The following is a 121,896-nucleotide window of genomic DNA, read 5'->3' as shown; positions in this document are numbered from 1 at the left end:
TCTTTAACCCTCTGGGGTCTGAGCCTATTTTGGCCGTTTTTGAATACTTTTGATTTTGCCCTTCATGTACCACATAGTTATTTTCTCACTTTAACCTACTTGATCAACATATTGAGCCCAAAAATCATGAAATCTGAGTTGAAAAATTATACTATTTACTACAATAAAAAACACGGATTAACAACAAAAATGGTACATAATTGTTTTCTCACTTTTGAGTAATTCTGCACATAAATGCCACATTAAAAAACACACAAACTGGATTACTGTCTGACTTTTATTACTCTTAGTTGACTAAAAAACTAATCACTTGACTTGCTTGATCATTAAGTAAAGCTCAGCCTTATCATGTGGCTTTCCATCATCAAGTCTCAGCAAGAAAGCAAAGTGTTTTTCCCAAAATGTTGAACTCTTCCCTTAAAAAAAAAAGAATTGTACCTGCTGTTGCAGTAAGAATGTATCTTTGTGATTTGTGACACTGTAATTGTGAGATTACGACTTGAATAACAGCAGCCTTATCAAAAGACATTTATCAACATGACTGTCCCCAATATTCATCAATCTGAGATAAAAATAAAAAGTTCCATTCATTCATCGTATCTGGCTGCATGCAGCATTTATTTGTTCATATTTTTATATGTCGAGAAGTACACTCGTTTCTCATAAGAAATAGTACAAAATGGATCAACCTCTTTCTGACAACGACTTAAAAACATAAAGTGGAGGTAAACATAATACGTAGGCTTTAGATAACACCTGGACACAACATGCATGTTCCATTCATATAAATACACAGTATCAAATAATGGCTCCAACTTGCAAGCAGTTGATTTGATTATTGGGTTTTTCTAGCCCCACTAAATGTCCCGCTAAATGTACAAAATGTATCGTTCTTGGCAAGCTTGTATATCAAAACATGCTGTTTAGTGTTTGCATGCCCCTTGTGGTATTTTGTAAGTATGGACAGTAGACGTGAACTGTTAGTGGAGTGTACAGATTTGTCAGGAGTGAGGACCGAGGAAGACGTTACATGAATGGATCAGCACACACAGATCGAATCTTCCATCGCGGTCGCTCACACTGTGACTCCTCAGCTCTCCTGCCCTGTAAACTAACACTTCTGAAGGGGGCGAGTTGCTGCAAAATACATACTTGTTAATAAACATGAAAAAAAAGCTTATGCTGACTCCTCAAAAGAAAACATTGGCAGAAGAAAAATCCATCTGAGATACATCATTCTATCATATTTCTTTAAGAGATAAATAAGAATTCACTCGAGCAAAAATACGTCTTTCAAACATCAAATCTAAACAACGAAATGCATGACATGTTACTGCACACTTGACTTGTCTTTGCTTCACAGGAATGGTTGAATACTGTCCGCTGTCCGTGTTGTACAGATTCAGATTAAAGGGTCATGCTCTTAATGCTCTACACGTCCTCTGCAGAGCTTAGTGCAAAAATAGTTCAAGTCCTCTTTCACTTTTATCACACAAGAAGAGACCGAAAACAACAAAAAAAAGAACAAATATATAAATTTGTAGTATTTACAGTGATTTAAACAATATAAATCAAGGTTAAGATACTGCACACTGACACTGGCTTATACACGAGGTGTGGCCTGTACAATCTGGAGAGGAGAGCACTTCTTCTTCGTTTTCGGGCTCAAGTAAAGTTCCAAATAGATTTCAGAAACACGTTACAGGAGAGAAATGGACTCCACTGTGCCCGTCTGTGCAAAACGATTCTGCTACCAGTTGAACTGAGACTCGTTAAAAGAGTTATGAAACTGGAGGATCACAATATGAATAAATATTTACCATCAACTTCAAATGGATTAAAGTTAATAAGAATAAAGTAATTAAAAAAACACTAGAGCCTGACGGATATTGGATTTTTTTAAGGCTGACACTGAGTTGATGATGATAATAAAATACTGACAATATTCTTTTTTTTTTTTATTATGATTTTAAAGTAATACTTTGAAGGTTTAATTCTATGCTTATTTGCATATTTACAAGGAGTTTTCCCGCCAATTATGAAGCCATAGCCAATTAGCTTAGCTTAGCATAAACACTGGAAGCAGAGGGAAACAGTTAGCATCATCTGCTAGTCTCCCTCTTAAGATTACTAAATTATAGGGCTGCAAGATTGTTTTATTTAATTAATTATTATTAATAAGTGAGAAATGTAAATTATTTTGTTAATTGTTTTGTCGTTTAAACTTTCAGAAAAGTGAATAATTAGCCGTGTAATGTGACAACAGTCACAAAATCTAAAGCTAATCAGTTTATTGTCATGTATGACAGAGAAAATGGGCAAATTAATCTAAGAAGCATAAAACCAGCAGTTTTTTTTTTATGTTGCGGGTCGAATTCACCCATTTCAAAGTTTAAAAAGTATTTTTTCATTAAAAAAAAAAAAAAAAAAAAAAATCAACGTCATGTAAACCATTGTATTTTATATGTAGGTCTTTCCAATGTGCATAAAAAAAGTTTTAACATGCATTTTTAATGAAAACGAGTGAATTATCTTCATTGAAGCATGATCTGTGAGAGGTTAAGAATACCACTGCACTAAATATTGATTGAAATGGTTAGTAATGGAGTTATTAATGGAATAAAAACAATATTTATTGGGATTTTTTTGTTTCTGACACTTTTCGATAATTAAACATGCTGTTCCTGAGAAACGAACATAACAGGAGGGTTAAAAAATCACTAAAATGATTGAATGATCGAAATAGTAATAACTGAAATTAAAGTTTTTTTCCAAATAACTAGTGATTAATCCAGTAATCGTTACTTCTCTACTAAACATTTAACAGCTTGTTTAAAGCTTTCATGCTAAGCTAAGCAAAGCTAATCACCTGCTGGCTCTAGTGTTATATATTCATTTATTTATTTATATTTATCGTGCAGATATGAGAATTGTGTCAAGCTTCTCATCATCTAACGCTCTGCAAAATAGCAAATAAGCTTATTTTTTTAGATTTCAAACCATTTCTTTAAATCTAGTTTTCAAGAGTTGTGACCAAGATATGTACCCAGTGACACATTTTATATTTGAATACATTAACCTGCCAAAAACACAATAAAAAAACACAAATAAAACATGAATATGCTTATTTTTTAGCTTATAAAAAGTTAACTGAAGTAGAACGTGTAGACAGTAAATACATTTTTGATTTTCTTCTTCAAATTGCCACCATAACCATTTCATCTTTTCAGCCTCTGATAATATCGGTCAGGCTCTAAAATGTAAAATAACACTGATATCATAAAATGGATAAATGGCACATAATGCACAAATCATTTCAAAGATATTTACAAAGAAATAGAGCTAACAAAAAGAATGGCACATACCTTATAGCAGTCATGGTTTGGGACAATTGAAATAGCGAAATAAATAAACAATATTCACTCTCTAACAATAACCACAACAAAAACAAAACAAACAAAGAGAGAAATGCTGACGATTCTACTATGGCTGATAAAAAATGCCACTACAGTGTGTATATTCACAGATGACAGTCTGTTGTAAAAAAGTTTGTGCTCATAAAGAAACTGAAACTCTGTCTGTCTGATTAGAAACCAAACAGATTTGTAATAAATTAAGAAAAGTGCACATGTACTGTAATTTCATGGTAAATGCCTGAATTGTGGGAAATTCAGAGCATTTACTTGTAAAAAACATGATTTTTCGGGTGTGACGGAGGGTGCGGTTGCCCCGGAGATTCGGCTCTTTAGTGTGAGTTTAGGCAGAAACGGGTGGAGAGGAAGTCGGCCCGAGTCGTGGCGCGAGGGCAACTTCACCCCTGAGTGAAACGGTGGTTTGATATCCTGTACAGCGTTCGCACGAAAACCTCCTTCGACTGTCCGGAGACCTCTCAAAAACATCTCTGGGTCCTTTGGTTGGAGAGGAGGGAGCCGTTTCCTGTCCCCGGTGCGAGGGTGGCGTGTTAGTACAGAAGGTGTGCGAGGGGAGTCGGGGTCGATGACGAGGCACTCTTCATGCATCCTCCTGTAGCAGCTCGTGGGGAACAGCAGGTCTCTCAGGGGGCCAGCTTGTTTCAAATGATTCTTTCTGATCTGAGGCTGAGAGACACATAATGCACATTCACTATGGACTGCTGTTTTTTTTTTTTTTTTGTTGGGCCCGAGACAAGCCTTCATCCGTGTGAGACAAACATGCTCTGTCGGCCTGGCCGCGGCTTAGAGGTTAAGGTGTCAGGGTGTCGAGGACCGAGGGGGGGGAGGGGGAGGGGGGGTTTCAGAGGTGAGTCTCGTCTCTGGTCTCTGTGCCAAAGTCCTGCTGGTTCCTGCTGCGGGCCTGCTGCCCCACCTGCGAGTCCTCTGGCATGTGAGCCAGCGGGTCGGAGCGGATAATGTACCTGCAAAGACAAATAACGTTATCTGCCAGCACGGAGCAGCAAGCAAGGATTACAGTCGGCAGCACCATTCACTGGTAGATCACAGGAACCGTTTAGAAAATCAGCTGACTGGATACGACACGCAGAGAAACAGTTCCTACTGGTCCACATTCATCCATCACAAACCAGGAGGACGGAGAAGGTTGTCATGCATTTTATTACGCTGGATCTTTATGGCTTTATACGCCAAGTTATTGCTTTTAAACAGAAGTATTACTGTACTACAGTGTAACAGCTATTACTGTAACGTTACACTGTAGCTGTTACACTATCTCACTGTTACACTGTAGCTGTTACACTGTAACACTGTAGCTGTTACACTGTAACACTGTAGCTGTTACACTATCTCACTGTTACACTGTAGCTGTTACACTGTAACACTGTAGCTGTTACACTGTTACACTGTAGCTGTTACGCTGTAGCCATTACACTGTTACAGTGTTACACTGTAGCTGTTACACTATCACACTGTAGCTGTTACATTATTTTGCTGTAGCTGTTACGCTGTAGCTGTTACACTGTTACGCTGTAGCTGTTACACTGTTACGCTGTAGCTGTTACACTTTCACACTGTTATGCTGTAGCTGTCACACTGTAACACTGCAGCTGTTACATTGTTTTGCTGTAGCTGTTACACTGTAGCTGTTACACTGTTACACAGTTTAACAATGTAACAGCTACAGTGTAACTACCACTGGCAACTCTCATCAAAGTTGTTTTCTCTCCATGTTTATGTCTTAAGAACAGGTAAAAAAAAAAAAAAAAGGTTGGCCAAGATACATTTTCTGGGTTACTTTTAATCATCTTCAGGTGGGAAAACATTTCAGCTGGTATTTATTTGTTTTTATTTATTTTATGTTTTGTTCTTGTTTGATGTTGTAATAATAATTTTGGCCCCACTACCCCATGTTCTAAACAGGACTTTAAGCATTCATGTTTTCTTTCAGGCGAGTTTTAATCTAAAAAACAGGGTTTTTTGGCCGAAATGAGTATGACAAAAAATAAACACTATGAAAAATGATTCTGAAAAATAGCAACTGCCCAAATTTTTTTTTACCTGACTTCACAGATTAATTAAAGAACTTAATGATTACACCTGTTCTCAAGTCATAAACACAGGAGAGAAAACATGTCAAACAAAAATGTGGTTGTTTTCAGTATTGAAATTGATGGCAGATTCAATTACTTCTTCTATGTGAATTACTGACAGCACCTCCTAGTACCTCCTCATTTCGTGTTACAATGACGTAATGTAGTTTTTACCAGAGTAGAGTCTAGAGGACATTGGGGGAAAATAAAAGGTGGCGTTCTTACACGACGTCGTTGAGCTCCAGCATGGTGTCAGGAGGAGGGTTGATGAGGACGTAGGACAGCGTGTTCTGGTGGTCGTTCATCTCGTCTGGAAAGAGAAAGAGGAGACCTTCAGGGCTGCTCTGGAGCCCTCCCTCGTCCTCCTCCATTATACAGAACATCAGCCAGGAAATGAGCCCACTAACCACTGAAAATATGACACTCCCTCATTTTCAACCTTTCAGTGAGGACGAAGGGAAAGTAACTCACGTAGAGAATCAGAGCGAGTGTGGCGAGGCTCTTTTCCTAGTCTGGCTGTTAATCCCAGAGATGCTTGTTACAACTGTTAATTATAATTTAACTAATTTTCAATAAACCAATGACAATACAGTTTTAATAGGAAATAAATAGCTGAACAAATTATTACTATTATTTCACAGTTAGTTCAGTTAATATTTGCACTAAAGCCTGAAGGCTGATACTGAAATTAGATTTTTATTGATTTTCGCATTTTTACATTTACATTCTCTTCTGTTTTTTCCCCAGATAAAAATTGTTTACAAAATCCACATTGAGCTGGAAACTTTATTTTAAAATAAGTTAATAAATAATAAACATATTTGTCAGTTTTCTCTGGTGGATGATGATCACTGTTTTTAAATAAATTAAAATTTCTGTACTTTGTATTATTACTTATTGGCCTACAATAATACTGACGCACCAATTTGATTTATTATTAATTTTGGTTAAAAAAATATTTGATTAATATAATTATCAGTTGTTTCATCAAGCTGTTGTTAAATTACTTTTATTATATACATTTTTTTAACAAGCTGTGTATGGGCAAGAATCCTGTTAAAGGGTTAGGATTCAATTTATTGTAATTATTGACAAGTAAAAAAATGTTTTTTCCAATCAGAACTGTTGCATCTACATTTGCATGTATTTATTATGTCCCTTTAACATCCAACATCATACAGTAGCACTACTTTTAGTGCAATCTGTCAAATCTTAACACGCAAGCTATTAACAAAAATGAATTAACTATTAAAAAAAATTGCCAGGGTTTTTGAGATTTAATACAAAAAATAATACTGCAATACTCAAGTGAATTGATATTTCCTTACAAACCTAATTTCTAATCAAATTTGTAAAATATTCAAATAATCCCTCTTTTAATGTGTTGCAAAATAAATCTATTAAATGCTTCACTTACTCTTTGGAAACTCTTTTAGCCTTCTATAAACAGTCCAGGTCCATTTTTATTCCGCATTACATCAACAGTAAACATTAACAGTTGCAACAATATTCTTTTATTGCTTCCATAACAAAGTTATGCTACCCATGGAAACTGTTGGGAGGTTTTATGTTTTTATCAAGAATCAATGAGAGGAAACTGGCTGTAACATTAATTTCCCTGATGACTCATCTCATCTGTGTGTGTCAGTCAGTGTGTTGTTTATCTGTTTATCTGTTTATCTGTGTGCGTGTTGAGTGCTCTCTGGCGGCGGCTCCTACTTGCGTTGCGTGATGGACGGAGGAAGGGAAAAGGAGGGCACAAGTGTCTCCAGACAACCCACCTGCTTGTGGCCCTTTTTAAAGCCAGGCGGGGTGGAAGAGAGAGAAGGGCTGACCGTTACTGACAGGGCACTCTGTGGAACAAGGGGAGGCCCATGCTGCCTGCTGACTCAAACAGCACCACCATGCGCAGCTACATGCAGACAGCGTCCGCGGCTACGCGACAAACCGCTCTCCATCACATTCCTTTATTTTACTCCTGCGCATTCCACACTGGACCAAGGCGGCAGGTTGCAATGCCAACGGACAACATTCAGCCCCACCCAGAGTGACATGTGACACAGACACACAGAGAGAGAGAGAGAGAGAGACATGCTCCAGCATCCGTCAAGACTGGACCAAACGCAGAGCGACTCCGACCAAACTGAGAGTGAAGCAGAACGCATTGGGAGTGTGAGAGTGGAAGAGGTCGACCTCTCACCTGTGAGCTACGTTTATTCTGTTGTTTTATCAATTGTCATTGTTTTATAATGATGAACATCATCAGTATGTGGGGAGAAAAGATGTTTGCAGGATTTATGTGAGTGGTGTTAGAGTGTACCAATTTGTTTTCAGCTCTCAGATTGTTAAATATGGGTTATACCATGGTCAAAAAACTATTTTCTGATTAGAAAAAGAAAAAGAAAAACCAAAAGAAATCTCACAGTATTAAGTGCAGTTTAGTTTTTCTTGTTTTGTTGTTGTGGCTCTGTAGTCCAGGATGATTCAAACTAACTTTGAATATGGCCGCACAATTAACCGAATAATAATCGCGATCACAATTTTGGCTTTCCACAACTAAATGAACAAGATAAACTGTGTTTTTGACAGTTATAATGCAAAAAAGAACCCAAAAACTGCTGCTTATCAAACTGACTGAAAGCAAAAAGCCCCTCAGAATGGTTTAGACAGTCAGTCATGTATAAAAAATAAAAAAATAAGAAAAACAATGGTCCTTGTTCTTTATATCTCTTGCACTTACTTGTGCCCCAGTCATGTTCCAAATGTGTTATTTGGTATTATGCTTGTTTTTCAACAATAGTGATTATGTTAAACTGGATATCTTGCAACAAACTCGATATTTTATGGAACTGTCAGTAAGTTTGGCCAAAGTTGCATTCCTACTGCTACCACTTGGGGCAGCAGAAGCTGGAAGTTTCTACTATTCATCAACTTTTTTTGCTTTTCATTTAGACTTTTCTGCTAGAATGATAACTCTTTAATTTGTCCCTATAGTGCTTTAGAAGTTAAACCACTGGGGGGAAGCAAAAACAAGATTTTCAGCACAAGCTACTGTATGTTAGCCCGCAGGCAGCTTTAGCAACACTACTACACTCTGTGTTACAATGAAGAAAACTGAATGCATAACCAAAAAAATGTAGTAAATCCTTGATGAATTGAAGTAACCTAGGTCTGAATTTAACAACAGCAAAACTACATCAAAACATCCATTTAGAAACTTTTACAAAACAAGCTGTATGTTCTGTACTTCCAGTAACTAAGTACATTTACTCAAGTTCAACCTTGAGTAACTATTTCCATTTTCATGCAAATTTATACTTCTACTCCACTACATTTAGCTGACAGCTGTAGTTACTTTTCAGGTCGAGATTTAACATAAAAAACATGATCAATTTAAAGTGATAAGACTTTTTTTTTTTTTAATCATTAAACCTCATAACAGTATATTAAGTAGTTACAGTGAGTCCTACCTTGAAGATTAAAACACAGCTTACATAAATGCATCATTACAAATAATCTAATAATATATTTGTAATATATAAAACAATCTGAGTGGCTCCATTCTGCATAACGAGTACGTTTACCTTTGATACTTTTTACTTTTACTTCAGTAAGTTTTGAATGCAGGACTTTTACTTGTAAAGGAGTGATTTCACAGTGTGGTTTTAGTACTTTTACTTAAGTAAAGGATCTCAATACTTCCCAAACAATGCATTTGCACTAAAACCTTCCTATTCAAAACACCTCTGACACTTTGGTCTCAAGCTTGCAGCACCTGTCTGTGCAAGTCCCTGTTATTAATGCAAAAATGCATGTGTAAACAACCCCAAAACTCCTTCAAAATCTGGTTAAACACGGCTTCCATTTACTTCAATTCATGAAGAATTTTCTCTACTTTTAGATTCTTTGCAGTGAAGGCACGAGAAATAAAGTTTTTTTCAAGAACTCAAGGTAACACAGGGTGAGAAATTGATATAAAAGCGATCATTTAAAGGGTTAGTATTCCTTTAATTCGAACGAGGACAACAGACCGAGACGCACATTAAGAAACGAATGAAAATTGAATCTGGTTTTCTTTATGGCCATGGTATAAGTGTGAGAATACACTTTGAGATTTCCTGACATAAGAAACCAGGCTTTCTACATCAGGACACCTCTGATGCACACATTACTCTTTATATATCTAATATAAAGACTTGATTTCTACCTCTAACCTTCCATCCACAGACATAATGCGTTCCGCTCCTCTCTTTAAGCCATACTCTGATGCCCTGCAGTACTCTAGCCATTTGGGACGTCACCTCACGGGAACACAATGCAGAAAAAGACCAAATAGAGAGAGAGAGAGAGAGATAGTAGAGCGAGATAGTGAGAGATTGGCTGCTGATCTACCACCCAAACACACGCACGCACACACACACGTACACGCACGCACACTCATGCAGAAAAGTTGCAGAACTCAAGTGATCAACCAGCTAACCTGACGGCCTGGTCCCCTCTGTATACGGGTGCTCTGAAATGTCCTGCAACTCTAAGCAACGGCATTCACTGTTAATGTCCTAGGTAATAAACTACAAAAACATCTTCTTAAAAAAAAAAGGTATATATCTAGAAAATTCAGTGCACTAATCTTCAATGGATGCTGGTGAAAGGACAAACTCCTTTCTCTACAAGATGGAACGTAACCACTCACATTGTTTGTAAATGAGTCATAAAGAGCACACAAAGTTACCTTGCAAATATCCTAGATTTACTCGATTCATGACATCGCTCGCAGTGAGATTAGAAACATCCTCTACAAGCCAAAGGAAGGAAGACAGAAGAGTCAGACAGAGGAAGAGAAAGAGACAGAGAAAGAGGAAGAGAGGAGGAGAGGAACAGAGGAAGGGGGGAAAAACAAGAAAAAAGAAATCAGGCAGGCAGCGAATGCATTTGCAGTTTCAAAAAGAACTTTTTTTTTTTTTTAAAAGGTGATAGCAGCGATGCAAAGAAGCCATGCGTTGGTGTGTGCACAGAATCACTTCCAAATTATCCATCTGTCACATGTTATGATCCTCCTCACTGACATTCATGGTTCGTAAGGTGATCCTGAGCTTTTGGGGTTCTTCCTGAAACGTATTCAATTGACATAATGTTTAGCGACACATCTGGAGCATGATTCTGCTTTTTTTTTTTTTTTTTTTTTTTTTTTTGAAGCGTGAAGCTGGGAGGAGAGAAAAAAAAAGGTGAGCAGATAAAAAAGAGTGCAGGCAATTGCAAGTCTGTGATCAAAATGCAATTGAGACAAAAAAAGGTGTGGCGCTCCTGCATCTCCATGCATGACGTGTTCACATCCACATGTTGGTGTGATCATGGCTCTGAGGTGGTTGGTGTATGTGTGTGATGAGTGTGACACTGATGTGAGGAAATGGAAGTTTTCTGAAGGTTAATGAGGATGTAGTGGGATGTTAATGATCCGTACTATCAAGACCCACAGCACCACGTCTTAATAAGATGAGGTAAAATGACTGGAACACAGATTGGAGTTTTTTAAACACAGCTGCTCTCACGGAGGAAATCATGTAATTGGTAGAGAGTGGGTGGAGCAAAAGAATCCCCTCAACTACTGCTTCTTCTATTGAGAAGAAAGTATATCGCCCTTTTTAGCCTCAATGAATGCAACCTTAATTAGAGCTAACATGGCTAATTATCTACATGATGTACTATTATGAAGGATTAAAGCCAACTAAATGACCTGCTTTGCCTCGTTAATACTTTGGTGCAGGAAGCTTCATTTGCATGTAAAAAGGAATTTTGTGCAGCTTCACTTATAGGTCATTTAGAGCTGAGTGACCCATCATCATCCACATGAGGCTGAGTTAAAAGGACGGGTCACAGCCAGACAGTCTAATGATGTCTAAGCCTTATAAAAGGAGCTTTTAGGACAAGACTGAATTTACAATCTCCGGTGACACTTTACAATAACCAACCAAGTGATGTTTATAGATGGTTTATAAACCAATTATTAACCATTTACAAAGTGCTATACATATTTAGTCTTTAAATGTTTTCAATCAATTTCTTAAAGGTATATGAATCATTTCAAAATCATTAACATACTTAATATGGTGTTAAACATGTTATAATGAGTGCAACTAAAAATATTAATAAACTATCCATTATAATGTGATTGTTTATTAATGTACGTTTATAGTTACTTTACCATTTCCAAACCATCTATTTGCTATTTATAAATGATTTAGTTAGTTAAACATTAATGAATGATGTATTTACCATTCTAAATGGCCTATATACGGTTTATAAATGACAATCTGTTTACCATTTATAAATGATGGTTATTGTAAAGTGTTACCCAATCCCCTCTAAGAAAATAGAGAAGCAGTATTATCCTCAAAATAGGATCTTTTCTTTATGGAAAAGGAAAAAGGAAAAGTCTGGGATTTGGCACTGTTGATTTGCTGCAGGCGACAGTGACAGTGTTGTTGTTATTATTATTGATTGATAGTTTGGTCCATAAAATGTCAGCTCACATATTTAAATATCTCTGGTGAAGAGCGCACTATCTCTTCTGTCAGAGTTTAGGAGTCTTACTTGTGAAATGGGTAACAATGACTTGAACCCACCTCTGGTTGCCAATTAATTATCTATCAGCTAATTGATTGATCAACCTTTTGTTTAACTGTACATTTACTTTAAGATTAATACTATCATGACTCTTCCTACTAAAAGTGAAAATCATGTAGATTAGCTTGTTGACCTAGAATGATGTTCAAACGTTGAGAGACGGTTGAGAGTCTTCCAAAAATCGAGGGAAAAAAACACCATATTACAGAATGTCCAGAAATGACTCCCTTAAAAAAAGTTATACTATATAGCATGTCGATTTTTGTGAAAAATGGTCAAATTTTAAAATGCCTAAAAATACTAGAAATAGGTCAATTTTAGTCTGTTGATACATATTAGAGCATAATATGTCTAGAAATGACAGAAAATCATCATATTATGGGATGTCCAAAAATTAAAAAAATTAAAAAAAAAAGTCATACTATATATAGTATGTTGATTTTTTGTCAAAAATGGTCAAATTTTGAAATGCCTAAAAATGCTTTAAATGGGTCAATTATAGTCTGTTGATACAAGTGGTAGTATAGTTTGTCCAAAAATAGCAAAAATGCACCATATTATGGGATGTCTAAAGTTGACCCCCTCACAAAAAAAATCATACCCATGTCGATTTCTGTCTACTCTGTACCTGCTACAATGTTGGTGCTAACCTGCTGACCTTCCATGACTATGATCATGGATAAATAATTTAATTTTATGTTTTTTTCTCTATTATCTCACCTGAAAGCTCAGATTCTTAGACTCTACCCACTGAGGTTTAACTCAACCAGTTACATCATTTCTGCCTCCTGTGCTGCTGTGGCCTTAAAGAAAAGTTTATCCAATTAAGACACTCCAATCTGCAAGAAACATCATCATTTCCATTATTATTCATTGTCAGGCACATTATGACTAGTTATGATTAAATAATTATGATTTAAATGAAAATAAACAAATAAAATAGTTGTAAAAACCTATACTTTAGTGTTACTATACAATAATATATCTTAACATTCTACTTAACAAGCAGAGACAGCCCATCTTTCTCTACAGCTCATGCCATCAGCTGCTCCGCTCACCGTATCCGACGGTGGGCAGGCCCAGGTGCTTCATGCGGTTCTTGACCAGCTCGGACAGCTCCTGGCGCTCGGAGCGGCGGTACAGGTTGAGTCTCTGCTGTGAGATGCGCTCCGCTCTGCTGGACGGCTTGGCGCTCTTCCTGCTCAGCCGCCGCGCCCACTGCATGCTCTTCTTCCTCAGCAGCGGGTGCTCCGACTGGTCGCTGGTGGTGGAGTTCCTGTGGGCCGTCTTCTCCTTCCAGGACTCGCCACGCTCGCGATGCTCCTCGCCCTGCTGCACGTTGATGGACACCTGAGACTGGGGGAGCAGGGCAGCAGTTTTAATGCATGAAAACAGTGTGAATGTGTGTGTTTTGTTGTATTGTTTTAAAAGAAATACCGGTAACGCTTAATAATAAGGTCCTTAATAACCATTAATTAACAAGTAATATTGTCATTGTTGTCGCTTTAGATCCGGTAGTTGCAAAAAGCACAGTTAACTTATAGTTAACTTATAATAGATGAGCAATAAAGTATATTTTAATATCAATAAGCAAACAAAATAAGATTAATAAAGGCATGGCAAAGACATAATGGGTGGGTCATGGGTGTTTGTAATGCCATTATTAACACTTATATAAGCTTATAAACACACAATAATGTTAATAAGCATCTTGTAAGGACTTACAAGGGCCTTATTACTTGTTAATTAATGGTTATTACAAGGACCTCAATATAAAGCGTGACCGAAATACCTGTCTGTATCACAATAAAATCCATCTTTAATGACTTTTTAAATGCTTTTTTCAGCAGCCTGCATTATCAAGATGAGACCGTTATAAATGCCACATGTTGATAAATGCCAGAAAAATGCCAGTTTGCCATTTTTTCCATCTCTGCATGCCTCAAACAAAAGGTGATTGACATTATCCAAATTAAAAGCGGGCACATTTGGATCTTACCTGAGCGTAACTGTCCTTGGACTGAAACCAGAGAAGGACAAACAGACATCCAAACAAAAAAAAGAGATGCAATGAAAGATGGGGGGGGCATCCAAAGCAAATAAAACCACCCAAAGCCTCAAAAGTCAGCACAACAAATAGTAAATAAAGCGTATTTGCTATATTATTCACTATTAAAATGGTGGGAAATTAACAAAAGCCAGCAAAGGTACTTTTCTAGTCAATGGCGGGTGATTTTTTTTCACACCGGCTGCTAAAATAGTGAAAGTAGTTGGGGACTACTTGTTTGCAATGCATCAAAAATATTTGTTTATTTCTCCTGCTTGGCAAAAAACAAATAGATGGGAGAAATGTATAGAAGGAGCAACCAATTATAGATGAATAGAAGAAGAAGAATAAGGTGTTGAGCATTAAAAGCAGCTAGTTAGGAAGATTAAAAACTGTAGAGAGGAAGGGAGAACAGAGGAAAGTCTTGAATTAGAAAAGAAAGATTAAATGGGAGTAAAATGAGAGTTGGAGAGGAATTAAAGCAGGACATCATAAAAATTTTAAAACTCAAAATGAGGGAATAAATAATGGAAACAAGCTAAAGCCAAACCAGAAGCCAAACCCATAACAAGGTGTCAGATATGAAGCCTCTGATGACTGAACTTGCCTCGGAGGTGGAGAACATGTGCGACTCGGTGCGGTAGATCCCGATGGGGATCTCGGCGCTGGAGGAGCAGAGCTTCTGGAAGAGTCGACCGTAAGTCCTGATCCACAGGTCCTCCTCCGTGATCTTCATCTGAGGACCAGAGGATGAGAATCAAGTCACTCATTTTACTGAGAACTCTAAATGCTCAGCAGTGTGAACATTGATACTTACAGCACAGAGGTACCCAGAGCCAGGCGTGGTGTCCAGGCCCAGGAGCAGCCTGGCGATGGCGATCATATAGTCCTTAACAAACGACTGGAAAACACACAATCCAAACATATCGAGAAACAATCAGTTTTTACATTTTTTTTGACAACATACTATATGACAATGTTTTTTTTCTTTTTGACAACATACTATGGATCAATTTGGAGTTGCCGTCACGGAACAAAAAAGAAGTCATACTATGGTGTCTCGATTTTTGTCAAAAACAGTCAAATTTTAAAATACCGCAAAATGATTCAAATTGGTCAATTATAGTCTGTTGATACATATAAGAGCATAATATGGCCAGAAATGACAGAAAAACATCATATTATGTGATGTCCAAAAATGACCCCCGCAAAAGCATGTCGATTTTTGTCAAAAATGATTTTGAAATGCCTAAAAATGCTTAAAATCGGTCAATCATACTCATTTGATTCATATTACAGCATAATATGTCCAGAAATGACAGAAAAACACCATATTATGGGATCTCCAAAATGACCTCCTCAAGAAAAAATCATACATGTCGATTTTTGTCAAAAATGATCACATTTAAAATGCCTAAAAATGCTAGAAATGGGTCAATTATAGTCTGGTGATACATGTAGTAGTATAGCTTGTCCAAAAATAGCGGAAAAACACCATATTATGGGATGTCCAAAAATGACCCCCTCAAAAAAAAGTCATACTATAGCATGTCGATTTTTGCCAAAAATGGTCAAATTTTAAAATGCCGCAAAATGGTTAAAATTGGTCAATTATAGTCTGTTGATACATATTAGAGCATAATATGACCAGAAATGACAGAAAAACACCATGTTAAAGGATGTCCATAATGACCCCCTCACAAAAAAAGTCATAGTATGGCATGTCTATTTTTGTCAAAAGTGGTCAAATTTTAAAATGCTTAAAAATGCCTAAAATGGGTCAATTATAGTCTGTTGATACATGTGGAATTATAGTTTGTCCAAAAATAGGGGGAAATCACCATATTATGGAATGTCCAAAAATGACCCCCTCAAAAAAAAAGTCATAAGGCCTACTATAGTATGTCGATTTTTGTCAAAAATTGTCAAATTTTAAAATGCCTTTAAATGCTTAAAATCGGTCAATCATAGTCATTTGATTCATATTACAGCATAATATGTCCAGAAATGACAGAAAAACACCATATTATGGGATGTCCAAAAATGACCCCCTCAAAAAAGTCATACTACTTTTTACTTTTTTGACGGCATACTCTACTATGTCATTTTTCTTTTCTTTTGAGGTTTCTTTTTAAAAAAAAAATGTTTTAAACTTTTTTGAGGACATACTATACCATGACTTTTTTGTTTTTTAAATCTGATAACATTTGATGACAATTTAAAAAAATCATGTGATAATCATCAAAATCATGTGATACTGTGTTGAGGACAAATTTATTGACATATTTCATGATGAACCCAGATGTGAGGTCGGTCTTTGTTCTCCCACCTGGTAGAGCAGCGTATCCAGCATGCTGATACTGAAGACTCTGCCTGCAGCAAACGGCAGCCGGAACATGAAGGCCAAGTTGGAGCCCTTATCTCGCTCTATCTGAAGAGAGAAACAAAAATAAAAACATTTCAGGAACACGGCAACCAAATCTTAAAATCTCACCTTTTCCTCTTTGTTTGCTGAACTATTGCTCTGCTGCTCCATCTCCAAGAAGACTTGTGTGAAAATGAAAAGGCTTGTTTTTATCTCACCTCTGAAATCTGACATGTTAGTTGAAAACATGTTTTAAAAGCTCTGTAAAGGTGAAGGCTATTTACTGAAGGTAGGAGGGAAAGAGGAAGCAACTGTGATCAAGAATCAAGGTACCACTGAAAATCATCAAGTTCACTAAAAGTCTTCACAGTTTCTCCTCTATCTTTTTCTGTGTTTTACTCTACTATCAATGCTGGGAAACAGACATAAAGATCACATGAAGCGACTAAAATTATTAAATGTTATTAGAATAATAGAGAAGAGAATAAGAGAATAGTAATAATATATTATATTATATTATATTATAGTATATTATATTATATTATCAGGTACAATTCACTCTCCTCCAGCTGAAAGAGAACAATGGTGTGTTTAAAAACTATTTATGCAAAACATAATAATCAATGTGGTTTTGTGACATGTTTCACATTTTTGTTGTTGTTGTTGTTTTTACATTTTTGAGTTCTCCTTCTAGCCACGATTGTCCTTTTAGAGGTGCAGGCCTTGTCTATTGCAGTGAAAAACGAGGCCAAAAATTGATAGCAGTAAAAAATGCCCTTGGGGTTCAAGGGTGAGATGAAAAATAAACAATTTCCTCAATCCTTCAAGCTTAATTTTAAATAAAAAAAAATAAAAAATTATTATGCTACAGATTATCCTCTATAAACCAGCTATTGATTGATTGATTTTATTTGACCATTCTTGATATAAAAATATGAAACAGCAACCTGTGCCATACGTTATATAATAAAGAAAAATGTATGTATGTAATATCATACATACATCAAACATGTATCATTCATACATACATACATACATCATTCATAAGACACATAAAAACATAAATTAGAGTTTCAAATATACATTACAAATACAAATTGCCAACAGTCTAAGATTGGTGTCCAAACCATTTTTTCAAGTTTTGTTTAAAACTGCGTATGCTTCTGATTTGAGTAACCAGGTAACCTGAATAAAGAAAGAATAGTTCCAACATAAAGACTTAACTCTAGGTGGGACTAAATCTGTTAGGCTTCCCCTAGTGGAATAGCGGTGAACTTCATTTACTCTATTTAAATAATTTTTTTTTTTTTTAAAGATTTTTTTTTTGGCATTTTTATGCTTAATTGAAAGTGATAGAGTGAAAGGGGGCGATAGAGGGGAAGACATGTGGCAAAGGGAGCTCAGGCCGGATTCGAACCTGGCTCCGCCGCAGAAAGGACTCAGCCTTAGTGGTAAGCGCTCTACCAGTGTGAGCCACCGGGACGCCCCCTATTTAAATAATTTTTAAAATATTTGGGTACCTCCCCATAAACCCCCAAAACCTACGTACCATACATAACTGCAGCTGAGATACACGATCCTCCACCTTCAACCATAATAATACTGTGATCAGTCATTTGTCAGGAAGAAAAAGAAGAGAAGACAAATAAAGAAAAGAAGTTAAAAGTCAAAGTTGGTTCTCACCTTCTCCAGTTTGGAGAGAGCGAGTGAGTAGCAGTCCTTGGCTCTGAACTGCATGAACCTCATGTTGGACGGGTGAGTGAGCTCAGTGATGATGCTGAGACTGGGGAACAACCTGAGCCATGGGCAGAGATCACACACACAGAGAGAGAGAGAGAGAGAGAGAGAGAGAGAGAGAGAGAGAGAGAGAGAGAGAGAGAGAGAGAGAGAGAGAGATTACATGCTTTGTGTTGAGGGGAAGGTGATATATGCCTTTAATTGTGCATGCTAAATAAATAAAAGAGTAGTTTTGGCAACTGTAGTTTGTCCTGATGATGATCCCAGACGCTACTCAACATAAGTGATGCACTAACTTTTAACTGCTCTTAATTGTCTTTTTCTTTTCTCATTCTATGTTTTAACTGCATTCTCAACTGCTGTATGTTTTTAATGAAATTCTGCATCTTTACGGTGATCTGAAGGCAAATTTCCACCATGGTGGATAATAAAGATTGATTGTATTGTATTGTATTGTATTGTAACTCATTCTCTTTTTCCACCACTGGCTGGTGCTCCAACAAACTGTTTCCTGTATGTTTCTACAGTGAAATGCTGTGTGTGTTACCTGAACATGGTCTGGACGTTGACGATGGTCTTGGCGTCTGCCATGTAGTCTTCCTCAGCGCTCATGGTGCTCTCTTTGTCCACCACCACCAAGTTGTCGGCGTAGATGATACCACACTGCAGCAGGTTGTCCAAGCTGGTCCAGTCACACAACAACAGCATGGCATCAGGAAATGTCTCTCCTTAGATATTTTAATAATGATTTCACATCTATTTCTAATGTTCAGTGTCGCTATGAATCACTGGTTCAAAATGACACATTACTGAAGTCTTTACCAACTAATCTTGAAAAAACACCATATTATGGGATGTCCAAAAATGGTCCCCTCAAAAAAAGTCATGCTATAGTATGATGATTTTTGTCAAAAATGGTCAAATTTTAAAATGCCTAAAAATGCTAGAAATGGCCCAGTTGTAGTCTGGCAGTATAGTGTGCCCAAAAATAGTGAAAAAACACAATATTATGGGATGTCCAAAAATGACCCTCTCAAAAAAAAGTCATACTATAGTATGTTGATTTTTTTTGTCAAAAAATATCAATTTTTAAAATGCCTACAATTGCTTTAAAATGGGTCATTTATAGTCTGTTGATACATATTAAAGCATAATTTGGTCAGAGATGACAGAAAAACATCATATTATGGGATGTCCAAAAATGATCCTAATCTCTACTAGTTTGAAAACTTTACAACTTCAGTCAAGTCTGTTAAACCTTTCAAGCCTGACAACAATACATAATTTATATTGTTGATGTTTAAGGGAAACTAACAATCTTGCTATCAAACTCCTGTATTGCTGTGCTGGGAACATTATAGCCTGATATTGTCTACAGTTGAACAACTTCATGTGGAAATAAGAAAAGTAATATGATGGGAGATCCGAAGTGCATCACCAATAGCTGTTTTGTATTTTTAATAAAGTGCGTTGGTGAATCTTTTCTTTAATCAGACCCTGAAACTACATTCTTTGATTGCCACTAAAGATAATAATGCATTTTATAAGTGATGATGTAAGCGTTGTTGAGGCTGTACTGCTGGCAGCTTTAATAAAAAAATGGAGAAAAAAGAAAACTACCACTGAGATGAACAAGATCATTAAATGAGTTAATCAAGTGAGCAGGTTTTTATAATCCGAACACATACTTATCGATCGTGCCAGCCATGAAGTAAACCATTGGAAAGCAGCAAATGGCCTCTAAGAAGTGGTTGTCTGGCCTGCGGGAAACAAGAGAAATCATGAGTGAGTCTCCCACACTAATTATCTCTGCAAAACCCGAGCGACACATTATGACACTCTTGCTGTAATTTTCTCAAGTTTTCTTGTAGATCAGTTCCGGGCAGATAAAGTTGGTGCTGTATTAATTAATGTTTTATTCAGGAACGAGAGAGAAATATGCGTGTTATCCTTAAATTAAACGGGAGGTTTCCTGGCTCTCAGTCTTTGTAGTTTATCGGTTTTAGCGACTGCAAAGATTTGGCCGAAGTTAATGAAACTCACAGGGAGTTGGAAAGGAAAACGGTGTGGATCACTGCACACACACTCAACACACACACACACACACACACACACACGCGCACACACACACACAAATGTAAACATACACTGACACACAAATTGGCTTTCTTGTGCAGAGAAAACTGTTTATGAATAATGCAAAAGCCATTTCTTACTTTATCTTGAGGCAAAGCTAACCCATAGTTCCGGCTCTGCTCTACTGAAAACAATTTGGTTGGTTTAAATTAAAAACATATGCGGAAGAAAAAAAAAATCTATTTCAAGCACACATGTGTCTACAAACAAATGTAAATACACACTAACAACCAAAGAAACAGGCACACATACATAGATCCTTTTCTCTACATGTTTGAACTTGCAGTTTTCTGCATAAAGAATGGCTTTTTATTAATAATGTAAAACTATTTTCTATATCTGCGTTAATCCATATATTTTAAGTATGATGACAAACTCTACAGCAGCAATTCTAGCAAATTATTTCTTATCTATAAAAGGTCTACTTTCACTAAACCTTTATTAACATTAATGTACAGTTGAGTGTATCAGTCTACTGGTAGATTATCTCAACTTTATTGTGTTATAAGTACTTAATTTAACCCTCTGGAGTCCATGAAAGCACCTTCAAATGACATGAAAACATAAAAATGAAGCAACATTGAGTTTTGCCATCAGCTTCCTTCTAAAGTTCTGGCTTGAAACTCCATGCCAGATTTTTTTTGATGATATTATAAGTAAAATATAAGTAAAAATGGAGATAATGTCAAATATATTTAGTATAAAAATATTGAACTAGATATTATCCTCATTGTACCTGTTATATGTTATATTTGCATCCTGTGTTCATATTTGCAACATGTACATTTCTGTGTGTGAAACATAATTTTCAAGATCAGATTTTTTGTTTTCCTTTGTATCTTTTGGGTTCAAAAATTTGATTGAGAAAGTCAAAGTTAAAAATTACTTATCAGGACATATAGGTGACGTTGCGCTGAAAAAACTGTTACCAACATGGCATGGTGAAGATTTTTTAACAGATTTTTTAACAGAAATAATAGCCAAAGACTTCAGAGGGTTAATGTACATGCGTCACAAGCCTCTCTATATAAAGCAAATTACTCTTGAGTCATTATAAACAACATCAGCAGTTTTACATGGCTGTAGGAGTAAGAACAAAGAAAGCAACACTGTGTTGAAGGACGGTTAAAAGTCTTACGGGTAGTCCAGCAGCAGCACTATGGGGTTGAGCTCCTTCCTTGGCCGATAGTAGGCGCGCAGAGGGACGATGAAGTTGTACAGACCGTTTCCTGCTGTCTCCGCAGACACTATAATCAGCTTATTCTTGAAGCCGTATGCTTTGGCATCCTCAAAGCTGCTGTGTGTGCAGCCCTGGATGGAGGCGGACAATTCAACAGGGAGTCAGTCAGGTTTTAATCTGAATGTGCTCTTAGATACATCACATCATTCTATTTTTTTGAATAAAAAATATGGCAAAAAATGTTTTTGTGGTGCAATTCTGAGCCGTTTTAATCTTTTCCTTCGTGTGAATTCACCTTGTCGAGGCGGAGGCAGCAGAATGGAGCTTTCTGTGGCAGGAGGTGGCACAGGGTTGGAGAGCTGCCGATGTAGGGCGAGTTGGGTGGATAGCCCTTCACAAAACTGGTGGAAGAGAAACAAGAAATGCCTCTGAGCAAAAAGTGCTATCAAACTTTTGTACTTTAATTGTGTCAAAAGAGAAACTTGACTGACATATTTTGATTAAGTATCAGATATCCAGCAATAGTGCTGTCAGTCTCGGTTACTATGTATAACAGACTATTACTATGTAAAACAGACCATTATTTTGTATAACAGACCGTTACTATGTATAACAGACCATTATTTTGTATAACAGACTATTATTTTATATAACAGACCGATACTACGTATAACAGACTATTATTTTGTATAACAGACTATTATTTTGTATAACAGACTATTACTATGTATAACAGACCATTATTTTGTATAACATACTAGTATTTTGTATAACATACTATTATTTTGTATAACAGACCGTTACTATGTATAACAGACTGTTACTATGTATAATAGACTGTTACTATGTATAAAAGACTGTTACTATGTATAACAGACTGTTACTATGTATAATAGACTGTTACTATGTAAAACAGACTGTTACTATGTAAAACAGACTGTTACTGTGTAAAACAGACTGCTACTATGTATAACAGACTGTTACTATGTATAATAGACTGTTACTATGTATAATAGACTGTTACTATGTAAAACAGACTGTTACTATGTAAAACAGACTGTTACTGTGTAAAACAGACTGCTACTATGTATAACAGACTGTTACTATGTATAACAGACTGTTACTATGTAAAACAGACTGCTACTATGTAAAACAGATTGTTACTATGTAAAACAGACTGCTACTATGTATAACAGACTGTTACTATGTATAACAGACTGTTACTATGTATAACAGATTGTTACTATGTAAAACAGACTGTTACTATGTAAAACAGACCGTTACTATGTAAAACAGAGTGCTACTATGTATAACAGACTGTTACTATGTATAACAGACTGTTACTATGTAAAACAGACTGCTACTATGTAAAACAGATTGTTACTATGTAAAACAGACCGTTACTATGTTAAACAGACTGTTACTATGTAAAACAGAACATTTCTATGTATAAAAGACCGTTACTTTGTATAACAGACAGTTATTATGTATAATAGACAATTACTATGTATAACAGACCACTAATATGTACATTTAACATCAGCTTTAGCATAAAAAAGTTCTTAAATTATTTATATTTTTATAGAGCTTAAAAAGGTTCAAATCATGGTTGACAGCAGAACTGTCCCCAGTAAAGAGAAGGGAGAAAAGGACAAGAGAGCAGCACAGAAGAAGCACAAGAGGTTAAAGAGACAGAGACAGAAAGCGAGCTGGATGACAGAACAATAGAAAGAAATTGAAGAAGACAAATGGACAGTAAATAAGAAACAAAACCCGGTATGGGATATGGCTGTGTTTAGAGACTGGTTAATTGAGAGAATAAAATGTCAACAGACTTTGACATTTGCAGAGCGGCAATCCCAGGTAAGAAGGAAACAAACGGGATGAATGATATTTTGTGTCACATTATTGATTGGAGTTCATTTTGCAATGACACACTCACTGTACGCATTACTCTATAGTGTGGACTTTAATAGGAAAATGATACATGATGGTATAAAATGAGTATGTCATGAATAAGTCTTCATTGCTTTCATCATTATTCTACCATACTAAACATCACAGTGAATTACTGCCAAAACTGCAGCGTTTCTGCTTTCCATCATTCATATTATTTGATTCTGCAGCTGTTTTGTTCAAATTAGTGATGTTTATAAGCCTGAAGGACTCATCGCTGGTCAATACCAACTACATCAGCAATTACAATGTTTTTGTAGTCTGTTTAGTTTTAATCGTGTCTCATTTTGTTTGTGTCAATTCAGTTCTGTGTCTCCTGATTTGTAAAGTGCCAGCTGCAATTACCCTAATCAGTTCCACGGTGCCCTCTGGTTTGCCAATAAAATAGATTGTTTATGGTGCACTACAACCTGATCGCCACATGATGGCACTGTGGGACCTCGAGCAGCTCGGTGTGTTTCCTGCAGGCGATGTAGTTGCCTTTATCTCCTCCAGCTGACAACTCCGAAGGCAGAAAAACTACTCGAGTGTCATGGGGTGCTGTATTAGAGGCTCAGAGGTTAGGAGGACTTTGTTATGTCCAACTTTATAAGACCCACTAACAGCTACTGTTCAAGAAGACTTGTGTGGGCTGTGAGGCGCAGAGGCACCCAATCTGCCCCAAACTTATCTCTGTTTAATGAAACCACACACAGAGAGAAGAACAACGCTGCTGAGATAAACTCTGGTTTGCTGAATTGCTATAATGGTGACTAATGGGTGAGTGTTAAGGGGTGAGGATGTGTGTAAGGACACGCAACCGAAGCTTCACTCAAGAGGGAAAAGTGCTGACCCTCGCCGTCATGACACACACATCCATCACCGCCATGTTGGCACCTTACAGCGCCATGACACACAGATTATACGCCTATTCAAAACCAATCCATCTCTTCTCCTCCGCAACCACTGAGACATGAAGAAGAAGACAGGTGACATCAATCAAATGCAGAGCACAGGACACCTGTGTTTATGAGGAGGTTTCACTTTTCTCCTTGTCTTTTATTTTTTACTGCTTCAAAACAAGCACATCTTTGGGTCAATAACACCATATCTCTATATTTCTGTTTGGGCTAGTAATGTGCTGCCCACTGCTCCTTGCATGGTGTGTTCACTTGTGTGTAAAAAAGGATGGGTCAAATGCAGAGGTTGAATTTCCCCATTGTGGGATTAATAAAGTTTCTTCTTCTTCTTCTTCTTCTTCTTCTTGTTCTTCTTCTTCTTCTTGTTCTTCTTGTTCTTCTTGTTCTTCTTCTTCTTGTTCTTCTTCTTCTTGTTCTTCTTCTTGTTTCTTTTTTTTGTTTGTTTGTCTGTTTTCGCTGTGTGGCTTTGTACTGTGGTATCGTCATTTTCATTGTTGTTGTTGTTGTGGTTGTCCTTTATATTATTCTATGTATGTTATTTGTGTTTACATTACGTCTAATTTGTAAATATGTTTCTGAGTCTTTATTGTCTAGAATTGTGTTTTAGTGTCTTGTTATCATATCGTGGCTCCTAATAAGTAATCGACTGTTCTTTAATGTTTATTCGTTAATGAAAATAAATAAATGAACGAACGAACAAACGAACGAACAAATAAAAAAATGAAAAAATAAATGAATGAATGAATGAATGAATGAATGACTAAATGAATGAATGAATGAACGAATAAATAAATAAATAAATATTGGGGAATTAATTCAAAGGTTATATAAATAAAAGAAACTAACATAAAGATCAATTTATGTCACATTTTATCAATAAATGAATGCCTACATTTATTTAAAAAAAAACTAAAAAAAAACAACTTACTCTGACCCTACGGAGCCCTCCTCGTCTGATTGGTTGGTTTCGTCCTCTGATTGGTCACTGAGGAGGTCGCAGGGCAGGATGGCGGAGGAGTCTGCGATCTCCAGGACAGGAGCGATGCTCGGCCTGCGGCTCCCGGAGCCGTTCTCCGTCGGCAGAGTCAGCTTACCGCTGTCCTCGGGAGGGTCGGGGTTCTGCAGATCTATAGCTACAGTGCCTGAAAATGACATGTTGTCATTGTATGTATGTGCAGCGAACTGTATATACACACGACTAATTTAAAAACAGCATGTGCAGCAGTTTTTACTCTAAAGGCTTGTTATGTCAGGTGAATGTTTCAGCATAAATTACACAGTGAACAGATAAACATTTTATCTCAGAAAACACTCTTGTGCTGCTTTACGCTTTTCCATAGTGTATATCTCAGTAATAAGGTTCATGTTTAGCTTGTTCAGCATCTTTGTCACACACATCCTATCAGCTTCTTTAGCGCTGCTTAGCTTGACCTTGAGGAGAAAATGTATTGCCTTCTGAATCATGTAATTATACTCTCAAGCTACATATAAAATGCATGCAAACAGTATCGACCATCCTGAGTTTATCGATAAATATGTCCCTGAAATACATCATATTAGCTGTATGTAATATGATGTATGATATATGCACAACACATATATCAGGTATATCAGATACATGATTAGATATGTTCAATACATATATGAAGTATATCAGATACGTGATTAAATATGTTCAACACATACATCAGGTATATCAGATACATGATAATATATGCTGATGATACATGATTAAATATGCATAGTAAATATATCAGGTATATCAGATACATCATGTTAATGTCCTTCAAGGGGTCCTTTACAGGAATTAAAGTCCTGATAATGGACACTTTGAAGTGCATTAACCTGTTTATACCATGGTCCTTTGCCACCCAAAAAAACAACTATTATTTTATGTTTTTATGTGTTTTGCAATCAAAGTTGCTTCTCTGTGACACCTGATGGTTTGACTAATGCCCGGAACAATTACTACCATCCCATTGGCCAGGTACTACAGGTGGAAAATAGCAATCTGCTAGAACCTGGCACAATGCATATTCTCTTGTTGATTAATGTCTTATTGTGCGCTGTCCCTGTTTCGAAATAAAATAAATTACAAATAGGGCAGGGGTCAGCAACCTTTACTAACAAAAGAGCCATTGTCGGCCAAAAAAAGTCTGCAAACCTGATTTTGAGCCTTACAATGAAGGTTGATTAGCCTACCAACATTAATAATAGGTCAGACATAATGAGCATTTATTTTCATGATTGTCAGAATGCAGCGAGGACCCCAAGTGCAAATCAGAGGCCGGAAACTGAAGAAATATCTCAGCAGATTTGGAATCAAAAGCTAGACTAGCTAAGGAAATTCAAAACTAGACTTGAAGTTGGCAAAATTTAGAGGTAACAGGGCTGACCTGTAGACTTCTATAAGCTATGAAGCACATTTTAGTTGACTAAAATATTTTAAACCATTTTTACTGCCGTACATCATTTACACATTTTTACTATTGAAGAATACAAATTACTTTGGGCCTACACCAATGATAAATTCAATTTAAAATGAATAAACGTTTCATTTTGTATAATTTTTTTGTCACAACCCCAGGTAGCCGCAAGTTCATAACCCTGCCATAGGCTTATAATACAATTAAAACATTGTTTGACTTCTCTAGCGTGTATAGGACGAACCTTTGACAGCAGAAGATATTTCTAGGCTAGTGCTATGAGACAGAAAACAAATTTCATGCTAGAAAGACTCTTAATAAATATAATTGCTTATGGCTGAGAAAATGTAAATATAGTTTCAAAGTGTGACGATCACTTATGTAAAGCACATTTAAAAGTATTTGGTAACACTTTACAATAACCATCATTTATGAATGGTAAACATGTTTAAACATAATTTATAAACCATATATAGGTCATTTAGAATGGTAAATACATCATTTATTAATGTTTAACTAACTACATCATTTATAAATGGCAAATAGATGGTATATTAATTTAAGTTTATAGTTACTTTACCATTAACAAACAATTAAATTATAATTAATAGTTTATTAATAGTTTTAGTTGCACTCATTTTAACATTTTTAACACCATATTAAGTATGTAAATTATTTTGAAATGATTCATATACCTTTAAGAAATTGGTTGAAAACATTTAAAGATTAAATATGTATAGCACGTTGTAAATGGCTAATAATTGGTTTATAAACCATCTATAAAGATCACTCAGTTGGTTATTGTAAAGTGTTACCACACTGCAAAAAAGCCAACTTGTATTTTTTGGCTTAAAACAGTGATTTAAGTTGGTAAAACTTGGAAATATAAATTATTGACATTTAGGGCAATAAAATAAAATAAAAAGTTAGCACAACAAAGGAAGCCAGTTGTCAGCTCAAAAACAAGTTTGTGAGTTGTTGTTACTTATATCTTTAAGTTGGGGTTCAAAACAAGGGACAATAGTTCTGCTAACTCTTATTTCTTTGTTGTGAAATTCAGTCATTAGCGAAAGGTAGCGGCTAACTGATGCTAGCGGCTAACTGACGCTAGCGGCGCTGCTTGTTACAGCTACAAGAGTAGCCATTAGCGTATCAATGCTAACTCAAAATTGTGGTCACAACATTAGCTGACATTTCATAGCGGCGTTACAATCGTGCCAGAGAAATTCAGAGTTGAGCAAACTCAAAAACAAAACTTAAAATATTTAGTTTAATTGTCCAACTTAAAAATGTATTGTAGTTTGTTGCCTTGAAATGTTGAGTTCACCTAACTTTTCTTTTTTTTGCAGTGCAAGTATTTATCTGTAAGTCCAGAGGGGAAGTGTATTTCTGTGTTGCAGTCTCTATTCAGCAGTGTTCAGAGGATGAAATATTGAAGTACTTCACTCAGTGTTGGAGATAATTGTGGTAAATTGTAAACAGAAGATTTGACTGCGCCCCTGTTCCCTTCGGTACTACCAGCCCACGCTTTAATTAAAATCTTGAACAGACAGTTTAACTGCAAATACGTGTCGATTGTCAGGAATCAATGGAAATCTTGCAGCCAATCAGAATGAAGTAATCACCCAGACCATGGTATAAATGATTATATATGTACAACACATCATCAGGTATATACCATACATGATTATGTTTGTTAAAAACATATATCAGATACATGATATATGCACAATACGTATCATTTTCTTTATATAAAATGTATTTTTTATCTTATAATTTTAAATAACTGTGTCTTGTACAGTGTGTAACATATTATGAATAGTAAAATCTGTACTCCTTTTATTACAGGACTAGTAAATAAGTATATATGTATATAAGTAAATATGATAAAGTGATGCATCATGCACAAACTTACCATATGCAGTGGCCTGATCAACTTTCACAGGTCAAAGAAAAAGCACAACGCAATAATGTCAGCCAAGAAAGTAAAAAGGCATGTAAGAAAAAACTCATGCATAACAGTCAGCGAAAGCATACAGCGTCACCAAGGCAGCCACCACTCAGAAATGTTCAGTGTGAGTAAATAAACAACAACAAAGCATCCATTTTCTCTTCGTACACGGCAACCCTTTCAAACCTAACACTGTCTGCAGACTAAATCATGATATTCAACTTTCCTTTCTTTCCTCCTGTCTTCACCAACATCTGAATCTCTTTTATGTCTGCCTCTGGCTCTCACTCTCACCCATGCTGGCGATGATGCTGTGCACGGGCAGCCTGGAGGGCGCGTCATAGAGGCCAGTGACAGGCAGGCCGGTGTTGTGCTTCTCCTCCTGTTTGAAGATGAAAGCCGAGTTCTCCTCCTTGGTGATGTTGATGTAGTAGCAGGTGTCCGTGGAGGCCATGATGTGGCGGGGGCCGGGGTTCAGCAGGATGCTCTTGTTGTCCTCCCGCTTCACTCCAATCAAGCAAACACCATATCTGGGAGAGATGCCAAGTTTAAAATGGACTTCAGCTCAAAATCTTGAGCATCCCAGAGGCGCTAATGAGATAAAATGTCATGATTATAGTGTTTACTGCCCTAAAAAGCCTAACTGCAGTAACTACGCAAAAGGTAAAACTGATAACCCCTCACTTGCGCTAAACTTTATACAAAAGGATATTATAGCTTTCACATCCTTACTTGTGAGACGTTTATTGTTGTTACATTGGAAGTCTGCTAAATATCCTTCTATGTGCCGGTGGCTTAAAGACACTTTTTTTTAAATTAAGGCTTGAGAAAATTAAATATCCATTAGGAGGAAGTTGTTTTTTTTTACATTTTTTTCACAAATGGCAACCTTTTATTTCCTTTTTCACTAATTTAGAGGTACTACCTGATTGAATTTCTGCCTATTACTGTTGTTGTGCATTTTATATTGCATAAATGACCAATAGTATGTGGGGCGTTCACTGTGTTTTGTTGTTTTTGTTTGTTTGTTTGTTTATGCTCAAAAATCATGATGATTTATTTGACCTTTGACCCCAGTTACTGCACTCTGATTTTTCTGTAAAAGGTTCTAATCATAATGCAGTAACTACAATGTTGTTGTCTTCTTTCAGCTTTAAAATTTAGTTTTCAGTGAATAAACATTTTCAAATTTATTTGTTATAAGAGTATTTAAAAGTGTTTCTGCTCAAAGATTTGGGTATTTTAGACTTAACATGATAAAGAAATGTTATATTTTAGTCTTTTCAGTTCAGTTCAGTTTAGTTTTTCACTTCATCACTATCCAGATAATAATTTCCCTTTCAAATAAACTTATAATTTCTATTGTTTTTATGTTTAGATTAGTATACCATATATCCAAAGCAGACTGTGGTAAGTGCAATTACTGCTTGATTTTGAGTTGGATTTTGTTGTTTTTATATAATTATTTCTCTGAAATAAAGCAAAATTCAAATCTAAAACTTTCTCACAAGATAAAACAAACATCAAGGAGTTTTAAGTTATAACTACATTTTTTTTTTTTTTTACCAAAAATGTAGTTACTGCAGTTAGGCTTTGTAGGTCAGTATAGAAGACTTTACTAACTTCTTATGGGCATGGAAGGAGGCGTAGGTGAAGCTCTTCCCATCGTACTCGCCAAAAAACTTGCTGTCACACAGACGGATGTGGTAGACCTCGTTTCCAGAGCAGCGTCCATACATCCTCTGCCACTGCTCCGGTGACAGCTGCCCCTCCCTGCAACAGCATCATAAGAATAGTTAGCAGCAAGATGTGTGTGTGTCAACATGAGTTAGGTGTAGGCTATATTTAGAATATTCTCAGGGCTTTACCTCGCTTCAGACCAAGGTTATAATAGTTTAGGATTTTTCATTAGTTTTAATTTCGTTGTGATATTGTGTTTTCAAAATCAGTTAGTTTTAATTCGGTTTTAGAGTGAGCTTGCTAGTTTTAATTAGTTTTTATTTTTTGGAAAATGCTTTTTATTAGTTTTAGTGTTGGTTTTAGTGTTTTTGTAATGGGGTATTTGTTGGGCGTGAGATTCAAAAAAGTCACAATAAATGTTGCCTTTATTTCTTTTGTCTTATCCATCTCGGCCACAATAAGTTTATTAAGTCATAAAACCAGACAGATGAAATAGATTTCATATCCACTAAAAAGTTTACGTATGAAAAAAGTTGACAAAGACGAAAACAAAGGACATTTTTACTGTAATTTTAGTTTTAGTTTTAGTTAGTTATTTGTGCTATTGGGCAGTGGTTAAATGTAACAAAGTACATTTACTCAAGTACTGTACTTAAGTAGCCTGGGTATACCCAGACTGCCTTGCGCGCTCGAATTTGATTTCGAACCTCCAGGCAGTCTGGAAACGAGGCGATTATCTTAGCCCTGTTTTAGGGATCCAATCACAGAGCGGGGAGGGACGGTGAGACGATGACGCGTACTACTCGGCACTTGGAAGCTTGTAGTTTTCCGGATCCAACATGGCTGCTGCGGACGCGAAACTCTCTTTAGCTGTAGATGGTGTTTTAAATAGTTTAGAGCGAAAGTTGAAAGGCGAAAGGTCTCTCGGCAGCTCCGCTGTCCCCCGGCTGGTAGCGAGATCACCGGTAGCGGGGCTATTAGCGCCGCACGGGCGGTTTCTGCGGCTCGTTGCGCCGAGCCGGTGAGACCGCCGGTCACCGCCGGTGATCTCGCTCCGAATCGGGGGACAGCGGAGCCCCCAGAGACCCCCAGCAGCTTGTTTATTGCCCATAAAATCAGTGGATGTGTGTGGCTGAATGACATGAGGGGGAATAAAGCGTGAAAATAAATAATCTTGCAGAAAGCGAGAACTGGAGAAGCAAAGCAGCAGCAACACTCTCTCACAGACACACACACAACAAACATCCATCTCTGTTGCTCTACTACGTCATCTGGTATAACTGATCTGATTGGCTAAGAGCTACCTACAGACGCTTTGATAGACATTCTAAGCGTCCAATAAACGGCTCCGGAGGATCGTAAACCACACCTCCTCTACGGAGAAATGCATTGAAGGTGTCCAGACCTAATCTCCAATGAGATTTGGTCTGGTGTTAGCCAGGCTAGTACTTAAGTACAATTTTGAGGTACTTGTACTTGACTTGAGTATTTCCATTTTATGTAACTTTATAACTTTACTTTTACAATTTACTTTGTACTTTACACTAAATTTTATAGGTAAATATCGTACCTTTTAGTCCACTGCATTTAGCTGACAGCTTTAGTTACTTTTCAGGTCGAAATTTAACATAAAAAACATGATCAATTTAAAGTGATTAGAAACGTTTTTAAACTAAACCTCAAAACAGTATATTAAGTAGTTTAAATGACCTTTAATCTTGAGAAAATAAAAGTGAGTGGGACTGAGTTGGTCCATTCTGCATAACGAGTACTTTTACTTTTGATAATTTAAGAACATTTTCATGCTGATACTTTTGTACTTTTACTTAAGTAAGTTTTGAATGCAGGACTTTTACTTGTAATGGAGTCATTTAACAGTGTGGTATCAGTACTTTTACTCAAGTAAGGGATCTGAATACTTTTTCCACCACTGCTATTGTGTGACTTCTGTGTTATAAAGAGTTAGTTGGAGTTCACCAAAGTCACACAATTACACAGACAAACTAAGGCAGACCAGCAAATGTTGTGTTCTGCAAGGTAAAATTACTGTTTTTCCATTAGAGTCTGGTGGTTTTGACAAGAATATAGAACACCTTCAGTTCTCCTTGTGGAAACTTAAACAGGGCTTTCTTATGGATATAGAGCATACACTTAAACTGACAGATTTATTTTTTAGGTGGGCCTTTTATAGGTGAAACAAACAGTTTTTCTTGCTTTTTTCTGTCTAGAGCAGAACATTGCTTAGCTTCTGTGGAGTGTGCTGACCGCCACCTACTGCAGTTAAGTACCTCAGACAACCAAAAGAAGAAAAGAAAAAATCCAAAATATCCTTTTAAAAGACAGCAAGAAGTTTCAGACAGCAGCCTTGAAAAAAAAAAGTTTTTTTTCCATTTGAATTAAATGTCAGAGGGAAAAAGTGATGGCTCAAAAAGCCATTTCAATTCATGAAAGGATGCACCTTTTAATCATTTCTGACTTGATATGCAACTCAACATAGACTCATAAATCTGTCTGACCTTTCACAACCTTTTACTCCCCAACCTCCTAAATTCTAGTCAGTTATGGACAAACGAGAGGCTCCGAGATGATTTTATTTAGTCAGTTCATGTCCTTGATAACTTTTAATCAATGTGTTTAAATTAACACCTGCCAAAAAGAAGTCTATTCCCAGTACTGTCACCTTCACAGCCCCAGGCCAGTGCAAGTCCCACAACGGAAATTAAAATGGATGTGCCGCGTCTCTGCTGCGGACAGCATTGAAGATTGAGCGCTCACCTTGCATGGAATATGAAAAACACAGCCAGATTTATAGCCTAACCACAACCAGGGTAATGTTTACTGACTCGACAATGACAAGTTTCTGCAGTGGTGACTGCACAGCAGGGAGCACTGCAGAGACAAAAACCAGGGACAGTCTGTGTAACTGTACAAACTCTACTGCAGCAGTTCCAGCCTACTTTCTCCGATATTAATCATCAAATGGGATTGAATCTGTCCACATGAATAATGACATAAAGGGATATTAAACATTAAACAGAGCACTCAACGTTAGAATGATGAGAAGTTTACTTAATAAAAGTATTTCTTGGAGGCTGAGGTGCTCTGTAAGCAGAAATAATGTCAATGGTTGTTAAATCCCAACAGACAGAGCCAGATATCAAGTTTGGATAAGTGACAAAAGTCTGAAAAAGGTGAAAGATAAAGAGAGAGGAAGTGAAGCTCTTTTCGCTATTGTTTAAAAACATATCAAGCCCTAAAAAGTTATCTCGGGTCACGCCGTAGCTTAGATGACATTTCAACAAAGCTGTAATCTCAAATTGAGTTTGCCTGATAACCAGGCTTGGAGGGACGAACAGAATACATAAAAAGGTGTTACGTAATTATGATAGAGGGAAAAAAACCCTGGAATCTGTATTCTGTTAAAGTTCCAGAAAAAAAGTGTAATCATGTTGCTTATACATTTAGAAAAAAATGGGGATTATTAGCACGAAATAAAGACCAATATACTACATATACTACGAAATACATCAGGGATGGGCAACTGGAGGCCCGGGGGCCACATACGGCCCGCACCCTCACTTGAAGTGGCCCTCAGTACAACTACATGCATTTGAACATGAAATCTTGAAAGTGCAGTGTAAACATGCACAAAATTACTTCTTGCAATTAATGTTGGTCTGCTGTTCTTGCACTGAAAAAAAAAATCACAGTAAGCGGTTATTTTTTATTTGCATCAAAACTTTTGTTTTCCTATTTATACTGTTATACATGCATTTGAGCATGAAATATGTTAAGTTATATTTATATCTTGTCTATATCGTATATTTAAGTTATATTTAAAATTACAGTTTCATCATATCTGATTAAGTGCACGGTCCTATATGTGGCCCTGTGGTAGTGTCCATGAAAAATTGTGGCCCCCTGCAGCATTTAAGTTGCCCATCCCTGATATACATGAACATGTGCACACATTAAAACACTGTTAAAGTCACACAGCACAAACCCACTCTGGTATTGAGTGAAACTTTTGCCAATTTATTATCATTGCATCTAATGTTTGTGGAAACAATGACGGCCTCACTGGGTGAAAAACAAAAGAAGGGAAAAGGCAAAACGTCATTATTTTGTAATTTTGGAAGTTATGCCTTCCAGCTGTGAAAATACTATCATCATTGAAGAAATCATCCAATTTGCATGTTTGGTTTCAAGGTAATCAAAAAGTAACAGAAAGTAATTAAATGATGTGACTTTCATAATATGATTCTTGAATTAGGTTACTGACTATTTAATTTTTATTGGAATAGATTTTTGAAGTAACCCTCCCCACCCTGCTGATAAGTGAAAAACTCTAAAAGAAGAAAGAGTAATTCAACATTTTGGGAGATAAACTTCTTGTCTGACTTCTGTGTCTCTTTGAGTTAGTTGATATATTAATAGCACTCAGATTAGCTTAGCGTTAAGACAGGAAACGGGAGAAACAGCCTGTCTCTATCATAAGGTAATAAAATCAGCTTAATGTTCATCATTTAACATGAAATATCTTGACTGTTTAATCCGTTCAAGAAAAAAAATCACAGTAGGAAAATTTAGTTAGGGAGCTAGGCTAGCTCTTCCCCCTGTCTCCAGTCTTTATGCTAAGCTAAGCTAACTGTTGCTTCATATCTAATGGACAGATTTGAGTGGTATTGATCTTCACACCTAACTCTTGGCAAGAAAAGGCAGGTATTTCCTGTCTCAGTTAAAAGAAACCAAATTAGATCACTTTGGCTGTAAGAGCACTTTCTTATGTCTGATAACTTTAAAATCACCTCGAGTGCAGCAGCACATGTTTGGTTTATGACTTCGGTGAGAAAGGTGCAGGACAATAACGATAACTCATCCGGTAATAAAAGGACATATTGTCTGTGGCTTTTACTGTCAGCCCATAAATGCTGATGGTAATTGCTTTTTCTGTAAAATACTAGTGTGTACTCACTGTCCTCTGGAGGTGTGAACCAGGAGTGTGACTAAGGTAGACGTGGCGGGACACACGCAGTTCAGCGCCAACATGGCATACTTGAACTCCTCTTCGCATACAACGTGATCTGATTGAAATGGATACAGTGCAATCATTTAGTGTGTTAGACTTAGAAATGTACACTACTGGTCAAAAGTTTTAGAACACACCAACTTTTCCAGAATTTAATTGAAAATGATGCAGTTTAATGTCTCAGTGTACTCTGAAATGAATGCACATTTGCAACATTTAAAATTCTTTATTGAGCATGATAGTGTTTTGAAAGTAAAAAAAAGATTCAAAATCACATTTTATGTTGGACTAAAGGACTAAAAAAAGACACAAAATGACCAAAAAAAGACACTAAAAGTCACAAAATGACTTACAAAGACATGAAAATAATTAAAAAATAGCCCAAGACTCCATAGAGTTAAGTTGTTAACCCATTTCTTGTTCCCTGAAAAAAGGCCTACTTGTATAATTCTGAAATGTACATTATTTTTCAGTTTTTGTTAACCTTACCTTTTTTTATTTACCTCTGGCAGTTCACCACTTACCTCTGTACCCTTTCAAGCTGTTCATTTGACGTGAACTGCTTGAATTTCAATAAAAAAATGGAAAAATTGGGGATGTCTAAAACTTTTGACCGGTAGTGTATGTGTAAAATATCTGCATTTCTGTAGGTAGGAAGGCTTTCCACACTTACCTGCAAACTTGACGTGGAATTTATTTTCTGGTTTGAGAATCTGTACGTAGAGAGGGCAATTTGGAGCAAAATCCTTCGCAGCCCAAGCCCTCAAAATAGTCTGGTGATCCTGTGGGACCAGAAATGGTTTGTTTTACTCATCCAGTGAATCATTTGTTAATGCAATCTGGATTTTATGGACCATAAAGTTTGCCTCAGCGACTTTACGGGCTCCCAATAGTCAACGGCAGGTCCAATAGAATCACTACACCATCTGAATATCTCGAACTCTCTCGGCTAATTTATAAGGGAAGTAGAGTATGAAAGGGAAATTGCTCCATTTGAATTATTGTTATCGTGAGAGGGTTTGTACTGGAAATGGAGACTTACAGCAGCGGTTCGGTCGACCTCGTTCCTGCTGCTGAGGATGAAGCAGGCCTCGGCGTCGTCCATCCTGAGCAGAGACAGAGAGAGACGCAGACAGGAAGGTTCACGGGTTAGTGACTGCGGAGAGGAAATCCAATGAGACGTGAAATTCATTATTCAAGGGGGATCAATGCCTTAAAGAAAGCTACGCAGGGATGACTTCTCATGTCCTGTGGCAATAGCTGGAAAAGGTTAAAAGCTGCATTGTGGCATGAAAACAATCTGCTGTTTTTTGACATTAGAGTTGTAGCAGAGATCATTCGTTTGTGACTCACATGTTCTGTGAACTTGAAGAGAACTGCGATATGAAATGATTGCAAGAAAGTCTTTCAGCACAGCAGGGTTTATGTGTCTATAAGGCTTACCAGGATGGGTGATTTTATCTATTAAATATCAGTGCATGAAATTGCCACGGAGCCAAATCACCTGCACTACTTTGTACATTGGAGATCGGGTCTTGGAAAAAATGAAGCATGGGCTCCTGGACCAAGCAGCAACCTCCGGGTCTGAGCAGGGAGGCAAACCAGGAAGTGCCTTAAGCTGCATTCGAGCAAAAATTCCAACAGGGGGCGCTGACAGTGGCTGCAAAAGCATTTCAGTCCATTCATTTCAATACAAAATGAGAAAACTTCTCACTCGATTTATTACCTAAGATTTTTTTTTTTAGGACAACACTATGGTCTCAATCGCTAGTAAAACATCTTCTTCAAGACATTTTGATGTTAATAGTCCTAATAATGGCCCCATTTAGAAACGTTTGATTTGGGGCGTGGCTACCTTTGATTGACAGTTCACTAACAAGACGAGCCGTCATCAGGAGAGAAGAAGAACAATGCGTATCCACGGCAACGTGTCAATAAAGTTATATATTTATAGAAAAAAGGATGTTTACCAATTTGGTCTCATAACTTTGACCCTTTCACTGTATTTTCACTCAATGACAGTTTATTTGAACGTTTTGTTCATAAAAAATGTCTTTGTTCAGCGTTTGGTTGGACTAACAGACACTCCAAGGAGTCGCTGTTCATTTTTCTTAACGTACATTTTGTTTTTATTTTTTGCTAGCCAAAACCAACATCCCAGTCGATACTCCAGTTAATGCTAACATGAATTAGCAGCGATTTCTCTCAGTCAGGTTGAGGTGTAGAGAGGCTGTAGTCAGTGATCAGATCCCTCTCGCTCCTCCACAGTCCAAATATGGTCTGCCACAGACCATTATTATTATCCATTATTTATACAGTCTATGTCCTCGACCGATTTCTGATTTTGATTTCACCCTATCATGTGCCAGTCAGATGTAGTTAGACCCCATTTCTCTGGTGTCACATCAAAAAAAAAATCCCCTGAAGCAACAATGAAACCATGAATGGCACACTGCAGCTGCAACATCTTATATATGGGTCAGAGATTAAAAATAGCATGTCAAACATATTCTGATGTGATCCACTGAAGTTCCCTTCGTTATCGTATGTATTCTTTGATGTGTGCAGATGATAAATGTACAGTGAAATCCCATTACACTGATGTGCAAGCAGAGGGCAGCCAAGTGGACTTGTAAGTACCTCATGTTCTAAATGTATTTCAAGGACTCTGATTTGCCAGAGGAGGACTTCAACTTTACATTTTAAGTGATTCAGAGATTCTCATCCAAAACCTAAAATGAATAAAATATAGATTATGCGCTAGACTTGTACTAAAACTTTTCAAGGACAGAACATGCACGTTTAATGACCGACTTCACCAGATATTAACACAGGGCCTGGCTTCACGTACCCTTACATTAAGATTGGATTTGTTAAATTTAGTGTGGGCAGCGACTCAGAGTTGACAGAAAGTTGCTTTAACCCTCTAGAGTCCATGAAACAACCTGCATATTACTTCTTCATGATGTAAAGACATGAAAATGAAGCAACGTTGAGTCTTGCCATCAGCTTCTCTCTAAAGTTCTGGCTTGAAACTCCATACCAGATTTTTTTTTGATGATATTCGGCCAAGTCAAACCGGAGATAATGTCAAATATATTTTGTATAAAAATATAGAACTACATATTATCCTCATTTTGCCTGTTACATGTAATATTTGCAACCTGTTGCAACATTTCTGTGAGTGTGTGTGTGTGTGTGTGTGAAACATAATTTTCAAGATCAGATTTTATGTTTTCCTTTGTTTCTTTTGGGTTAAAAATTTTGATCAAGTAAGTCAAAGTTAAAAATTAATTATCAGGACATATAGGTGAGGTAACGCTGGAAAAACGGATACCAACATGGCATGGTGAAGATTTTTTAACAGATTTTTAATGGACATAATAGCCCAAGATTTTAGAGGGTTATTGCAACCTGGAAGCAACAGCATGCATATATTTGTGTTTGTATTTCTTTGATTATGATTGCTTTCACTCACTTAGCCCTCATCAGGTCCTGGTCTTTAAGGGCAGATCCTTGTAGGTAGATGACCCTCTGGGACCACAGAGGGATTTGGAGGATACGGCGAACCTGAATGTCTATGTCCGTTGGACACAGGATCACCACATAGTAGTCCTGCAAATCAAAGGACATTAATGCATTAAACTGAATCATGTTGCAAGTATTATCGAACATATATGCAGGTTAAGCGTGTTACTTTAAATGTTTTTAGCCTCAAAAAAGTAGCAGTAATTTGGGAAAATCTCCGTGCATCAATCCTGCATTACCTACAGAGATGCAAAAAATAAACTTTGTTACAAAGTAAAAATTGGAGCATAATTAGTACATTAAGCATAAATAGTCATAATCCTCCTGCTTATCACATTAACCGAATGCTAATGCCGTCTTGCCATCTCTCTATTATTGTTTTATTTAATTTAATGTGTTACTTTAAATGCTATTGCCTCTTTAGACCTAAAATTCTACAAAAAATTGGCAGTAATTTTGGAAAATCTCCTCCATGCATCTATCCTGCATTACCTGTATTTGTTCTACAGAGATGCAAAAAATAATGTTATATAGTACAAATTGGAGCACAATTACTACATTAAACATAAATCTATAGTCATAATCCTCCTGCTTATCACATTAACAGAATGCTCATACAGTCTTGCCATCTCTCTATTATTGTTTTATTTATTTTAATGTGTTACTTTAAATGTGATTGCCTCTTTAGACCTTAAAAAAAGTGGCAGTAATTTTGGAAAATCCCCTCCATGCACCTATCCTGCATAACCTACATTTATTCTACGGAAATAATAAGAAAAACTAATATGAATAAAACTTAAATAGTACAAATTCGAATGAAATTAGTACATCGACACAAAAATCTAAAGTGATAATCCTCCTGCTTGTCACATGAACAGGATGCTAATGCAGTCTTGCCTTCTCTTTATTAGTGTTTTATTGTATTTCATTATGTTTTATTGCCTTTTACTGGCCTTTTATTTCCTTAAATGTGCAAATGTGTGTTGGGTTGGATCCTAACACATCTGCTCCGCCTGGAGAGCACTTTGGCTGCCTGTTCTTTTCAATGTGCTATATAAACTAAGGAACTTGTCTATAACCATTCCTCTACTGAGGGCAAAAAACAGCCTTGATTTTTAATGTGTGGTATCTACACTGACTCCAAACTAGGGTTGTCAAAAGTATCGATACTCAAAAAAGTATCGATACTAAAACGTTGCATCCAGATACGTTACTCATTTCAAGTATCGATACCCCAATAATAATATAATTAATGACTATAAACAACGTAAATAAATCAGGCACGTAGTATACCCATATTACGTTAATTGACACAGTGTCATTATACATAAGCATAGAGTTAATAAGTTTACATAAATGTTGGTGACTGAAAAGTGTTATTTTCTCTCTTGAAGTCCCAGAATGAAGCAGAGAAAAGTCGGAAAAAATAAAACACACACTTAGAGGTTCAGCTGGCAAATTCAATAAGATTTGGCAACCTTTTCTGAAATATGTGGAAGAGAAATCAGAGCTGCATGACTCAAGTTAATTAGGACAACCACAGATTTCATTGTGCTAAGATGACAACCCGCTTAAATACTCTTCAGTATGTACTGTCTAATGTTTTTTGTTTGTTTTTTTTGTTTTGTTTTCCTGTAAAATTCTCTCCTTTTTTATGTTTATAGACGTCCTCTTTTACAACATACTTAACTTATACTGTCTCAGATTGAGTCATCTATTGATCATTATTATTATTGTTGTTTATCTATCTATATATTTGTTTTCGCTTTCTGGGGTGGGGATTCTGTTCTGAGTGTTCCTGTATGTCTGTGTTTTATTGTGAAAAAACTTTAATAAACAAATAAAAAAAAAAAAAAAAAAAGAAGTAGGAATGTTTCCAATATCATGATATGCATTTTTTTTAACCATAAAAAAAAATACAGATATTACTGTGAACAACTTTGGTCATTTTGTGTATTTTTTTAGTCATTTTGTGTCTTTTTTGGTCATTTTGTGTCTTTTTTTAGTCATTTTGTGTCTTTTTTGGTCATTTTGTGTCTTTTGTTGTGTATTTTTTTAGTCATTTTGTGTCTTTTTTGGTCATTTTGTGTCTATTGTTGTGTCTTTTTTTTTTGTTATTTTGTGTCTTTTTAGTCATTTTGTGTCTTCTATGCCAGTGACAAAATTAAATACAGTTTCCATTCAGGATTACCTATTATAACACAAGTGTAAAACACAAGTCAAAAAAAAGAAGTAGGAATGTTTCCAATATCATGATATGCATTTTTTTTTTAACCATAAAAAAAAAATACAGATATTATTGTGAACGATACGATATGGCACACCCCTACTCCAAACTGTTGTGTTTTGGTACCTGTAGTCTTGGATGAGCGTAGAACTCATTAAGGAAATCCATCAGCAGGTCGATCTTCAGCGAGCTGACACACAGCACCACATGCTTCTCCGTCTGCGCCCGGTGGCGGCTGTAGTTCCCTCCTAACTTCTGGCTCTCCATCCAAAGGTACGCCAGTTCTTCAAACTGACACAATGACAACAACATCGACGTGATGTCAGGTGCAACAAGAATGAAATCGATAACAGGAGAGCGAGAAAGATTAAATTTGCTTGACATAAAAGGTGAAAGCGCTGAAGTGAAACCTGCTGATGCAGACGTTTGCCGGCAGCGCTCCGTTTCTGTTTCTCACCCGGAACGTTTGAAGTGATGAACATGTTTGTGGTGTTTAAAGAATAAATAACGCAGCGAATAGGTTGATTTATCATGCAGCCACTGAGAGCCAGCATGACTCGGCTTGAATTTTAAGTGAGGTTTGCAGACTTTTCCTGCAGCCGAAAATGTCAAAGGAGTAAGCACTTTATGCAATTTTTATTTGCTGTAGCCTGTGATAGCTGCAAGAAAATGTCATTTAATATTTGATAACCCCCCAACCCCTCAAAGGCCATCACTAGATACAGAACATCACAAGAATTCACGATGATAAAATAGTTTACCAAAGTTTTAAACCCCTTACTGCACTTTGGGAGAAAACACGGTAACGCTTTATAATAAGGTCCTTAATAAGCATTAATTAACAAGTAATAAGGCATTGTTCTCGCTTTAGATCTGGTAGTTGCAAAAAGCATAGTTAACTTATAGTTAACTTATAATAGATGAGCAATAAAGTATATTTTAATATCAATAAGCAAACAAAACAAGATTAATAAAGGCATGGCAAAGACATAATGGGTGGGTCATGGGTGTTTGTAATGCCATTATTAACACTTATATAAGCTTATAAAAACACAATAATGTTAATTAGCATCTTGTAAGGACCACTGGCCCATAAAAACATTTATAAAAAGTCATTTCTACCATCTGCAGTCGCTATACTAAATAGTGGCCGGTAACACTGTACCCCACGTCATTCTTTTTATTGATGTTGTGTTTTTACTGAAGTGTTGTTTTATCTGTGTTGTGTGTTTTGCATGAATTTTTATAGCCGTGTCGAAAGACAAATTTCTGCTCTGTTGAACAGATAATAAAGATATATTCTATTCTATTCTATTCTATTTAGTGGTGTCAACAATAATCGATTCAGCGATGCATCGCAATGCGGGACATGCACGATTCAGCATCGATGCGGCAAAAAAAAATGCCATAATCGATTATGTTTATTTCCTGTCCTCCAGTGGAAAGTTGTGGGGGACAGGGTGGGAATTTCAAGATGGCCTTGATGCCCTGTGAAAAAATGTTCAATTTACGGCCAAGGTGGCCTTTGCGCCCCTGTCAAAGTTCCAGTAAACACAACGATAACCCGACCCACTCTCCATCCTTCGAGACTGGTGCGCATCAACACATGGCTCATTTGAATATTCAAATGAGCCATGTGTTGATGTGCAGCACAGGTAAGCTAGTGGGACAAGCTGTTTTGATATGTTGTGACTGAAGTATGTGGTAGTATTTAACAGGACTTAACATTTACGTTTTTATAGAAAGTACTATTGATAGGTAATTACCATTGTATTTGCCTATTTAAAGTCGACTCGTTAACGTTACATTTTTGCATCATGAAAACTAGCGATAGCTAGCTAGTTGGGATAGCGCTAACGTCCTCCCTAGCTCAGGGACAAGGGGTAGACATTTAGCTAATGTAAATTTCACCTCAGCAGGTTCCTTTTTTATGGCAGGAGGAGGCATTTCTCTTTCCTTACTTTTAGATGAACTCAGGCAGGAGATTCATTTTGCCATCTTTTCAAAATATAGCCAATAAAATCTATTGTTATTAGGCCTATCTGACTGCTTGTCTGCTTGTATTCATGACTGACGAAAAATGTCCCTTGTTGTGTGCAGTATAATTGTGATGCATCGCAATGCATCGTAGAATCCAATTGAATCGAATCATTACCTGGTGAATCGTAATCGAATCGAATTGTGAGGGAAGTGCCAATGCACACCCCTACTCTATTCTTCTATTCTTACAAGGGCCTTATTACTTTTTAATTAATGGTTATTACAAGGACCTTAATATAAAGCGTTACCGAAAACACAGGATTTTCCTGCAGCTGTTACCTGCAGTGGAAGCACCACGAGGGCGACACAGATGAGAATGACCACCAGCAGCTGGGAGGGCCAAATCTGAGGTGTCACATCCCCGTAGCCCACGGTGGAGAAGGTGACGATGCAGAAATAAAACGAGTCAAACAGGGTCAGGTGCTTCCCGGCTCTCTCTAGATGCTGGATCCCACAAGCTCTGCAGAAAGAAGAGGAATTATACATCTCCTCCGGGTAAAGATAATTAAAATATGTAACCTTACTGGGTTAATCTCTGCAGTATTGTGTTTCAGCCCCGTGGACTGGATATCAAATCCAATTTGCCCAAGATCAAAGGGCAGCAGGAGTAAATACAGCTTAGGCTCCGGATCAGTACGTCATTTAAAGTGACGCTATTGATTGCTCTGTCGGTTCTACCTCCCCGGCTTGCCTTAATTCATTTGTGTGTGTTTTTTTCCAATGATAAGTTGGAGATTTAATGAAAGCCTGAGGCGGAGGGAAATGAGGACAGAGTGGAGTGGAGGAGATGGGTGCTGGGTGCTGGCCAAGGCACACAGAGGCTGTTAAAGAGCTAAAAGGTCAGCTAAAGTGACAGCTTTTACTGAAACAAATTGGTGTTATAAAAGTGGTAATCAATGAGACGTAAGAAATTAAGACTGATGGGTGAATAAGAGCGGCAATGTGAGTTTTTTTACTCAATTTAACACTTTTTTCGGTTATTTCTTACTGTTGCTCATCACCATTTTTAATCACAAAACAGTTCAAACTTCAAGAAAACAAATGTCAGTCTTACAATTATAATTTGTTTTCACATTTATTTAAAACTTAAATAGTTCTGGATTTACTACTTGCTTTTGACAGCAACAGTAACTAAGATGTGGGATTTTTTTAATTGCCAATTTAATAATGATGATAACAGATGAGACACAAAATTGCATTTAAAAAAAGTATTTATTTATGTTTATTTAAGACTTTTATTTTATGCATAGTCTTTTCTGTTGACATGGATTTGCACTCAGCCTGCAGTGCACTTATTTTTAAAAAAATGCTTAAAAATGTCTTGATTAAATAAATAAAGGTTATCAAAAAGCGAAACTCAGTTTAAAAAAACAATTTATGAATGAAAAAAAGAAAGATTTATTGCACAAAAAAACAGCATTTATCAGTAGATGGCAGCATCTCCTTGTTTCTGAGAGAATGAAAATTTGTAAACTTACATAAATAAAAAATAAATTAACAGTTTCATTGTAGTGGCCTCCCCTGGTGTTGGCTCAATTAAATACTATTATGTGAATAAGCTATTGGCAACAATAACTATCGTCTTAAAATGGCATTAATCAGTCTACCACTACTGGTTTCAGAATATTAGCGAACTCCTAGTGTTTACATTTTGTTGCTTTTCTGTTGTATATAGACTGTATATTTAGTCAATTTAATTTTCCGAAAACTGTGCAGCTTTGTCTGCTTACAATCTACTTCTGCAACAAAAATAGCTTCCTCCAAATAATCTGCCTTGTCCAAGACGTGCACTCTACCAACTGTGCTAGAAATAATATTTTCTGGGCCACAGTTCAGGAAACAGACTCTGCAGTGGGGTCAGTAACAGGCCTGAAGATGCCTTCTTATGTAAGCAGCAGAGAACAGAGAGAGACTCACCCAGTGAAAACCAGACACAGCAAGGTGCAGATGAGGATGAACACCTGGTTGAACATGGCAGAGTGGGTCCTCTGGATGGCACGATGGAAATCATTCTGGACAGAGGGAAAGAGATAACCAGATTTTAATTACCATATCTATTATATAGTATTTTATTTGTGTTTAGTGTGACAATTTTGTGTCTTTTGTTGTGTCTTTTTTGGTCATTTGTGTCTTTTGTTGTGTCTTCTTTTTGTTATTTTGTGTCTTTTTAGTCATTTTGTGTCTATTGTTGTGTCTTTTTTGGTCATTTGTGTCTTTTGTTGAGTCTTTTTTTTAGTTATTTTGTGTCTTTTTAGTCATTTTGTGTCTTCTATGCCAGTGACTGCAAAATGAAATACAGTTTCCATTCAGGATTACCTATTATAACACAAGTGTAAAACATAAGTCAAAAATGCTAATAAAAGCAAGTTCCCGACTTTATATTTATTAACTTTGCTTCGAAAAATATATCAGACCACCCCTTTTCTCCACTTTCTTGTTTATTTGAATGCCTGGTACAACTAAAGGTACATTTGTTTGGACAAATATAATGATAACAACAAAAATAGCTTTTAGATTTAAATAGATTTTGGTTATTATCAAGAAAACCATGGAAAATGTCTAGAAATCAGCTCTTAAATTAAACTCTTATGAGCTATTTTTTAAGAAAACAAGGCTGGTCGAATATTTTTTTCCATGACTGTATATTAACGCAATCATACATTCTTTACATACAACCTATATCCAACTACTATTCTCTCATCTTTAGCAGAACATAGTGGAGCTGTAAAGATTAATCCATTAGTTGTCAACTATTAAATTAAGGTTTTAGTCAAAAATGATGTTATTCCAGCTTGTTATAAGTGAATATTTTGTGGTTTCTTTGCTCGTCTATGACACACTGATCAACATTTTTCACTATTTTAGACATTTTATAGACCAAGCAACTGATCGATTAATTGAAAAAATAAAACAAAATGAATCAGCATCTACATAATAGTCGGTTGCAGCTCTGATTTCCAGCACTACGCTGTGCTTTCTCCTTCTCCATCTTGAAATCTCGAAGCTCACGACTCATTTTCAGTTGCACCTTGTTAGCATGTTCTGCCTGTCACCGCCTCCCCAAACTGTCCCTGCTTCCTCTCCATGTGCTGGTCTGCTTGGCTCCGGACTCCACCATCTGCCCAACTAACGCTCTGGCATGAGGCTCCCTACTCTGTCGTGGTCTCATCTGAATCACAGCGAGAGAAGACACACTACACCAGTTGGATGTCATCTAATTGCTTTGAAATCCGTGTACCAGTCACTCTGCACCCGTGGTAAATCCTGAACAATATTGATAGTACAACACCAGAACTCTGCACCAGGCGCTTCTTCCTCTTTGTGTTCCTCTGCTGCATTGCAGTGTTTTGTCCTGATTCTTTTGCCTCCTCTTGCCCCTTTTTTTTTCCTTTGGCTTGCTTCACTGTTGGTTCTGCTCTTGTTTTAAAAAGGTGCTGTTGTCTCCCAATTAATCATTTTCATATACAGCATAAGACTACAGTATATTAAGACTACAGTATATTAAGTATCTGCAAGCCTTGCAGTTGCATTACTAACCCCCAGCAACTGGAGCTGGTGAGATAATGAAGATTAACTGAGTGTGAGTCATAGGTAGCTCTGTAACCATGCTGGGGATGGGCGTCTGGAAGAAACCTGCCAACTTATAAGGTTAACGATCAATTAATCGATTAATCGTTATGTCTTTATGCATACTCCTGTATGCATAAAAACATGCATACATGGGCAAAATAACAGATGTATATACAGTACTCTGCAAAAGCCTGGTTTGATAATGGACACTTTTATTTTGAAAGAACGGAAAGAGACTTCCTGTTCATTGTTAAACTAACTTTAGTGTTTAATGTTTTAATGTTTTATGTTTTAGCCCCCGAAGAGGCATGAGGTTGTGTTTAAATAAGTTTTGGATCAAACTAAACCAAGTAATCCATGCTAGCAAGGTTTGATACAGTAAGCTACTTTTGCTCAAATTAATACTCTTGTATTTCTGTGTGTTTTATAATTGTTATTGCAACTTTCAGTTTGCAAACTGTAGCTTTATCCAACTTTATTCTTAGCTCATTGGCTTATTGACGTACGGCTGCAGAACTGAAGGATTGGCCGTGTTTCAGTTCAGTGAGTACTGATATGTAGATCATAGAATAAATTAAAATTAAAAATCTTTTAAAAATCAAAGATTACACAGATTGATAAAATTCCATGTGATCGATCAAATTCTTAATGACCAATAATCGGTCACATACAGGTACATCTCAAAAAATTAGAATATCATGAAAAAGTTCTATATTTTTGGTCAATCAAGTGAAACTCATATATTATATAGATTCATTACATGAAGAGTGAAGTATTTCAAGCCTGTTTTTCTTGTAATTTTGATGATTCTGGCTTAGAGATAATGAAAACACAAAACTCAGTGTCTCAGAAAATAAGAATATTACTATTCTAATTTTTTGAGATGTATTAGATACTATTTCATATAAATGTTTAGGTATTTGTGTAAAAATGTCCTCCATCTCTCGCCCCTCTCATCTTTTCTCCAAACAAGCGTCAGTTAATCTCAGCAAACAGTTGCATTACCTTTTTAATTAACCGGCAGTCTTATTTATCAAAGTAAACATGCAAACAATGCTACTCAAACTAATGCAGCTAAAACCTCTAAGCTTCACAAAGATACATGTACGAGGGCACAGTATCAGCTCATTGAATTCCCTTCAGACGGATAAATTGCATAAACCCACTCAGCCCTTATAGCAGGTGTTACTCATGAGCCGAGAGGCGCCGATATGGATCTAACAGGATGGAAAATGAACCTTCAAAGCACTTAAAAAAAAAAGTTCTGTGTGCACGGTTTTGTTTAACACAGTTTGTAGAGTCCAATAAAATACTTACAATCATGTTCTCCAGAGCACCTTTGGCGAGCCAGCAGTTAAGAAATACAGGGACGAATATGTTTCTCAATGGTCTCCAGAAGATCTTTAGGAAGAAAGGATGGAATATATTAGTGAAATGATAATGAGTCAGTATACCTGAGGCATGATGGGAAATCATTACCCTTCATAGAAGGAAGACTGGACGAGGTTCACATCGTATTTAGTGTGTTAACATTAGACTATTATTACCAGTATCACCTCCAGCCTGTGCTTATACTTTTATTTTTTTAACTCTATGGAGTCTGGGGCTATTTTGTCCATTTTTGAATCCTTTTCATCCTGTAGACACCACTTAAAAAATATTTAAATGCCATGTTGGTATTATTTTTTTAGCCCAACCTCACCTGACCTGATAATAATTGATGTTTAATCTGACTTACTGGATCAACATTTTGAACCAAAGAAACAAAGAAAAACCAACATAAATGTGATCTTGTGATTGTGTGTGATCCTGCCATCCAACTCTGGTCTTTATTCTAGTGTGACTGTATTTTATTTGGGTCTTGTTTAGTGTAACAATTTTGGTCATTTTGTGTATTTTTTTAGTCATGTTGTGTCTTTTTTTGGTCATTTTGTGTCTTTTGTTGTGTCTTTTTTTAGTTATTTTGTGTCTTTTTAGTCATTTTGTGTCTTCTGTTTTTTTTGGTCATTTTGTCTTCTCATTTTGTGTCTTTATTTGGTCATTTTGTGTCTTTTTTTTTTGTCATTTTGTGTCTTTTGTAGTCCTTTAGTCCAACATAAAATGTGATTTTGAATCTTTTTTTTTTACTTTCAAAACACTATCATGCTCAATAAAGACTTTTAAATGTTGCAAATGTGAACAAAGGTTGCAAATATAACATATAAGAGGGTTACATCCAGTTCTATCATTTCATACTAAATATATTTGAGCTTGTCTCCAGTTTTACTTGTTATATCATCATCAAACTGAAACTGGCCTCATGGAGTTTACAGCCAGAACTTTAGAGGTAAATTTACAGTAGGGCTCCACGCTGCTTTGTTTTCTAGTCTGGACGTCATGAAGAAGTCATGATTTGGTGCTTTTGGAGACTCCAGAGGGTTAACTGTATTTATGGTCATTTGTTGAACAAAGTACAATGATAAAGCACAACACAACTCCAAACATCAACATGCTCATATACAGTCATGGAAAAAAAATATGGTTTTCTTGATAATGATTTTTGTTATAATCAAGAAAACCATGGGAAATGTCTAGATATCAGCTCTTAAATTAAACTGTTATGAGCTATTTTTGTTGTCATCATTATATCTGTCCAAACAAATGTACATTTAGTTGTACCAGGCATTAAAAAAACGAGCAAGAAACTGAAGAAAAAGGGTGGTCTAATATTTTTTTCCCATGACTGTATGTACAGAACTAAAGACAACATAAAATACTAAAAGATAGAGAGAAAGAGGGATAGAAATGTCCTATTACAAATATATTTATGGTATACAAAATATTACCAGTTTTCAACTTACACTGTCCTTACTCAACCACTATTATATTGTTTGTTGTAGTCCATTGACTTTCACGCACCAAGATGACATTCAAAAATGTTTTATATGTCGAAAACACGATAATGTGCTCATATATGTCTTATGGAACATATTGACTGCTTGGTTAATTAAATGAAATACTCACCGTGATTATGAATGGCACTGAATTGATCATCTCCAATATGAAGGATATCTGGAAGATCTGCTCCCAAATGTTCCCCTGGAGAGGAAATTGATGGGAAATAATTCAATAATTCCAGTAGTAATGAGGAGGGAAAAGTCAACCGATCCATGGAAACAACAAGAAATAACAGGCAAGAGGGCAACCGTTTTGTTTGTTATGATGTTGTAAACTATGTTACTCCTAATGGGTGAGATAAATAAAGCTAAACATAAAGTATTTAGTATTGATGTGAACATATTAAAGCTGGAAGGGAGAGGTCGGTAATTAATGTTGGGTCAGGAAACAACACTCCTCCTCATTGACCTGTTTTCGTTCTTGAGGCATTCAGTGCTTGCTGATGCAGAAACTGGATTATTATACTAATCTGTGCAATAAAATCTCTTCATCACAAATAAGAGTGGACATTGTAAAAGTTCTGTATGCTGCTTTTGGACATATGTTATGCAAATTGAGTTGATTAGTATTCTTGCATTATTACATGCTGAATTAATGTATTCTGTCAAGACCTGGAATGGAGGAAAGCCAAGCTATTTTAAAAGTTTATTTCAAGAAAAATACTCTGAGGACACTGGCAAGATGGCCAAGGCCAGAGCAAAGTTAAAAACCAGAACCAACACCAAATTACGATGCACCACGGTAACAGTGGTTAATTTATGGAAAAAATTGGAGAATAACTTAAAAACATGCAATACCATTAACTTATTTAAAAAAGTACTTAAAAACAGGATGATTCATTTATATAAGTTAGAGTAATGAGTGGTGACACATGCTATGCTGCTGCTATTTTTGTTTTGTTTTGTTCAGTATGTTTGATTGTTGTTTTTTTCTTCTTGTTTTTTAAGGAAAATGGAAGAAAGGAGGAAGAAGGGAAAAGAGAAAAGGAAGGAAGGGAAGGGAAGGGGGAAGGGAAGAAAAAAATCAAGTAGCTTCTCTCTTTTCTCTCTTTTGTGACTGCTTATTTCTTTTATTAATAAATAACAGATTGTATATTTTTATCTTTTTAATTTTAAATTCAGTCCAAATGTCTATCATCAATTTTCTTTCTGTTTACTTATTGTTTACTTTGATCAATGTTTTTTTCTGGTTTGTTACTTCTCTATTAATGACATGTATTGACTGAAATAAACGGAAACGAAGATTTTACAGTGAGTACATCAATAGAAGTATGGCTGCACCAAAGTGCACAATCAGAGAGTGGGACTGAATACTGATCACATTTTCAGAGAGCAGCAGAGTTTACTGGTGGCTTCTGTCCTTGATGGATCTATTAAAAAGCTAGGTAAAGAAAACAAAGCTCTACACTTAACACAAACATAAAACTCTTCATAAAATATGTACAGTATGAGTCACTAAACAGCCTTCTGAGAAAGGAAAAAAAAAGACATAGCAAGAATAAGAATCACAATATTGCAACCAATAAAACCTAGACCTAACTTCAGAGCATCACCACCGGGGACGGAGCTGAAACTTACAGAACAACATGTCTAAGAGACAACACCAGTCTCAGAGCAGCAAAGCTAAAGCTAATATTTCCAGACAAAGAGTCTGGCAGCACTTTGAGGAGTTTTTTAAGATGCAGACTTGCTGTTTAAAAGTTGTGGGTGGTGTTAAAAACGAAAAGCGTCTTCAGCATATTTTGGTCCCACAGTAATTTGGGCCTATTGTCTTCACATGCAAACTGGCTGAGCTTCTCTTTAATGTCTTGATATCTAATTAAAGAAAGTGACCAGTAAACAGAATGCAATGTTACCTAATCCACCCCACAAACATCTAATTACTTTTACTGTTTTTCTATAGAGATTCGTTAAGGCATAAGTTGTGGAAAGATCGTGAATTTTGCTTCGATTTTTAAAATATTTTGAGAAAAAAGTGGCAAAAACAAAAGTTTTTTCACTTTTTTCTAGTAAATCTGCCACTTTTTTCACACAGATTTGCCACTTTAAATCTCTTAAATCTGCAACTTTTTTTCATGTAGGTTTGCCACTTTAATCTAGTAAATTTGTAACTTTATCTCGAAATATTCTCAAATGTCATGGTGTCACTGTCTGTGACGTAGCCTGATCTTTGCTGATTAGCTGGAAGAAATCCATGTGGTTCTACCACCTCACAGAAAGACATGGGGACCTCATTTTGATATCCACTGAAGTTACCAAATATAGTTCTTCGCCCGATAAAGGCTTAATCTTAATCTTAATTGCAAGGTTTAACAGATTTAACAGACTGTTCATGTCTGTGTGCAAAGTGGCAAAACTCCCCCTGCTCACCCTGCTCATTAGCAGTGGAGATCTTACACAAAGACTAGCTCTTTGTATTTGGGAACTTGAGTTATTTCCATAGAATACTAAATGCTAATATCTCTCACTATTTGCACAGTCCTCCCCTTTAAATGCATTAGAACGGAGGACCAAAGTGCACCTTTAGAGGACTGGCATAGATGAAACAAAAACAGCACTTCAAGCGCTGCCAACCGCTTTATGTAACTTGTTTCTGAGGCAGAGTGTGTGATGTCTGAGTCTAAAATTAGTGTCAAAAAGTCTTCCCGCCCTGCATGTTGTTGGTAGCTGCTTTGGCACAGTGCACTTGGACTGGACACTGACAGCCGTCGGCCCACGAGGGAGAACAAACGGGGCCGTGCTGGACTCGGACCAGACAGCTGTAAGGCATCGGCTCGGATTAAAGAGAGAAGCTGTTCACTGTGGGAGGGTTTCTCACCTTGTAGCTGAGATATGTGATAAGCATGGTCTCCAAGAAACTGATTAAGGCCACTGTCACCTGCAGCAGAGAGGAGAGAAGATTAATGAACCCAGGAACTGCAACTTCTCATCTCTTCTGGCTAGTCACTGAGGAACTACAGTGCTCTGCTCCTTTAAATCAGGACTAAAAACACTATTGTTTACTGCAGCGTACTCTGAACTTTCAACACTTATCTGCTGTACTCTACTGCCCTTACTTTTTAACCCTTTGATGCACAACATATTGACACCCCTTCTAATGCACAACATCATTCATTTCCTATGTTATTTAATGCTTGCTGTGTATTTCTGTGCTATATCTTTTGATTTCAACATGTTTTATGATTGAATATTCCAAGAATTATTTAAACATCTTGTTTTTGATAACAACAGATCATTATTTCCATTTTGCTTCTCATACTTTATGAAGTTTTTGTATGATTACATAGCTAACTACTTGGCTTAGTAGCTTGCTAAGCTAACTACTTAGACAAGAAGTTAGCTAAGTAGTTAGCTTAGCAAGCTACTTTGCTAAATACTTACCCAATAAGTTAGTGAAGTAGATATCTTAGCAAGCTACTTAGCTTAAATAGTTACCTTAGCAAGCTACTTAACTAAAACATGGATATGAGTAATTTTTGACCCATGTTTTGCATTAGAAGAGTAGTGACACAAAAAGGGATTTTATTAAAAATAATAATAAAGGAAAACCTAAAAATTAAGATGTATGATGATCAAAAACAAACGAATTGTGGAAAACCTGGAATACTGAATGATGAAAATAATTTATTGCAAAGATATAGAACATAAAAACTGTCGGGTCACTTTAGACCCATGTTGTGCATCAAAGGGTTAACTATGCATTGTTTGACTTGTGCTTTTTATTATTTTATCTCTTCTCTTATCCCGCTGTATCTTACTTTATCTTATTTCTATTTTTATTTCTATTTCCCTGTTTTAATTGACTGTTTTTACTGTTTTAATGTGTATGTAAAGCACTTTGAATTACCCTGTATTGAATTGTGCTATACAAATAAACTTGACTTGCCTTGCATTGCTTTTATCTAATAAATGTGAGCTAGTGTGTTAGGGCTGAATCATGCATTAAGAATCAGACCACTCAGAGGAATTTGATTTATGTGCACTTTGGTAGCCTTGTTATTTGTCTCACCTGTATCGCCCATACAGGGGTCCGTCTGTTTACACAGAAAATCAACGACCTGTCAAAAAAAAAAACATAAGAAAGTTCCCCTCACGCTTCAGTGCACAAGACAGGAAATGATGACACTTAAGTTTAAAAATAATCAAATGTAACTCTGACTGAAGCATACCAGTCGATTTCTGCCGAGCTCGTTGTATTGCTGTCTCTCTGGCGTGTTGATAATGTTTGACTGTGGAGAAAAACAGTAACAGGGGAACACAAAAAGAGTGTGAACGTGTGTGTGAATGTGAGTGGAGAACATACCCGCTTGGGAACTTTTCCATCAGTTGGTATTTTGCCACAGGGAACAAACTCAACGTGTCTCTGAGGCTGCTGGCAGTGAGAACCATACAAACAATGCACTACTTCCACAAGACTGCACAGAGGGAGCAATTTAACACAGACACATAAATAATCTCACTCCAAAATAAATAAGAAAACTTTGCCCCCCAGGGAATCGTGCACAATTACACAATGTCATTGACTTAAGTGGTGGGCGTTTTTAAGTTTTTAGCTTTAGGAGTAATTGTTAATTAGGAAGACATATTCAAAGTGTTGAAGTGTTGCATATAAATAAATCTCTCAATGCTCTGATGATATCGTTCACATTTTTTTGCTCTATGCATATGGCAACAAGGGAAACAATTCCTGGGAAAATTCCTCTGGCATATGGTAAGTCATCTGGTTGGTTTGGAACATAATACCAGAGGAAAAAAAAAAAAGATAGACGCATTAAAACACAGAACAGAGCTGCAGTTTAAATACAGTTTCTCAACAGCAACATCTTTTTCTCAAGCAAAAAGAAAAGTCACATTACGAGATAAGATCATTTTCTTTACTTAGCATCAAAATAGGGATACTGCCCTACAAAGCCTAACTGCAGTAACTACACAAAGGGTCAAACTGAGAAAAACTGCTTTAAAGATTTTTAACGTTTTTTAACCGGCCAGCCAAATTGGTTGTATGTAGATACGTCACTTAATTCCTGGATGCCTGTGGGATCATGATTATGTGATGTGATTTTTATAGTCACTCAAACATTAAGCCAAGGAAGCCTTATAGCTGTATTGTTTGATATAACCTATACACCAAATGCATAAAAAGGTCTTTATAAGTCAGTTTCTAACTCTGGAAAAGTGAGAAAAACAGTGAAAAACAAACAAACTACTGCATCTCTGAACCATTTCTTTGACTAAATCACACCCATTTAGGTTATTTTATGTGATCTTCCTTGTCAATGCAAAAACAAATGTAATATATCGTCACCCTGTTCAAATAATCGCCTAACTCATTTTTTCAAGTTTTGCAGGAAACACAAAAAACTTCACCAAAAGTGTAACATATGACATTTATTGATCATTTCACTCAAAAAGGATGTAACAAAGGATGGCTATTGGCATAGTAATATCACTGTGTAAATCATGTAATTTAAGAGAAATAAATGACTTAGGTAATTTTATGAACATGCCTTTGTGACTTAAGCAAGATATGGTAACACTTTATTTTGAAGGTGTCTAAATAAGAGTCACACAAGCCTGTCAGAAACATGGCATGACAAGTATCATGAGCACTAATGTTACTTCAAAGTGTCATTAATGTTCATGACACATCCCATGTCATGTTTATGACATGCTCATGTCACTCTTATGTAGACACCTTCAAAATAAAGTGTTACCATATCTTGCTTAGGTCACAAAGGCATGTTCAAAAAATTGCCTAAGTCACATTTTATTTTGACTTAGCATAATAAATCCGCTTAAGTCACACACTTGACATAGGCCATTATCTTAAAGGGGTAAAATCACATGATCTGATCAACTGAGGATGTAGCCGATTTTACCATAGGTGGCCGGCGTCATGAGGAGATGATTTAGGCAACAAAAAAACAATTTTGACAAAATTAGGCGATTATTTTAACAGTGTGACTGTATATTTTTTTTACTTCCATTCGATGAGCCTTCCCTAAAACAGTTTGGAGCCTCTGAAAACCTAAAAATATTTAGTCACTGAATAAACAGAAAACTTGCTCTTTTGTGATATTTAACCCATAAGAACCCAGACCTATTTATCCTTGAAGGAAAATGATGGGGGATATACCACAGACCAGTGGACCACATAAAACACATTTATGATGTTTTTTTTAAATGTCTAAGATCTGTAATGTGACATAAACGTTACATTGGGCGTTTATGGAATTTATGTTTATGATATTTTTTATTTTAAAATAAATAAACTAGACACCTTTTCTGTTTACAGAAACACAAATTTGCCTTTTTCTGACGTATATGTCACAGCTATATTTTTGTTAATTGTTTTTTATTAATTTGTTCAGGAAATATGGTCAAAACAGGTTAAATGCAATACAGGACATTATTTTATTCATTTATTTGGGTTGGTTTTGTGATTTGTTGCTGTGTTTTTTTGTTTTGTTTTTGTTTTTCTCTCTGTGTTTGTCCATTGGTGATTTGTGTTGTGTTTTGTCTAAATAAATAAAATAAATAAAATAAGTAAAATAAATAAAATAATTAAAATAAATAAAATAAATAAAATAAATAAAATAAATAAAATAAATAAAATAAATAAAATACAGGACATTATTGGATTAGAACTGCTAAATTGGTTTAAACTTAGCCTCGCAACAAAAAATAAGCTTTTTGAAATTAGCTACGTTTTCACATTTCTGTTTCCAGTCACAGACACATTTTGGAGAAATCACTTCTTGTCACAGTCTCACAGTCTTGCTAATCGACTTAATGAGTTAATGTGAAGCATTAAGCTGAATATGGGAGATTCTACAACATTTAAAATGTTTGTTACATGCGTGTCACCATGGGTTCTTATGGGTTAGGATTATCGAGATATTAGATGACCTATAGATAGAAGACTTTTTTGTCATATCGACCAGCCTTACAGCAAAATCTTTCAAGAAAATGTTGATAAATGTTGTGTGGGGCGGGAAGGTGTGCGTGCGACTCTTACCAACATGAAAACTCGTCGCTGCTCTGCGTGGAGGGGTGGTCCAGGCTGACTCTCAGTATGTAGAGGGCGCAGGTGAGAATCTTCAGTGAGAAGTTGAACAGGCGGATTCTCAGGCCTGCCGACCGAAAAAGACATGTTGTTTGATTTGACTCAAAAACAGGTCTGACTAACGTGCTGATCACCATCAAGTGACGCTCACAGACTTCACTTTTTGCTCCCCAACTTCTACTTCTCCACCATCGAAAAGTTTGTCGCCAGTTGCAGCCAGAAGAAAGCTGATACTGCTTGAACACCAGTTGTGTAGGTGAATAAAATGCCTTTAGTGAAAGGCCTAAAGAGACTAAATCTGTCGAAGCCCTGAAGCGTGACTAATGTAGTTCTGTGCTGCTCTGGCACCCTGTCACAACAGATTTCCTCTGACACATAGCTTTCAAATCCTCCAAGAATAACAAAAAAATAACACCCGCACTTTTCCGGGGCTTCTAATATGAAAGAGGGCTACGCAGCAAGACAAACAACTGGTGGGCTCACACAGAAAATAGGCAAGAGGGGATTATAATGTTTGTGGAAATTACAATTTCCTGTTTGAATAAGTCCAGGCATTTACTGATAAAATATGCAGAGAGAAAGAGAAACTTGGCTGCAGACTTGCTTGCTAGGCAGAGGGTGGTGCTAGTTGTATTACCAAACGGCAGTGGTGGAAAGTAACTAAGTACATTTACTCAAGTACTGTACTTAAGTACAGTTTTGAGGAACTTGTACTTTATTTAAGTATTTCCATTTTATGTTACTTTTTACTTCTACTTCATTTCATTTTTAGGCAACTATTGTACTTTTTACTCCACTACATTTAGCTGCCAGCTTTAGTTACTTTAGTTACTTTTCAGGTCAAGATTTAACATAAAACATAATAGATTTAAAATTTGTACTAATTAAACCACACAAAAGTATATTAAGTAGTTAAAATGAGCCCTATGTTGACAACAGTAAATTCAAAGCTAACATAAATGCATCAAAAATAATAATACAATAATATATTTGGACAATCTGAGTGAATCCATTATGCATTGCGAATACTTTTACTTTTGATACTTTAAGTACATTTTGATGCTGATACTTTTGTACTTTTACTTAAGTAAGTTTTGAATGCAGGGCTTTTACTTGTAGTGGAGTAATTTCACAGTGTGGTATTAGTACTTTTACTTGAGTAAGGGATCTGAATACTTCTTCCACCACTGCCAAACGGCCTCAGCAGCTCGCTAATCTCTCATGACGTGACCTCTTCACATGAAGCCAGCGTCGATGTTAAAATGATTTGAAACTGGACAAACAGACAAACAGCGGTGCGGTGGGATAGAGCAACAGACCCCTGCAGCTAAGTGCGACATTTTCATTAGGGTGTGTTGTTTTATGTCCAACACTGTGACTTGACAATGACCAGTGGCGGTTCTAGACCAATTTTACTGTGGGGGCCAAGGAGGGGCCAGTGTTTAATCAGAGGGGCACATTTAAAAAAATGGCAAAGATGATATTTAAGCATTCAAAACCTTTATTTTAGCTTGTTTAAAAATCTAATTTAAGCTTATTTGGAAGATATAAATTCACTGATTGAAACAATGAGACAATTGTTTTTGTACAACAATGACATTTCAGCTGAGTCTGTGCATCATTTTAAAAAACTTTTAAAAACCCACTTGTACAGACTGGCATTTGTGCAATGATTTCTAACGTCTTACACATATTTTAATTTTGTATCCTATTATTTTTGCTTGTTCACTGTTTTTGATGATGTTCTGTTATTTTTGTTTTAACTGTTGTATTGCCTCTGTGATAATGTACTTTGTAAAGCACCTTGTAACCCTGGTTTTGAAAGGTGCTATAGAAATATAGTAATAAATAAATAAATACATTTCTCATTTTTATGCACAATTACTTTTTTTAAAAAGTGCAGTCCAGTGAGAATGATCTTTATATATATATATATATATATATATATATATATAATACACAAGCTTTTATTGCACAATTAAACTATTATACATTGTACACATTCTGGGTTCTAGGTAAATAATTGTTCCGTTGTTCATTGTTATAAATTGATCATTTTATTATTAATTTTACACAGGGGCCACAGCAGGGGCCAAGGGCTTCTTCACAGAGGCCCCTGTGTAGAACCGCCACTGACAATGACAAGTCGAGGGAAAGACGTGTCAGTCCCGAGGAAATGTTAATGACATGTTGTACCGGAGTGAACATTTTCACAACTAGATGCAAATGACCGGCTTTCAGACAATGCGCCAAACCGCCGAGCTGCACAAATGTCTCCCTCAGAGACGGCGTGGCGTCGCCAGCCTTATCTCCTATTGAGAAAAACACTGCGGCGCCGGCTCGTTTCCCAGCAAATGAGCCTCACTACCCTGTCCTCCCTGGGCCTCAGTGTGCAGGCACAAACATACAGTGTTTGGCAATGAGGCAGCTAATGTAATAACAAAACCCAACTGAGGCAGGAATTGGATATGTGTCATCTCCGACTGCAATTTCCTTTACTTTTATTTGTTCATTTAGCTTTGAGCACATCTGCCGGCAGCGAGCCTCTTCTCGTTATGGGACCAGAGTGATGTGGCGTTCCCCCGGCGGCTGTACTTACTTGACCTTTGGTTTTTGATGAAGAAAAGCTTCAGCCTCTCCTTGAAGGTGTTTTCGTTCACGTAGAACTCCACCTGCACCCTGTGGGGAGCAGTGACATGATGTCAGTGTGAATGTACACAGGGGAGCATGCACCAGGCACCTCCTGCAAACATATATACACAGAAACAAGAAGAAAGTGTTTTCTCAAGCAGTGTACATCTTTCATGGCACTGCTGTATACAATCAGGTGTGAGACAAAGCAGTGTATTCACTGTAAGGTTGTCACGGTACTAATATATTCAACTCGATACCGATACCCAAAATTATTAACAAGAAAAATGCAACGTGTAAAAATTAACAGAATCACAGGTTAAATATTTATAATAAAAAAAAACAGTTGTGCAAAAAGAAACTGCAACTATGATAACAAGCTTCAGGTCTGAGGTAGTGCAAAAAATAAATAAATACAGTAAACAATAACAATTAGAACAATATTTTGAGGTTGTATGCTGTGCACAATATTAGGCAAGCTTGATAAGTCGACTTTTCTCTGCTTCATTCTGGGACTTCAAGAGAGAAAGTAACACTTTTCAGTCACCAACATTTATGCAAACTTATTAACTCTATGCTTATGTATACTGACACTGTGTCAATAAACGTAATATGGGCAAACTACGTGCCTAATTTATTTATTTATTTATTTACATTGTTTATAATCATTAACGTGACATCAGCCTTTAATTGCTAGCTGCAGCTAATGGCTAATAATAACACGGCCTACATTAATGCGAGCCACCGGCCACGATAACATTAGTAGTAGGTAAGTTTGAAACGAAAGGTCGGGGGGTATCGATATTTTTGAAAATGAGTATCATTTCCAGATACAACGTTTTAGTATTGATACTTTTTTGAGTATCGATACTTTTGACGACCCTGATTCACAGTGGTGCAGTGATACAGTTAGGAATGGGAAATTATGAGATTATATTGATACCAATACCATTATCTTGATCGATTCCCTTACAGATTCCTGATCAATTTTCTGAAGACCTACAGTTTTCACCATCAATGCAACTGTTTTATCATCTCTCAGTCTGAACACAGCGTAGATGAAATGAGAGAATATTAACCATCCTGCATGGTGCACAGAATATTTATACCCCATAACTGACAGGAAGCAGTGCCACTGCACACTGCAAAAAAGGGTCTAAAAACCAGATAAAAACACTAAATCTGAGGGGAATTATCTTTCTGCATGGACAGATAATTTCTAGGGATGCACCGATTGCAATTTTCTGGCCGATCATCGATTTTTAACAAGCCTGACCTGCCAATTCCGATTTTGGCCGATACCGATTTTTTTTTATAACTCACAGCATACACCTTCAATGTTTGAATCTTATTTTATTGAAAAACAATAACACAGCAGTATTTTTCTTTAACAAATAAAGGAAATCACAATGTCTGAGGTAGTTCATGAAATATTGAACTTAAAATAAATACTTTCAGCCCTTTGCGGAGGTAGATAAGGTCGTTAGATAAGATCGGTTTGACGTAAAAGAATCGGCTGATCGCCGATCCCACAAAATTAAGGAAATCGGTGCCGATCGATCAGCCGTGCACCCCTAATAATTTCACTTGACAAGATTTCTTGAATTAAGATTCTTTAATCTAGAAATAAGCATGTTGAACACTTAAAGAAAGAAATTAACTCTTAAAACAAGACAAATTATCTAACACTACTAAATCTAAGTTTTTTTTAATCTTGGTAGGAACCAAATAATTTGCAGTGCATAAATACATGGCATTCTAGGAATTTAACCCCATGTTGTTTCAGCATGCTGCTGGTGTTTTCACCCTGAAACTATCATTAAACAGACTTGAGCAGCACTGTTGTTATTTATCTTTTGTCATGAATTGAAGCCACGCATTAGGCTGTTTCTTCTTCTCTGCTGTGAATCCTTCTTGTTGCAAGTTTCAATGTGATTTTGATGTCATGGTTTTGCAATGCACAACTGCAAAAACACATGCATGCATCGATAAAAGGAACTGATAAACTTTCCAATAGACATTTTGGAACCAATTTTAAGTTCTCCTTTCAGTAAATTGTATCAACACATGACATTATTGTGGTGCAGGCACAAGCACACATTATTATGTTATCATCAACACAATACCAGAGTTTCAGTAATGATACCAAAATATAGACTTGGTTTGAGGAATATAATCATGTTTTATGACTGAAAACAGTCCCCAACCAATATGCTGTTTATTCCTGCGTGGTTATTTGCTAAAATAAAAAAAAAGTACTGAGAAGCCTTTTTTAAAATAAAAGTATTTACCAGCTCAACAATCAACAAAAGGTTTTCAGCACATCTTCCGTAGGAGTAAATTAGGCAGAAAATTGGAGTGCTACAGAAAAGGCTGGTGAAGTTGAAAGATAGTTAAAAGAGAGTCAGAATAATGTATTGTTTCATTTTGCTCTTGTTGTTTTGTGTCTTTTGTCCTTGAAAAGAATGAACCATACAAGAACATCACCTTTAAAACCATCTTAATATTCACAAAATCATGGTGTGAAGGAGAAAATATGTTATGAAAGCAAAATAAATAAGACATCTGAGCATTTGATGCTAACTTTCGACACACAACGACACTTAAAAAGATACATTTCTGTCAATATGCAAAACATACTGAGGTTTAAAACCCAACCAGTGTTTTAATCCTGTTATTGTATATGTAAATTTGCCAGGATTTGCAAGAAAAACAAAGATGAAGAAGGAAAATATGGCAATATTAACTATGCCAATGCCATAATTGTGTTTGAAGAAGCTTTCCAGTAAATAATACAAACAAACGCTTGAGCTTTGTATGAATCTGGTGCAGGGAGAAGCTCTATTTACTGTCAGTCATCATATTCACAATGCAACTAAATAAGCCACAACTGCACATGAGCCTGAATCTTAATGCGCAGCACTGGTACTTGTTAAATAATGCAGACTATTACATAAATAAAAAGGCCTATTTTTTCACACTCTGACATTCTCTTAATGGTGCAGCAGCTCTGACTCCAACACATCCTCTAAAGACTTGACACATACTGAGCTGAAGCAGAGGTGAGGGTTGATTTAATTGTTCTACTGAGACATTAAAACAAAATGATCAATGTGTGTGTGAAACAGGCACCCAGGAGAGTTTTAATAGAGTGTTTGTATTGGCTCTTAATACTTTAGATCATGGGTCTCAAACTCAGTTTAAAGTTTAATGTGAGTTTTATATGAATGGCACTTTACCATGTTGTGTGTGGAAGGTCCCTTTAATTACTTTTTTTTGGTAATCTTGTGTCTTTTATTGGTGATTTTGTGTCTTTTTAAAATAATTTTGTGTCTTTTTTGGTAATTCTATGTCTTTTTTTGGTAATTTTGTGTCTTTTTAAAATCATTTTGCGTCTTTTTAAAATCATTTTGTGTCTTTTTTAAAAATCATTTTGTCTTTTTTGGTAATTCTGTGTATTTTTAAGTAATTTTGTGTCTTTTTTGGTAATGTTGTGTCTTTTTTAAGTAATTTAGGTTTTTTTTCTGTCATTTTGTGTCTTTTTTTTAGTAATTCTGTGTCTTTTTTTGGTTATTTTGAAGATGACACATTTAGTACCACATAAATGTTGTTTACAGCCCCACCGATATGGGATTTTTGAGACCGATGATGATACTTATTTTAGTGGGGGAATTTTAATCGATAATGGTGGCCAATACAGCCAATTTTTTAAGTTAGAATTACGGTAAACTTATTATGTAGATTGTGCACCTATTTTTCATCACTCTGCAAATGTATGCTACTTTCTCAAACATAAAACTGTATTAAATAATATTTAACATTATTATACATTATGCAAACAATGTATTTCATTGATGGGCCAATTAAATTATATAATTTATTAAAATTATAATTATACAAGCAGAGAAAAAAAATCGAAATAAACATCATTACTGTTCAGTCAATTGCCGACTATTAAAAAAATAAATACATAATTGAGTTTGAAGAAGAGTTTCTAAATCTAGCCAAGCAACATTTTCTACATATTATATTGTGTAAAAAAAAGTTTTCAGAACTGCACATTGATAATATTAGTCCACCGATTAGTCCAGAACTATTTTCTCAAACATGTATTAAACTGTAATAAAATAATATTTCACATTATTACACATTATACAAACAATGTATTTCATTGTCAGCAAATTATATGAATTAATAAATAAATAGGAATAAAATAAATAGCTAAATAAACATCATTACTGTTCAGTAAACGCATTAAAGTAAAGAAAAAGAATAAGAAATTAAGAGCAAACACCATTTCTAAATCAAGCCAAGCAACATTTTCTGCATTATATATTGTGTAAAAAAGTTTTCATAACGGCAAATTGATACTATTATCCAACTAATAATGTTGTTTACAGTTTGTACATCAGTCTGTATACCTTTTAATTCACTTTTCTTGACATAACTGAGTGAGAACGTGAACAGAGCGCTTGCTTTATATTGAGCACTCACATTAAAGCATCCATTAACAATTACCTGCCATTAAAAACGACAGTATTTCAAATCAAACGGCTCATTTTCTCCCTTATGATGACGAATCCGAAGCTATTAAAAGGTTTGAGCGGACTTAATGGACTTTAATAGGTTTGGGGCCTTGACCAAACGGCCGTTTAAGAACAGCTGATGATGTAGCTACTGTATATGTGTGAGATGAATGCAGGTGACGAGACAGGACTATTAACAGCGTCTGTATTGTAGAGAGCCTGTTGTCACTAATGAGCATGCAGGGGAAGCAATAATGGCCCCGCAGTTACAGGAGGGACCTTTCCAGCCTTCTACCTTGTCTGACAAGATGAGTGCAGGGTGCAAGAGGAGAGAGCAGGAGGGCAATTACAGCAGCTAAATCCCTAAGGCGAGGTAAGTATGTGTAGAAACAGAGCGTAGGTGGAAGAAAGAACATGAGATATGCACCATCCTCCAGCTATTCCCCTCTCTCCCTCTTCCGGCTGTATTGCCATAGAGACAGCTTCCAAGGCATGGAAATGTGTGCTGACGTGTCGTTGTATTATGCGTTTCCAGCACAGGGAATTATATAGCTACACACAATGACACGTTCTCGTCTATAGGCACCATCCACACACTCCCACCCCAATCACTGCATCCTTCCCAAACACACAGCTAAATGTCATCCACGTGTATCAGCAGTATGCGCTGAAATATGTGCCACCAGAAACTGAATTTGAATTATTTATATTTGAATTTGAATTGCTTATCTTGGTAATTCTGTGGGTTTTTTTTTGTAATTTTGTGGTTTTTTTTAGTAATTTTGTATCTTTTTTTGGTCATTTTGTGTCTTTTTTTGGTCATTTTGTTTCTCCTTTAAGTAATTTAGTTTTTTTCTGTAATTTAGTGTCTTTTTTAAAATAATTTTGTGTCTTTTTTGGTAATTCTGTGTATTTTTGGGTCATTTTGTGTCTTTTTTTGTAATTTTGTGTCTTTTTTTTAATTTTGTGTCTTTTTTTTTGTCATTTTGTTTCTTTTTTTGTCATTTTGTGTCTTTTTTTGGTCCTTTAGTGTCTTTTTTAAGTAATTTAGTTTTTTTCTGTCATAATTGCATTAAAAAACTGAATTTGAATTGTAATTTGAAATTGTAATTCAAATTCAGTTTGCAAAATTCTATTTCAATTTTCTGCGACAAACATCCGGGTAGTTGAGGCAGAGCAATCGAGCAGAGATACACAGAGCGCCTCTTCGGCCAATCAGCACCTCCGGGTTTTTTTGGTAACGTTTGTTGCCTCCCGGTTGCCATATAGCCTCTTCGGCCAATCAGCACATCCGTTTTCTGTGCTCGATTGCTCTGCCTCAACAACCCTGATGTTTGTAGCAGAACATTTTAATTGAATTTTGCAAACTGAATTTGAATTGTGAGAACTGAATGTTCAGTTCCGAACTAATAAAATCAATTTCAAATTACAATTCAGACTCAGTTTTTTAAAGCAATGATTCAAATTGAACAATACAAATTCTAATTATGTGATTAAAATTCAATTTTTTTATGCAATTATTCAAGTTAAGTTAAATTCAAATATAAATAATTCAAATTCAGTTTCTGGTGGCATATACTTCAGCCCCTACAACAGCTTTATCGCCAGAGAAGCAGTAAAAGATGGTCGTAAAAAGACAAATGGAGGCGAATCAGGTGATCAATAATGTGTGCTGTCTCCATTGACACAGCTGTCAGATGAGACGTGGACGACAGATACACAGGCTTCATGTTTACCCAGCTTGCTTACGGGCACCTGCAATTACACCTCGTATAGTAAAGCATGAACATGGCAAAACCTGAAATATGACTCCAATATAAACCATCAGTTATTTTACACTGGGAACAACAACACAGAAAAAGAACGGGTGATTGTCCCATTTTAACCATCCTGTTATGTTGCAGGTCAAATTGACCCATTTCAAAGTAAAGAAAAATAAAAAATTGTTAAAAGTATATTTTCATAAAAAGAAAAATATAAAAATGTAAAATAAAATCTAAATAAAATGAATGTCATATAAAACCTTTGTATTTTATGTGTAGGTCTTTCCAATGTACATGAATAAAAGTTTTAACATGCATTTTTTTATGAAAAATAAGTGAATTATCCTCATTGAACCATGATCTGTGAGAGCTAAAGAACACCATTGCACTAAATACTGATTGCGATTTTTTTAGTTTCTTACACTTTTGGATAATTAAACATGCCTCGGGTTAAACTGACCCATGAAAATTGTTGCTGAGAAACAAACATAACAGGAGGGTAAATAATATTTTAAAGTAAGAATTTTCACTGATATGTAACCTATTGGTTGGTGGACTACGATAACAGGATTTTCACTAATGCCATCTTGGTTTTGTTGCAACCAGCCATGTGCAAAATGGATTGGGAGCTGTAAAAAGACAGTATGTCATCAGCTAACGCCAGTGCTAGCTAGCTAGTTTGGTTAGCACGGGGCATCCATTATTCAAAAAGAACAGCTGACTCTTTAGAGTGGCTTTTAGTCCAACCGAACACTTAGAAAAGCCATTTTTAGGCGACCAAAATGTTGCAGTAAAATTTGATGAAGTAAAACCACACAGTGAAAGGGTCAAAGTTCTGTCGCAGTGACCTGTTAAGCATATAATAAAGGATGACCTGCTGTATCATCTATTTCACTCTAAATGCGACCATGATTGGAGAAATAACCATCTTTTTGTACTGAAGAAGACTTGAAACTTGCAATTGAGACAATAAACTCATTAGGTAAATGTTTACTATGGTAATAAATAAACTGCATTGGTTTCACTTTCCAGGCCCAGAGGTTGCTACTTTATGTAATAGGAGACACCTGTAGTAGTCGGTCAGCTTTTGGACAGAGACACATTTGCTTTGTTGTGTTTATGACTTTTAGCTCAGTTTGAGGCTATTTTTTATCCATATTGGGTGAAATGCATATGCAAATGCAATTGTAGAATTTTTAGCCATTCGAGCAGCAAGATTTAGACTTTAAGGACCTAAACATTGGAAAAAAAAAAAAGCTAACAAATCTAGTGACTATTTTGTAGACCATGATTCCCTACCAGACAGTTGCAAATATTTATTTTAAACGAAAATTCACAAAGTTACTGGAGAGAGTTTATTTAGTTAATTTCATGGCACTTAAGTTCAACAATCTATACAATAGCCTTTATAAAAGGTTTTTTAAATAAGATGTAGATTTAAGGCTGTTTAAGATCATTGTCTAGCTTCAGTCTACTACAAGTATAACGATTATATGTAAAAATGGCTATGATTCCTACAATATTGACCCAATACGGATACAAACACCCTCATAGCTTCAAGTACGCACTGTAATTTAAAATTTCCCAATTGTTTAAAGACTAAATGTGTCCCTGTCAGACACTTATAGTTCAAAATGTTGATTTTTTTTTCAAGGGCTTTACTTTTATTTATGTACACACAATTAGCAAGCACTTTAACATAGATGGTGATATAATCTCTGCCAGGCAGTGCACCCTTTGTCGTGTTCCTAGGTAGTTGGGACTAAGGCTATTAATAGCTCTTCAACACTCGACCACTGCCAGTAACTGCAGACTCACAGCAATACCTTTTAAGTCCTTACGGTCTTTTCTTTGGCATCTCTGTCTGCAAACCATCACCATCAATTCCTGGTCATTAGCCTTCCTCAGCAAATATAAACACAAGTTGTGTGAAATATCCAAGAAGCCAGACAGCATCTGCAACAGGTTGGTACTCCTTAACCTTAGGAAAAGACTCTCCCTTTACAGGTACATCTAAAAAAATTAGAATATCATGAAAAAGTTCAATATTGTTTGTCAATCATTTCAGACAGTGAAACTCATATATTATATAGATTCATTGCGTAGAGAGTGAAATATTTCAAGCCTGTTTTTCTTGTAATTTTGATGATTCTGGCTTAGAGATAATGAAAACACAGAACTCAATGTCTCAAAAAATTAGAATATTGTAAAAAAAAAAAAAAAAAAAAGTTCAATATGATGGTCCTGGGTCAGTGGTGGTTTGGGTCTATGTCCTCTGCTGCTGTTGGTCCACTGTGTTTTCTCAAGTCCACAGTCAACATAGCAGCCATCTAGCAGGACATTTCAGTCTTCATGCTTCCACAAGCTCTTTGGAGATGCTGCTTTCATTTTCCAGCAGGACTTGGCACCTGCCCACACTGGCAAAGGTACCAAAAGCTGCTTCAATGACCATGGTGTTACTGGGCTGGACTGGCCAGCAAACTCTGCTGACCTCAACCCCATAGGAGTCTATGGGCTGTTGTCAAGAGGAAGCTGAGACCAGATGAGCTGAAGGCTGCTATAAAAGCAACATGGTGCTGTAGGCTGATCTCCTCCATGCCACCAAGTATTAATGCAGTAATTCATGCAAAAGGAGCCCAACCAAGTGTTGAGTGAATAGAAATGAACACTTTGTTTTTTACTGATCTTATGTAATATTCTAATTTTCTGAGACACTGAGTTTTGTGTTTTCATTATCTCTAAGCCATAATCATTCATCATAATCACGAGTTTCACTTTCTGACAAAAAATATTGAACTTTTATTCTATTTTTTTTAGATATTTCCCTACTGTATAAAGATGTTGGGCAAGGCATAAACCATGAATGTTTGTCACATAAGATGCAGAATGACCTCATGTCCTCGGTATGTAGAGCCTTTAGTTTATATAACAACCTGTCAGAATATGTGACCAAGTCATTAACAAGATCATAATGAAAGCAAAGAGCAAAAGTGTAACCCTAGAGAAAGATTAAGTCTTCTGGGAAGTTGGGAACAACCTGTGATCAAGCCTTCAGTGTTAAAGTGGCAAACAGAAACACACACACACACACACACACACACAAATACACAAGTGCACCATGACCACTGCCAGTGATAGGATTACAATTTTATGCACCCTTGCCTGAAACACAGAGCGACTACAACGGCATTGTAGACTCAGTAAATAAACATCAAACAGCTTGTTGACCTCGGGATAATCTGGCTGAGAGAACAGAGCTGTTCAAATGCCTGCGTGAATTCCAGTGATGGAAAAAAATGTATATGTTGCTATATATGCATAGCTACCAGATGCTCTGCGCCATATGGAATATTTGTCAGTGTTGCAGGGGCGAGCACAGCTGAAGAGCAGCATCAGTTAGTGCAACATCACATGGTGCTAAAATGATTATAAGGAAGATAAAACACGTCCATCCTGATAATTGTGACTGTGATCAATGCAGCAATCATTTGCTGTTTATCTTAAAGTATCTAGCCTTAGGGGATGGAAGACGGAGGGTGAGCCCTCTCTGAGAGAACGGGCTGTTGAGATGTCACGAAAAAAAAAAAGTCATGTAAACAGCTGGGTAGACTGGACCTATATGAAGCAAAATGGGGTAAATATTAACACTTTCTAAAAGGGCCCTGAAGGGGGTTATATAGTGGAGACACATTAGTTGTTGTTTTTTATTTTATTTTTATTTTTATTTTTAATTTAATTTAATTTAATTTAATTTAATTTAATTTTTTATTTTTTATTTTTTATTTTTTATTTTTTATTTTTTTATTTTATTTTATTATTTATTTATTTATCTATTTAATTGTGGATAAATATATACCGGTGCTTCTTCTTTTTTATGTATGTATTTATGTTTGCTATTATTATTCTTAACCTTTTTATTTGTTAACAAATTATGTCTTCCATACAACGCTTATTTTATTTATTTGTTGTATTGACAGTCCTTGATTCAGTTTTTGAGTCTGAGGCTTAGTTTATTTTATGTTCTGTATGAGTGTACTAGATGTTTATGGAGGAGCACGGTGAGAGATGCTTGTAACCAGAAAGGGATTAGCACTGCTGGTGATGGTGTTTGGTTGTTGTTGTTGTTGTTGTTGTTGTTGTTGTTGTTGTTGTTGTTGTTGTTGTTGTTGTTGTTGTTGTTGTTGTTGTTGTTGTTGTTGTTGTTGTTGTTGTTGTTGTTGTTGTTGTTGTTGTTGTTGTTGTTGTTGTTGTTGTTGTTGTTGTAGGGTCATATTTTTATTTTTTATTTTATTATTGTATAATGAAAATGGAAAATAAAAAATGTTAATCACATGAATCAAACATAATGGTTCTTAACAATGTATAAAGAACAAAATCTGAATGAAAATTGATGAGAAAAAATGGTTATATGTTACGGTAATGATAGAATTGTTTGCATTAAAATATGTGTATATTTTAATAAAATACATTTTGGTGATACCAGCTACCCTTGAGCATATTTAAGTGCTTGCCAAAGAAAAAAACAACACAAAAAACCCTTTTGTTTTTTATTTATTTAAAAATGTGTTACGGTAATGAATTTTGCTCACAGTGTCTCTAAAAAGGTCAGAAAATACCTTAAAATGTTTCAAACAGATTATAAATTCATATTAAACGGAAACTTTAGATTGTTTATGTTCTAAAGGGTCAAAGAAAATATGTATTCAATGCTCTTGGATTTTTGCTATGAGCTGCACCATGTTCATGAGAATCACCCTGTTATGTGTGTTCTGTATGTCCTTGCCTGTTTATTGCACGTACCCATGCTTATCATAGGTTATCACAATTGTAGCTTAGCAACAAAAGTGGAAATTATCATCCCAGTGATCTCAGAGTCAACCTGCTTATGTATCATGGTTTATGATAAGATCAGGTCTCTGGGACACAGCAGCAGCTCACAGGCCAATCATACTGCATCCTGTCTTGTAAACAGTGTGACAGTCTTTACTGTCGCAGCCTGAATACAGTTTATTTTCAGATCTCAGGTTTGCTCTGTTCCCCCCTCTGACAAAGCAAACTCGTTGAAAATAGAAAATTTCCCTCACACCGCCCTCAGACATCTGCCCGATATAAAACCTGCAGGGATTCTAAAAATATTGCGCTTGGATATGAATATTCAAAAGCTGTGGCATCTTTGTTATCCTCTGTTTCTGTTCTGCAGAGCTGCATCGAAACCTTCCCAAAGGTGAAGCTACTTGTCCAATAGCCTAATTACAGTGCAAAAAAAAAAAAAAAAGTTGAATGGGCTTCAGGCCAGATATGGGCTGTTGCCATTTATGAAAATACTTTGTCAAATAGATAATGAACGCAGGAATCTCAAGAGGGAAATGTAACAGTTTCTGTTCATAAATGTGGGGAGGATAATCACTTTAATGGCAAATGGTTTTAGTGGCCTGTGGGCTGACAGATCAAAATGAAATAGCAAGCACAGGTCTTTTCTAGTCTTCGAAGGCACCAATACACTCTGTAAGCGTCTGTACGTGGATGTGCGTGGGAGTTGTGTCCTTGCTATTCTACATGGTGTGTTTAAGGACCTAGAAAAACCCTGAAGCCCACTTGCTTACAAAAGTGCACAGCAGCACAATCTATTATGGTTTAGCCTTGAATCAGCATGTCAAAGAAGCTGATTCAAAGCAGCAGTCACGTGTCTTTCAAGGTCTGTCAAGGAGTTCTGATATAAATGTGCAGTAATACTAAAGAGCGCTGCTCACTTTATGGTTGACTACACTGTTTGTGTAACAACAAATTAAGCTTCTTGTTGACTGAAGTGAGGATTTCAGGAGCGCTGAAGCTGGATAACACGCTAGACAGTCCCAGAGAAAGACAAATCTGCATAAAAGGGATGTTCCTTGTTCCTTATAATGCAAAAGAGATTTTGCTAGGGGATTTATCTGTTTTACCTGCTAACAAGATAAGGAAAACACGTTTTATTAGGCTATCCCTAATTGCTGGAATAAATGTATTGCCATACTGTGGACAAGTGAAAACCAACCCATTGTCTCACATTGTTCAATGTGAAAAAGAAACTCCATCTTTTTGAAAAATACTGGAGTGACTTTAAAACATATGTGGATAACTCCTCACAGTGAACTAGTTGAGTACTGTCAATGGTGTAGCGGTAGTTGTTGGCTGTTGTTGGTTGTTACCACACCTGTAAGACCAAGATAATATCATGAATGAATTGTTGAATGTAATTTACTGTTCTTTGAACTTTCTTTATATTTTTTAAATGTTTTTTTTAATTTATTTTTCTATTATTTACTTCAGTATTGTATTTATCTATCATCTACTTTACTGTTACTGTTATTATTATCCTTTTTTATTATTATTATTTTATTTATTTATTTTTCACTATTATTATTATTAGGGATTAACCCTTTGATGCACAACATATTGACACCCCTTCTAATGCACCACATCATTCATTTCCCATGTTATTTAATGCTTGCTGTGTGTTTCTGTGCCATATCTTTTGATTTCAACTTATTTTATGATTGAATATTCCAAGAATTATTTAAATATCTTGTTTTTGATAACAACAGATCATTATTTCCATTTTGCTTCTCATACTTTATGAAGAAAAAAAGTTTTTATGTGATTACATAGCTAACTACTTGGGTTAGTAGCTTGCTAAGCTAACTACTTAGCCAAGAAGTTAGCTAAGTAGTTAGTTTAGCAAGCAACTTAGCTAAATACTTATCCAAGAAGTTAGTTAAGTAGTTAGTTTAGCAAGCTACTTAGCTTAAATAGTTAGCTTAGCAAGCTATTTAGCTTAAATAGTTAGCTTAGCAAGCTACTTAGCTAAAAAATGGATATGAGTCATTTTTGACCCATGTTTTGCATTAGAAGAGAAGTGACACAAAAAGGGCTTTTATTAAAAAAAATAATAAAGGAAAACATAAAAATTAAGATGTATGATGATCAAAAACAAACTAATTGTGGGAAACCTGGAATACTGAATGATGGAAATAATTTATTGCAAAGATATAGAACATAAAAACTGTCGGGTCACTTTAGACCCATGTTGTGCATCAAAGGGTTAAGGCCAGAGTTTGCCTTTTGGGCCTGATTTGGGAGGGGGGTGCAGGGTTTGGGTGGAATTTGAAGTTCTACTGCCGTTACTGATGCTGTAAACTGTATGAAAAAATGTTAATAAATAAATTGTTAAAGAAAAATGCAAAAGAGACAGTAACTGAACAAGTTCAACCCAGAAAACTCTTGAAAAATTAAGAGGCTTTCAGAGGATGAAAAACTTTGCACCACTGTAGGCCAGTCCTACAAAAGAATCTGAACTTTTATGCAAGGTGGTTTTACCCATCCAGATCACACCCTCTTGATTTTAAGTCTCAGCACTGTAAAAAGTTGTATGTCTCCGGAGGCCTGAAAGTACGAGGCTGTCAGATTGGATGATGGCATCTCTGGGACCTTGTAAAAAGGCCACACAGGGTTGTTAAAAAAATCTGCTTGCTTAGCATTAGTCTTCCTCTGCAATGTCTGTCAAAAAAGATCCCATCATAGTGGGCACCGAACTATTAATAGTAAAGCTCAGAAAATGATGGATGAAGTGGGAAGTGGGACAAGAAATTAAACCCAAGAAAGAAACCCCAAGAGGCGATTTTCTTGTATTAGAAAGTGGAAAAGCTGGTGGCGGTGTCAAATCAAAGCCGGAACGCTCCGGGCCTGGTTTCGAACGTGCAGCAATTTAAAGAGAAAAAAAAAAAAGTATGAAGCCGTTAAAATCTTCAAATGAACAAGGACGTTTAGAGAGAACTTAATGGGACTCTTTGTAATATCGATGTTGAAAGGTGCCTTTGAAAATCACTGCTCCCTCCGCTACAGTACCGTCGCCTGTTTAGTGGAGAAAATGATGATGCCGGTGATTCTCACCTGAGTGTGAAATTGTTTCATAACCAAATGAAAAGAGGGCAGCGATGAATGTTTCATTAACAAACTGACAGAGCAAAAAAGGTATAACCAAGTTGTTTATACCTCCAAAAGGCATACGTTTGATCATGTCAGAACCAACTTTTATCAGTGTTTTATGTTGAAAATGTCAACAAGGTAAAGTGAAGCACAGTCGATTAATTCTAATACGATTGGGAAGGAACAGTAAGAAAGATACCACAGAGGAATAATGCAGAAGTTTTGTCTTTGAATCCTTTATAGAGATAAAAATGTCAGAAAAACAGTAAATAGAACAAAACCTTTAAGGACTTTAAATACAGTTGTTCTGTATCAGGGATGGGCAACTGGAGGCTCGGGGGCCGCATACGGCCCGCACCCTCACTTGAAGTGGCCCTCAGTACAACTACATGCATTTGAGCATGAAATCTGTGCAGTGCAGTGTAAAAATGCACAAAATTACTTATTGCAATTAATGTTAGTCTGCTGTTATTGCACTGAAAAAATAAATAAATCAAAGTACGTGGTTATTTTTTATTTGCTTCAAACCTTTTGTATTCCTATTCATACTGTTATACACTGCAAATTATTTGGTTCTTAAGATAAAACAAACTTAGATTTAGAAGGGTTAGATAATTTATCTTGTTTTAAGAGTTAATTTCTTATTTTAAGTGTTCAACATGCTTATTTCTAGATTTAATAATCTTAATTCAAGAAATCTTGTCGAGTGAAATTATCTGTCCATGCAGCGAGATCATTTCCCTCAGATTTAGTGTTTTTATCTTGTTTTTAGACACCACTTTTTTGCAGTGTACATGCATTTGAGCATGAAATATGTTAAGTTACTGCACTGTAAACATATTTAAAATTGCAGTTTCATCATATCTGGTTAAGTGCACGCTCCTATATGTGGCCCTGTGGTAGTGTTGATGAAAAATTGTGGCCCCCTCCAGAATTTAAGTTGCCCATCCCTGCTATAGAACAAAACCTTTAGGACTTTAAATACAGTTGTTCTATATACTACAAGTATTGCTGGAGTACTTTTCCCCTTCATGCACCTTGGAAGGAGGTGAAGTTGACCCAGGAACCGCCAATCATATTGATATTTTAGAAGAAACTCTGAAACTTGAAAAAATATGAATGCAATCCAGCTAGTATCCTTCATAAGAGAGCACCTTGAACTGTTAAATGTTCTACAACTGCTCAGTTAACTTCGCTTCTCTACTGTCAAGAAAATATGTGTTCTCTTTTCACATGGTACCACTTTCAGAGGAAGAGATGTACTCATATACCACCAGCTTCTGTACACACACAAGAAGACAGTAATGTTGGTAAGCCGTTTGAAAAGACTAGCAGCATTATAAATCAAGGTCATGCAGCGTCAAATAAAACCATCAAAGTGACCGGAGGGTTTCTTTCACATGTTGCAGAAAAGCATATATCTTCAGATACTCTCACTATTGCACAGTATATATAACCAGCCTGTTATATACCATTATAAAAGCTGCTACCTACCAAGTGCCGCTACTCAGGGACGTCTTGCCATCAAAGTCCATCATACTGACGGGAACAGGCTGAAGTAGTTTGAGTACCTGCAGCTCGAGAACCCTTAACTGAGATGAAATTCTTGGTTTCATAATGTGCTGCTGCTGCACATGTAATGATGTTTTTGTTGCTCTTTGATGCCTCAGCTGACACCTGACATTGGGGTTTCTTGATACGAACACGCTAGAAGCGAAACTCCGCATTTCCTGTGGTGCTTCATTATAGCTCAAACTTTTTTTCTGCAACCACAGGAAGTCCCTAGATGTCAAGTCAGGTAATTTGTACTTGAGTGGTTGCTTTTCATGTTAAGGAGAGAAAAACAAAAGCAAGGTCCTGACAAGTAGCTGAATATGTTTTTATGTCAATTTATGAGCCTTTAACAAGATAACACAAGATGCAATATGCTCCGTCATCCTGAACTTCTACAAATAGGATCGCCACAAGCGAGGGGAACGGTGATGAAGGAACCACTTGCATGTCGACACATGCATATAGCTCTCCACTTAGCACATCCCCGAGGATCACAATCCACTTTCCAACCGTGGCACAGCCCCAGCAAACACTACACTCAGGAGGCAACCCAGCACAGCTGAGTGGTCAAGCCTCTGCAGCAGGTCATGCTGAACTGTCTGCATGCATCAGCTACTTTTTTAGTTTAAAAAAGCATTGACCTTATAAAGTAGAAGACACATTTCAGCTTTTCCTGGTGCCCATCCACATGTCTGGGAAGATTTCAATTTTCCAGACAAATGTAAGAAATTCAAGTCAAATTAGGGGTGGGCGATATGGCCCTAAAAGATTATCACGATATATTTGCGATAACGATATACTTATATAATATATAGAAAAATATTTTTTAGTCCGTATAAATAAATAAAAATCGTACAACAAAATATAAATCAATCATAAATCTAAATTTAGTGTAAATTGCTAATCTCAACAGTTGCCAAATACAAAAAATGTACTCTCGACTCTTATTAGTATTAGCAAATAATAAAAAATAACCATCTAGGGGGTCCGGGGGGCCCCCGGGAGAAAATTTTGTACATTTTATAGTACAATCAATCTCGTCCATTTTGAGAGCTAAATGTAACCAAACAACTCACATTACATTTTTTTTTTTTACAGTCAACAGGGCTTTCCACTAGGGCATGGAGCAGCCAGACTGTGTGGACTAGAGAAATTTTTTTCATAAAAGCCCAAATTTGGTGCCTCTCACACATTCTAATGCCACTATTCCATCATATACACTGATCTTAATCATTGCCTATTTTAATGAATTATTGTAAAGGAGAATAAGGGTTCTTCTATGATTTATTTAAGGCAAAATAACTTGATATTATGAATAGTGTAGATATACTTTCAGTAGCTTGAAATGTGACGTTAGCGCAGCACATGATACTATAGCGGGCCGCCACAGTTTGGGTTATTAATGGAAACCCTTACGCCACTACATCAAGAAGTAGGAATGTTGCCAATATCGTGATATGCATTTTTTTTACCCATAAAAAATATATACCGGTATAATCGTGAACGATACAATATGGCACACCCCTAAGCCAAATGTCATCTATTGAAAACAACTGGTAGGTAGGCCATCAAAGCATGTAGATTTGTGATATTTTGAATTCGAACGTAGCTACGTTTGCACAGATATCTCTATATTATATATAGTTCAAATAAAATTGGTCCCACATCAGATTTGCGTGCATAATAACATTACTTTAAAAATACATGCATAAAAAGTATCATCCACAAAGCAGTGAAACAAGACAGAGTTGCACCCGGAGCCGGGGCCCTGTCGCTCCCTGCAGGAGAGAACTCCAGGGCCATGAAGCAGCAAGCACCGGGCATGGGGGTGCTGTTAATGCCTGAGCCACTCACCCCGGCCCTGGCCTTCCCAGGCCCACTTGTTGGTGCACCGCCACAACCAACCGAGTTGAATCTCCCAAGCAGACTGTGCAGCAGTGTAAAAGTATTTTCAGGTCATTATGAAACTGTGGTGGAACAATCAGACTGTGGTGGCATAGCAGCACGGCATGCATGCATCATTCCATTTCCTTTTGCTATTGACCTTTACTCGGGTAAATAAAAGAGGGGAAAAAAAATATTTGTGGACAAAAAAATAACAGTTGGCTTTTGCTGGCTCATGTCATTTGACTAATTCTTGTTCGTGCATCTTAGTAGGGGTGTGAATTGTGGGTTTCATCATGATACGGTCGATTCATTGGACAACGATACAATATTTGCCAATATCACAAAGTCTGCTGATTCCATTACGATTCAGGAGCCAGCGATCAATTTTTTTTAATACAAAGAATTAAAAAAAGACCTTCTGTTTACTATAAACTGCCACATTGCATTTAAGTGCAAATGTTTTTTTAACTTTAAAGTAGGGCTGGGCGATATATCGATATAAAAGATATATCGATATATTTTTAAATGTGATATGTAATTAGACCATATCGCATATATGTCGATATAGTTACATTTTTTTTCTTTTAAACAAATGCTGCCCTTACTAGGGTTTGTCATATTTAGTTATTTTGTAATGTTTCTTTTCTCATAAAATATATATTTATTTCAGAAAAACATTGGCCTATTTTATTTCATAGGCTATTTATATCTAAGATATTTTTTCATTTAAATGTGCACTTTATGGATCTTTGAATGAAAAAAAGGTACTCCCGTTGTTATACAGTATTTATGTTCACTTAAACGGTTTCAGTAAAACTACTTGTGACATGTCATATTTGACTTTGACTGAACATTTGCTCTCACTTTGCAATAAAAATATCAGGATCTACATCGTATATATCGATATTCAGCCTCCAATTCCAATATATCAGGATATGACTTTTGGTCCATATCGCCCAGCCCTACTTTAAAGTCTGGGGAAAAATCTTTCAATAATGAACATAGAGCATTTCCAAGATATGTTCTATCTTTGTGTTCAGCTTACTTCTCAAAACAAAACAGACATTATCAAAATAAAAGCGCATCTTAAAGACGGTGATGTTTGGGCATCGACGCAGTTGGATCGTTCACTGATGAATCGATATATCAATGTATCATTACACTCCTACATCTCAGAGCAAATAATTAGCCTGATCATTAGGAGTCTCAGCCTGTCACTGTCAGCTGGGGTTGTTGTTCTTCCTGCGTTGGCTCAAAGTACAATTGGGATTTTGTGGCTTCACTAACAGCAAATATCACTGCAGGCCATTAACCCAAATAAAACTCTTCAAAACGTCCTTTGAGGAAAGAAGAGACGCCTTTTTTTTCCCAGCCGATGGCCATATCCATTGCACTTGCAAACTTTTAAGCCTAATGAAGTCCAGAGCACCTCGGGCCTGCCGAATTCTAACAAAAATCAGTTTCTAAGTCATAAATATAAAAGCTTTTGGTGCTGAAAGCAAAATGGCCCCTGTAGTAATGTTCTTTTGGTTTCTTTTGGTTTCTTTAATATAATGAACACAGACTTATTCTCTGCAGTGGGACATCAACAAGATGAAATACACATTAGCCATGTAGCTAAGCAAAACATTTCAGGCAACCAAAAACTGAATTTCAAAGAATTATTTCCACCACAACCTACTAAACAAAAAATCATTGTTTTTACTGTCAGTTCCTGATGTGGCGTCCATGCTTCACACCTTTAATCACCACATAGAGCAGCTGAGTCTGCTGATACTCTTCATCAGATTTATATTCACTCAGCAGCATGCACAGTACACAGTGAGTACAGCACAGACACTTGACATGTTGGTGTGTTCAGCTCCTAAATCACCATTATAACCCGCAGACTCTCCCCTCTGCTCACATGATCGATGCTTCAAAGCCCATCTAACATCGATAATAGTGACAAAGTGAAGACTGGTGTGCACATTGGGTCAAGGGACAGATAATACACCTGGATTCAGTTTGAAAACACACAAGCTGCCTTTTCACCATTTACAGTGGCGTGATTGAATGTGACAAAAGTCACCGTTGAGCTAAACGTTTTCCTTTGAGTCGTTGCCACAACAATTGTTGAAAAGGTAGCCACACAAGGATGGGTAATTCTCAGCATTCTGCACCATGACGACAACAATCATTGCCCACTTTACAGATAACATGTGATGGTAATTTTACCTCCAAGGCATTATTTCCACATCCATTATATCTATGCAAAAATCCAAAGTGAACACTGTTTCATATGTGACTTCGCAAATCAGTCCTGTGTACAGTTACCATTGCAGACACAATCCATGCCATGCAAGCATGATGCTGCCAGGGACTTACTGGGCATTGGTTGAGTCCATACTGTACTCCTCTTGATACCTGGACGCAGCACACATGGACACAGATAGGCACAGGTTAGGAGAGAGTGGGGTCCAGAAAGCGGGAAAAGGGAAGGGAAAGAGCAAGAAAAGGATGCCACTCAGGATGCCACTGCAATTTATTTTGCATCCACTTGCATCTTGAGTCAGAATGCAACCATTTCATAACCTTGTAGAAGAATCTGAACACAGTTTGTGCAGCAAGAAGGTCCAACAGAGGATCTAATGCCATTAGATCCTGTATTTGAGCAGTTGCTTTCTTATTGCACAGATGATGTATGCTATTAAGACTTTTCCACCAAGGCTACATTGAGTCACCTTCATACTCCACATACAAGTAAATATAAGCATTTACAGTGGAAGTGGAACGTGACTGCATCTGAGCTTCACAGGAAATACAAAATGTATTTCAGAGCCTTTAATTCACAGGGCGCATGCAAGGCACACACTACACATGGATGGAACACTTGATGCAAACCACAGGGAATCAGTGGACACACCCACAGATGGGAGGTGTGTAACACTGGCAGCTGACAGACAGAGAGACATACCCAGATATTGATTTTAATGATAAACACATAGACAGTTCTAATGGACTAGAGGTCAAAGGTTAAACAGACAGTTTTATTTGATGCTTAACAGATTGACTTCATTTGGAAACCAGAGTATTTTATGTATGGTACCCTGTGTGCACACATTCATTTTAAATGCAAATAATGCATTTTAAATGCAAATAAAATCAATAAAGTGAGATGTTTGCTGCAACAGAATAGAAAATCCCCCTCATACTGCACAGAAATGTATAGAAAGCATTAAACGAGATACATGAGAGGAACAGACAACTGAGTTTAAGTACCAATGTTTCTTGTTTTGTGCGCTATCTTCCAGAAAATGTCTTCTATCTCACTATATATTGTTAAAATTCAGTCCTGATACAGGCTATTCATTTTACATTTAGACCAGTATCATTAAAAGCCAATTTGACTGAAAAATATCTTCCAACATTCAGAAATTGTGGGTGGTTTGTTTGACATTCATTATAAAAATATAGTCAAGTTTGAAAATGCTCTAAACAAGGATTTGCCATTAGGTTCAAGAAGAAACAACCATTCATTAAATTTCATATTATCACTGGATAGTAGAAATTCAACATATTGTGATACCATAAGCAAGGTGATATATTGCAGTTATTAATCTCATTTTACATAAAACTGTCAAAGTATAAAGAACACGCCACCATATGCACTTGCATTTATCACATTTCCTGTAAAATCCAACATCACAGCTCTACCTTTGGTGCAATCTGTCTGCTCCGAATCTTTGCATGAAAACTATTAATTAAAATCCAAGATGAAGTACCACAAAACATAATATTGCAAGAGGATATTTTCTTGCAGCCACTATAGTGTACGAGCAAGACCAAATACAAATCAAAACTACATATGCCATAAGTACACTGTAAGACTTTGCTGTAAATTTACAGTCAGATTCTAACAGTAACTTGCTGTATTATGATTGTACAGTATATTGCTGTGAAAACAATGCATTGTGGGAGTTATCATGATTGCTCAGGCATTCCAACGGTCAAAATTATATTCATTTTTTAAAGGAATTTACGGTTTTCAGCTGAGCATGTCCGGATAAATAAAGCTGTTATTTTCGAAAAGAAGAAAAGTTTTATCTAATTTCATTTTAGTCTTAGAGCTTTCATGGATTAGTTGTAAGATCATTTAGAGTTAAACATTCAAACGTCCAGTATTTTTTTTCTTTATTACGAGCAGTGGTGGAATGTAACTAAGTACATTTACTCAAGTACTGTACTTAAGTACAATTTTGAGATATTTGTACTTTACTTGAGTATTTCCATTTTATGTTACTTTATACTTCTACTTCACTACATTTTGAGGCAAATATTGTACTTTTTACTCCACTATATTTAGCTGCCAGTTTTAGTTACTTTTCAGTTCAAGATTTAACATGAAAACATAATTAATATGAAATGTTTGCTAACATGTTAACATGTTTTAAATTGAACATCATAAGAGTATATTAAGTTGTTAAAATGAGCCCTACCTTGAGAAAATTAAAGCGGTCCATACATAAATGCATCAAAAATAATATATTTTTAGAATATATGAAACAATCTGAGTGGGTCCATTCTGCATAATGAGTACTTTTACTTTTGATACTTTAAGTACATTTTGATGCTGATACTTCTGTACTTTTACTTCAATAAGTTTTGAATGCAGGACTTTTACTTGTAATGGAGTAATTTCACAGTGTTGTATCAGTACTTTTACTTAAGTAAGGGATCTGAATACTTTTTCCACCACTGATTACGAGACAGTTTGTCAGTCAACAGACCTGTATTTCTATAATACAGTAGATGTACTGTAAATTTTACAGTAACTTACTGGCGAAACTGCTGCCAGTAATTTACTGTAATTTTACAGTAAAAAGTTTTACAGTGTACACTTCACTGTACAGCCAATAAGTTTTAATCCATTCATAAATATTATCTCCAAACCCACCTGCAGTTCAATTGCTCTTCTTTTTAATATTGCTAGGAACATTGAGCCCTTCACTCATACATGTAACCTGCAGCAATATCTCTTAAAGCTTTAAATCACTCTGAACTAAATTACTGTTTTAATATTGTATGTCTGTAGGCTGTTCTTAGAATATTAAAAAAACGTGTCTAGGGATACTGTAAGTCTAGTGAGTAAGATTAGATGCTTCAAGGTCCAGTCCAAAGCAAATCTAAAAATAATATCAATTTCAGCAGAAGCAGATGGATAAAAATATAATTCAGGTTTATATCCATTTGAAGCTTGTAAATGATCAAAAGCCTGTCTGCTGGTGGAAAGTGTGAAGAAGAAAAGCTGTATTGTGGAAAGGTCGTTACTGACGGGCTGTTGAAAAGTTTTTGACAAAACAAGGAACCTCATCATCACATTTACGCCTTCCTTAAAAGGACTAATGGAGTATCCATTAAACACAGGAAGTGTAGTGAGTCAGAAGAGAGGACCTGTACCACCCCACTAATTAATCAGGAGCCCTTCCCCATGTCAACAACAAAAGAGCTCAGTCGATTATTGAGCTCCCAAGGAACTCGTGAAATCGTCAGCTGTGGGATTTCTACTACGGTCCAATGGCTTTTAGTGGAACAAACATCCACAAAGTTCAAGCTGTAACTTTCTACCATGGAACTGAAGATGGGGTCAAAACAATCATTAGCTAAAGTTTGTCAGTCACTAGTGGGTTTTTGTCTGTAAGTGACCATTAGCTTGAGCTTTAAGAGCTTTAACCCACTCATTGAAATACTTGCGAATTCCAAATTTCAACCCTATATCCTATTGGAGGATATTACATCCAGCCAGAATGTGGACTGTGGAATATGTAAAAAAAACATTTGGACGCGGGGGAGGGGGTAATATTTTGAGAAAAAAGTTTACGAGATTAAATTGGCAAATCTAGGAGAAAAAAAGATTTAAAGTGGTGAATCTGCGAGGAAAAAGTAGCTTTTTCCCCCACAAATCTGCGACTTTTTTTCTTGTAGATTTGCCACTTTAATCAAGTAAAATTGCAACTTTTTTCTCGAAATATTACCTCCCCCCCGGGTTTGTATTTTTATTTTTATTCATACTTGGCCCTAATCATACTTGGCCCTAATATGACGTCATCGTCAAGTTCTCCTGGTACATGTCATTGAACAATAACACGACTGTTTCTTGCAGATTTTTTTCAAAATTTTTCATTTTTACATTGGAGGTCAAGGCCAATAAAGTTAATATTATTATATTATTATCATACTGATTGGTCAGATGTCATGGTGTCACCGTCTGTGACGTAGCCTGATCTTTGCTGATTAGCTGGAAGAAATCCATGTGGTTCTACGACCTCGCAGAGAGACACGGGGACCTCATTTCAAACTCCACTGAAGTTACCAAATATAGTTCTTCGCCTGATAAAGGGTTAAGCTTTTATTCCAGTCATATTGCAAAAAATACTTTTGCATTTTAAAGACCCAGATTCACTTCAATTTGTTTAACTTTATTTTAGACATGCAGTGCATATAAGAGAAACATGAAAGGTATAAAAAAAGATGGATTGCCAGGCATTTTGGAAATTCTCTTATTACACCAAAATTCAACTGGATTAAAGGATATGCAACAGACTGACGCACTCTATTTCACAGCTACTTGACAGGTAAAACTAAGACTACTGTAGCAGCATGATTTGCTACAGTAGGGGTCAACTGCCCCTTTTAGAAACTTAGTTCACAAGTGAAGGAGCAATCTGAAAGTGATAAGTCTGCTTATCACGGATACTGCACATAATAAGATCAAGACCAACCTCTCTGCTGTGATTTCTCTGTCCATTTGGGGGCTATTTGATGACACTAATGAGCAATGAAGATGCTATCTGGCTGCTAAGAGCTTTAGCAGTGGAGAGGCTAAGATAAACAGAAGCTCCCTCTGCCTCTATTAGCTTACAACTGATTCAGTCAACACATCCACTCTGCTCCCTCCTCCGTTTCTTCATTATAAACCAAATGAATCTAAAAATCCTAATATGCATGCAGTTAGCATCATGATGCCCTTCACATTTTCTCTTATTATAATAAAATATGCACAAGAGAGGTGCAAACAGATCCTCACCTCTTTGCAGCAGAACTGGAATCACGAGTGTGAGATGAGCTGCTGAGACAACAAGTGCATAACGTCCAGCACTTTCAAAGCATGCTTTCAATTACATTCAATGAGAACTGGCTCAAGGACTGACTGAAATAAAGTGGGAGGGCCTTGCACACATACACCATCTCTGCAGCACTTTCAAGGGCAAATGGGATTTGTAGTTTTCAGTCTGTTTACCTGCACCAGGAAGCTTGCCAGTATTCCCTCACGCACTACAGCTCCCATGCTGTTCCTCACATGCCACAGAGGCAGCTCAAGTTCTCCCCTCCAAAAATACAACTAGTTGGTTTCAGTAACCAGTAACTAAATCTAACCGCATTCCTATAGACTACAAGAAAAACAGCATCATTATTCTGGTCATAACCCACGTGTACACACAGCTGGTGGAGACAGAATCACAAAAAGTTCCCCTTGAAACCTTATAATAGAACACCTCACACACAGTTCTGGTCAAAAGCTAAACCTCGGCTCTAAATCGGTCCGCAGGTATATTAAACTGCATGTAACCATAGCAACAGTTCCTCTGTACCTTTGTGCTACGTTACCAGCTGCAGGGACTCGTACTTTTCAAAGTGACCCGACCAGGTGTTCAAATGACTACAAGCAACAATTAAAAAAAGAGACTTAAGGACGGGAACATAATTGGAACAATATGGATTAGGATTTAAACAAGACTGTGTGTTTTGCCTCTGGCTGTAGTCTACGTGCTGTATAATTTAATAGACTTGGCAGATTCAGCATCAACAGTTTCAAATTCAAATCAGGACACCTTGTTAGTTATCGGGCTTCCCACTCATTTTCAATACTGTTCAATGTTTTATTTTGTTGCCACTGTTTTTAAATTATTTTATGCTTTCTTGTAAAGTGACCTTGGGTGTTCTGAAAGGCGCTTATAAATAAAATGGATTATTATTATTATTATTATTATTTTAAAAGAGAATTTTCCTTCCCAAGATATTTTTCAGGAGTTTCATTTTCCGATAGGCCTACTATTGACACATTTAACCTCAGTTTTATTACTCCTCTTATATAAATGATACAGTTGATGGCTACAGAATATCTGCTTACTGTACAAGAAGCTTCCTTGGCCTCGCACCAATCCGATATTCAGTATCAGTATTGGGCCAATATTGGACAAAATCACTGGATCGGATATCAGAAGTTAAAAAAAAGGATGATCCGATCCATAAGCCTAAACTAGATGCTTCACTAAACTTTGGGCGAGCTGTGCAGCATACGTCACATGAACAGTTAGTGTTATATTGAGGTATTGTTGTGGGCAATTCTTTCCATTAGGGGAGTAGCTGTTTCATAGTTGGTGCACAATGGTTTTAGATGACCAGGTTTAGCAAAGTGGATTCTGTTTTTTAAGGGATAAAGATAAAAGATGGTATCAGATTGGTATCCGTATTGGCATTTACTTAGGTTGCCGTATTGTTATTGGACCTAAAAAAGTGATATTATGCCTCTTTTTTGACAGCTCTTGGTAGCGACCGATGTTCAGCGGCTACATTTAAACCTGTGCTACGAGCTAGCCGACATAAGAATATGTCATTTAGTAATTTTGAGTTAAAAGATTGGCGTTTTCACCAAAGCACTCTAGTTCTATTGAAAGACTTAAGTGACAATGATTGATTATTATGGTGACGATGCTGGCCACCACTTTTTTCTTTCGCTGCTGAGTAAAGTGTCAGATAGTCAGATAGTAAGCCCATTAACCAAATTTCACTATTTTGCCCCAACAAACCCAGTCGGTATAAATTATATTCCGTCTGCAGATCCAGAAAAAATAGACTTGAAGCCAAAAAAGATCCGTGCAAGTCAATTCTGTTGAACGAAGCCTGTGATCTGGTTGGATTGACAGACATGGGAGCCAAAATAAAAATTTGCATTTGGTAAACCTGCTTTTAAAAAAGGTTGGCGAACATAAAAAATATAATAGATTTACGATATAATAGAGTTACCAGCAACAAATGCACTTAAATATGACCATTTTCCTGCAGAGAAATTACAGAGATTCTTCTTCCGAAAAACATACATTAATCTATATTTCTATTTGATCTTGTGGCTTTTTGTCGAAAGCACATATCACATATCCATTAAAGCTCAGCATCATATCCGGAAGAGGAACTTTGCTTTGAGAAATATGAAGGTCTCTGTAGCTTTGATACAGAGGAAGTGTTGCTGACTGCACAAGATTTTACAATAAAAACAGAAAATAGAGAAACTTGATAATGAGCAGAAATGGTAGATTTGACAGACATGGGAGCCAAAATAAGAATTTGCATTTGGTAAACCTGCTTTTACAATTTCCAGGATATCGGTTAATTTCAATAAATTGCCAGCTGTTTCTATGACTGGAAAATAAGTCTCTTAATTTCCAGGATACGTGGGAAACCTATGTATTATCACTTACTAAGAGAATCCCAGTTCCGGATTGAAAACTATGACTGTTTCAACCAAAATTTGACATTGTAGCCAATAATTTGACAATCAGCCAGTTTTGTGGCTATACTCTACACTGTAATGAATTTCACTGTAAAATAACAGTAAAATATTGGCAGCAGGGACGCCAGTATTTTACTGTTATTTTACAGTCCATGTATTATAATTTATTTTAACAGTATATTATCGTATTTTGGATTACAGTAAATGGCCGAAGGATAACGGTGGGTGTTGTGGTTATTTTACATGGCATTTATCGTAATTTATCAAACAGTATAATACCGTTTAATGCTGTTAATTACAGTTACCTATTGTTAATTGACCAATTTAACTGTTAATTTACATGTGAGGGATGAATATTTAACAGTATTTTACAATTATTATAAAATACAGTAGGATACTGTTGTAAATCCACCGTAAATATACAGCAATTTGTTACAGTGTACTGGACTACACTGTAAAAAATAATTTATTTATTTGCCACTTTAATCTTGTAAACTTTTTTCTCAAAATATTACCCCCTCCCCCGGGTCCATATGTTTTTTTACACATTCCACAGTCCACATTCTGGCAGTATGTAATATCCTCCAATAATTAATTTACGGTAAAATACCGGCAGCTGTGGTTGCCAGAACTTCACCGTAAGAAATACAGTGAGTGTTTTCTACTGTAAATTTAAATGTAAATAACAGCAAAAACTGTAATTTAGACTGAATAATCCTGTTATTTTTAGGGTAATTGTGTCATTCATTCACACATCATGGTATTCCTCCATAAATTTTGCATGAAAATATTTTTACAGCAAAACTGTGTTTCTTCCAGTTTATGACAGAAAGAGGTTTTGTGCTATTCTCTGATTTACGGTAATTAAGTGTCTAATATGGTGATATACAATTTTATTTTTACGCCCTATTTCTGATGTATTTGACAGTGTTTTACTGTTATTTCTACAAACATTTTTTACAGTGTATCTATATGATTTTTTTTTTTTGCATCAATGCCAATGCCAGGAATTAAATACCTTTGGCAGGTCTTTAATTCCTGTTTCTCAAAAGAGTTTGAATAAATGTTGCCATTTTAATGTACTCAAAGAAAAGAGTATTGATTAGAGTTAGTGCTGCACACAAGTGATTCTCCAGAAACATTATGGACTCATAACAGCTTTCTAGAGAACTCTGTACGGAGCATAACATCCTCTTTCATTGCAAACAACTCCCATGTCAAAGATCTGTGCTAGTGTTCTACCCTACACTGTGTGTAACCCAGGTCAGGTGCTTTTTCTGGAGCATGGCTCAGATTCAGTTCAGCTGACATCCAGAACTGACAGTGTGAGCTCTTCAAATTGGCAGCTTCACTCGAATTATCCCACATTCTCACATTTTACAGGCCTTCTAATTGATTCTCTGTTAACTAATGCTCTCAAGAAGAAGCAGGACAAGCCAAGTGTGAGGACGGGTGTGATCGATGATTTGGCCCGTGCATGTGCACAATTGTAGATATACACTTGTTATGTACAGCCCAGAGCCAAGCACACACTGTTACAGAGACTTAATTACAGGCCACATTCTCTGCTTTTAGATGTTTCCTCTTGATATCCAAGCTTTTGTTTTAAAGGTTCATTTTGTTTAGGGGCATGCACAGTAAACCGGAGCACTCGTTATTTTTGAAATTCAATTCTCAAGTCGACCGCTGAGAGATCCACCCTTAATGAACAATAATGATGGACAACATGTAATTTACTCCAAGGATCACATTAGAACCCCTCATTAAACCTCGGGTCCTCAAATCAAAATGAAAGCGTAATTGCTCCGCGAAAAGCAGGCCACTATAAATAAACATAAAGACAAAAGGGGAGGACGCATAGCAGCCTGTGCAATGAATAAATCGTGAAATGCTCGACAAAGAATTTACAACCGCTATGTAATTGGGCGGCAAGGAATATGTAAAAAAAATGTGACGTTATTAGCTGGAAAACTGATTGATGAACAAAAAACTGTGAACAAACATGTTTTTTTTTAATGGCAGACTAATTTCCCCTGTGTTGCTGTGAGAAATTATTAATAATAAAACATGTATTAAAGAGGCAGCAACACGGCCAACATCCAACTATGAAGAGAGTAAAATAATTGAATTTGTAAACCAGCAGAGGAGAAAAGGTATTAAAAAAAACCCCTCACTTTCTCTGATTCTCTGATGATTAAAGTGCGCTGTTTCTCTTATAAAGAAGATTCATCTTAGTATGTAGTATTTAAACGGTGTACATGTCCGTTGCTGTTCAGCTATTTCCCAACTGGCTCTTTTACAACAGAAGAAATTCTCATTTAGCTGTTGCAGAATAATGAAGATCTATTACCCGAGGTAGCTCTTGGCCTGAATTTGAATTGAAGATTCAGCCTTAAACAATAGCTTCTTCACAGTTAATTTCTCTTCCTTCAGTGCGTCTAAATTACTGTCCAAGATGCATAATATACTGCACCATGCGAAGAGGGAATCTGGATCAAAGTGTTTCCAGTGGGCGAACAAAGATGTTAGTGTGAGTCGAGGGAAAATTAACATAAATAAGACAAAAGTTGGCTTTGGTGCTCGGAAGAATGCACGATCAAACAGATTTAAAAGTTTAAATTGAATCTATATGGAAGCTCAACTTACTAAGAGGGAAAAGTATTAAAAAATGTCTTGTTAAGGTTCCTATATCTGCACAGTTCCCAAGGTTATTTTATCAATGAACATAAAAAATATAATAGATTTATGTTACCAGCAACAAATGCACTTAAATATGCCATACACCATTTTCCTGCAGAGAGATTACAGAGATTCTTCTTCCGCAAAACACACATAAATCTATATTTCTATTTGATCTTGTGGCTTCTTGTCTGAAGCACATATCACATATCCATTAAAGCTCAGCTTCATATCCGGGAGAGGACCTTTGGTGCAGGATAAATCCCTCTGTGACCAAGCTTTTCTGCTTTGACCATCAATTAAGAGGAAAAAGCAAAAAATTGGATCACATGAATGAGAAATATGAAGGTCTCTGTAGCTTTGATACAGAGGAGGCGTTGCTGACTGTACAAGATTTTACAATAAAAACTAGAAAATAGAGAAACTTGATAATAAGCAGAAGTGCCTTTGGCTGACAGACAAGTAACAGAAACTGAAAGTCTATGCTGCAGCTAGTGAATGAAAAGCCCTGGTTTTTATCAAGTTGGCCTATATCCAGTTAAACACTCGAATCATCCTGTAATATACTGGCGCAGCCTTAATGAGAATATGACTAACAGCTCCCACTGAGCTCTAAAAATTTTGATTTATTGCACACCAACAGACCAAACCAAATGCCCATTTCCCAAACAGATTTTTCACGGCGAAGCAATGTGGTGGCGAGGCTGGAGGACGCCAAAATAAATCTGCGTGAGTTTATCTGTTGTGACCACATCCTGTGTTTAAAAGATGGTCAATCCCTCTGTTCTTGAACATCCTCCAAGTCTCATTTAGTGTCTTTACTGCCTACAGGCATCAATACTGTATAGAGAATCCTATACAGTGAAACACCTAGGGGATGCCCCGCTGCAGTAAATTATGCAGAAATGGATAAATTCTTTGTAAACAGTGTCGTAGAAAGGGCCAAATAATGGATTCTCTCCGTCCACATCCTCTTATTCTTGTGCCAGCCGGACACAAATCCCACGCTGATCACATTTCACAAACTATAAAGCTCACTGATTCCTGACAGCATCCTGTCGGCCCGCGGGGGTCAAACAGAGGCTCCGTTTAGTTAGTAAGTAATGTGGCAGGAAGGATGATCAAAGGCAAACTTTTATCCCTTCATTTAAGATATAAGAACTTGTTCCCAAGAGGGGCGACATAACCATACTAAGTGGTTGACAGTGTGTGGTTCCTGTGTGGTTGCTCAGGGCAACTGGCCAACTGATGCATTAGGTTTTACAGCCTCAGCCATTTGCGGGTATTGCGTCTTAGATTCCCATACAAACAGCCTGTCACTGCGATATAAGAACTCGTCAATACTGCTCGAAACTGATTGTCAGCCAATCTGAAGGGGAGTTGTCAGATGACTGACTGGCTTTGAACGCTGCATCAGACCTGCAATCATCACTACAGCCACCTACCAGCTTCATCATCTTCCTCGTCCAGTGTGACAGCACCCAATAAATGCTTCACTTGACTGACAGTTTGATTATCTTCTTTGTTCCAAACTCAGAGCCAGGTTTGTAACATCCATGCTCATCATTCATCATAATTGCTATATTTAATGATATCGTTGCAGCTGCAGCTGTAAGCCACTGCGGTCTTTGCCAGCTTCATCACCAGCATCAGTTCCATTAATATCCCGATACACTTATTTAATAAATCACTGAATAAACGTGCTAGATTTTGATAGCAGTGACAGCCAGCTGCCCCCTGTCTTCATCAACACTTTGATGAAATATATAACTGCCATTATTGGCCAATATTGGACAAAATCACTGGATCGGATATCAGAAGTAAAAAAAAAAAAAAAAGGATGATCCGATCCTTAAGCCTAAACTAGATGCTTCACTAAACTTTGGGCGACCTGTGCAGCATACGTCACAGTTAGTGTTTTATTGACGTATTGTTGTGGGAAATTCCTTCCGTTAGGGGAGTAATTGTTTCATAGTTGGTGCATGATGGTTTTAGATGACCAGGTTTAGCAAAGTGGATTCTGTTTTTTAAGGGATAAAGATAAAAGATGGTATCAGATTGGTATCCGTATTGGCAGATACTTAGGTTGCTGTATTGGTATTGGACCTGAAAAAGTGATATTGTGCCATCCTTAATTCAAGCTTTCAGTTGGTTTTTACGGCTACATTTAAACCTGTGCTACGAGCTAGCTGACATAAGAATATGTCATTTAGTAATCGAATTAAAAGATTGCTCATCATTCATCATAATTGCTATATTTATTGATATCGTTGCAGCTGTAAGCCACTGCGGTCTTTGCCAGCTTCTTTATCAACATCCCTTCTATTAATATCCCGATACACTTATTTAATAAATCACTGAATAAACCTGCTAGATTTTGATAGCAGTGACAGCCAGCTGCCCCCTGTCTTCATCAACACTTTGATGAAATCTATAACTGCCATTATTGGCAGGGTTAAGTGTGTTCTTGGTAACACTTTACAATAACCAACATTTATAGATGGTAAATAGACCATTTATAGATGGTAAACAGATAGTTTATTAATGTTTAATCATCATTTATAAACCGTATATAGGCCATTTAGAATGGTGAATAGAAAATGTAATAATGTTGAACTATAATTTATAAATGCCAAACAGATTACTTTACCATAAACAAACATAATTATTAGTTTATTAACAGCTTTACACTCATTATAACATTTTTAACACCATATTAAGTATGTAAATGATTTCAAAATGGTTCTTATACCTTTAAGAAATTGCTTGAAAACATTTAAAGATTAAATATGTATAGAATTTTGTAAATGGTTAATACTAATTGGTTTATAAACCATCTATAAACATCACTTAGATGGTTATTGTAAAGTGTTACCGTGTTCTTTTCTGCTCCATTATAATGCTAACCATATACGTTCTGCACATCCATTTTTTACCACTACTACAAGACAGCTGATAACAGCCAACAGAAATCCATTTATTCTCTCTTCTAAAGCTACAGTCATCATTAAGCCTTGACAGAAATATCAGAGTCTGCTGTCAAGTACGGCCAACTAAATATCATCTCTACTGTCATCATCATGTTTTGCATCCTTAGCTGAACCACTTCAGCATTTGCAATTCTTCTTAAGTGTAATAAAAACAGATCACTCCGAGCCATGCTGTCATCTCGTACGTATTACAATTATAATGAAAAAGTTCATAAGGATGAACAGCATTTGAAAAGGTGCTTGAGTTCAAAGACATAGTTCAAATTGGGTGAAATCTTTTGATGGAAAAACTGCAAAAGATTTCTTTCACATTGTGTCATCAACATCACCACAAGATCTTTCCTTCAGGAGGTAATTATAAAACAAAAGTGAAGATAAATAGAAACGTGGTCCTCAATCAATGTCATCTATAGCCTGACCCATTTTAAGGCTGATCCATCTTTATTCTCTGTTATGACACTTCTAACGCTGCAACACATCATGGCATCCTTCTGGGTCTGTCATCCAAAATACAGCAGCAAAGCTGGAGACATTTTGCCTCAGGGGAAAGCTTTGCAGAGGCGTATGGACTCAGTTTACTGTGGGATTGTATGGCTTCAGCTGACTGACAAACATTGAAAAGTGCTGAAGTATTTGTGGACTTGCAACCCTGGACATTTCTCAATGGGCCTCGATTATTGACGGGATATTATAGTGAAGGAGGGATCGTAAGCATTCTATTAATATTTACAGAGACGTCATCGGGTTCAGTTTCATGGTTGTGATTTAAGTGATAATCTCTGATAATTCGCCTGTTTATTTCACAGCATTTTTGCATGGCATAACACTGACGTTCTGCATGGAATAAATGTTGCTCCCATGCCACTGTTGTTGATTTCCAGATGCATTACACAATGAATGTTACTGCATTACAGATCCTACGTTTCTGATCACATATGCAAAAATGTAAAAAACCATCAAGTCAATATTGACAAGCAAAACATGTGCTGTAAACACTGAGAGGCAGACACACTGCACCACCAGCATATTGGCTGTGCAGTGGTGTCTGAAACACTGCCAAACAAGCCCAATCTTTCTGATTTCGGCCAAACCAAGCTCATATAACCTGCAGATTAGAGTGCCAATCAGAGCTTTTAATGCTTGCATTTGTGCAGATATCAAGTTCTTTTATGTCTCTGAAAGGGAGAAAAAAGATTTAGTCTCTCTCAGTTGTTATAGGTTCAGCCCATCTCACACAAACCACAATCTAATTTGTCTATCAAATAATAGGAGAGTGTCCTGGCAGTAGAGGTCTGCATGCACAGTCTATTGAGGGGTGCAAAAATGTTGAAATATAGCCGAACATAGTTTTTTATGAAGGCTTGTCAACATAATCTCCTGTGGTTTGCATTCTTATTCATCTATCAATGTGGTTGCATTATGTCAAAAATAACTTTGAATGCGGTGCTGTTTTCCCACCCTATTTAAAAAAAAATCAGGATTCATAAAATTGTAATGGGATTGCAGCATCCAGTGAATTATGTAATCACTATATACTGCAGCCCTTAAATGAATCCCAGTGAAGCTGAGAGGGAAATGATTGATGGAAGAAGCGTTTGCGATCATTCAGCTGTCTGTCATGAAATTGACTCATAATAAACAGGCGCATTGGATGCGTTTCTGTTTAACCTCAATGGGGGAAAAATATAGCCAATATACAACCCGTAACGACCACACATTGCTGCAAATTTCCGCGGGAAACACCAGTTAACAGATTTAACTGTAATGGCATATTGATCAACTTTTGCCTAGGGATAATTACGAGCTAAGTTAGACTTTATGCACCATGCGCTCGCAGCATCATGATATTCTTGCGGATGCTGCCTGTGTTTCAAAGCGAGCTGCATTCACAAACATGCGTCTCTGGTGCGGATCTGCGGCAGCTACCTTTGGCCGGCATCGCTGCCGAAAGAGCCCATGGTCCGGAGAGGGCTGGATGGGTTGACCCAGGTGGGCTCGGGGGTTTTCTGCGCCTCGGTCTTGACGTCAGGGTCGATCTCCGAGGGAGAGGGCGTCAGCTTAGCGCCTGCCATGGCTCCCTGCCTGCCGAGCGGCGTTACCTCCAGCAGCGATCGGCCAATATGTTTCCTCCTCCTGGTGTCAGAACAGGCTCACACTCAGCGACCGCCGCGCGCCGGAAAACCGCATCCCCGTCTCACTGGTGCTGCACGAAGGCGGAGGGAGAGCGTCTCCCTCCCTGCCGCATCACGGGTTCCTCAGACACACTGAGGGGAGCATCAGCCTGTCTCCTGGTTATCGAGCTCTCCTCCATCCCTGATGGAGATGTGAGGTCCCCGTGCGTCTATGAGATTCACGCGTCGTCACGATGTTAACGTCAACCCGCGCGGAGGCTCCCCACGGGTTACATAACCAACATGGTCAAATGTAATGATCGCGATTTCTTCTGATCTGACCAAGGAGCCAATTAATCACCTTCATCATCATCATTCACCGTCAGTGCACCGCCTGCTCTCCATGTGCATGATTTATTTCATTATCACACTTTTATCTTAATAATTCAAAGGGAGCTGAATGGGAGATTGGATTATGTCGTCCTCACTATGGAGACATCTTCATCATTCATTATTCCTTTCAACTATTGTTATGGTTTTGCACACAACTCGCCAGGATAATGAGATGCCACAGACAAATGAGCAGGTGCCCTAGATAAACACTGCATGCTGCATGATCATACCGGTTTGCATGAAAACACACGTGACATCTGGAGTACAACCTACATGACACATAATATCTGTGGCTGTCCATTATGGGACATGTCTTTTTCCACATCTCACAAGCTTAAATAATGGGGAATCCTGGGACTCATTATCAACCAGCCATATGGTGAAAACCATGCTGGGCAGCAGTTCTCAAACCAACTGTTATATCTATACAGTGAGTGGCATTTGTTTCAGTTTAAGTAAAAGCTACAGACCATCTTGCAATGTGATCACACCAACAGCCAACATGTAAAAAAAAAAAAAATCCCCTGTAATTTATATTCACACCTTTTGTTTCAATCATTGCTGCTGTGACAAGTGAATTTCCCCAGTGTGGGATCAATAAAGTATAATCTAATCTAATCTAATCTAATCTAAATCAGGTCAGGGGCGTAGAGAGGGAAGCCTTCCCTATTTCTACGGCCGTTGCTCAGACCACACCCACTTGCAGTAACAAAATCTGTCCACATACATACAACCCCAATTCTAAAAAAAAGTGTATGATGTTGTCTAAAACATAAATAAAACAGAAGTGATCATTTGCTAATCATTTTAGATTAAGATTCCCTTATTAGTCCCACAATGGGGAAACTCACCCTCTGCATATTACCCATCCTTTTTGACACATCAGTGAACACACCATGCTTAGGAGCAGTGGGCAGCACATTTCTTAGAGCACATTTATACATATGTGTAATGTTCCAACTGATAAACTTTTGTTTTTTTTGTATACACTCTTAATTCTGAATTTGATGCATTCTGTTTTTCATTTCTAGGCTACAGGGTGGTGTAGTGGTTAGGAAGAGGGTTGCAAGTTTGAATCTGGATTGCAGCTTACTGTGTGGACTTTGCATGCTCTTCCTGTGTCAGCATGGATTCCCTCTGGGTCCTCCAGCTTCCTTCCATAGTCAAAAAACATGCATTTAAGGATTTATTGGTGACTCTAACTTGCCCATAGGAGTGAATGAAAGTAAGTGAGTAGTTGTCTGTATCTAAGTCAGCCCCCCATGACCCGGATAAGCAGTTAAGAATAATAAATTAATCTTTTTATTTACATTTTGCACAGTGTCCCAACTTTCTTGGAATCAGGGTTGTATAAACATGTGGCAAAGTACCACTTTTGAGGTAGTTCCTGCTGCAGCAGGTGTCTGCAGGAGCTTTTTATTTTCACACACACAGATCACAAGGTTACAAACAGTACCAGCCCCATGCTGTTGCAGCTGGTAAAAGTGTATTTACTGCTGATCTAGTTGCACAGTGCTTTCACAGCCTTGACCACAAGAGCAAACACTTTCCATATGAAAGCCAAAGAACCAAGAGAAAAGTGTCCTCTTGGTTTAACAGATTCATTGTTACAGTGCTGGAGCATCTCACAGCATACATTAAGCAGAGGGTGGGAAAACACCCTGTGCAGGCTGCCAGTCTATCAACAACACACCACAGACAGTCAGTTAAACACTGCAAAAAAAGAAAAATTGGGTGAACTCAAAATTTTAAGGCAACAAACTTCGATAAAATTTCAAGTTGGACAATTAAACTAAATATTTTAAGTTTTGTTTTTGAGTTTGCTCAACTCTGAATTCAGATTTTTGTCAATTCAACACGATTGTAATGCTGCTATGAAATGTCAGTTAATGTTGCGACCACAATTTTGAGTTAGCATTGATACGCTAATGGCTACTCTTGTAGCTGTAACAAGCAGCGCCGCTAGCGTCAGTTAGCCGCTAGCTTTAGCTATTGAGCGAATTTCACCGCTTTCCCGCATTTCACAACAAAGAAATAAGAGTTAGCAGAACTGTTGTCCCTTGTTGTGAACCCCAACTTAAAGATATAAGTAACAACAACTCACAAACTTGTTTTTGAGCATACAACTGGTTTCCTTTGTTGTACTAACTTACATTATTGCCCTAAATGTCAATAATTTATATTTCCAAGTTTTACCAACTTAAATCACTGTTTTAGGCCAAAAAATACAAGTTGGCTTTTTTGCAGTGAACCTGCAGGATTCATAAGCCATGGGCGATCTGTTTTCAAATCCATCTGACTTGCGTTCCAAGTGTTTGGAACGTGGAAAAAAAAAACTGGAGCACCTTAATGAAACATGCAAATGGGGGGAAAGCTCACACAGATTGGGCTGTGAACAATGGGTGTGTACAAGACAGGAGACAATGTAATGATGTTTTTCTCCACGTTTCCACTTGGTATAAATTGCCATATTACACCATTTTGTGCCAGACATGAATTCAGAACAGTAATTTGTAAAGAGTGGTTAATATTCCCCCATCTCCTGTTCATGGTCATGATCTATTAACAACCATGTGCTTACAGGATGCAGTTTTCTTTCTAATGCAGCCAGAGCAGCCACAGGAGCTGAACTCTCATTAGTAATGCATTTAGGAAACGCATAACACAATCCACATTCACTGCACATGGCATTTAGAGCTCAGTCCTCAGAAAACACATTAAATTATCTGATAGTAGCCTTGGGATTAGAGAGCCTGGAAGCGTGCTGCATTAATCCGCAACTGGGTAGGGAAATTTGGGAAGGGGGGCGAGAGAAACTAAACAGATTCTGGTTGCACTGATTAAAGTTTTCATTGTACAGGTACATCTCAAATAATTAGAATAGCATGAAAAAGTTCAATATTGTTTGTCAATCATTTCAGAAAGTGAAACTCATACATTACATAGATTCATTGTGCATAGAGTGAAATATTTAAAGCCTGTATTTCTTGTCATTTTGATGATTCTGGCTTAGAGATAATGAAAACCCAAAACTCAGTGTCTCAGAAAATCAGAATATTGTGAAGAAGTTCAATCTGCTGGTCCTGGGTCAGTGGTGGTTTGGGTCCATGTCCTCTGCTGCTGTTGGTCCACTGTGTTTTCTGAAGTCCACAGTCAACATAGCAGCCATCTAGCAGGACATTTTAGAGTCTTCATGCTTCCACAAGCTCTTTGGAGATGCTGCTTTCATTTTCCAGCAGGACTTGGCACCTGCCCACACTGGCAAAGGTACCAAAAGCTGCTTCAATGACCATGGTGTTACTGGGCTGGACTGGCCAGCAAACTGGGTTGACCTCAACCCCATAGGAGTCTATGGGCTGTTGTCAAGAGGAAGGTGAGAGACACCAGACTCAGATGAACATACTTTTAAGAAGCCTGACATTTGTGTTTAAACTACTCTGTTTCTTTATTGATCTTATGTAATATTCTAATTTTCTGAGACACTGAGTTTTGTGTTTTCATTATCTGTAAGCCAGAATCATCCAAATTACAAGAAATACAGGCTTGAAATATTTCACTCTATGTCTCACTTTCTGAAATAATTGACAAAAAATATTGAACTTTTTCACAATATTCTAATTTTTGAGATGTACCTGTATGTACTGTAACTATATTCCTGTAAAAGCATTGGTGTTAATGTCGTGTGTATGTACTGAATAAACAACCACTGTGTGATAAAGAGTATTCTCCATTCCTATCCCAATTGCCAGGCAGCATTATCAAGCACTTACAATCTTAATGCAGTATGCAGATCAATGTGGTATTATTTAATCATGTGAAAATAACAAATCTGTTTGTGGATCTGTGTCTGTGCTGTAAGTGCTGTGTGTGTGTGTGTGTGTGTGTGTGTGTGTGTGTGTGTGTGTGTGTGGACTGGTTTCAGTTGAGTGCAAGGAGTGCAAAGTCATAAAAAAAGGAAGACAATGAAGTTATTGAGGAAGAAAGAGAGCACATGCCTCGAGAATGATAGAGAACAGGATGCAGACAGTTTTATCAGCAGCAGGAACAGGTGCAGAAGCACAGATTTGAGCACAGAGACACTTTGTGGTGAAGCGGAGAACTGCAGATTGTGTGAGATAACAGCAGCAGGGTTAAAAAAAAAAAGACAACACATCAGCAAGTGCCTCACACGACATTAGGCCCTACATCTAATGACACAGATGGCAGCATGGCCCTGGGTTTCATCTCCTGTGAATTAATTCTAATGCAGCACCCTTGAACAAGCTGCTGAATCATTTAAGATGCTTCAGGTATGTCACAAAAGTGGATGGAACCTGCAGCCCAACCAGTGGAAAATGAGAGAAATTACGCTCCTGTGAAGCATAAAAGAACACATATAAAACCAAATCTAATGTAATATGATTCAAATGCACATACATTAAAGCAGGGCCGGCTCTAGCCCATTTGGTGCCCCAGGCAGGATCCATTCGTGTTGAACAGCTCCGCTTGCTGTTTCACGGAGGGGGGAACTCCTGTTTTTGTTTGCCCATGGTGCCAACCAGGCTATAATACAACTGTCTGTTTATATAATTCTTAACTTACAAGTAAATTCGCAAAGAAGCACAGCTGGAGACCGCTAACAAAGTTAGAGACAAGAGAGACAAAGAAAGTGCAAATCCTGCGAAAAATGTGCTTAACTGTGTTAAGCTAGTGTTGCTTTATTTCAACCTAGCAAGCAAGCTAATACAAATGAAACGTCTTCACACAAAAAGGCATTTAAAAAAAGATTGGGACTTCTTCTCCTCCTCCTCTTTTCTTTTCTTTCGATACTTTCATCTTGCAAGATATATAACAACATAACCTGTCTGTCACTTGACGTGACCTGACCTCTGTGACAGCGATCTGACCGTCTAAAGGGGGGCAAGGCAATGACCGCACGTCACGTGACTCAGCACCACAAGTGAGAAAATGTCATTGTTTATTTGTTTCTTTATTTTGTTAATATTTATTATTTTCAAGACAGAACACGAAGTGAGGGTGACAATGGGCATCGAAAATTATTATTGTTTTTGGGGTTTTTTTCCCTCGAGTGTGACTGGCGGCGCCCCTCCAGCAGATGGCGCTCTAGGCGACCGCCTATGTCGCCTATATGCCTAGAGCCGGCCCTGCATTAAAGATTGGTTTTGTGAGATAATTTATTTCTCATCTCCAGCCTTTTATTGGGATTTTATAGGTCTACTGGGCATGTGTTTACTGGATGCAGTTTCCAGAGCTCTCAGCATGATTAGCCAACTGAGGAGCTTCAGATTCACATGGGATATTTTACATACATTAAGCTGGATTTCAGAGGGACATAAACCACGGAAAGAGAGTTGCAGTAAAGTTTATTAGCTGAGTACTGGGTATAGCTGGTTGAGTATTCCTCTCTGAAATGCTTGGCACATACACTTGAACGAATTCCAGATTCTGCAAGATGAGTAACTTCCAGCCAGTGAGATCAAAAAAAGAAACAGAGAAAAAAAAAACGAAGGAAAGCGAGTTTTTAGGACAGAGCTGATGAGATACGGTGCTATAGCAAAGTGTCACTGCTGTCACATTTAAAGTAGTTGCAGGCACTTCTCTGAAATGTGCAATCACACTGTTGGATAAAAAATGTATAAGAGGAAACAACAAGATTCACTTAGTTATCCTTAATGGAATATGCATATGTTTAACATGTGAGAGTTTAAATTGAGCTACATTATGCCTCTGGGAGAGAGAAAAAAAACAAGCTGCTGATGAGCTGGATCATTTAGGAAAGTCTTGGTGAGCAACCACCCCTCCCTGCTTAGCTGCATCATCATTGGGGGCGCCTCAGCTTGGTGCTCCGTGCTGCAGATGGGCGTCAAGAGCTGTGATAATGCTTCCTCTGTCAAAACATATTAAGGCAGTGAGCTGGCGCTGCTGTGGGCGAGCTGTCTGCCTGTGCACAGCATAGCCAGAGAGGAGGAAGAAGTCTAGCCAATGCCACTGGCAGGCTTACACACAGGACTGTACACACGCTCTGGAGCACCACACACACACACACACACACACGGGGATGCTTTTGCATTGCTGACTGCTGTTTCGCCAAAGGCTGTTTCGTGCAAAAAGGTTCAACTACCCATTTACTGGTCGTAACCTTATGTTCTCTTCCAAAAATGAAGACGTCTCGGGGAATGTTCACTTGTGTTAAGTGGATCTGCCGGAGCCAAAGGATCATCCATTAGAAAAATACCGTCTATTCTTCCAATTGTCTGTGGGAGCATTAAATCATTTCTTCCAATCTCTCATACTATGTGCCCTGAAAAGATATGAGAGTCTCTGCTGAAGCGTGAGGAAATACTAGTCCAGCTTGTGCAGAAACGAACCTGGTCTCACAGGAATCCGTGAAATAGCCACGGATTCGTTTAACTCAAAATCCGTGAAATAGCCACGGAATCACTCAAAGATTCGGCGGCGGTCAGAACAAAAAACATGGCGGACAGTTCTCTCATTTTTAGTGAAAAAAATCTATATTTTGACTTAGTTTCTGCATAAAACTTGATTTTGATCACTTTTCTAGCAAGAAATATATGTTTTATTTTCTAAATATTCACTCAGTGAATGTACATAATCACTTTGTATGTTGGAATAGCCACGGGATATGACATTAACTCGCATTGTAGCGAAATCCGTGTCAGTTTCACGGAAATTTGAGTGATTCCGTGGCTATTCCACGGATTTTGAGTTAACCAAATTTGTGGCTATTTCACGGATTCCTGTGAGACCATGTTGGCAGAAACATGTCCATTTACTCATACTATATGCTTCAAAATAAACGTCTGATTATGATCACGCCATCTCCCTTTAAAACTTCTCTGAAAATATGCAGGTACTTTTATTGGGAGACAAACAGGCCGTGTTCAACAGTTTCATGAATAAAACAAGCGCTCCCAGCATGACGCCGCGCCAGAAAGCAGTGGTGGTGCCATCCTTATTTGCATAAAATAGGACGATCAGGTTTTACTTGCCAGCTCGTGTATATAGATGTAGACGTACCAGCTACAAAACTTTATAATTGGATAGTGGCCACAACTTTTAATCTCTTCTTCAGTTATAAATCACAGCCCAGTCTGTCCAGTATTGATTCTTGTACCTGAACTGTTTGAATAATGGTCTGCTTACTCACAGTGCCCCAAAAAGGTTAGTTGAGGTTTTCTTTCATAAATCAGGGATGCTCACTTGGATTTTCTTTTAATTTTATGAACATTTTATCATCTGACTCATTCTTGTGTTGATAAAAAGGTATATCAGAATACCAGGTCAACAAGATGTTTTTTATCAGATCTTTGGTCCTCTGATACAGTTTTAACATTAAAGAATAGTTTGAGAAAAAAGATCATTAGTAATGTGGTTATAATGACCAAATTGCATTTTTCATTGTCCATTTCATCCAGTTAGATAACACAGATAAGCTCCACTTGTGCAGTATGTGACAGTTTATGAAAACAGGAAAACAAAAATTAAAAATCAAGATAATATTATATCCAAAACCTGATATCTTATAGCCCAACTCTACTCTAATACAGTATATCAATGTCTGGTTTGTACCAAAAAGGAGATCCAAGCAAATATAATTAACAAATGTGGTATATTATATTATATTATGCTTGTTATTTACAACATCACTGCAAGGCTGCAACTCGGCTGGTTACTAATATAACGCTGCATCTCCATGATCAGTGATCTGCCGCGGCTATATTGATTATGAAACATGTTCCTGTTTACCTTGGCCAGGCAGAAATCAAACTGGCAAATAACTTCAGCAGGACAGATCAAATGACCGCACAGCTTTAAATGCAAATAAGAGACATTATGATAATTTGTTGGTATTTAAACTGATTACAATCAAGACACAAATTGGGCGACAAACCAAGGAAATGTTCTTAAATTCAAATGTATCAAGACTTTGCATATTGGATTGGATCTGTTTGCATTAGTGGAAGCAGTCGTGTTCTGTCCCTCCTGTCTGATCCTCTATGTGACGCTGTGGCCCTCGACACCGGAACCCCTCTACATCAACACAGCTGCCTATTGAAGTCTGACAAGCCAACTCCACCGATGCTAATTAAGTTGGCAAGACAAAGCATAGGGGCTAAACTGCAAATGCACCAGAGATTTCCAGGCACAAAGATGCAATGGCCCAGAAGACAAACAAACTCAGGAGGGTAAAAGACAGATTATTTTTCTCCAAGTGCCCCCTCACATAATTCCTACCTTTAATTGTCCGTCCCATTTGAGCCGTCCCTCTGAGACTTTATACTCAGCCTCTGTAATGTTCCAAATGGTTCCTTATGAACAACAATAAATTGCTTTAGGAGGGAAACATGCTTATTCCTTTCAGCCTAAGCACTCTGTGCTACTTTCACTAATACCTCCACCGTGTTAAGGGGAAATAAATCTGAGCGGAAATTGTCCAAATTGAGCTTTTCAGGAATGCAATGCCTCGGCTCTCGAACATTTTCACTGTTTATTTGTTCCAGTTTCTGCTCACTGGCTGCACAAATCCACAGAGAAATGTACCCCCCCCACACACAAAGTGACGAAACAGACATAATGTGGACAACCTGTTTGGTTTTCTGCTTCACCGCGATAACAACAGTCAGTCTTAAAATGACCAAAAAAGACAAAAAATGACCAAAAAAGACACAAAATGACTAAAAAACCCCCACACAATTACAGAAATAACTAAATTACTTTAAAAGACACAAAATGACCCCAAAAAGACACAAAATTACTAAAAAAAGACACAAAATTACCAAAAAAGACACAAAATTACAAAAAAAAAACCCACACAATTACAGAAAAAACTAAATTACTTTAAAAGACACAACATAACCCGAAAAGACACAAAATGACCCCAAAAAAGACACAAAATGACCAAAAAAGACACAAAATTACAAAAAAAAAACCACACAATTACAGAAAAAAACTAAATTACTTTAAAAGACACAAAATGACCCCAAAAAAGACACAAAATTACTAAAAAAAGACACAAAATGACCAAAAATGACACAAAATGACCAAAAATATACAGAATTACCAAAGACACACAAAATTATTTAAAAATGACTGAAAAAACACAAAATTATTTAAAAAATGAATGAAAAAACACTAAAAAAGACAAAAAATGACACAAAAAATCTAATATACTTGAAAAAGAAAGAATCTGAGCAGAAATTGTCCAAATTGAGCTTTTCAGGAATGCAATGCCTTTTTCACTGTTTACTTGTTCCAGTTTCTGCTCACTGGTAACGTACCCCCCCACAAAGTGACGAAACAGACATAATGTGGACAACCTGTTTGGTTTTCTGCTTCACCGCGATAACAACAGTCAGTCTTAAACTGACGCTATGCCAAAGACACAGAACCACGCTGCTGCCGATGGGAAGAGAAGTCTAGCGGCCCTCAAGTGTCGCCACCCACTCTGTGCTGATGGTGGTGACTAATGTCACCTATGGTCCAAATTGCAAGCTCTAGTTGCTAAGCGGAACCGTGCGTGTCACCAGTAACAACACTCGGGCTTTCAAGCACGTCAGACTTTTTAGTGAGATGTCGATGGGAAACTGTCGGGTCACAACTGGTGATCCTATGTCGTGATACCATTTATCTTTAAATCTCAGAGGTCTATCATCACTCTGAATCATCTTGACCACAGCTTAAGCTTAGCCTGACACAGGCAGCCATAACTTCAGTGCTCAGAGCAAATTGTCTGAACCACTGCTATTATGGAGGAGGGCCAGACACAACAATAAAGAGAGGGCAAAATAGCAAACTCACTTGTTAATGGAGATGCTTCATTCAAAATATAGTAACAGCATTAGTTAGAATATTTACAACAATGAAGGGATGGATTGGATTATTTGAACTGGGTTTATACATGGTACGTATCCATAATATAATGATAACAACAAAAATAGCTAATAAGAGTTTAATTTAAGAGCTGATATCTAGCTATTTTCCATGGTTTTCTTGATAATGATTTTGGTTATTATCTAGAAAACCATGGAAAATGTCCAGATATCAGCTCTTAAATTAAACTCATATGAGGTATTTGTTGTTATCATTTTATTTGTCCAAACAAATGTACCTTTAGTTGTACCAGGCATTAAAATGAACAAGAAATTGAAAAAAACAATGGGTGGTCTAATATATTTTTTTCCATGACTGTATTTTAAATATAGCCTGCACTTAAACTGATACTGATTTTTTATCCTAGGTGGTTAAAATATGCTGATGAGAGGTCTAATAACCATCTATCCAATCATTTGGCTGATGTGCTGTGATAAAACTGTCTCAATCAGATTCACTTTCAGGTATTGAAATTAGGTACAAATTGAGTGAATCAGACTTCTTTAGTACGATGTCATTCAGCCGGCACCCTTAAAAGTACTGAGTTATGTTCCCAACTCCAGTGTTACACAAATTATACGTAAAATGAGCAGGAATTAGGCACAGAGCATGATCGCTTGCACTGAGAACATCCACAATAAGTCATCCTCTATGACAGGGGTCTCAAACTCAAATTACCTGAAGGCCGCTGGAGGCAATCTATCCAGTATCAAAATGACCAAAAAAAGACACAACACTACTAAACAAAGACAAAATGATCAAAAAAAGACACAAAATGACCAAAAAACACACAAAATTACAAAAAAAACCCACACAATTACAGAAAAAAACTAAATTACTTTAAAAGACACAAAATGACCAAAAAAAGACACAAAATGACAAAAAAATATACAGAATTACCAAAGACACAAAATTATTTTAAAAATGACTGAAAAAACACAAAATTATTTTAAAAATGACTGAAAAAACACTAAAATACTTAAAAATGACATAAAATTACAAAAAAAGACACAAAATGACCAAAAAAAGACACAAAATGACAGAAAAAAATCTAATATACTTGAAAAAGAAACAAAATGACCAAAAAAAGACACAGAATTACCAAAAAAGACACACAATTATTTAAAAAAGACACAAAATGACCAAAAAAAGACAGAATCACCAAAAAAGTAATTAAAGGGACCTTCCACACACAACACGGTAAAGTGCCATTCATATAAAACTCACATTAAACTTTCATACCAAGGTGGGGGGCCACAAAATATCGTCACAAGGGCCGCAATTGGCCCGTGAGCCGCGAGTTTGAGACCCATCCTCTATGACTTATTGGCCCCAATCATCCTTATCTTCTTATCAGTGTCACTCCTGTCTTATTTGTTCTTCTTCTATCTGCCATCTACTCCATCATCTTCTTCTCTCCCCTCCTCTGGGATTTCACGTTCCTTCTGCTCCTCATCTCCCTCTTTCTCTTTGTTCTCCATCTTATCATCAGCCTCCTAAACTCAGATGGAAAATCATCCAAGCATCAAATCCCAGCAGTCGCTTCTGCCACAGAATCACTGCAAACACACAGCTGCTGCCAGTATCACTGTACAATTGTTGTCTCTTTATGCCACTCCAGGTTCAGCTCTGTGATATGTGCCGACAGACAGAGAAATCTATACGCGGCGGCCTCCAGGAGATGAAACTCCTCTCCTGATATCAAAACAGGACTTTTGGATTCACCACATACTGTATATGGGTCAATGACGTGATCTAACGCAGTCAGTTGGTGTAACCAGTCATTTTTTCCCCATAAAATCTGATTATATACAGGAAAATAAATGTGAACAAAAATGAGAAAAAAATACAATCCACGTTTACATTGCAACACTATGGTATATAACAAATTTTCAACATGGTTTCACAGGAATCCGTGAAATAGCCACGGATTCGCTTAACTCAAAATCTGTGGAATAGCCACGGAATCACTCAAATTTCCGTGAAACTGACACGGATTTCGCTACAATTCAAGTTAATGACAGTCATATCCCGTGGCTATTCCAACATACAAAGTGATTATGTACATTCACTGAGTGAATATTTAGAAAATAAAACATATATTTCTCGCTAGAAATGTGATCAAAATCCATTTTTATGCAGAAACTAAGTCAAAATATTGATTTTTTTCACTAAAAATGAGAGAACTCTCCGCCATGTTTTTTGGTCTGACTGCCGGGACCTTGAAAGTCACGTGACTTGAAACAGACCAATAGGAAAAAATATCCATGGAATAGCCACGGGATATGACTGTCATTAACTTGCATTGTAGCGAAATCCGTGTCAGTTTCATGGAAATTTGAGTTATTCCGTGGCTATTCCACGGATTTTGAGTTAAGCGAATCCGTGAAATAGCCACGGATTTGATTAACTCAAAATCTGTGGAATAGCCACGGAATAACTCAAGTTAACCATAACCATAACCAGGTTCCAAATTTTACATAATTTGTCAAAACTCAATATTGATGAAATGTGTAAATGTAGAAATACTAAAAAATTATTTCATTTGATGTTTTTTTAGAATGAAGTAATTATATGTATAAGTCCACTTAAATACAATGTAGGTGGATGAAGTGTTTAATATTCATCATTTCTTTGTGGTTACACCATTTGACATCATGCCAACCCTTATTTGTCAATGACCCATGTACATCTCCTGGGGAAAACCTGTGGCTACAGAACATTTGTCAGCTTGGGTTCAGAATCAATCTAAATCAACTTGGAAATAAGATGATTACAAGGCAACAAACAAGCCCTCTTATGTGCTGCTGTAAAGCTGTCACATTGGAGATAAAACATTTTCACGGCAACACGAGCGAGCTCTCCGTGTCTGGGACTAGCTGTTGCTCGACAGCAGAACGCGCGTCAGTGCCGGGTCACCATCCCAAGTGCCACTATTTGACTCACGAGGAGGTGTTAGGAGTTGATTCAGCGACCAATTAACACTGCTCACTCTGTCGGCATTACTTCCATCAGCATCCTGTCTTGATTAGAGGAGAAAACCCCCCCAAACAAGATTAGACACGCAGAGAAAAGATAGATGGAACCAATTTTCTTCCTGCTGCTCTTTCTGTTTCCAACCCTGTCGGGATGTATAAAAGCGGTTCGGTGGCTTGTTTCTATTTCTGACATTGACTGAGGCTGCCCCCCCTCCTCTCTGTGGCTGACAGACTGAGAAATAAACCCACGTACACACACTCGGATATATAATCAGACACTCACAGGTGCACACACCGGTGTGTCCAAACTCAAGAGCGCGCACACACAAACAACTGCAGAGACAATACTCGCACACTCACACAAATCGCTTGTCAGACTTTATGACTTCAGCGTGATTGCTCCTCTTCAGCACCCACACAGCCAGGCTGTAATTACGGCCCTCTTACACCCAACCCTGGAGATAATGACAGCTCAGGAGGGAGACACACACCCCCGCACATGCTCCAACAGCACAGAAGGGATTATTGCCTTAATACTGTTGGAGTGACACACATTGAGAAACTTATAAAACATGTAAAAACACACTCAATGGTTGCATTTATTTTAGATTGTTGCAAAGGGAAAATCTACTTTTTTGGACAGCTTGGGTCTAGTTTTGTTGACAATTGGGGACATTGAGACGTCCCTACATGAAGTTGAGAAACATTTTCTTTCTTTCTTTCTTTTTTTTTGGCATTTTTGCTTTTATTGAAAGTGATATATAGAAAGGGGGAGACAGAGGGGAGGACATGCGGCAAAGGGACCTCAGGGCGGATTCGAACCCGGGTCCGCCGCAGGAAGGACTTAATGGTACGCGCTCTACCAGTGAGAGCCACCGGGACGCCCCCATTTCTTTTCTTTTTTTTTATTTATCCTTTATTTATTTTCTCGAGGAATCATTGAGAGTACAGAGAAAACACAAAACAGCACAAACAAAATACATGCAAAAACATTAAAAACAGTTACAGTGAAAAGTAGAGTTATTGGTTATCACAGTTTTAAACTGGTCCATAGTTATAAATGTGTTAAGTTTGAGTTACTTTTTTGTTGTTGTTGTTGTTGTTGTTGTTGTTGTTGTTTTTTACTGGCTGTGATTGGCTGCTGGAGCCAGGTAGATGCAGCAGAAAAACTGAAAGCAGTTTTTCCAAATTCAGTATTTGTCTGGGGAACATTGAGCATTAAGCAATCACTAGATCGTGTTGGATAACTACTATGTGACCAGTTTAATAAAGTTAATAATAATAATAATAATAATAATAATAATAAATAAGACATGTTGCAAACAAATCCCCAATTTAGCGGAGCCATACATAAACTCTGTATTTGGAAGTAGGGTTGGGATAATAACGACAATATATTCCCTGAGACTATATACATTGTCAACCAGTAATGAGATTCTGGCAATAAGAGAAGAACTCAATTCTGCCACGCAACATTATGTTTATTTTTCAGACCTTTCTTTCTTTGTGAAATGCTTTCTAAGTTTTAAGTACTTTGGCCTTTAAAAATTTGTTCAAATGTTACATTTTTTTCAAATGAGAAAGGAACATTACCCTTCAGTTGAACTACTCAAGCAAAGAAGCACTGTACTAAACCATTGTGGGCAATGTAACAAATCAATATGCGGCATAACTTTCTGGATATAATGGATTTTTATGATTCTACTCTGACTGCCCCCTCTTAGTCTCTTTAATGCCTTTTTCTTCCACAAGCACATCTGTGGTAAACACAAGATTTAAAGTGATGCTTTTGCATGATTAGTTGTGGAAAAATTCATTGTCAATTAAAGCAACTGATCAATGAGTCAACAACATTTTATAAGTGTCATTTGAGAAATATTCTTTTTCAGTCGAGGATATCCCTAGATTTCTTTTTTTTTTGCATTAATGTCTTGAATTAGTCAGTGTGTTAGTTTCTAATTTGCTGCTTTAGATCATTCCTGTCTGGTTATTTTATCTCGCTATAAACGGTTTCTCTATTGATTTTCCAGAAAAGGCACTACATCACAGAAGTGGAATATGAAAATACATATACCATGATGCAGGACGCCCACTCTTTGTGGAAGTGAAAACAAAAAGGCGTCAGGAGTGGGCTGCTGTAAACGTTTGGTATTTAAGAGAGCACCTTTCTAGTTTAAATCTGACTTTCTGGACATACTGAACTGGTGGAAATTAGAGATGGTCCGATCAGGTTTTTTGGGACAGATACGATCACCTAAAGCCTCACCGATCCGATTACCGATCAACCGATCGATCATATGGGACGATATTAATATTTATATTTTACTCTTTTTTTCCCCCCCATCAATTCATCCACTCATGCACAAGGCCTATAGTCTTTCATGTATGTTAATCTTGGAATCATTTATTTTACTAGATACTGCTAGATTACCTAGATTGACCTTTATTTAGTGCATAGCAGTAGCTTTAATATTCCTTCATAGCAGCAGTGGCACTGTGGAAATTATGCCAAAATGGCCTCTATAAGGCAGTCAAGAACAGGCAAGAGCTTCATGTTAAAAGTTCAGTCATTTAGTTATTGATACTATCCATTTTAAATGGCTGTATTGTTGCATATATTGTATAAAATAAAATTAAAATACAAATTGAGCCTATTTAACAGGCTAAACAAACTCAAAATGCCAGTCTGAACATTGGTGGCATTATTGCACATTGAACTACAGTACAGTGTAACATAATATTATTGCATAAATTGTAGCTAGAGTGTGTGACATCGGACTCACTCACTTCGAAAAAGTTCCATATGGCAGACATGTTGTCGGTGTGTGTCGGCCATCTACAAAACTTTTCATAACTGTTTTTATTTTCCTTGTTATTTCAAGTAAACCTTTTATATATAAGAAAATAGAAATTAAAAAATACATCAACAAACAGCCCCAGGATTGAATAACAATGGGTGCATGCAGGCTGCGTTACCACAACACTTCTTCTTCGTTTAAAAGCGGCAGCGTTTCGGCGCACTACCGCCACCTTTGGATCCGGAATGTATATCACACAATAACAAACACTTGTAAAGCACATGTATGTATAATGCGATCAGTTGCCGATCGATCGGTGTCATCCCTTAGCCTGGGTATACCCAGACTGCCTTGCGCGCTCGAATTTAATTTCGAACCTCCATCCAGTCTGGAAACCAGGAAGGATTCTTAGCCCTGTTTTAGGAATCCAATCACAGAGCGGGGAGGGACGGCAAGATGATGACGCGTACTGCTCGGCACTTGGAAGGTTGTAGTTTTCCGGATCCAACATGGCTGCTGCAGACGAGAAACTCTCTTTAGCTGTAGATGGTGTTTTAAATAGTTTAGAGCGAAAGTTGAAAGGCAAAAGGTCTCTCGGCGGCTCCGCTGAGATCACCGGCGTTATGGTAGCGGGGCTATTAGCGCCGCTAGCGGCTAATAGCTAATAGACACTAGCGGCTAATAGCCCCGCTACCGCGGACAGCGGAGCCGCCGAGAGACCCGCAGCAGCTTGTTTATTGCCCATAAAATCAGTGGATGTGTGTGGCTGAATGACATGAGGGGGAATAAAGCGTGAAAATAAATAATCTTGCAGAAAGCGAGAACTGGAGGAGCAAAGCAGCAAACAACACTCTCTCACAGACACACACACAACAAACATCCATTTCTGTAGCTCTACTACGTCATCTGGTATAACTGATCTGATTGGCTAAGAGCTACCTACAGACGCTTTTGATAGACATTCTAAGCGCCCAATAAACGGCTCTGGAGGATCGTAAACCACACCTTCTCTACGGAGAAATCCATTGCTCGTTGCCAGACTAGCCCTCATTTGAGAATAGTCTGGTGTTAGCCAGGCTAGTCATCCCTAGTGGAAATATGTCATTTTAATAGAAAGGAAAGTGATAGCAGAGCATGCAGCATTTTAAATAATATTATGTCTGGATAAGTAGGTAAACAACCTCCTTGAGCATCTGACCGCTCATGTTCCTGCCTAATGGGACTCCTTCCAGCAATGTTATTATGTTTAGTGAGTTATCACTGCCTGAGTCTTTCCACCCACTGCCTTTCACTCTCATAGCCCACCATGACAGATGAGAGGAAACGGATGCAAAAGGCCATCAGGCCCGGGAGAGAGGGGGGGCTGTGACTCTCCCTCTGGGGGTTAATTTGTTTTGAGGCTTTACACTCGACAAGGCATCAGCTCAGGAAATAATCAACATCACAAACCATGACTAGATCATCAACCAAGAAACAGAGCGTCACCAACGTCCACTGACACCATCTTCCGCTCCGGAGCTCGGAAATGTACCGACCACAAAACAGCATTGTAACACGATATCAATAACCTTGTTTTCTTTTTGCATCTTCATTCATCTAAACACACGTCGTGCAGAGGTGTGTGTGTGAGACAAGCTCCGGACTGCAGCTGTTATTTGTTTTGAAGAAACAAATGCTGTTGTGTTGTTGTTTTTTTATGGCTGGATCTGTGATTTACTGTATATAGCTCTGTGATGAGACCTACTGTAGCATGCAGACACACACACACACACACACACACACACATTCTTGTACTTCTATCTTTGTGAGGGCCCTCATTGTAATAGTGAATTCCCTTCCAAGGTTATTGGCTTTTTCATTAGTTTTAGTTTTAATTGGGTTGTGATTTTTTGTTTTCAAATTCAGTTAGTTTTAATTTGTTTTTAGAGTGAATTTGCTAGTTTTAGTTTAGTATTTATTTTTTTTAAATGCTTTAGTTTTAGTTTAGTTTTTATAAGTTTTAGTTTTTTGTAATGGGATATTTGTTGGGTGGGAGATTAAAAGAGGTCACAGTAAATTTTGCCTTTATTTCCTTTGCCTTATCCATCTTCATTATGTATGAAAAAAAAGTTGACAAAGACAAAAACAAAGGACATTTTCCCTATAATTTCAGTTCGTTTTAGTTAGTTTTGTAACCACAGTTTCAGTTACATGTTTTTTAAAACTCCCGTTTTTATTTTTATTTCAGATAAAGAAAATGTTTTTTTAAAATTCTAGTTTTCGTTATTTCGTTTCATTTTTGTTAACTATAATAACCATGTTCCCTAGCCCCTTATCCTAACCCTTAACCTAACCTTCACCATGACAACTAAATGTCCAGCCCTAACCCTAACATAAACCTGATTGTAACCTTTACCCTTTAAAACAAAGTCTGAAATCTCAAAAAAGCCTTTAAAGAAGTGAGGACCGGCCAAAATGTCCTCGCTTTGCAAAAATGTCCTCACTCTGTTGGTTAAAAACGTGTTCCGGTCCTCACTATGTAGGAAGTACAAGAACACATACACGCACACACACATTCAGGGATACATGTGTTGGTAGCCCAGCAACAAACCCTAATTACCCTTGGCAATTGAATAGTGATCAGCAAAACAGTTCACAGGGGACCTACTGGATGAAACACGCACACAAAACGCACATAACTACACACACACACACACACACACACACAATTGAATATAACACTACACACATGCAATATTAAGCATCCTGACTGCCATATTCTAACATCTCAGGGTGTGCACGATTACAGCGAGGTTACAAAATCACTGTGCTGACTGTATTTCCGTGTAATTAATGTGTACAGTAGTGTAAGCTCTACTGTAAGTCAGTGTTGCTTTATTTGCCTTCAGCCTGAAACCATTTCTTATGTCAATAGTAATGATAAAACTGGCCCGCAGCTAAAAACAAACCCATAAGGATCGGTAGTCGAATACCAAGAAATCACTGCGTCCCCTGGGAAAGCACACAGACTGGAGTGTGTGTGTGGGGGGGGGATGGTCAAATACTAGGCTGCTGCTCTAAATGTTATGTGTAGACAAAAAGCCCTGCATGATATAAAACAGACTGACAACAATTTACTGCAGGGAGCCCTGGAGACAGAGGGCGAGCAAACAGAAAGATAGAGAGACAGCGAGAGAGAGGGAAGATGGTGGCAAAACTGTTATATTTACTTCTGCTGCTACAAAATACAAAATTCTTCCTTCATAGTGAAACTTCACAAGTGATGATAGTCACGGCCCTATTTCAGTCTCGCACAAGATGCACATCGATAAGGTAATTACGAAAACACAAAAGCCGTGGAAGGCGATCGACTTTTTGCTGAAAGGCTGCTGAAAGGCTGCAGCTGCTGCTGGTAACCAAAAGCCTGGAATCGAGAGATAACACACACACAATGGGCCGTCTGTCAGATTTAGCTGCTGATAAAATCATGAATCACTCGTACCGTTACAGGCTGGACTGGTTACACAAACAATTAAATATGTTTATTGAGTAAAATAACTGTCTTTCTCTTTTAGACACCAAACAAGTTTAACAGGTCTGTAGTTCTGTGTTTTACAAGGATCACGGGTAACACTTTACAATAACCATCTAACTGATGTTTATAGATGGTTTATAAACCAATTATTAACCATTTACAAAGTGCTATACATATTTAATCTTAAAATGTTTTCAACCAATTTCTTAAAGAGATATGAATCATTTCAAAATCATTAACATACTTAATATGGTGTTAACATTTTCATAATGAGAGCAAAACTATTAATAAAGTAGCCTATTAATTATAATGTAATTGTTTGTTAATGGTACAGTAACAATCAATTACATTAATATACCATCTATTTGCCATTTATAAATGATAGTTAAACATTAATAAATTATGTATTTAGTTTATAAATGATGATTAAACTTTAATAAACTATCTGTTTACCATTTATGAATGGTCTATTTACCATCTATAAATGATGGTTATTGTAAAGTGTTACCGGATCACGTTAACAGGTGGATACACTTAAGATTCCCACAATTAATTAAAGAAAAACAGCAATAGGATGCTGTTAGAGGTGGAAGTTATAGGGGATTTCTAAGATCAAACTAGAAGGTAACATTAGTGTTTTGGCGCGTGAACTGACCTTTGAGGTAAAGGTTTATCTTCGTTCAGTTTATTTAAAAAAAATGTCACTCATCTTGGTCCTTAAGGCAACAATCTTGGCTTATGAAATCAGAAAGTTCTGATGCTGCGACTGCTGATGTACAGTCATGGAAAAAAATAGTAGACCATTGTTTTTCTTCAATTTCTTGTTCATTTTTAATGCCTGGAACAACTAAAGGTACATTTGTTTGGACAAATATAATGATAACAACAAAAATAGCTCATAAGAGTTTAATTTAAAACCTATAACTAGCGATTTTCCATTGTTTTCTTGGTAATAACCAAAATCATTATCAAGAAAACCATGGAAAATGCCTAGATATCAGCTCTTAAATTAAACTCTTATGAGCTTAATTGAGATTTTTTCATTATATTTGTCCAAACAAATGTACCTTTAGTTGTAGCCGGCATTACAATGAACAAGAAAGCAAGGAGAAAACAAGAGTGGTCTAATATTTTTTTCCATTACTTTAAATACACTGCAGCAGTTAAAAGCACAGTCCAAAGAAGATCCATTAACACACTGTCAAATCCACTTAACCGCATTTGTTAAAGTATTAGTAGTGGATCTCATGTTGGCTTTAGATTTAAAGTAACAGGAAAAACGAAAGTAGTGCTATTTGCTTGCTCTTTGCAAGCCCATACAGAAGTGACTGCTGATCTTTCACTGAGATGGCTTCATTTCAGCACCATGGAGAGCTCTGCAGTACTTAGCCGTGGCTGATGCTCGGCTAATTCTTCCCCTCTTGGGCGGCAAACAGCATCTGTTGACTTGCCTCTCCAACCGCAGCACTAATTTAACTCTTCGGAGACCCCAAACACTTTGGCGCTCTAGTGACTGTAGCACCAGTCGAGGGCCGAGGGAGAGGTTATTTAATGTTCTGTTCAGACTCGGAGCAAGAGGAAAACAGACTATTCTCTCAGGTAAAAACCCACTGAACTAACCAACTGAACACTACTCGTAATGACTCTTGTATTTCTCCCTAATGTGCCAATTAAACACGGTCAAACTCACAGAGACAGAACTACACTGCAAAAAAGCCAACTTGTATTTTTTGGCCTAAAACTGTGATTTAAGTTGGTAAAACTTGGAAATATAAATTATTGACATTTAGGGCAATAATGTAAGTAAGCACAACAAAGCAAGCCAGTTGTCTGCTCAAAAACAAGTTGGTGAGTTGTTGTTACTTATATCTTTAAGTTGGGGTTCACAACAAGGGACAATAGTTCTGCTAACTCTTATTTCTTTGTTGTGAAATGTGTGAAAGCAGTTAAATACGGTCATTAGCGAAAGCTAGCTAACTGATGCTAGCGGCTAACTGATGCTAGCGGCGCTGCTTGTTACAGCTACAAGAGTAGCCATTAGCATATCAATGCTAACTCAAAATTGTGGTCGCAACATTAGCTGACATTTCATAGCGGCGTTACAATCATGCCAGTTCAGCACATTGCAGAAGTTAGCAGAAGTAAGGATTAAAAGTTATTACAATGTAAAATTATAAGTTAGTACAACTTACAGTTGAGTTGACAAAAATCTGAATTCAGAGTTGAGCAAACTCAAAAACAAAACTTAAAATATTTAGTTTAATTGTCCAACTTAAAATTTTATCGAAGTTTGTTGCCTTGAAATTTTGAGTTCACCCAGCTTTTCTTTTTTTGCAGTGTATTTCTTTATAACCAGTACTCCAAATAGTCCAGAGTGCAATTCAGCCACAAGATCTGTGCAAGTTGCAAGACTCTTATTGGTAAAAAACCTCACTCCGTTTCTATTTCCACTGCTCTGTCCACCTACACATTAAACCAACAGCTGAATTCGAGTCACGGCAACATCTCTAGGGGGTTGTCATGAGAAGTCATTCTGGGAAATGTAGGAAAACAGTAACTGGGGTAGAAGTAGATGAGGCAGCTCCAGGGAATGTGGTCACAGCAATATATAGAATACAACATTCAGCACAAAGTAACTCCTGGAATGTGTGGAATATAATAAACAGTTGAAAACAGTGCTTGAAGTATCCAGGGAGATTTGAAAATAAATAAGGTGTGTGCACGTACAAACAAAAAAATCCCCGCCAGGAATTTCCCCGGGCAGCTTCTCGTATGCTGCGGTACAAAAACCAAGTGTTTTTTACTGCTACCTGTCATCATTCTGAAATGTCTGGTCCCCCAGCAGCAAGTCCCTGAAGCGATAGCGGGGTGGAAGAGGAGGCACCTCCGTGTCCACTTCAGCCATCTTGAGAGCCGAGATGTCCAGAATTACACCAGAGTTGCTGCTGTTGTTTCTCTGCAGGGTCTCAGTGGACGGCCTGCTGGAAGAGAACATCACATCAACACAGCAGCTCTTACACTCGTCTGCTCAAAGCTAACAGATGCAACAATAAAGTGTCTAGGATCGCCTGTATATACACTGAATATACGACATTTGGGTGATTCTCATGAAGCCAGTTTAAGTTATGTCTGTGATTATAAGGACATACTTTATTAAACTAAATATATTTCACTGGTATATGAATGAACAATATAGCCATAATGAGGCACAATTCATTGTTTTGTGTTCAAATAATATTTTCTATATTTTTAAACATATTTTTGATTCACAAATTCATTACTGTAATGCGTCCAGATAAAAATGTCATGGTTTCCACAATAAATATTTAATACATTTTATAAAAATAAATACTTTTAATAAATATAAAAAGAAATACTTTATTACAACAGGAGTACCTTTTTAAAAAAAAAGTCAAAGCTCCATAAAGTGCACATTTAAATAAAAATATATCTTTATTATATCCAATCTGCAACCAGGCTTTTTTCAGGGGCTTTTTTCTGGGTATTTGACTATAGTGGAAACGCACCTATGGTGTCAATTTTTCTATTGCTGAAGTTCTTCTTCCAGCTTTTGTTGGAAGCATCTCTCAAATTCTTGAGCATGTTGCAGAGTATTTGAACACAGCACAACACCTGCCTTTATAGAGTGTTTAGGGCAGGGGCCTCAAACTCAAATTACCTGGGGGCTGCTGGAGGCAGTATCAAAATGACCAAAAAAAGACACAAAATTACTAAAAAAAGAAGACACAAAATGACCAAAAAATACACAGAATTACCAATAAAGACACAACATTATTAAAAAAAAGACACAAAATGACCCAAAAAACACACAAAATGACCAAAGAGACATAAAATGAAAGAAAAAAACTAAATTACTTAAAAAAGAAACAAAATGACCAAAAAAAAGACACAAAATTACTAAAAAGACACAAAATTACCCAGAAAGACACAAAATTACTAATAAAAGACACAAAATGACCAAAAGACAAAATTATTAAAAAAGACACAAAATTATTTAAAAAAGACACAAAATTATTTAAAAAAGACACAAAATTACCAAAAAAAGTAATTAAAGGGACCTTCCACACACAACACGGTAAAGTGCCATCCATATAAAACTCACATTAAACTTTCATATCAAGGTGGGGGCCACAAAATATCGTCACGAGGGCCGCAATTGGCCCGCGGGCCACGAGTTTGAGACCCCTGGTTTAGGGGGAATTACCTATGCAAATAAGCATTTATGATCAAGTGGGATTGGTCATTAAGCCAACTGGGTGAGAGCAGATTTGGATGGTTAAGAACACTTGGTGATTCTGGAGATGACTTCTCGATTGAAAAGTATATAATGAGTACGAATAACAATGAAAACAATCAATGTTCAGGGGGACTATATGTTGAACTGAAATCCCCAGGTACCATGTTATTCATCTGGGACTAAAAGAAAAGAAGGGAAAAAAGGCTCATTGATCTGTTCCATGAATACTGATTACAACTGAACGCGGCGTGCATTTATTGAGTATGACTGGAAGAGAATAACTGATCATGTGTTCTTTAAGGGTCATTTGAGCGCTACAAACACTTGAATAAAGATTGGAGCTGAACTCCTAAGCTGTCCTGTCTACGGTGTCAAACACAGCTGGGAGAACAGTAAAAGAAATGCTAAACGTGGACTCGATTGTTTGAGTCAAAGCAAGTCATGCATGAAAGTCTCCACCAGCTGATTTGTCCTATTTCACGCGTGTCATGTATTATTAAATAAAATAGAATGAACTTATAGTCAGATGCATTATTCAAAAAGACAAAACTGACAGTATTTCACCATCAAAGTGGAGACGAATATAAAAATACAACCCATTTGCACATAACATGGTGTTTGCATTGTGTGTGTCCAGTGCATACACAACTGGCTACGTAGTGGTGTGTAGAGCTCCACCAATATGAGATTTTCGAGACCGATGCCAATACTAGTCATTTTTTGAGCTGGAATGAAAATAGACATTTTTTATTGTGGATTATGCACTGATTTTTCACCACTCAGCAAATGTACCCAGAGAGCTACTTTCTCCAACATTAAACTTGAATAATATTTAACATTATTACACATTATACAAACAATGTTTTACATTATCAGCCACTTTTATAAAGAATAAAATAAAGACTAAATAGGAATAAAATAAACATCATTAATGTTGAGTTTGTCAATTGCAATTTGAAATTATTTTTAAAAAATCATTAAAAAAATAGTTGACACCATTTCTAAATCACACCAAGCAACATTGTCTGCATTATATATTATGTAAAAAAAAAGGTTTCCATAACGGCACATATCAAACAGCAATACTGATTTTTTCATTTATTTATTTATTTATTGGATCTCCATTAGCTCCAGCACATTAGCATAGCTATTCTTCCTGGAGTCCAAACATTAAATCAAATTGTCCATTCTCCGAGATCATCAACAAAACAAAAACAACAACAACAACAACAACCGTCAATACAGTCACAACACATATACAATCATAGACGCTGACAAACATGTATCACAAGACATGACGCAACACTTGTACAGTCAAATTAAGAGTCCATACACAACATACAAACACCATAGCATAACATACAAACAGATACCAAAAAATAAATAAAAGATAGATAAAGGAAAAAAAAAGTGGTCTCACAGGACAGGAAGACTGTTTATACTAAGACCCTTGTGTACCCGTACAGTTTAGCTACTGCAGCTGCAACATTAACAGAAACTGTTTAAGCTAAAATGTATATCTCTCTTTGGAATCTATTAATACGATGTAAAATGGCGAGGAGTTCCTTGATTTGCCTTTGATAGGCCAATATCAGCCAGTGAAATCCATCAACCGATATATCTGTCAGGCTCTAGTGGTGTGTGTGTTTATAAATGTGCTCCCATTACGTCACTCAGCATCACATGTAGGGGAAATGAGTGCTTGGGGAAATTACCTTTCACCATGGGAACTCGATGGTCGGCGTGGAGGGCTTGATGACCGGCGTGGAGGGCTCGATGACCGGCGTGGAGGGCTCATGGCTGCCTCTTGTAGGGATGAAATGAGAGAGAGAGAGAAAGAAAGACAGGGAGAGAGATTTAACACACTTATTAAAAATTCACCTCTTTCGGAAGGGAAGGCAGCTGGGGAGTGTTCAGAACATGAAAGATAAATTTGATTTGGGAGGAAATGAATTTTACAGGTTTCTACAACTAAAGGACTATAATAAGGGCATTCAATTAGAGCCCTCCATGGAAGTAAATGGTGTTTTTCCAGCTATTATCCATTGCTACAAAGGAACAAAAATCTGGAGCGCAGTTTTAAAATGTATTTTTTGACAATTTTTTCTCTCCCTCTACACTCTGGTGATGATGTCACACACTGTGACACGAACATTCCGTGCAATACACACCCATTATAATCTCAGAATTTCTCCAAAAATGATCATGGACTTTGAACAGGGATTGATAAAAAACTATATGACCTATCGAAAGTTTAATTAAATTAAAGTTTAAATGGAGTCTCTAGGTGAAATTATGCCGGAGAAGTAGACGTTAAAAAAAATCTCCAATTATTGTTCTTTTTCGCTCATTTTTTTCCGGCCGTCCCATTCATTTCAATGCAAAATTTTATTCCACTACATATACAGTATAAGGAAAATGGGAATCACAACAAAATATGAACATTTCAGATGAAATAAAGATAAAGAGGGAATTCTCTTTGATTTCTGATACAATTTTTTGAAACACACCCAAAGTCAAAAGCAAATATTTATAAACATAAACACAAATTTGCAAGTATTAGAAGCAGGCCACCCACATATATTTGGGAAATGCCACAAATATCAATGTTTTGGAAACGAATTGTAAAAATATTTGCAAAAGAGATAATATAATAACTAATATTATTATTATAATAATATAATAATGAGTTTCATGGTGTTATATGTCCATCCATCCATCCATTCGCATCCGCTTATCCGGGGGCGGGTCGCGGGGGCAGCAGGCTAAGCAGGGCATTCCAGTGTTATATGTGTGTAACTTCAATTCAATCAAAGAAAATATACAAGAGAGAGACATATACTTTGTTAAATTATTTTTGATAGCTACCACCACAAAATGGGGTGAGGTTGATCCTCCATAACAACAGTAGAGGACATGTACATTATGGAAAACCTGACAAATCGTGTGAGAATATGAGGAACACAGGAGGACGAAGAGTGGGAGACATTTTTCAGGACACAGAACAGCAACAAAGACTGTAGAAAAGATAACTGATTTAGTCACAAGAACAGAATCAGAAGAAGGAATGTTACTTTTTTCTTTTGCTGTCCCCTTTGTTATTGATACTAACTGTTTTTGTGTTGAGTCGGAAAAAAAAAAATTAAAGTGTAAAAAAGAAATTCACTTAGCAGGGAAGTTATGTGATTACATTCCCAAGACAGAATACTACTACACTTGAAACAGATCAAGATTACACCAAAACACTTAATATAAATGTGTTCACTAGGGCTGTGCATCTTCTGGTCTCACCATTAAATTTGATTACGATTATCTAGTCCATTATTCAATTCCATTCCCCGATGCATCATGATGCATTACATAGTTGACATGGTTACTTTTTCATCAATAAATACTACTGGTCTGATAAATGTGAGTTCACTTTTTATTATTTAAAGTGCTTTACAAAATGTAAAGCTGACTTTTGGAGTCAAGTTGTAACTTCTAAAAACGT

The 121,896-nt window shown here is 36.9% G+C and overlaps 1 protein-coding gene across 16 annotated transcripts; it reads right to left on the bottom strand.

Moving 5' to 3' along the window:
• Positions 1 to 590: 590 nt before the first annotated feature.
• On the bottom strand, positions 591 to 117,126 carry kcnt1b (potassium sodium-activated channel subfamily T member 1b). Of its 16 annotated transcripts, none has more exons than XM_059337672.1 (34): positions 116,956 to 117,126; positions 79,609 to 79,647; positions 59,518 to 59,597; positions 56,871 to 56,985; positions 54,022 to 54,081; positions 53,862 to 53,910; positions 52,671 to 52,730; positions 49,920 to 49,994; positions 48,234 to 48,317; positions 45,264 to 45,358; positions 43,626 to 43,806; positions 41,433 to 41,597; positions 39,030 to 39,166; positions 36,594 to 36,657; positions 36,225 to 36,333; positions 35,498 to 35,606; positions 30,466 to 30,615; positions 29,137 to 29,372; positions 28,807 to 28,827; positions 25,394 to 25,607; positions 21,906 to 22,011; positions 21,569 to 21,741; positions 19,983 to 20,054; positions 18,842 to 18,976; positions 18,241 to 18,352; positions 16,522 to 16,623; positions 15,010 to 15,093; positions 14,800 to 14,928; positions 14,145 to 14,165; positions 13,204 to 13,501; positions 10,254 to 10,316; positions 10,002 to 10,052; positions 5,747 to 5,831; positions 591 to 4,393 (listed from the first exon to the last, which is right to left on the bottom strand). In XM_059337672.1, the coding sequence occupies exons 1-34, from the start codon at positions 117,048 to 117,050 to the stop codon at positions 4,273 to 4,275; spliced, it is 3,690 nt and encodes a 1,229-aa protein (XP_059193655.1). In that variant the 5' UTR covers positions 117,051 to 117,126; the 3' UTR covers positions 591 to 4,272. The 16 variants fall into 16 exon arrangements, with proteins under 16 accessions (XP_059193655.1, XP_059193666.1, XP_059193659.1 ...); XM_059337683.1 differs by lacking the exon at positions 116,956 to 117,126 and adding an exon at positions 94,387 to 94,547; XM_059337676.1 differs by lacking the exon at positions 10,002 to 10,052.
• Positions 117,127 to 121,896: the final 4,770 nt, after the last annotated feature.

The sequence above is a fragment of the Centropristis striata genome, chromosome 7, assembly GCF_030273125.1.
Source record: "Centropristis striata isolate RG_2023a ecotype Rhode Island chromosome 7, C.striata_1.0, whole genome shotgun sequence".
Lineage (NCBI taxonomy): Eukaryota > Metazoa > Chordata > Actinopteri > Perciformes > Serranidae > Centropristis > Centropristis striata.
This window is presented reverse-complemented; position numbering and strand designations above follow the sequence as displayed.

Bases quoted from the DNA above. Each gene is read 5' to 3' on its own strand.
- kcnt1b (XM_059337681.1), bottom strand. From the start codon at position 75,527: ATGCGGAGTTTCGCTTCTAGCGTGTTCGTATCAAGAAACCCCAATGTC. The intron at 48,318-49,919 runs GTGAGTATTTCA...TTCTTCCTAAAG, and splicing joins CAGTGCCATTCATAATCACG to ATCTTCTGGAGACCATTGAG. The intron at 39,167-41,432 runs GTACCAAAACAC...TTTGATTTGCAG, and splicing joins ACGCTCATCCAAGACTACAG to GACTACTATGTGGTGATCCT.